This window comes from Lolium rigidum, chromosome 1, assembly GCF_022539505.1.
Source record: "Lolium rigidum isolate FL_2022 chromosome 1, APGP_CSIRO_Lrig_0.1, whole genome shotgun sequence".
NCBI lineage: Eukaryota > Viridiplantae > Streptophyta > Magnoliopsida > Poales > Poaceae > Lolium > Lolium rigidum.
The window spans coordinates 88,067,479-88,211,657 of NC_061508.1; the positions used below are offsets into that span (position 1 = coordinate 88,067,479).

The 144,179-nt window shown below is 44.3% G+C and overlaps 6 protein-coding genes, 1 non-coding gene and 1 pseudogene across 11 annotated transcripts; 5 read left to right on the plus strand and 3 right to left on the minus strand.

Annotated features, from left to right (window-relative positions):
- Nucleotides 1-38,391: 38,391 nt before the first annotated feature.
- On the plus strand, nt 38,392-38,587 carry LOC124685608. The gene has a single exon (XR_006997585.1). It is a non-coding gene; the product is annotated as a U2 spliceosomal RNA (small nuclear RNA).
- A 7,928-nt stretch (nt 38,588-46,515) lies between these two features.
- On the plus strand, nt 46,516-50,637 carry LOC124677245 (pentatricopeptide repeat-containing protein At1g80150, mitochondrial-like). Of its 4 annotated transcripts, XR_006993999.1 has the most exons (4): nt 46,516-47,908; nt 48,239-48,320; nt 49,793-49,933; nt 50,347-50,637. XR_006993999.1 is itself a non-coding variant. In XM_047213259.1 (2 exons), the coding sequence occupies exon 1, from the start codon at nt 46,516-46,518 to the stop codon at nt 47,863-47,865; it is 1,350 nt and encodes a 449-aa protein (XP_047069215.1). In that variant the 3' UTR covers nt 47,866-47,908; nt 48,060-48,125. The 4 variants fall into 4 exon arrangements, 1 of the variants encoding a protein (XP_047069215.1); XR_006994000.1 differs by lacking the exon at nt 48,239-48,320; XR_006994001.1 differs by lacking the exons at nt 49,793-49,933; nt 50,347-50,637 and adding an exon at nt 48,471-48,488.
- Nucleotides 50,638-51,477: 840 nt separating this feature from the next.
- LOC124691218 (F-box protein At-B-like) lies at nt 51,478-54,075 on the plus strand. Its single transcript, XM_047224512.1, has 4 exons — nt 51,478-51,706; nt 51,788-51,993; nt 52,225-52,324; nt 52,543-54,075. The coding sequence occupies exons 1-4, from the start codon at nt 51,488-51,490 to the stop codon at nt 53,881-53,883; spliced, it is 1,866 nt and encodes a 621-aa protein (XP_047080468.1). The 5' UTR covers nt 51,478-51,487; the 3' UTR covers nt 53,884-54,075.
- A 2,747-nt stretch (nt 54,076-56,822) lies between these two features.
- On the minus strand, nt 56,823-61,269 carry LOC124677262 (COP9 signalosome complex subunit 6-like). The gene is made up of 9 exons (XM_047213271.1): nt 60,845-61,269; nt 60,667-60,755; nt 59,119-59,212; nt 58,230-58,291; nt 58,045-58,123; nt 57,837-57,929; nt 57,570-57,670; nt 57,429-57,484; nt 56,823-57,204 (listed from the first exon to the last, which is right to left on the minus strand). Exons 1-9 carry the CDS (start codon nt 61,215-61,217, stop codon nt 57,120-57,122), a joined length of 1,032 nt encoding a protein of 343 aa, XP_047069227.1. The 5' UTR covers nt 61,218-61,269; the 3' UTR covers nt 56,823-57,119.
- A 4,736-nt stretch (nt 61,270-66,005) lies between these two features.
- LOC124691303 (peroxisome biogenesis protein 5-like) lies at nt 66,006-74,382 on the plus strand. Of its 2 annotated transcripts, XM_047224609.1 has the most exons (15): nt 66,009-66,191; nt 66,989-67,117; nt 67,188-67,350; nt 67,454-67,647; nt 67,870-68,202; nt 69,086-69,205; nt 69,965-70,135; nt 70,395-70,567; nt 70,757-71,003; nt 71,487-71,571; nt 71,952-72,061; nt 72,307-72,531; nt 73,230-73,295; nt 73,814-73,908; nt 74,000-74,382. In XM_047224609.1, the coding sequence occupies exons 1-15, from the start codon at nt 66,075-66,077 to the stop codon at nt 74,076-74,078; spliced, it is 2,307 nt and encodes a 768-aa protein (XP_047080565.1). In that variant the 5' UTR covers nt 66,009-66,074; the 3' UTR covers nt 74,079-74,382. The 2 variants fall into 2 exon arrangements, with proteins under 2 accessions (XP_047080630.1, XP_047080565.1); XM_047224674.1 differs by lacking the exon at nt 69,965-70,135 and having other exon boundaries at nt 66,006-66,191.
- A 5,564-nt stretch (nt 74,383-79,946) lies between these two features.
- Nucleotides 79,947-81,782, plus strand: LOC124677273 (acetylserotonin O-methyltransferase 3-like). Its single transcript, XM_047213279.1, has 3 exons — nt 79,947-80,723; nt 80,832-81,073; nt 81,731-81,782. The coding sequence occupies exons 1-3, from the start codon at nt 79,968-79,970 to the stop codon at nt 81,780-81,782; spliced, it is 1,050 nt and encodes a 349-aa protein (XP_047069235.1). The 5' UTR covers nt 79,947-79,967.
- Nucleotides 81,783-114,076: 32,294 nt separating this feature from the next.
- LOC124691457 (pre-mRNA-splicing factor CWC25 homolog) lies at nt 114,077-121,457 on the minus strand. Its single transcript, XM_047224765.1, has 4 exons — nt 121,262-121,457; nt 120,834-120,987; nt 115,602-115,763; nt 114,077-115,454 (listed from the first exon to the last, which is right to left on the minus strand). The coding sequence occupies exons 1-4, from the start codon at nt 121,447-121,449 to the stop codon at nt 114,273-114,275; spliced, it is 1,686 nt and encodes a 561-aa protein (XP_047080721.1). The 5' UTR covers nt 121,450-121,457; the 3' UTR covers nt 114,077-114,272.
- A 3,286-nt stretch (nt 121,458-124,743) lies between these two features.
- LOC124691542 lies at nt 124,744-129,056 on the minus strand (annotated as a pseudogene).
- Nucleotides 129,057-144,179: the final 15,123 nt, after the last annotated feature.

The window sequence follows — 144,179 nt, forward strand, 5'->3', positions numbered from 1 at the left end:
ACCGAAAAACGATGCTCTTCACGAATTTTATGGCTGACGCTGCATCTGGCGAATTTATCGGCTTTGCTTCTATCCACTTGGTGAATTTATCGACAGCAACCAACATGTACTCGTATCCTCCTGGCGAAGCCTTGTGTAATTTGCCCACCATATCGAGTCCCCATTGGGAAAAGGGCCAAGACAATGGTATTGGCATCAGCTCTGCTGCTGGGGAGTGTGGTTTTGCGGCGAATCTTTGGCACGCGTCCCAGGTTCGTACTATCTCTTTTGCATCCTCGATTGTTGTCAACCAGTAAAATCCAGCCCGAAAAACCTTTGCCGCAATAGCTCGGCTGCTCGCGTGGTGACCACATATTCCCTCGTGTACATCCTTTAAGATTATTCTTCCTTCTTCGGGTGTGACACACCTTTGCAGCACTCCCGAAATACTGCGCTTGTATAACTCCCCTTTGACCACTGTGAAAGCTTTGGATCGTCGAATAACTCGCCTTGCTTCAATTGGATCGTCGGGTATTTCTTTCCTTAGGATATACGATATGTACGCTTGCATCCATGGGATTTCTACCATCATCACCAGCTCCTGGTCCTCTTCTTCCTCTGGAACTTCTTTGAGAGGCGCCGAAGTTTTCGCCTCCTTCGTCTTCTTCTGCACCTTCTTTTTCTTTGTGGATCTCTCAGCGATTTCTTCCCAAAACACCCCTGGCGGGATTGGGAGGCACTGCGACCCGATGTTTGCGAGAACATCGCCTTCATCATTATTCAGCCTACTGATGTGATTTACTTCGCATCCATCGAACAGCTTCTCAAGCTCGTTGTACACCTCCTTGTATGCCACCATGCTGTCATTGACTGCATCACATTGGTTCATAACTTGCTGAGCTACCAACTTTGAGTCGCCGAAGATCTTTAGTCGAGTCGCGCCGCAGGCTTTTGCCATCTTCATCCCGTGTATAAGGGCTTCATATTCTGCTTCATTGTTAGATGCGTTTGGGAACGTCATCCGTAGGGCGTACTTCAATTTGTCACCTTCAGGTGATATGAGTATCACCCCTGCACCAGCTCCTTCTACTCTCTTGGATCCATCGAAGTTCATGGTCCAGGTTCTCGACAAATCTGGGGGTCCTGTATTTTGCAACTCCATCCACTCTCAATGAAGTACGGCAAAATTTGCGACTTGATTGCCTTCCTTTTTCATACGTGATGTCCCGAGGGGAAAGTTCTATTCCCCAAAGGGAGACACGCCCTGTGGCTTCTGGATTGTTCAGTATATTTGATAGAGGTGCTTCGTTGACTACTATTATCGAGTGTGCCGAAAAATAGTGGCGCAATTTTCTTGCTGTTGTAATCACTCCATATGCTAACTTCTGGTACTGCGGGTACCGCTGTTTTGAAGGCGATAAAACTTCACTGATGAAGTATACCGGCCTTTGTACTCCATGGAGTTTTCCTTCTTCCTCTCTTTCAACGACTAGCGCCGTGCTAACCACATGAGGTGTGGCTGCGATGTATAGCAGGAGGGGTTCCTTCTCTTTTGGTGCCACTAGGATTGGTGGTGTTGAAATTGTGCGCTTTAAATCCTCGAAAGCTCGCTCTGCCTCCTCATTCCATTGGAAATTCTCTCCTTGCTTGATTAGAGCGTAGAACGGTAACGCTTTTTCTCCTAATCTGGCGACGAATCTGCTTAAAGCTGCGACTCGCTCAGTTAGCTGCTGTACTTCCTTCAAGTTTGTTGGCTTTCTCATTGTTACGATAGCATGTATTTTTTCGGAATTTGCTTCAATCCCTCTTGCTGAAACAAGAAAACCAAGAAGTTCTCCTGCAGGGACGCCAAAGGAACACTTCGTTGGGTTCAATTTGAGACAGAACTTGTCGAGGTTGTCGAAGGTTTCCTTGAGATCTTCAATTAGCGTTGTCCCCTTTTTTGATGTTATGACGACATCGTCGATGTATACTTGTACATTCTTCCCAATTTGTGTCGCCAAGCACTTCTACATCATCCTCTGGTATGTTGCTCCCGCATTTTTTAAACCAAAGGGCATTGTTCTATAACAAAATACTCCATAAGGTGTGATGAACACTGTTTTGACCTCATCTTCTTCTTTTAATCTGATCTGGTTATAGCCAGAATATGCATCTAGGAAGGAAAGACGTTCGCATCCTGCCGTGGAGTCGATAATTTGATCGATCCTTGGGAGGGGAAAGTGATCCTTGGGGCAATGTTTATTGAGACACGTAAAATCGACGCACATGCGAAGGACTTTTGTGTTTTTCTTCGGCACCAACACTTGGATTTGCTACCCATGTGGCCTCCGTATGCAGCTCCTTGATAAAACCAGCTTCTCTTAGTCGATCTATTTCGACAGCATAGCTTTGCGGTTTGGCTCCGAAAAACGCCGCAAAGGTTGTTTAATTAGTCTTGCTAATGGATCCAAGTTTAGGTGGTGCTCGGCAAGTTCCTGGGTACTCCTGGCATGTCAGCTGGACACCATGCGAAGATTTTCCAGTGCTCACGGAGGAACTCGATGAGCGCGCTTTCCTATGCGAGGTCCATGTTTGATGCAATGGACGTCGTCTTCTTTGGATCTGTCGGGTGAATCTTCACCTCCTTGGAATCCTTTGCCGTGTTAAAGGTTGCTTCTTTATTAGGCCTCCCCACATCTGGTAGCACATCATAATCAGTCGTAAGCCTTGACTCCATGTATTCTGCTTGCATCCCGAAAGTTTCTGATAGTCGATGAAAATCCTTGTCACATTTATCGGTTAAAGCGAAACTTCCTTTGACTGTAATTGGTCCCTTAGGTCCAGGTAACCTCTACAACAAGTATGTATAATGTGGTACTGCCATGAACCTGGCATATGCTGGCCATCCCAACAAGGCGTGATACTGTGACGGGAAATCCACGACTTCGAACTCCAGTTTCTCTATCCTGTAGTTTTCTCGGGTCCCAAACTGAACATCGAGATTAATCTTCCCCAGCGGATAACTTGGCTTCTCTGGTGTGATATCGTGGAATCGCGTGTCGGTTGGTTTCAGATTTGCTAGGGATATGTTCATCTTCCTTAGTGTATCTGCATACATAAGGTTTAAACTGCTGCCGCCATCTATGAAGACTCGAGATACATCGAATCTCGCAATTACTGCTGGTAAGATCAGTGCTGACTGCCCTGGTCGAGGAACTTGCTGTGGATGATCAGCTATTGTGAAGCCAATATCTTGCCCTGACCAGTTAAGGTACTCGACTGTTGGTGGAGGCATCTTTTCTGCCATAAACACCTATCGCGAGATTACTTTCTGAGCTCTATTGGATGGCCTGCCTTTCTGAATCATCGAGACCGCTCCGTTAGAGTTAGGATCAACATAAGGCGGTGGAGCAGGTGCTGCCGCTATTCTGAGCTGATGTCGATTTTCGTCTGTAATCGCGGGAGGAGGTGGCAAGTGAATCTCACTCCTGGGTCCTTGAGGATTTCTGTGCGCTGCCTGGGCATTAGCATGCCCTGCCCACCTTAACATTGCCTGGAAATTTCGGCAATCCTTTTGCAAGTGTCCTGACTGTCTTTTTCCATTATCGTCGAGATAAAAATGCATCTGACACGGCCCGTTCATCATCTCTTCAGGGGACACAAAAGGTCTCTGGAACCTTGACCCGGTATTTTGCCTGTTGTTTCGAGAGTCATCCCTATTGTCGCCTCGCTGCTTGTTGCTCCTCTGGTAATCATCTCTGTTGTTTCCTCCGGCGCTTGCTCGGAAGCCAGCCGAAATTTGCCCAGGAGCATCATAACTCGAGTACTGCCGAGGAAATCGTCGCCTATTTTGATAATTTCGGCCGCGGTCCTCCTCTGGTGACCTATGCCGTTTGTTGTGAACGGCATCTTCTCCATCTGCCCATCTGTTTGCTATCTCCATTAATGCGGATACTCGTCTTTGGATTGGTCCTCCCCAAATCCTCGACAAAATCTCCTCGCCTGATTCCTGCGACAAACGCATCTATTGCCCTCTCGTCAGATATATTCTCCGCCGAGTTTTTAATGATATTCCATCTTTGGATATATTTCCTCATTGGTTCATCTGGCTTTTGTCGACACGACCTCAATTCCTCTAGTGATGCAGGTTTTTTGCATGTGGACCGGAAGTTTTTGACGAATACGTCCTCAAAACTGTCCCAGCTGTCGATAGATCCTGGAGGAAGTTTCTTTATCCAGGATCGTGCGGCTCCACTCAGGTGTATCTGAATACTTTGCATAGCTGTTGCTCTGGTCCCTCCCATGAGCTTCACCGTCTCTAGGTAATCGACTAACCAATCCTCTGGATCTTGCAGGCCGTCGAATTTCTTGAAACTATCGGGCAACTTGAATCCTGAAGGGACTCGAGTTTTTCGGACTCTCCTTGTGAAGCATGGCAAACCGCACATGTCCTCGTCGTTTAGTTCTAGGGAAAGCCGATGTTCCCTTCTACTTTGTCGTGCTCTATCCACCCTTGCTTGTGCTGCTGTGTCTCTTGCTCCACTTGTTCCTTCAGGAGCTGCTGCTGCCGCAGGTCGTGGACTATTTTGCCTTGCTGTTCCTTCGGGAGGTGTTGATGCAAACGTCGTTCCCATGGCTCCAACTCCTGCCATTGCCATGTTGTATAGTGCCTCCCTTGGATCTCCTGGAGGTGGCCTGGATGCAAGGATAAAGACTTGTGTCGCCATATACCCAGCTTCTGGTGTCTTGGGGATGATGTTCCCTCTCGTGTCTATCGACATAAACGACATGTCGAGGTTTTGAACCAAGTGCTCTCTTTCTCCTTCAGGTATGTTTTGTAGCCTTGATCTTGCTCTGTTCCGAGCTTCCCTGTGGCTATCTCCCGAAGTTCCAGATTGTCGACTTAACTCCGCTCTTCGCACGCTTGATGCGGAGGCTGCCTCCTTTCTTCTGTTCGGAGCAGCTGTCTGTTTTTCCAACTCCCTTGCAGCTCGTGCGAGCCTATATTGATATGCTTGCAACTCTTCTGGCGTGGCTGTTGTGGCCATTGGTTCTGAGCCGTCCATAGCTCTTGCGGCTCTATCCCATGCTGCTTGCGGAAGTTGAACTCTGTCACGAGGCTCAGGTCCAATATATTTATTACCTAGACCTTGTCGTAAATTAGAGGGATCGACGTATGGATTTCCCAAATCATCGAAAGCCTCAGATGTTTCCTCCTGATCACGGCTTGGCTCTTCAATGGCATAAATCTGATGGTATTTTGTATTTATATATGTTCTATGTTTGGTGACACCATCATAAAGATTGGTGAAGACCTTGCCCACAGTAGTGGATTTGTCGATGAAGTCGAAGCTGTCGACGCTGCTCGAGTCATCGCTTATATAGGAGTCCGCGGATGACTCGAAGGACATGTCGCTGAAGATTTTGGCCAGCTTTTCGCTTGCCCTGGTGCTGATGAAACGTGGCGATAAAGTCTCTCCTTCGCCTGACTCGAATGATGATGTTGAGTTCGAAAAATCGGAATCGACCATCGACGATCCCGACGAAATCGGAAGTTCGAGACGATACGCTCCCTCTTTCTCGATGCGAAAGTGGAATCTTCCGAACGTCATCTCCATAGGCTCCTCCAGATACGCATATGCATCCAAACGGGCGGGCGGGTGAGGAATAAAATCGACAGGACCAGTTGCGATCTGTTTACCTCGATCCATTGTGTTGCTTGCAATTGATGAAGTCGACGATCTTGAACGTGCCATCGAGATCAGATCCTTGACGCCTCTAGTTCCCACAGACGGCGCCAATTGACAAGGGATTAACTTATCAATGCCTACGAGTTGTAGACTAGGGTTTAGTTGGAAGTAGAGGGCAAGTAGATCTCGAAGGTTTCAGCCGAAAAGTACTCGACGATTATGAAAACTAGGGTTTGTAAGACGACGAATCGATGCTTTCTTTGTCCCTCGACTCCCCCTTATATAGGAGGTGGAGCCGAGGGATTCGTATTGTACAAGTTACAGAGTCCGAGAGGGTTTCCAACTCATCCCGCAAGATTACAAACATCATCTCCTAATACAACTCTAGCTTTCCTTAATATCAATTTGGGCTTCCGATCCTTCTTATTCTTCGAGTCGTGGGCCTTCAGTAAACCCCGGGTACTATCTTCGGCAGGCCCATTGGGGATGCCTATGTCACGGTGTGTTTAGTAATTTCATTTAAATTTAATTCCAGAAAATTGCTGCAACTTCAAATAATTATAGAAAAATCATATTAACTCAGAAAAATAAAAGTAAGACATCAAAATTCTTATAAAAGTAAATTATATCCAATAAAAATATAATATGAAAATTTTATGTTAAATAAAAATTTAATTGTTTAATACCTATTAATTTAAGTCTTTTCTTTTATTTCTAAATGCAATTAAAATTCAGAAATTAAGAAAACATTTCTAAAATGAATAAAAACCAGTAAGCAAATAAAGAAAACATGAAAACTAATTTTATTTATTTGTTATCCGATTCCATCTTTATTAGTGGAAATTAAACCCTGATTAATAATTACCTGAATTATTGAAATCTTTAAAAATAATAAAAAATGCCAAATCCAATTTTATGTTTATTTTAAAGTGGTTAATAACTTCAACCTTATAATGAAGTTAATACCTTAAGAACTATATGGTAGAATAGGAAACCCTAATTCCTTATTGAATGATATTACAACCATATCATTTCATGTGAAACCTAAAACCCTAATTCAATTAGGAACCCTAATTCAATTAGGAACCCTAATTTGATTCCAAACCTAAAACCCCAAGTAACATGTGATCATGTTACTTCATTAGTAATCATAGATTCATATTTAGCAACTCAATGCTTGTTCAAATCCACACAACATATGGGAACCCTATCACTACTAATTAGCATCCCATGTGTTCATCCTAATCAAACTTAGTCCCTATCCAACCTAGATGATCAAATAAGGATCAACCAAGTCCAAACCCTAGTTTCTAATGTCAACACCATCATACTTATTCATTCATGCTTAGCATCACACCATTGTGATGAACTCTAATAGCAACCATGCCAATATTGTGCATCCTATTCCATACACACTAAACCCTATTAGCGTGAGATAATTATTAAGCATCCTATTTAGGAAACCACCATTCCTTACTTAGTGAATCCAATAGAAAACCCTAGACAACCTAAACCCTAATTGCAATACTTCTTATTGTTTAAGAAGTATGTTCTTCAAAAGTTATTCTTTTGAAGTAAATAGAGAGTGCTCATCAACCATACTTAATAGGATCTATAAACCCTAGCCAGCTATCATCAGCAAGGTATACCAACCTTGATACCACCTATGAATAGTGATTTGCTTAGATGTGCTTCACTAAAATCTTATATTCTCTAGTTGTAGATGAATCCAACATTGTTGTGATCCATCTAATCCCTACTCCAGAAACCAATTGGAACCATAGAAAACCATAGAACCCCACAAACCTAATTGTCATACTTGTTCTTTATTAAAGAACATGTTCTTCAAAAGTTATTCTTTTGAATTATATAATAAGTAATCATCAACCATGCACTATAGGACTTAAAATTGACAACTGCTCCTTACTTATTATACAACTAATATCCCTTGGTATGTATGATTGTTACTATGCATTTTACCACTTGCTTATGATTCTAAAACAACACAACCCTGAATAAGAACCTTGTTTGTGAATCATTCTAAAAGTGCAACACATCCTGAACTAATCATTACCACTCACTAATCCTAAATCATCGGGGTTAGGTCACGCTTAGGACGATTGCATCTCATACTTATGCACTATTGCATCCTTGCCAATCTTTTAAACATCGTCCTTACTGGACGATGATGCTATTTCATAATTTGGAGTTATTGCGTATCGAAGACTTTGCCTGCATAATCTTGCAGTCAACAAAGGCAAGTTCATCGCTTGCTCATGTCATTTGAGTATTTTTACCAAATTACTTGCAAATTACTATGTTTATCACTATTGCATAAAAAGCAAAACCACTATTTTCATAACTATGAATATGACTATGTGGTGGGCAATGGAACCATGGATTGTGTTGATATGGTGGAGGTTCCATTGCAAGGGTTTATATCCATCTACGATTAAACAACAAATGTCGTCTAGTGATTCTTGTGACGTAATACCCGTGTTAACCATAAGATCTGGAGTGGGACATAATAGTCAATTGTATTTCCACCTCTTGTACATCAACGGATGCGCTTTACCGTAGAAACTTGTATTCCAAGGGGGCAAGGTGGGCTGGGGAAGCCTAAAGTCCCCACGGTAGAGACCGTAGAGACTTGTCGCCCGAGGAGCAAGCGGTGGACTGGGGAAGCGTAAAGTCCCCACGGTATTGCGGTCTATGATGGGTTGCAGCTACCGGCGAAGGAGTTTGGTTAACGAGTCCCAGACTGTCGTCGTGGTCGGGGTCCATCCTTAATTGGTATAAGAGGACCGGCGAGGACCCAGGGTCGGGGTATGCAACAAAGGGTGGGTGTGCGAGGTAGCGGAGGAATATGATTGGCTATGACCTTATACCGGGCCTCACACCAAAGGAAGTGTGGACGAGCTCGCGGCTCGGTTGGCACCAAGGTTAAGATCTCTTATGGGTAAAGCAACACACCTCTGCAGAGTGTAATGAATCGTGACTCGTCACTCCCTGTTCCGGGATTTGGAACTGCGAACGCTGCCGGAAAGGAACTCCATGAAGTTCTAGTAAACCGGTGAAGACTGACGGACATAGTTCTTCGGAATAAAAGCAACCTTTTGAAGAAATGGTTATGAAAACCTGCATTGGTATTAGATTTTCTGGTCTAATGCTGTAGCTAGTGCATTAAACACCTCTTTCCTATAATGAACTTGTTGAGTACGCTCGTACTCATCCCACTCTTAAATCCCCTGCTTAGATATGGAGGCATCGAAGGAGGACCTACAGTGCAACTCGAAGGTCGAGGAGTCAATAACTACTTCAAGGGACAGGACCCTACCAGAGGAGTCAAACACTACATCCAACAAGGAGAAAAACCTAGATTAGCAATAGAAGGGAACTAGCTTCCTGAACTTAGCTCCTATTTAGCTAGAATCTATCCATAGCCTCTGTAGATAGTTAAATACTCTACAAATAGAGTTCATGTTAAGATTAGACTACGAGTCTTCTCCTGGAGTTTATTTGCAGTTTTACCTCATTGTAAAGTAGGAGGCTGTGATGATCTTATGTAACAGAGTCTGTGTGTAATTCTATAGACATGCCTTGGACCCGCATATGTTTCTGTTGTACCACTCTGAGCGATATAATACTAGTGGAACGGTGTTTCATTGGTGTTATATCAGACTTGCATACTACACCATGCAGTGGTATGTCGGGTCACCACACCCTCATCCCTGATGACTTCCTAGCAAAGAACGCGACATGGGATGGGGAGGATGACACGACGGATGTCTGTGATAGAGAGGCTGACATTTGACCAATTCAGGGGTGCCGGGCACGACACAGATGAGTCAACGCATAAGAAGCCGCTGAGGTCTATGTTCCCCAATATTGTGTGGGAGAGTTTAACGTATATGTAAGCAATATGATCTCCTTTTCCCAGTCAGATCGAGAAGCAAACCTGTAGTTTTGTTTTTGTATTTGGTTCGTTTTCTGGGAGCACATCGTGGTTGAATGCAGCCTGAGCCATAGAAAATGAAATGTGTACTACCATAGATAATCTTTATGGTCAAAACTACAGTAGCAATATTATTTTATAACATCTATGATGCGAGATTCCTTTCAGTACTATTGCATTCAAACAGGAATCAAGAATTTGGGTCATAACCACTCTTGAAGAAAAAAAAACGTACTGTCGTATGTATTCTCTTCAAATCATCAGTTTTGCTCCTAAACAACAGTTATGGACCAATGATTAATACACCAATTCTTTTTAGTCTAATCAATGAATCAGTCGCAGGAATGAATAGTTGGAATGTACTGACAACAATTTGAAGAACTGGTATTGGCCATCGTGGAGTAACTATGGGGTGATGGTTCACCTATTCCACTCTACAGGTAAGTCCACTGTATCTCTACTACTGTGTCCTCCATCATGTTGCGTTTATCAATAATAACTTTTTTCTACGCATGTCTATTTGTCTATTTGTCTGCACTGATGATCTAGACACTATTATGTCTTGTAGGTAGTGGAGGAAAACGAGTTGGTGTGATCTTCTTTGTGCACCAAGCTGTGTCATTGTCCTTAGCCCTAGGTCGGAGGCTAAATTTACATGACATTATCCATGTGACCCTGTATTAGTCAACAAAATTAGTTGATGAGAGCATGGAGGTTAAACCTTCTTCTACAAATTAAAATGATTATGTCCTCATGTTTATATTCCATTTGTTGCTAATAGCATGCATAATGTTTATAAACTTGTATTTTTTTCTACTCTCATGTGCAAAATATACACTCCAGTTAGAGTCTTGTGTTGCTGACCATGGTCATTGCATACAATGTTGTGTAAAATTTATCAAGGTCTTTCCAGTAGCGGTAAGACTAGCCCCAATGGGAGTATCATAAGTAGTATCATACATGCCATGTTGGCAAAAATCTGATGTGTCACATCAATTAATGAGGTGAGAGATGAGAGTAGTATCATAAGAGCAATTCCAAATAGTATAGCCAATTGCTGGCTATAACAAGATGTCATGTCATTTGTAGTTAACATATAGCTAGCATGTACAATAGTTGGCTATAAGAATGAAGTACTTTACTAACATATGACCCACCTTTCACTCTCACAAAGTGCATAGGAGCACGTGCAAGAGCTGGCTCTTGCATAGTAGCCCACCTCTCTTCTCTCTCCTCTTCTCTCTCCTCCAACTCATCTAAAATATATTATTTAATATCTTATAGTCAACTGATTGGACTCTATTGTTGACGTGGGCATTACCCTTCGGGTAACCAGTATTGCCCTATCTGATATTGACAAGTTGGAAGCCCATGAAGCTACCAGAAGGCGAGATGGGCCACTAGGCCGGTGCGTCAGAAGATTCCTTGGCGGACAAGATCAGGAAACGGACAAACAAGGAAAGATTGGATCTAAACTACTGTAAACATAGTCGTCCTCGGTTAGGACCCTTGAGACATGGCCTCCTATATAAAGGCCAGGAGAGGGGCTGCCGAGGGACACAATCAATCTTAGCTACAATAGCCATCAGAAGCTTAGAACTAGGTTACCCTAGCAACTAGCATCTCGACGAGATCACAGCCGAACTATTCGGCACCCCATTGTAACCTCGTTTTCATCATAATCAAAGAACGAGACAGGCAGGACGTAAGGGTTTTACCTCATCGAGGGCCCCGAACCTGGGTAAATCGCTCTCCCCGCTTGTCTGTGAACCGATGTCTCGTGTCAGCTTGCAGGATTCCATCAACCCTAAGCCCCTATCGGAGGGCATTGCCGAGGAGCACCCTCGACAATTGGCGCCGTCTGTGGGAAAACTGTCGGCACAAGGCAGGGCATCGGCAGTACCAGTCACATCCGCAGCGTTCGTGCTTGAGTCACCAACACCCCCAAACCCGAAGGATCCGATCCGCTGCGGATCTTTCGAGTTCGTACCTCACCTCAAAACGTCGCACTCAGTTCCTACGGAATCGTGTGACAACATGACCACTACCTTTGGAGGCGTCCACTTTATCATCGACCCCAAGGGCTTTCTTCGTCTTCCAACGACAGATGCGTCTGATTTCAGGCCCTCGGTTTCGGCAGAGGATACCTTGGCAGCAACTTCGGGAATTCCGCCCAGGAGCATGCATGGCAACAGCCGAGGAAGTTTTGACCTCTCGACAGCAAGGAAGAAAAGGCGAAGGGAATTATGCTATGGAGAAGAAGAACGTGCAGCGCCTCATCCTCGCCAGTCCGAACGGGAACAGGAGGGCATGCAATCGATCTGTGGCCGCGCTCGTTCGCCGCACTTGACGGCCACGGAGCAACTCGATGCACCATGCTATCTCCACTCCTATTTCGACCCAAAGGACGGTCGAGAGAAATCCGATCCACCGTTAAGGAACTGCCGACACTTCTTGGAGATCCGTCGGTTCCGCGATGACCTCGGAGTGAAGCTATATCGAGAGTCCACATGATGGAGAAGAGAGCGAGATCCTACAGCTATCGGCGCAGCCGTACGTGCCGGAGCCATACGTGCGAAGCCATATGAACCAATGGAGAAGGACGAGTATGTACCAGCCGAGGTATTCCCGTAGCCGCGTGGGCAGGTCAGCATGATTCATAAAACCAGCTTTTCAAAAAGAGAAATCAAGAAATTCTCGCGGGAAGTGAAGTATGCAGAAGTCGCTATGGTCGACACACCCGAATTCATCAACTGGTCGGAACAAAGCATCTCCTTCGATAGAACGGATCACCCGAAAGCCGTTCCTAGACCCGGCCATGCAGCTCTAGTCCTTGAGGCACAGATCGGAGGGTACAACATGAGCAAAGTATTCATGGACGGAGGAAGCGGCCTAAATTTACTATTCGCCAACACAATGAAAGCAATGGGTTTAACGATCGATATGCTCGAAGGAATCCGATACAGGATTCCATGGCATTATACCGACTCGACCCGCTTATTCTCTTGGGAAAACATCGTTGGATGTAGTCTTCGGCACACCCACCAATTTTAGGAAAGAAAAGATCGAGTTTGAAGTCGTCGACTGGGAATCCCAGTACCATGCCATCCTCGGCAGGCCAGCGTTTGCCAAGTTTATGGCCGTACCTCATTATGCGTACCTAAAGCTAAAGATGCCAGGCAACAACGGGACCCCAATAACCGTTCACGAGAGTTTTGCTCGGTCAGACACCTGTGATAGGGAGTTTCAGAAGATCGCTTCGAAATTCGGCGCCAAGGAGGAACTCAACGCAATCGACGCAGCAGTGGATCATACGCAACCACCAGCCGACAACCGAAACGTAAGATCCGACGAGTTCGACGCTACAAAGGAAGCCAAGAAACTGCAGGTGCACCCCAATGACCCGAAGAAAACGGTCAATATATCGGCTGACCTCACGGTCGCATAGGAAGGCGCGCTCATCGAGTTCCTCCGTGAGCGCTGGGAGATATTTGCATGGGAACCATCCGACATGCCAGGTATCCCCAGGGAACTCGCTGAGCACGCCCTTAATGTTGACCCAACAGCCAAACCAGTGCAACAGTCGATGCGTCGATTCTCTGAACCCAAGCGGAGAGCGATTGGCGAAGAGATCAATCGACTTCGCAAAGCTGGATTCATCCGAGAGCTCAAGGAATCAGAATGGGTGGCTAATCCTGTCATGGTACCCAAGAAGGACACCACCGCTCTGCGCATGTGTATCGACTACACCGGCCTTAACAAGCACTGTCCGAAAGATCACTTCCCGTTGCCTCGGATTGATCAGATAGTTGATTCCACAGCTGGATGCGATCGCCTCTCCTTCCTTGATGCCTACTCTGGGTATAATCAGATCAAATTGAAGAAAGAAGATCAGGAGCTAACCGCGTTCATCACCCCACACGGCGTTTTTCGTTACAACGTCAGGACCTTCGGGCTGAAAAATGCGGGAGCAACTTACCAACGTTGCATGCAAGCTTGCCTTGGTGAGCAGATCGGGCGTAACATCGAAGTTTACATCGACGATATCGTGGTGAAAACGAAGCACGCTACCACCCTCGTCGACGATTTGCGGGAAACCTTCGATAACCTGGATAGGTACAAGATCAAGTTAAACCCCAAAAAATGCTTCTTTGGAGTACCAGGGGGGCAAGTACTAGGGTACTTCATCTCGGCCGGGGAATTGAAGCCAATCCTTTGAAAATCAAAGCTATTCTCGACATGGAGCCGCCAAAGAATCTGCACCAAGTGCAGCAATTGGCAGGACGTTTGGCAGCACTCAGCAGGTTCATTGCCAAGCTAGGAGAAAAAGCTTTTCCCTTCTACAATTTGATGAAAAAATCGGAAAAGTTCGAGTGGACGAAGGAGGCACAGGAATCCTTCGATAATCTAAAGAGGATCTTGTCGACGTCTCCAGTCCTTGTAACCCCCCGCGAGAAGGAAACGCTGCTCATGTACATCGTCGCGACAGTTCAAGTCTTCAGCAGCGTCTTGGTCGTCGAACGAGAAGAGGCAGGAAGAGTACATGGCGTACAAAGGCCCGTTTACTATCTCAGCGAAGTACTCACACCCGCAAGACAGAGGTACCCTCACCATCAGAAGCTGGCATATGCAGTTTGGAGGTCAGCCCGCAAACTACGGCATTACTTCACAGAGCATCCAATCGTCATCGTGAGTGAAGCTCCGTTGAAAAATATAATGACCAATCCAGAGGCCACAGGTCGAGTGTCTCAATGGGCCATCGAGATAGCACCTCACGACATAACTTACGTTAACCGGACGGCCATAAAATCTCAAATCCTCCCAGACTTTGTGGCAGATCGGATCCAATCCCAGACACCGGCGGCACCCGACATGTCGGGATCATGGGTAATGTATTTCGACGGGTCAAAGCGAAGCATAGGCGCTGCAGCAGGAGTGGTGCTGATATCACCACAAGGAGATAAGATGAAATATATACTACGTATGAACTTTTCTCTCGCCGACAAACAATGAAGCAGAATACGAAGCGACCGCCGCACGGAATGAAGATGGCGAAGGCGTGCGGAGCGACTCGCCTGGAAATCTACGGGGACTCCAACTTGGTAGTACAACAGTCGATGAATCTGTGCGACGCAGTTAGTGACAACATGGTCGCCTATCGGCAGCTGTATCAAAATATGGAAGCCAAGTTCGAGGGGTGTGAGCTCAAGCATATCGGCAGAGCCAGCAATGAGGAAGCCGACACCTTAGCGAACATCGGCTCTATGTGCTCTCCCATCCCGGACGGAGTATTTTACGAAGTAATTACTCAGCGATCGATAAAAGAGAAGGCGCTGACGCCCTTGAAACCATCGACTGAGGGTGCAGAGCCAAACCCGCAACAAGTTACCAACGAAACGCCAGCCGCACAAGTCCTACTCCTCGAACCGCTATGGACTAAGCCATTCCTGGTGTATCTTACAAGACAGGAACTGCCGGCGGATCCATTAGAAGCAAAACGAATCGTCAGGCGATCGAAAGCTTTCACCATAGTAAATGGTGAACTCTACAAGCGTAGAATATCTGGTATCTTCCAAAGGTGCATCACCATTGACGACGGAAGGGCATTGATGCGCGATATACACGAGGGGACTTGCGGGCATCATGCAGGAAGTAGGGCTCTTGTAGCAAAAGCCTTCAGGGCAGGATTTTACTGGCCAACGGCGGCAGCAGACGCTCGGGATCTGGTCATGAAGTGCGACCCCTGCCAACGGTTCTCTCCAAAACCACACGCTCCTGCAACGGATCTAATGCCGATACCCTTGGCGTGGCCGTTCGGCCAATGGGGACTCGATCAAGTTGGGCCACCGCCGAGGTCATCGCTCGGGGGACACACGTACTTACTAGTCGCAGCTTGATAAATTCACAAAGTGGATCGAGCGGTGCGCGTACGAAACCGTGAAGGCAACAACAGCAGTCCAATTCTTCAAGGAAATAACATGTCGATTTGGAGTACCTCACAGTATCGTCACAGATAATGGAACTAACTTCGACTCCAAAGAGTTCCGAGAATTTTGTGACGACAGAGGAATAAAATTGAAATTTGCAACAAACGGGCAGGTGGAGAGGATCAACGGTCTAATAGGAGATGGCCTCAAGAAACGCCTTACAGGCACAGCAGGAGCTTGGGTCGAAGAGTTGCCATCAGTACTTTGGAGTTTGCGTACCACGCCGAATAGGTCGACTCAGTACACTCCTTTCTTTCTGGTACATGGGGCCGAGGCAGTCCTACCAGCTGATGTTCGATTCGAAGCACCTCGAGTGACGGCATACACAGAACCTTCCTCCAACATTGCACTGCAAGATGTTGTTTGTAATGTCCCAGGTTTAGAGACGATCAAGGGGTAGATTTTAGAAAGGGATGTGCATTGCATAGTAAATTCTGGGGAAATTTCGCGCTTTTAAACAAAAACTGCATCGAAGGGGGACAAGTTTCTCTCTCGACACCTTACGGGGTTAGGGTTTCGAGAGTGCGACAAACTTGCTTCTCACTTCACTAGTTTAGGGTTTTCGAGAAGAGAGGGGAGAGTTCACATGATTGAATTCTAAATGTTATGACATGATTGAATTCAAAACAAGGTTGAATTTGAATTTCAAATTCAAACATTAAATAATTATCCTAAATAATACAATTAAGGAAAATCATTAGGTAAATAATCAATAATAAACAATACAATTAATAAATAATAAAGCTCATTAGAGAAACCTTGAGCTTTATTGATCAACACACACATAATACATTGTCTTTACAATATTCAGATTTGAAATATGAAATTACAACATATTACAAGAATTGAATAAATAGGAAAAGGAAAAGGCAAATTACAAGATCTCTAAATGCCCTAAACTACATTGTGATCTTCATGAATTCTTTGATCTTGATGATCTTGAGTTCATCCTGATCGGCACTTGATACCTGCACACATACACAACAAGCAAATTATTAAGCCAAGTGGCAAAGCCACTTGGCGAGGTTACTGAAAAAATGAAATGTAGGGGATATGGTCAATCAGCCGAGCTGATCCTCTCCGAGCCAAGTTCACGGGATCCGGTTCACACGGACACACAAGCGGCACACACATCAGGTGTGCATGCTCAACACCAGGCACTGCTTGTGCATGCTGCACACACACACAGTGAGTCACAAGGGTGGCAAGCAGGAGCTGTCGACCAGTGAGGTTAGAGGACAGCCATATATAAACCCCTTCAACGGTGAACCCTAGCCAATCCATCGGCGAGAATCTCCAAAGGGTAAGAACACCAAGAACAGGAAGAACAGCCAGAGCTGTTCAACCTGTCCAAAGATCACCACTGAACCAAATCAAGCCTCACAAGATCACCAGGAGGAGCAGGGCAAGTAAATCCACCACAAGATCCACACAGAAGCAAAACCTCTACACCAACACTCAATTTCTAGGAGCTGGAGTGAGGTATATATAAAAGAACCTGAGCAAAACTCTGTTTTGTTCATAAATAAGCATACACTTGCATCACAGAAGCAAGGTGGGTATGAAACCCCGGATTGTATCATCATCTGGCTATTAGGCCTTTTGGTGCAAGCAAACTAGAGAATAAGGCTAGAAGAGAGATTCCAACGGGGAACATTGGCATGTGACAACAAAGTGACATACCGGAGAAATCCAACATGGATTAATCCCTATCTAGCCATTCCAAAATCATCCAAGCACACTATAAGCCAAGCTAAGCCATCGGATATTAGGCAGATCCTGTGCCTATCTTCGTTTATCAACATCAAAGGCTACTGGAAAATCACGCATGGATACTTCCGGTGAGAGATCCATCCAAATTCCAGCCAACCAACAAATAGGTGGGAGCTACCCTAGGGCAGCACAAATTACTGCCGGGGTCACCTCAAACCACATCAGAATAGCCAAACCAATCAACCTTGACACATATATCATCACCCGGATGGGTTCAAAAGAAGGGCTAGGGTACACAACAAGTGTTGGCATCCATCTAGTCTCATTTCAACAATTAATTGGATGATCACCACGTATCAGCGAGTTCACATCACTTATTCATTTTAGTAAATCCGAGCAATACAAATAAGTGATATCAATACAAATAAATCATAGCATCGAGAACCTTGCACGATGATCCAGATGGATCATTGCAAGCAACGAGTGAGGTTTGAGTAACCAGACTACACACACACTGAGCACAACCGTGTGACACACACACGATCATCGGGATGAGCAGCAATGAGGTGCGGACACAACACGATTAACATATTAATCAAGCAAGTCCGATGATCATATGATCATCAAAGTGTTGGCTAGAGCATGCCACGAGCATGGCTATAGGCATTAGCATGGCATCAAGTATGAACCAATTAATTAAACAATTGCATCACAGATATATAATGACATATGATTGTATCCGAAGCACATCAAGGATCTCGACTGAGACACCTGGCAATTGCATGTATACAACAATTAACGCACTACAGTACTCATGCCTAGGATCATAGCATTAAGCACACCGGCAATGCTCGGATGAGCATGCTCATGGAGGCTCATGAGCAATCACAAGAGGACCACGAGCTCGAAGCACTTGCATAATGTTGCAAGAATTGCATGCTAGCAATTAAGCCATTGAAGCATATATGAATACACATGAGTGCTCGAGCGAGCATAGGAACAATAACGAGAGGCACGAGGAAGAATTCTAGCAAGCACAATAGCATAGCATTAACAGAACATAACTTAGCAATTTTGCATAGCGGCACAAGCATGGCACATCGGCATAGCAACACGGCGGCACAATCGGCACGGCTAGCTACGCACAGCAAAGCACCGGCACGGCAAGCATCTCCGTGAGTAGAGGAAGCGCCGCGGCCAAAGCCGAGAGGAGGAAGAAGAAGAGCGAGGCAAGAATGAGAGAGGAGGAGATACGAGGAGACGTGTACACGGAGCGGAGCACCGGCGTGCCATGGCGGCACGGCGGCACGAGCCACCACGGCGGCGCCAAGCCGCGCCGGCCTGGCGTCGCCGAGCAAGGGCGCTCCAGCACCGCCACGGCGCCTGGATCGACAGCAGGCGTCGAAGCACCACCAATCACCACGGCCGTGCCGCAGAGGCGTTGGGGACGAACGGAGACGGCGGTGAAACACGGATCGGCGCGGACCGAACGGTGCGCCGTCGTGCGGCCGTTCGATTGCGACCAATCTCGTCGGCGGCGATGGCCGGAGCTGGCCGGAGAGATTCGGCGAAGGGGCGGCGACGCGCGAGTCGCCAGAGCTCTAGGGTTAGGGTTCGGACACGAGCGCGAGGTGAGGAGTGAGCGACCGACCGCTCGGGTCGGTTGGACCCGAGCTGGTCTAGCCAAACCACTGGGCTCCAGCGACAGGTGGGCCCGGGGGCAAAATGGTCTTTTCCAAATTCCATTAAAAACCAGAAATTTGAAAGCTCAATAGAAAAGTGATAAAAGCTCTAAAAAAATAATTAAAAATATGGAAAAAGATCAGCATAAAATTCTCTACCCAAATAAAATATCAAAGAGAATTTTTGAAGACAATTAAGGATGAGTCTTAATTTGAGGAATTAAATAATCATTTAAATCACACATATATTTTTCAATAATAAAAATAAGTCCATTAATACCTTTGGACTTCAAAACACCTTGACAACATTTCAAGGTTGGATTTACTCTAAATCAAGGATTCCCAAGATCATTCTTAGTATCTAACCTCTCATAAAATAGCAACGACATCGGAAAGGGGGAAACAAACCCTAAAGCTGGAATCATGCATTATTGCTTCTTTAACCATTGCCCTTATCGGACAATGATGCTATTTTTCAGAACAAGAGGACAAGGGTCGAGTCCATACCTACCAAGCTGCAGAGCTTTGCGGTGTTCGAGGCAAGTTCATCACTTGCTCATGTCATTTGAGTATTTCTATCAAATTACTTGCAAAGTATTATGGTTATCACTATTGCACAAAAATCAAAACCACTACTTTCATAACTATGAATATGACTAAGTGGTGGGCAATGGAACCATGGATTGTGTTGATATGGTGGAGGTTCCATTGCACGGGTTTATATCCATCTAGGATTAAACAACAAATGGGCGATTCTTGTGCCGTAATATCCGTGTTAACCATAAGATCCGGAGTGGGACGGAGTAGTCAAAAGTGTTTCCACCTCTCGTTCATCAACGGATGCGCTTTACCGTAGACACTTGTTTCTGTCGGCGGCAAGCGGTAGGCTGGGGAAGCCTTAAGTCCCCACGGCACGGTCCGTAGACACTTGTCGTTCGAAGAACAAGCGGTAGGCTGGGGAAGCCTTAAGTCCCCACGGTATTGCGGTCTATGAGGGATTGTAAGGTGTCGGAACGGTCTATCCATGATGATAGGGGAAGGCATATGAATGCCGGAACGGTCTCATCATGGATATAGGGGAGGACAATCTTACAAAAGGGTGGGTGTTCGAGGTAGCGGAGGAACATGATTGGCTAGACCTTATACCGGGCCTCACACCGAAGGAAGTGTGGACGGGAAAGCTGCCGGTTGGCACCAAGGATAAGATCTCTTATGGGTAAAGCAACACACCTCTGCGAGTGTAAGAGCGTGACTGTCACTCCCTGTTCGGGATTGAGGAGCTGCGACACGCGGCCGGAAAGGAGCTCCATGAAGTTCTAGTAAACCGGTGAAGGCTGACGGACATAGCTCTTTGAAATAAAAGCAATCTCTTGAAGAAATGTTTATCAAAACTTGCATTGGTATTAGACTTTACTGGTCTAATATCGTAGCTAGTGCATTAAACACCTCTTATCTATAATGAACTTGTTGAGTACGCTCGTACTCATACCACTCTTAAACCCCATGCTTAGATTGTACGAATCGTGCGGAGGAGGACTGCGACAACAATGAAGGAGCCGAGATCATCGGCTATGAAGAACCGACCTCTCGGGAGGTGTTGAAGGCGTAGACTACATCATCGTCTACGGATCCGGGGAGGCTTCGGAGGAGAACAAGCCTAGAGATATCTGAGGAGTAGTAGTAGCCGAGCAGCACAAACTCTTACCATGTAGCTGCTCGATTAAATAAATGTTTAGTTTAATGAGACTATGGTATTGTAAGCTAAGTTGGGTTCACCTCGAACCCAAGAGTTATCCTCTTAAGACCCAAGAGGAGCTCCAAGACGACTTGTGTATGATGATTGTAATAATATGTGAATGAGTTATGGACCACTGCTATGTTACGTTGTACTACTACGAGGGATGTAATATTTGCGGAATGGTACTTCGCGAATGTTATATCAACGACGGCATACTACAACATGCGGTGGTATGCGGGGTCACCACGGTTGGTATCGAGCAAAAGCTTTGACCTTAGGTTGGAACCTAGTAAATGGGACTAAAACGTTAGGAGTCAAATAGGATTAGTAAAGAGTTCTCTAAAAATATGGTGTATATTCAATTGAGAATACAACAATCATATCTTTTAGTGCGATAATTCTTTATTATCTCTATTATGATGCATTATTACTAATCTCATAATCTTTCTATTTCTACGGCCAACATGGCAAGTGCACGACCGGGAAGAAACGTGAAAGTTATGGATTCCACAACTGAACGAATACCAAGGAGGACTTGGTGATATCCTTCGAGCCATGTTGCTGGAATTTGGGTGTGATTCCCAGATTCCAGTAAAGAAGTACATGTTCTATGATGGACCGGTGTTGGCCAAGTGCAGAGTAGGACTGCGACTTCCCGAATCTTTGGGATTGAGCGTAGTCATGCCAGCTGGGGAAGCAAGAACAACCAATACAGCCTACCATATAGCTGTTATGAGAGCCATAACCGACATTCGGGAGCATAAGACGAAAGCGCTTATGGGTTCCGAATTCACACACATTCCTCATATGGAGGAAGATAATGATCCCATGCTTGAACCATTTCAAATATGCCAAAAGAAAACCAGCCGAAGCAGCCAAATACATGGATAACAGCCGTAACTTCATATCATTACTCTTTCAGCTGAACCATCATCTGATAGGAGCTATTGATACGATGCTAGAGGAATTTACCGAACCCAAGGAGGAGAGTAGGGGGAAGAGCCTATGGAGAATGTAGTGCACACACCGGTTTATTCAGGTGGTGACTACATCGGCTTTGATCCACTTGCACGTGAACCTACACCTGCTACACACGGGAACTACCGAATAGTTCCTATGGGGGATACGAAGGCGGAGCGGAATCCGGAAACAACCGGCGTTCGAGACTCCGATCGAGAATTCTAGGGGTTGGCGTTGGGGAGATGACACGGGAACCCATAGTACTACTGAGTACTATGATGGAGAGATGAACGATGATGCCACAACCCAGAACCAGAACTATCCTAGTAATGAAGGAGTGGATGGAGGATATCCGACACAGGTTGAGTCGGGTATGGGTTTTGGTAACCCTTATGGTGGGGCTACGGGAGAGTACACCCGATGGGTGGATTATGATGCACTCAACGATCGGTTCATGAACAACGATTTCTCCTTAGGATCATCATCCGACTCGGATTACAAGCCAACGGGGAGACCTTATGTTCCAGGGTCTATCAGGAGGACGACACGTTCGACTGGATGGAAGCCTGGAATGTACCGGGAGTGAAGACCAATTAGAAGACCACCAAGGGAGGCGTGGCTATAATACACAAGTACCACGTGTATTATAGTTTGTAACATTTGTATAAATTTGTACATATACTTTAATAAGTGAGTTTGCATACTCACATCGACTTGAGTTATGTAATAAGACCACTTATGTATGTAAATATATGGTATATGTTTTGTATGATTTGGATTTGCTTCTTGATTTCCATTGCGTGACTAGTTACGTGCACAATGTTGAGCTCGGAAAACTTGCGCATGGAGTAATTATGAGTATCATCTTGTGTTGCGAGAACTAGGGGGATATGTCGGGAACGTTAGGAAACGAGGCCGAAGCGCGGCGCATGGAGCGCGAAGCAAAGGAAAAGGAAGAGGCTGAGGGTGCAGCCGGAGATCGGTTTCCACCACCACCACCACCCATGACGCAGCAAAACTTTATCCGGTACATGCAAGCGGCGGAAGAGAGGCGGCGTGTAACACTTGGAGCTGCGGAACAAATTCCTTCGGGACCTGATGCGGCGAGAATAGGGTGGAGAGACACGGAGAACCGGGGAGTTTCGTTAGCGGACTTCCAGAACACCAAGCCGATATCTTTCGCATACGCGCCGAGCCTATGGATGCGGAAGATTGGCTGATGGATGCGAGCGCAAGCTCAACAACATTGGATGCAATGATCAAGAGAAGGTTAGATATGCTACCCATACTGCTATGTGGACCTGCCGCATCATGGTGGGACAACATTGTAGCCGTGTATCCGGCGGGAAAGGTATTTACACGGGAGGAGTTCGCAAGGAAGTTCGGGGAATCCAATGTCCACTGAAAGTATCGTGGAGCTGAAGCGTCGGGAGTTCGAGAGTCTCGAGCGGAAGGACAAGGCAATCCCGACCTATGTCGGGGAGTTTTCCAAGCTGTCCGGGTATGCGGTTGAGGAAGTTAATACCGAGGACAAGAAGAAGAAGAGATTTACGAGGGGTTAAGTCCCGAGTTCAAGGTACGAGCTGCGGATGATGAGAGCAACGGAATTCCAAGAGCTGGTGGATGCAGCCATCACTCTTGAAGATGACTTTAAACAAGCTGCAAGAAGAAAAGAGGAAGAAGGCCAAGTATGAGCCGAAGAGGTTTGTTAGTAACAAGCCTAACACCGGCTTGAGTTTCAAGCCCGGATACAACAACAACAACAACAACAACAACAACGGCAACTACTATGGTAGTAGGAAGAATCGGGCATTCCGGATCGCAAATCAAAGCGTTTGCGGGAGGCTGTGGACTTCCGGGGCATTTTGCCGGGGATTGCAAGAAACCAAGGATTATATGCTTTGGTTGTCGCCGGGAGGGGCACATGCTTTGAAGGACTGCCCCAAGAGAAACACGGGAGGAGGTCAATGCTGGAGGAGGAGGAAGTCGAGGAAACACGGAGGGAATTGGAAGAATAAGAAGCCCTTCGGCAAGGCTGAGCCTGTACCGGTCTGGAGGAGGTGGTCAATTCGACCGGGCGGTGATAGGTACGCTCCGGATCCTCACTCATCCTGGCAAAGTACTTTTTGATACTGGTGCAACTACATCATTCATTTCTCAACAATTCATCATCAAACATGGGATTAGTTGCACTAAGTTAGATACACCCATAACCATACTTTACGCGGGGGAACGATATTAGTAACCCATGCCAAACAAAAACAAGTCATTATGATCAATAAGTGCGCGTTTGACGCGGACTTGTTCATTTTACCGATGAAGGACATTGATGTCATTCTTGGTATGAGCTGGTTAGAAGCTAATGGAGCATTGATCGGCTGTGTAAACAAGACGGTGTCTTTGAAAAGTCCCGATGGAAGTAGAATGATCTACCAAGGCGACAAACATACACGGATTGAAGTGGAGCTACGGCTGAATAGCATGAAGGAGGTGAAGTTAGAAGATATCCCTGTAGTAAATGAATTCCGGGATGTGTTTCCTGCGGAATTACCAGTATGCCACCGAGATAGGGAGATAGAATTCACTATCGACCTAATTCCAGGAACGACTCCGATTGCCAAAGCACCATATAAAATGGGGCCAAAGGAACTAAAGGAGCTGAAGGAGCAATTGGATGACTTAGAACAAAAGGGATTCATTCAAGAAAGTGTTTCACCATGGGGATCACACTGTGATCTTCGTGGATAAAAGAGATGGAGGAAGAAGGATGTGCGGAGACTATAGAAATCTGAACAACGTCACAATCAAGAACAAGTATCCACTTCCAAGAATACAAGATCTATTTGATCGGGTTAGAGGAGCGGGAGTCTTTTCCAAGATTGATCTAAGATCCGGTTATCACCGAGATAAAGATCAAGAAGGAGGACGTTCGAAAGCTGCCTTTGTCTCAAGGTATGGACACCATGAATACCTTGTAGTACGTTTTGGATTAACCAATGCCCCGGCAATATTCATGAATCTCATGAATAAGATCTGCATGCCATATCTTGACAAGTTTGTCATCGTATTCATCGATGATATCTTGATATATTCCAAGAACAAGGCGGAGCATGCCGATCATTTGAGGTTAGTGTTGCAAACACTAAGGGAACATCAACTCTATGCCAAACTTAGTAAGTGTGAATTTTGGCTAGATCAAGTGGAATTTCTTGGTCATGTCATTAGCAAAGATGGAATCGCTGTCAACCCGAGCAAGGTAGCAGCGGTTCTAGAATGGGAAGCACCCAAGACTGTCAAGGAAATCCGAGGATTCCTAGGAATGGCGAGGATATTATCGGAGATTCATTGAAGGATTCTCCAAGATAGCGAGGACCAATGACAAAGCTGTTAAGAAAGAACACACCATTCGTGTGGTCGGAGGAGTGTGAGAAGAGTTTTCAAACTCTAAAGAGAAACTCACCACGGCACCGGTGTTAGCGGTTCACGAAGTCGGCAAGGACTACACTGTGTACTGTGACGCATCCAAACATGGATTGGGTTGTGTACTCATGCAAGATCGGAAAGTGATATCTTATGGATCGAGGCAACTCAGACCTCATGAAGTAAACTATCCAACACATGACTTGGAATTAGCGACGGTCGTATTTGCACTCAAAACTTGGAGACATTTTCTCTATGGAGCTAAGTGTGAGCTCTATACGGATCATAAAAGCCTCAAATATTTCTTCACTCGGAAGGAACTCAACATGAGGCGAGAAAAGATGGCTAGAATTGATTAAGGATTATGATGCGACAATCAATTACACACCGGGGAAGGCTAATGTTGTAGCGAGATGCCACTGAGTAGAAAGAGTACCGGAGGAGTAGAACAAGAAATATCACCGGAGTTGAGGAAGGAAATAAGCCAAGCCCAAATACAACTTTGGGAGAAGGAAGCCCATGAAGGATTATCGGCGTTGCAAGTAGCCGATGAGTTGAATGTCAACTCTGAAGAATGAGATAATGATGGGTCGGTTGGACGATCCATTCATTGTAGAAGAGATGAGGAGAATAGATGAGGGAAGACCATCGGAATTTCATCGTGGAGAATGCTGGATCATTGTGGTTCCAGAAAAGAATTTGCGTTCCGGATATTGCTGAAATTAAGGAAGTAATACTCCGAGAAGCTCATCAAACACCATATTCCATACATCCGGGAAGTACAAAGATGTATATGGATCTAAAGGAACTATTACGGTGGAATAATATGAAGAGAGAGATAGCACAATATGTTGCGGAATGCCATACACTGTCGGCGAGTGAAGGCTGAACATCGAGTCCGGCGGGGAAGTTACAACCTCTACCTATTCCGGAGTGGAAATGGGAGGAAATAGGGATGGATTTCATCACCGGACTACCCATGACTAATAAAAAGAAGGACATGATATGGGTAATCGTGGACCGGTTGACGAAAAGTGCACACTTCTTAGCGGTAAATCAACGGGACAAAGGAGAGAAACTCATTGATCTTTACATCAAGGAGATCGTGAGTAAGCATGGAGTACCTAAGAAGATAGTATCGGATCGAGGATCCGTGTTCACATCGGCATTTTGGAAGCAACTCCACGAAGCTTTGGGATCCAAATTGGATTATAGTACCGCTTATCACCCACAAACGGGCGGACAAGCCGAGAGAACCAATCAGATCTTAGAAGATATGCTTAGGGCTTGTGCCCTAGACTTCGGAGGATCATGGGAGGAGCATCTACCTTTAGCGAGTTTTCATACAACAATAGTTATCAAAGCGGCATCAAGATGGCACCATTTGAAGCTTTGTATGGAAGGAAGTGTAGATCACCCATATGTTGGTATGAAGCCGGAGCAAGCAAAGAGTTCAACCACTGATTATGTCAAGGAAAAACAACAAATCATTGACATTATCAGAGACAGGCTCAAGATAGCCAAGAGCCGGCAAAAGAGTTACGCCGATCAGAAGAGAAGGACGTGGGAGCCACAAGTTGGAGACATGGTATATCTTAAGGTAAGCCCGATGAAAGGACTTCAGAGATTCGGAGTAAAAGGAAAGTTGAGCCCTAGATACATAGGACCCTTCAAGATACTGAGTCAGAATCGAGGTTTAGCCTTTGAGTTGGATCTACCGGGAAGGTTAGCTCAAGTTCATAATGTATTCCATGTGTCACAACTTCGGAAATGTTTGAAGACCCCAGATGAACCAATATCACATGAGGAGCTCGAGTTACAACCAGACTTGACATACATCGAGAAGCCAGCTAAGATTCTCGAGGAAAGCTGGAAACAACTCAGAAATAAGGCGATCAAGTATTGCAAGATACAATGGAAGCATCACCCCGAGAGGGAAGCCACACGGGAAAAAGAGGAGGACCTGAGGAAAACATACCCCGAGCTGTTCGGGTATTACAACCACAACTTCGGGACGAAGTTTTCTTTAAGGGGAAAGGCTGTAATGTCCCAGGTTTAGAGACGATCAAGGGGTAGATTTTAGAAAGGGATGTGCATTGCATAGTAAATTACAGGGAAATTTCGCGCTTTTAAACAAAAGCTGCATCGAAGGGGGACAAGTTTCTCTCTCGACACCTTACGGGGTTAGGGTTTCGAGAGTGCGACAAACTTGCTTCTCACTTCACTAGTTTAGGGTTTTCGAGAAGAGAGGGGAGAGTTCACATGATTGAATTCTAAATGTTATGACATGATTGAATTCAAAACAAGGTTGAATTTGAATTTCAAATTCAAACATTAAATAATTATCCTAAATAATACAATTAAGGAAAATCATTAGGTAAATAATCAATAATAAACAATACAATTAATAAATAATAAAGCTCATTAGAGAAACCTTGAGCTTTATTGATCAACACACACATAATACATTGTCTTTACAATATTCAGATTTGAAATATGAAATTACAACATATTACAAGAATTGAATAAATAGGAAAAGGAAAAGGCAAATTACAAGATCTCTAAATGCCCTAAACTACATTGTGATCTTCATGAATTCTTTGATCTTGATGATCTTGAGTTCATCTCGATCGGCACTTGATACTGCACACATACACAACAAGCAAATTATTAAGCCAAGTGGCAAAGCCACTTGGCGGGTGCTGAGAAAAATGAAATGTAGGGGATATGGTCAATCAGCCGAGCTGATCCTCTCCCGAGCCAAGTTCACGGGATCTGGTTCACACGGACACACAAGCGGCACACACATCGGGTGTGCATGCTCAACACCGAGCACTTGCTTGTGCATGCTTGCACACACACACGGTGAGTCACAAGGGTGGCAAGCGGGAGGCGTCGACCGGTGAGGTTAGAGGACAGCCATATATAAACCCCTTCAACGGTGAACCCTAGCCAATCCATCGGCGAGAATCTCCAAAGGGTAAGAACACCAAGAACGGGAAGAACGACCGGAGGCTGTTCAGCACTGTCCAAAGATCACCACTGAACCAAATCAAGCCTCACAAGATCACCGGGAGGAGCGGGGCAAGTAAATCAACCACAAGAATCCACATAGAAGCAAATCCTCTACACCAACAAACTCATTTCTAGGAGGCTGGAGTGAGGTATAAACAAGATCAACACTGAGCAAAACTCTGTTTTGCTCATAAATAAGCATACAATTGCATCACAGAATCAAATAAGGGTATGAAAACCTGGATGTATCATCATTTGGTTATTAAGCCAATTGGTGCCGCAAGTACAACCAGAGGCTAGACAGAGAAATCAAACCGGGGAACATTGGTATGTGACAACACAGTGTCACATACCGGAGAAATCCAACATGGATTTACTCCTATCTAGCCATTCCAGATTCATCAAAGCACACTATTAGCCTAGTTAAGCCATCGGATTAATAGGCAACTTGTGCCTATCTTGTTTATCAACATCAAGGCTACTGGAAATTCACCATAGATGACTAGCCGGTGAGCATCTATCCAAATTCACAGACAAGCCAACATAGGTGGGAGCTACCCTAAGGCAGCATGAATTGCTTGTCGGGGTCTACCTCAAACCACATCACAATAACCCAACCAATTAAGCTCAACACATCTATCATTACCCGAGATGGGTTCAAAAGAAGAGCTAGGGTACCCAACGAGTGTTGGCATCCCTCTAGTTTCATTTCAACAATTTATTTGATCATCACCACGTATCACGAGTTCACATCACTTATTCATCTCAATCAATACGAGCAATACAGATAATTGATATTAATACAAGTAAATCATAGCATCGAGAACCTTGCACATGATCCAGATGGATCATTGCAAGCAACGAGTTGATGGCTTGAGTAAGCAATACACCTCACTAGCACAAGTGTATATATCACACAGACATCACGGGATGAGCAGCAATGAGGCGCGGACACAAGATTAACAATTATATCAACAAGTCAATCGATGATCACATGCTCATCAAAGCGTTGGCTAACACATGCTACGAGCATGGCTATAGGCATAGCATAGCATCGAAGTATGAGACCAACTAATTAAACAATTATGCCCAAGCCTTAGCGAATAAATAGATATTGAAGTAATAATCATATGATCTGTATCCAGAAGCACATCAAAGACTTGATGAACCTATGCGATCATGATAACCACCACAAGTAAAGCACTTAGTACTCATTATTGAATCATACCATTAAGCCAATGAGCAATGCTCGGATGAGCATGCTCATGAGTTGAGCACAAAACTAGCCACAGAAGCTCAGGCACTTGCAAATGTTGCAAGAATTGCATACTGCAATTAAGCCATTGAAGCATATATGAATACACATGAGTGTCAGGCAGGCATAGGAACAATAACAGAGGCACGAGGAAGAATTCTAGCAAGAAATGCAAGCTTTAACGAGACATAACTTAGCAATTTTGCATAGCGGCACAAGCGGCACATCGGCATGAGCAACACGGCATACGCATCGGCACGAGCTAAGCTACGCACCGCAAAGCACCGGCACGGCCAGCATCTCCGTGAGTAGGAGGAAGCGCCGCGGCCAAAGCCGAGAGGAGGAAGAAGAAGAGCGAGGCAAGAATGAGAGAGAGGAGGAGATCTGAGGAGACGTGTACCTGGAGCAGAGCACCGGCGTGCCATGGCGGCACGGCGGCACAGGCCACCACGGCAGCGCCAAGCCGCGCCTGGCCTGGCGTCGCCGAGCAAGGGCGCTCCAGCACCGCCACGGCGCCTGGATCGACAGCAGGCGTCGAAGCACCACCAATCACCACGGCCGTGCCGCAGAGGCGTTGGGGACGAACGGAGACGGCGGTGAAACACGGATCGGCGCGGACCGAACGGTGCGCCGTCGTGCGGCCGTTCGATTGCGACCAATCTCGTCGGCGGCGATGGCCGGGCTGGCCGGAGAGGTCGGCGAAGGGGCGGCGACGCGCGAGTCGCCGAGCTCTAGGGTTAGGGTTCGGACACGAGCGCGAGGTGAGGAGTGAGCGACCGACCGCTCGGGTCGGTTGGACCCGAGCTGGTCTAGCCAAACCACTGGGCTCCAGCGACGGGTGGGCCCGGGGGCAAAATGGTCTTTTCCAAATTCCATTAAAAACCAGAAATTTGAAAGCTCAATAGAAAAGTGATAAAAGCTCTAAAAAAATAATTAAAAATATGGAAAAAGATCAGCATAAAATTCTCTACCCAAATAAAATATCAAAGAGAATTTTTGAAGACAATTAAGGATGAGTCTTAATTTGAGGAATTAAATAATCATTTAAATCACACATATATTTTTCAATAATAAAAATAAGTCCATTAATACCTTTGGACTTCAAAACACCTTGACAACATTTCAAGGTTGGATTTACTCTAAATCAAGGATTCCCAAATCATTCTTAGTATCTAACCTCTCATAAAATAGCAACGACATCGGAAAGGGGGGGAAACAAACCCTAAAACTGGAATCATGCATTATTGCTTCTTTAACCATTGCCCTTATCGGACAATGATGCTATTTTTCAGAACAAGAGGACAAGGGTCAGTCCATACCTACCAAGCTGCAGAGCTTTGCGGTGTTCGAGGCAAGTTCATCACTTGCTCATGTCATTTGAGTATTTCTATCAAATTACTTGCAAAGTATTATGGTTATCACTATTGCACAAAAATCAAAACCACTACTTTCATAACTATGAATATGACTAAGTGGTGGGCAATGGAACCATGGATTGTGTTGATATGGTGGAGGTTCCATTGCACGGGTTTATATCCATCTAGGATTAAACAACAAATGGGCTTGTGCCGTAATATCCGTGTTAACCATAAGATCCGGAGTGGGACGGAGTAGTCAAAAGTGTTTCCACCTCTCGTTCATCAACGAATGCGCTTTACCGTAGACACTTGTTTCACGTCGGCGGCAAGCGGTAGGCTGGGGAAGCCTTAAGTCCCCACGGCACGGTCCGTAGACACTTGTCGTTCGAAGAACAAGCGGTAGGCTGGGGAAGCCTTAAGTCCCCACGGTATTGCGGTCTATGAGGGATTGTAAGGTGTCGGAACGGTCTATCCATGATGATAGGGGAAGGCATATGAATGCCGGAACGGTCTCATCATGGATATAGGGGAGGACAATCTTACAAAAGGGTGGGTGTTCGAGGTAGCGGAGGAACATGATTGGCTAGACCTTATACCGGGCCTCACACCGAAGGAAGTGTGGACGGGAAAGCTGCCCGGTTGGCACCAAGGATAAGATCTCTTATGGGTAAAGCAACACACCTCTGCAGAGTGTAAGAACTGTGACCTGTCACTCCTGTTCCGGGATTGAGGAGCTGCGAACGCGGCCGGAAAGGAGCTCCATGAAGTTCTAGTAAACCGGTGAAGGCTGACGGACATAGCTCTTTGAAATAAAAGCAATCTCTTGAAGAAATGTTTATCAAAACTTGCATTGGTATTAGACTTTACGGTCTAATATCGTAGCTAGTGCATTAAACACCTCTTATCTATAATGAACTTGTTGAGTACGCTCGTACTCATACCACTCTTAAACCCCATGCTTAGATTGTCCGAATCGTCCGGAGGAGGACTGCGACAACAATGAAGGAGCCGAGATCATCGGCTATGAAGAACCCGACCTCTCGGGGAGGTGTTGAAGGCGTAGACTACATCATCGTCTACGGATCCGGGGAGGCTTCGGAGGAGAACAAGCCTAGAGATATCCGAGGAGTAGTAGTAGCCGAGCGGCACAAACTCTTACCATGTAGCTGCTCGATTAAATAAATGTTTAGTTTAATGAGACTATGGTATTGTAAGCTAAGTTGGGTTCACCTCGAACCCAAGAGTTATCCTCTTAAGACCCAAGAGGAGCTCCAAGACGACTTGTGTATGATGATTGTAATAATATGTGAATGAGTTATGGACCCTGCTATGTTCTGTTGTACTACTCTGAGGGATGTAATATTTGCGGAATGGTACTTCGCGAATGTTATATCAACGACTGGCATACTACAACATGCAGTGGTATGCAGGGTCACCACATTGTTGACCTACTGGATGAAGCCAGAGACATTGCTTTAGCCCGAACCACGGTATACCAGCAGGCGTTGAGGAATTACCACAGCCGACGAATACGCAACCGATGCTTTAACGTTGGAGATATGGTACTTCGGCTAAAGCAAAAAAGACCCTCGAAACTCGAGTCTCCATGGGAGGGACCCTACATCATCACCGAAGTGATACCAGGAGGAGCATATAGGCTCAAAAATCCAACTTCAGGAAAAGATGTTGACAATCCGTGGAATGTTGCGCACCTGCGACGATTTTATACATAGGGCGCGATTGTTTTTCGTTTTTTACAGCCCTTAAGGTTGCTTTACTTTATAAATAAAGTTCTAATCAGGTTTTCCGCCTCTTTTCTTAAATTCAGGCCCCACCACCCGAACAGGTCGACTGAGGCCCCTACCATCGGCTCTTACTCCCATCGGGAGCGTTGGCCCAAGAAACACGCAGTGTCATTAATTAAATACTCTCAGCAAGAGCTAAGATTAGTGGCACACAAAAAGAAAAAACAACCAATCCAAGCCTCGAGAAAATATACGAGTGCTGCAGTCGATGGTTACATTATCATAAAACAAGGCTCAAACCGGTGCACCGCGTGACGATGCCAAGCGTCTAATTCCCTCGACTAAGTCGATGGGTCTCGCTCTTGCAAAAACTTACGCAAAGGCTTCGCAATAACGTTGCATAATCCAACGAAGTCGTCAGGAGAGCAGGCTGAACTGATCACTCAGCCGCCCCCGACAAACAAAATATCAATCGAATTAATATAGCATACAACGTATGCAATAAATTTACACAAAATCATTTCATGCAGGAAATAAGGCTATTACATTCATGGTCGAACTCCCCGCTCCCAATGTGACTTCAGATCCTTCTCAAGGCATGACTCCATCCGAGAAACGATGGTGAAAGCAGGACCCCTAGAAGCATCATAATACTGGCCTAAGCTCCTCTTAGTATTCGCCACGGCTCCCAAATCTAAAGATGGATGGCATGCCAGTATTGAAGCAAAAGCAAGCTCTGCACCAGCCAGGAGTTCCTTCCGTACCAACAGTCGAATCCTTTCGGGAGACTTGAATCGGGTGAACAAGGCAGATAAGTTTTCGGGTGCCTGGTCTAGAGGAAACAAGGTGTTCCAAACCATCATAAGATGAGCATGGAACTTATCAAAATAATAATGCGCCTTTCCCACCCGATATTTAAACTTCGCCATGACGAAAGCCTTCGGACGATGCAACCACAAACCATGATTCGGATGCGCAACGTCAGTCATGGCTTCAACCTCTTCATGGATCTTTTTGTTTTCCTCAGCTGCATCCGGAGCCACGACTGGAAAAGGAACGAATGTTAGAACATTCAAAGCTATACCTAGAATCAGGAGGCAGGCTAACACTCACAGTTCAAGCTTTTGGTAGCAACATGAAGACCATCAAGAGCGTATTGTTCAATGGCAGTCGCTATCTCTCCCTTCTTCTTCACCAAGGCAGCCATCGCACGAAGAGAAATAATGTCTTTATTTAGACTAGACACCTGGTCGCGTAACTGACGAACAAGGCCTGATTCATCATTATCCGAAGGATTCGGAAAAAGCTCGGCACGGGAAGAAGACGAGGGAATCTGCAACACGTCCTTACTTCAGACCAATGCATTCATATACAAAAGAAACTCCCATCGGGAGCATTAAGTGCACATCATACAGGCAAAAGGATGTTTGGCAACATAGCCGAATTTAAACAATTGTTATGTACAACAAATCAAATAACAGTTCAAGGATCAGCCGACGTTGAACCAGGGGCTGACTCAGCAGCAGGCTCGGCTCGTGCTTCATCCACCAACTTCAGAAGCCGGTTGGCGCAGGTAATTGCCGATCTTTTGAAAGGCTCAAGGTCGAATCGATGATTTTCATCATCAACAGGCAATGCCTTAGAGAACTCTTCCAATTCCGACCCCATCCCGTGGCCCATAAGCAACTGGAAAGTAAGAACTGCACCAATCAAGCGGCTGCGACGTTTCGAGTACCTCTACAGGTTCGGAAGGATCGACGAGGAAGGCTTCGACCATTTCGTCAAGAGTCTTGTCCAGCTTCGCCTTAGGGAAGATCATCGAGTATAACTTCGACGGTGCTCCCTTGGACTTACGTAGCAATTTGAGGACCAGAACATTCGACTCGGTAGCGAGCGACAAAGCGTCGGCAGTGGAATCCTCCCGAAGCCGATGGCGTCGATCGATAGTTAAATTGGTGGCCTCACGAAAAGGAGATGCGTCAGTAATCAAAAGAGAAAACATCAAGAAAGGAGCGGAATATCATAAGGATTTTTCTACCTAGTAAATCCTTGATGGATTCGCGGAGGACACCTTCCTTCCTATCAATTGCAGCGGCCGCCGCACGCCTGGCATCTTGATCATCTTTCATTTGACGCTTCAGCCTTGTTACCTCTTCCTTCAACAAGGCGTTCTCACTCTTGGCATCGGCAGCAATCCTGTTGGCCTCGATCGCCTGATCAGCCGAAGACTTGATAGCCTTCCGAAGTTGGGCGTTTTCGGCCTCTAGGCGAGTAAATTGTTCAGCAAAATCCGCCACAGCATCGACTGTAGCATAAATTGGCTGCAGCCAAGAAAAACAAGAGGAATCAGGTGATGAAGAATCGGCAAAACCAAACAAATTGAGTGCTTACGTGATCACGGCCGGCCGGCGGGGAGGGAGCATCATCAGAAGGAATGACTCTCGAGAATGGAACCTTCCCTACACCCGTTCGGGATGGAGGAGTCGACTTGGCAGGAGAAGGGTTCGGTTCCTTAGCCGATGCTACTCTCTCAGAGGCCAATTTAGCCCTCTTTGCGAGGGGAACATCGTCATCATCATCGGCAGAGCTGTTCAGGCATGACAAGCAGTTAGCATACAAAATAACAAGAAATAAAAGTAACAAAGAGAAGAAATACTCACAGGTCCAGATCATCTTCATCCACGAAGAAACTTGTCGAACCTTTCTTAACAGGAGGAGGCGAAGCGGCTTCGTCGGCATCATTATCTCCACCTGTAGAGCTTGATTCCGCCGAAGCAATAAGATCATCATGCACTTGCTTGCGACGCTTACTCCTGAGGAAGGCATCATCTTCAGCAGTTTCCTCCTCTTGAACATCGCTGTCCTCAAGGACGTGTTGGGCATCCTCGGTTCCCTCAGAGTCGTCATCATCATCTTCTAATACCACTCCGCTCTCGGGTGAGGGAGGATAACATCGGGCGACAGCGAGAGCCTGCGAAAGGATAAAAAAACACATAAGGCGCAAGCAGAAAAAAGAATTAATGACAGTAAACGAAGAATGACAAGGTTACCTCGGACGGAAGGTGCTTCAAATCATAAGGAGGGCGTGCCGATGTCAAGACAATGGTGTCCCTGGTGCTGAGGCATGTTAGCCGACGAACTTCGTTCTGGAGCTCCTCTGCCGACAGATCGGCAGAATTAACTCTCGACTTGTCGTTCTTACCGGTAAAAACCACAACCGATGAGGGCGGGACATCGGCGGCTGCACTCGACGTTGTAGGAAAACTGAAACTACTTCAGTACCGCACATCGTCATGCCTCCTGAATTCTTCAAAATGATAATTTGCTTGAAAAGCTCGTCGGCTGTCGCCTTTTCTTCGGGAGAAAGGGCGTTGTTCCAAGATTTCTTCTTGTGAGCCACCAAGACATCGTCAAAAGGGGGGAGGTTTGACCGCCGCCCAGGAACAGCGGGGTCTCGCAGGTAGAACCACTTGTTGCGCCAGCCTTGGACGGATTCCTTCATCGGGTAGTCGAAATAGTCGACCTCCTTCCTGACGACGAAACCAACGCCACCAACAACAGGGGGCCATTGCTGTCATTGTGACGTTTTACATAAAAGATATTCCTCCAAAGGCCCCAGTGAGGCTCAATACCGAGGAAAGCCTCGCAGACGGTAATAAATATGGAAAGATGAAGGATGGAATTTGGGGTCAGCTGCCAGAGCTGAATCCCATAGAAGAAAAGGAGGGAGCGAAGAAACTCGTGTGCCGGAAGAGAGAGACCACGAAACAGGAAAGCAGCAAACATAATGGTGAAACCCTTCGGAGGTTTTGGGCGAGTAACTGGACCTGGGAGACGAATGTCTTCCTCAGATGCGGAGATGAAGCCGAGGGCGCGAAGCTTGTTGATGTCGCGGCTGGAAATGGCGGAGGCGCTCCAATCACGGCTGACTTTGACCGCCTCCGAGGTGCTGCCACTCTTCTTCTTGCCCATGGTGAACGGAGCTCCTGCTGAAGAGGCGGAGGAACAAGGGGGCTTGAGGAAGAAGATGAGCAGTAAGCGAGGTAAAAGATAAAAAAGAGGAGAGACTCCCTATTTATCCCGTAAGAATTTGTGCCCAATCGTGGCCAAAGAGTCCTGGGGAGTGGGGCAGATCTGGCTGTACACGTGGCGCCTGAATAAGGAGTAAAACCGGCGGCCCATTATTCCCACGTCGTGCGAAAATCGAGGAGGCCCCTCAATCGCCACGCGTGCATTGATCAAGCCCTAAAAACTGCCTGCGCAGAACTAGGATGGGCCCGTCAGGTCAAGTCTTGTCAATCAGGTCACAGACGACACACGTCAACAATGACGTCATAAAGAAAAACTTGAAAGCATTCGAAGGAAACATGAAAAGTTATCGGATGAAGGACTTAAGTCTAAGCACGGATTGCGAGCATTCGTACCTAGACTCGGGGGCTACTCCCATCGGGAGCGCTGACGCGCACCCGATAAATGAGGACTCGACAGAATGAGCAGTCAAAGGATAAAGTTTTGAGCCAGCACTCGGTTGCAAAACGCTCGCACCCAGATACTCGGGGCCTGTTACTCCCATCGGGAGTTCGTGATGCACACCCGATAGAAATTAGATCATGCCCGGGGACTTGATTCTGTGTAGGGTAACGGTGTTTTGCCATCGGCATTTAACTAAACAACAGTTGGGCATGTTACTCATTATCCTTTGCGTAAAAAATTTATCAGATGATTTATGAAGACCTCGGCAGAGGAAAGTGTTCGAGTGGTACAACTTGAGTCTACGCACGGATTGCAAGCATCCGTACCTAGACTCGGGGGCTACTCCCATCGGGAGCGCTGACGCGCACCCGATAAGAAGAAGATGAAGCACAATTAAGATGAGCAAGAACAGTGAAGGAGAAGAATATCAAGAGAAAACATGCATCAGTCTCTACCCGAATTATTTTCGGCTAGACACTCGGGGGCTACTGACGTGGGCATTACCCTTCGGGTAACCAGTATTGTCCTATCTGATATTGACAAGTTGGAAGCCCATGAAGCTACCGGAAGGCGAGATGGGCCACTAGGCCGGTGCGTCGAGGAGATTCCTTGGCGGACAAGATCGGGAAACGGACAAACAAGGAAAGATTGGATCTAAACTATCGTAAACCTAGTCGTCCTCGGTTAGGACCCTTGAGACCCGGCCTCCTATATAAAGGCCGGGAGAGGGGCTGCCGAGGGACACAATCAATCTTAGCTACAATAGCCATCAGAAGCTTAGAACTAGGTTACCCTAGCAACTAGCATCTCGACGAGATCACAGCCGAACTATTCGGCACCCCATTGTAACCTGTTTTCATCATAATCAAAGAACAGACAGGCAGGACGTAAGGTTTTTACCTCATCGAGGGCCCCGAACCTGGGTAAATCGCTCTCCCCGCTTGTCTGTGAACTGATGTCTCGTGTCAGCTTGCAGGATTCCATCAACCCTAAGCCCCTATCGGAGGGCATTGCCGAGGAGCACCCTCGACAATTGTACTTGCTCTAATATGATACCGTATCATGACACATAAACCTAGAAACTTCATGACAAATACAACATGTACACACATTTGCATTGAGATTCTACAAAACATTAAATATGACATAAGTATGATACCATATTATGATACTATGCATTGTGGAGGTAGTATCATACACTAGTATCATGTACATGATATTAGTGTATGATATTTCCCATTGTGACTAGTCTAAGGTAAGGTATGGAGGCAGTTCCTACGGTAATGCTGTAATAACTTTCTTAAAAAATGTTTGAAAAAGAACAGAGTCAGATGGGCTTGAGCGCTCAGCCAAGGCAGCAGCGCCCGCGTCTCCGTCCTAGTACCGCTCGCCGCATAGCGGCCGGGAGGAGCTCTATTTAAGGAGCCGCGTCGCAACTCATACCTTTCTCGGCTTTTGGCTAAGATCAAGTGTAGTATCTGTTTTTATCAGTTTAATATCTGATATGTGGACCATGTGTCCACAATGATATTAAATTTATTTTTTTGTGGGGAGGGTCCACCACAGTGGCTTTCCACTGGGGCCCTCGCGTGTCTCCCAGGTTTTGCACTGCTGCCTAGGCCTGGTGCATGATGCGTGTAGTTGACACGTCCGTTGGGAACCCCAAGAGGAAGGTGTGATGCGCACAGTAGCAAGTTTCCCTCAGTAAGAAACCAAGGTTTAATCGAACCAGTAGGAGTCAAGAAGCACGTTGAAGGTTGTTGGTGGCGGAGTGTAGTGCGGCGCAACACCAGGGATTCCGGCGCCAACATGGAACCTGCACAACACAATCACATAACTTTGCCCCAACGTAACAGCGAGGTTGTCAATCTCACCGGCCTGCTGTAAACAAAGGATTAGATGTATAGTGTGGATGATGATGGTTGTTTGCAAAGAACAGTAATGAACAATTGCAGTAGATTGTATTTCAGATGTAAAGAATAGGACCGGGGTCCACATATCACTAGTGGTGTCTCTCCCATAAGATAGCAGATGTTGGGTGAACAAATTACAGTTGGGCAATTGACAAATAAAGAAGTCATAACAATGCACATACATATATCATGATGAGTACTATGAGATTTAATCGGGGCATTACGACAAAGTACATAGACCGCTATCCAAGCATGCATCTATGCCTAAAAAGTCCACCTTCGAGGTTATCATCCGAACCCCTTCCAGTATTAAGTTGTAAACAACAGACAATTGCATTAAGTATGGTGCGTAATGTAATCAACACAAATATCCTTAGACAAAACATCGATGTTTTATCCCTAGTAGCAACAGCACATCCACAACCTTAGAACTTTCTATCACCGTCCCAGATTTAATGGAGGCATGAACCCACTATCGAGCATAAATTATCCCTCTTGGAGTCACGAGTATCAACTTGGCCAGAGCCTCTACTAGCAACGGAGAGCGTGCAAGAACATAAATAACATATATGATAGATTGATAATCAACTTGACATAGTATTCAATATTCATCGGATCCCAACAAATACAACATGAAGGATTACAAATAGATGATCTTGATCATGATAGGCAGCTCACAAGATCTAACATGATAGCACAATGAGGAGAAGACAACCATCTAGCTACTCGCTATGGACCCATAGTCCAGGGGTGGACTACTCACACATCGATCCGGAGGCGATCATGGCGATGAAGAGACCTCCGGAGATGATTCCCCTCTCCGGCAGGGTGCCGGAGGCGATCTCCCGAATCCCCCGAGATGGGATTGGCGGCGGCGGCGTCTCCGGAAGGTTTTCCGTATCGTGGCTCCCGTGACCGGGGGTTTCGCGACGGAGGCTTTAAGTAGGCGGAAGGGCAGGTCGAGAGGCGCCACGGGGGCCCCACACAACAGGGCCGCGCGGGCCCTGTGCTTGCCGCGCCGCCCTACTGTGGCGGCGCCCCGTGGCCCCACTTCGTAAGTCCTCCGGTCTTCTGGAAGCTTCGTGGAAAAATAGGCCCCTCGGCGTTGATTTCGTCCAATTCCGAGAATATTTCCTTACTAGGATTTCTGAAACCAAAAACAGCAGAAAACAACAACTGACTCTTCGGCATCTCGTCAATAGGTTAGTGCCGGAAAATGCATAATAATGACATATAATGTGTATAAAACATGTGAGTATCATCATAAAAGTAGCATGGAACATAAGAAATTATAGATACGTTTGGGACGTATCAAGCATCCCCAAGCTTAGTTCCTACTCGCCCTCGAGTAGGTAAACGATAACAAAGATAATTTCGAAGTGACATGCTATCATAATCTTGATCATACTATTGTAAAGCATATGAGATGAATGCAGCAATTCGAAGCAATGATGAAGATAATGAGTAAACTAATGAATCATATAGCAAAGACTTTTCATGAATAATACTTTCAAGACAAGCATCAATAAGACTTGCATAAGAGTTACTCATAAAGCAATAAATTCAAAGTAGAAGTATTGAAGCAACACAAAGGAAGATAAAGTTTCAGCGGTTGCTTTCAACTTCAACATGTATATCTCATGGATAATTGTCAACACAAAGCAATATAACAAGTGCAATAAGTAAACATGTAAGAATCAATGCACACAGTTGGTACAAGTGTTTGCTTCTAAGATAGAAAGAATAGGCAAACTGACTCAACAATAAAGTAGAAGATAGGCCCTTCGCAGAGGGAAGCATTGATTACTATATTTGTGCTAGAGCTTTTCATTTTGAAAACAAGAAACAATTTTGTCAACGGTAGTAATAAAGCATATGTGTTATGTATAAGACATCTTATAAGTTGCAAGCCTCATGCATAGTATACTAATAGTGCTCGCACCTTGTCCTAGTTAGCTTGGATTAACACGGATTATCATTGCATAGCATATGTTTCAACCAAGTGTCACAAAGGGGTACCTCTATGCTGCCTGTACAAAGGTCTAAGGAGAAAGCTCGCATTGGATTTCTCGCTTTTGATTATTCTCAACTTAGACATCCATACCGGGACAACATAGACAACGGATAATGGACTCCTCTTTAATGCATAAGCATTCAACAACAGATTAATATTCTCATAAGAGATTGAGGATTGATTGTCCAAACTCGAAACTTCCACCATGAATCATGGCTTTAGTTAGCGGCCCAATGTTCTTCTCTAACAGTATGCATACTCAAACCATTTGATCATGAAAATCTCCCTTACTTCATACAAGACGAACATGCATAGCAACTCACATGATATTCAACAAAGGTAAAAGTTGATGGCGTCCCCAGAAACATGGTTACCGCTCAACAAGAAACTTACTAAGAAATAAGACACATAAGTACATATTCTTCACCACGGTAGTTTTTAAGGCTATTTTGTCCCATGAGCTATATATTGTAAAGGTAAAGAATAGAAATTTTAAAGGTAGCACTCAAGTAATGTACTTTGGAATGGCGGAGAAATACCATGTGGTAGGTAGGTATGGTGGACACAAATGGCATAGTAGTTGGCTCAAGGATTTGGATGCATGCATGAGAAGAATTCCTCTCAATACAAGGCTAGGCTAGCAAGGTTGTTTGAAGCAAACTCAAGTATAAAAGGTGCAGCAAAGCTCACATATGAACATATTGTAACTATTATAAGACTTTACATTGTCTCCTTGTTGTTCAAACACCTCAACCGGAAAATATCTAGACTCTAGAGATCAATCATGCAAACCAAATTTTAACAAGCTCTATGTAGTTATTCATTAATGAGTACAAGGTACATGATGCAAGAGCTTAAACAAGATCTATATGAGCACAACAATTGCCAAGTATCACATTATTCAAGAAATTAAACCATTTACCACATGCGGCACTTTCCGTTTTCAACCATATAACAATGAATGAAATAGTCCAAATTTCGCAATGAACATTAAAGATGAAGCTAAGAACACATGTGTTCATACGAAACAGCGGAGCGTGTCTCTCTCCCACACAAAGAATGCTAGGATCCGATCTTATTCAAACAAAAACAAAAACAAAAATAAAAGCAAACAGACGCTCCAAGTAAAGCACATAAGATGTGACGGAATAAAAATATAGTTTCACTAGAGGAACCTGATAAGTTGTCAATGAAGAAGGGATGCCTTGGGCATCCCCAAGCTTAGACGCTTGAGTCTTATTAAAATATGCAGGGATGAACCACGGGGGCATCCCCAAGCTTTACATTCTCACTCTTCTTGATCATATTGTATCATCCTCCTCTCTTGACCCTTGAAAACTTCCTCCACACCAAACTCGAAACAACTCATTAGAGGGTTAGTGCATAACCAAAAATTCACATGTTCAGAGGTGACATAATCATTCTTAACACTTCTGGACATTGCACAAAGCTACTGAACATTAATGGAACAAAGAAATTCATCCAACATAGAAAAATAGGCAATGTGAAATAAAAGGCAGAATCTGTCAAAACAGAACAGTCCGTAAAGACGGATTTTATTGAGGCACCAGACTTGCTCAAATGAAAATGCCCAAATTGAATTAAAGTTGCGTACATATCTGAGGATCACGCACGTAAATTGGCAGATTTTTCTGAGCTACCTACATAGAGGCAGGTCAACATTCGTGACAGTAAGTAATCTGTTTCTGCGCAGTAATCCAAATCTAGTATTGACTTTACTATCAAAGACTTTACTTGGCACAACAATGCAATAAAATAAAGATAAGGAGAGGTTGCTACAGTAGTAAACAACTTCCAAGACTCAAATATAAAACAAAGTGCGAAGTAAAATAATGGTTGTCTCCCATAAGCGCTTTTTTAACGCCTTTCAGCCTAGGCGCGTAAAGTGTGAATCAAGTATTATCAAGAGACGAAGCATCAACATCAATAGGTATCTTAGATGCTCCCCCATCCGTAGTGGTGCTAAGGGCTTTGTCAATTTTAGGCCTATAATAGTTTTTTGGCTTAGGCACTTTAGAGACATACATAAACTTTTGCTCCTTACCCACATAAGCTTTCTCCTTAAACTTAAGAGAAGAAAAAGTTGAACCCAAGGTTCCCATAGCTTCTTCAAGTTCACCAATCCTATGGGTTCGATTATCATGAGTAGCACACGTTTCTAAAACAACAATTCTCTCATTAATTCCACCTAGAGATTTATCAAGTTTATCAGTGCTATTAAGTAATATTCCCAATTTAGTCTCAATACTTGGAAGATCTTTTCCTATGGCTTCCAACTTTTTCATGACATCTTCAAGAGAGATTTCAATTTTAGCTTCATTAACATGTGGTATTCCAACTAGACTCTCAATGATGCAACTAGCTTCTAAAGCAGGAGTGCCTAGGAAATTACCTCCCGCAAGAGTATCAAGAACATACCTATTCCAACTAGAGATTCCAACATAAAAGTTCCTAAGTAGTATAATTGTGGAGTGTTTCTTAATGCACCTATGATGAGCATCGCTAATTCTATACCAAGCATCTTTAAAACTTTCTCCCCCTTGTTTCTTAAAGGAACGAACTTCAACTTCCGGATTACTCATTTTAAGCAGTAGTAAATAAAGCAAAATAAATAAAGTAAATGCAAGTAACTAATTTTTTTGTGTTTTTGATATAGAGAACAAGACAGTAAATAAAGTAAAACTAGCAACTAATTTTTTTGTGTTTTGTTTTAGTGCAGCAAACAAAGTAGTAAAATAAAATAAAGCAAGACAAAAACAAAGTAAAGAGATTGGAAGTGAAGACTCCCCTTGCAGCGTGTCTTGATCTCCCCGGCAACGGCGCCAGAAATTTGCTTGATGTGTGTAGTTGACACGTCCGTTGGGAACCCCAAGAGGAAGGTGTGATGCGCACAGTAGCAAGTTTCCCTCAGTAAGAAACCAAGGTTTAATCGAACCAGTAGGAGTCAAGAAGCACATTGAAGGTTGTTGGTGGCGGAGTGTAGTGCGGCGCAACACCAGGAATTCCAGCGCCAACGTGGAACCTGCACAACACAATCACAGAACTTTGCCCCAACGTAACAACGAGGTTGTCAATCTCACCGGCTTGCTGTAAACAAATGATTAGATGTATAGTGTGGATGATGATGGTTGTTTGCAAAGAACAGTAAAGAAAAATTGCAGTAGATTGTATTTCAGATGTAAAGAATAGGACCGGGGTCCACAGATCACTAGTGGTGTCTCTCCCATAAGATAGCAGTATGTTGGGTGAACAAATTACAGCTTGGGCAATTGACAAATAAAGAAGGCATAACAATGCACATACATATATCATGATGAGTACTATGAGATTTAATCGTGGCATTACGACAAAGTACATAGACCGCTATCCAAGCATGCATCTATGCCTAAAAAGTCCACCTTTAGGTTATCATCCGAAACCCCTCCAGTATTAAGTTGTAAACAACAGACAATTGCATTAAGTATGGTGCGTAATGTAATCAACACAAATATCCTTAGACAAAACATCGATGTTTTATCCCTAGTAGCAACAACACATCCACAACCTTAGAACTTTCTCGTCATCGTCCCGCATTTAATGGAGGCATGAACCCACTATCGAGCATAAATACTCCCTCTTGGAGTCACGAGTATCAACTTGGCCAGAGCCTCTTCTAGCAACGGAGAGCATGCAAGAACATAAATAACATATATAATAGATTGATAATTAACTTGACATAGTATTCAATATTCATCGGATCCCAACAAACACAACATGAAGGATTACAAATAGATGATCTTGATCATGATAGGCAGCTCACAAGACCTAACATGATAGCACAATGAGGAGAAGACAACCATCTAGCTACTGCTATGGACCCATAGTCCAGGGGTGGAGTACTCACACATCGATCCGGAGGCGATCATGGCGATGAAGAGACCTCCGGGAGATGATTCCCCTCTCCGGCAGGGTGTCGGAGGCGATCTCCTGAATCCCCCGAGATGGGATTGGCGGCGGCGGCGTCTCTGGAAGGTTTTCCGTATCGTGGCTCTCGGTACTGGGGGTTTGCGACGGAGGCTTTAAGTAGGCGGAAGGGCATGTCGAGAGGCGCCACGGGGGCCCCACACAACAGGGTCGCGCGGGCCCTGTGCTGGCCGCGCCGCCCTACTGTGGCGGCGCCCCGTGGCCCCACTTCGTAAGTCCTCCGGTCTTCTGGAAGCTTCGTGGAAAAATAGGCCCATGGGCGTTGATTTCGTCCAATTCCGAGAATATTTTTACTTACTAGGATTTCTGAAACCAAAAACAGCAGAAAACAGCAACTGGCTCTTCGGCATCTCGTCAATAGGTTAGTGCCGGAAAATGCATAATAATGACATATAATGTGTATAAAACATGTGAGTATCATCATAAAAGTAGCATGGAACATAAGAAATTATAGATACGTTTGGGACGTATCAGTGCACCCCAACCAAATCAATCTACAATCTTTTTTAAATTTTGTTTTGTGGCTATGAGACTGGTGTAAAAATGTTAGAAGTAACAGTTTTGAAATCACGATTTTGATGATAACTTACATAGTTTTGAGGCTCCGATCTCTCGTCTAATCTGAGTTTGACATGCAAGAAACTACCATATTTGAGACGAATTTGACATGTTAGTATCGATTTTGTTAATCTCAAAAAATGAAGCAAAATTTTGGTAAACAACGACGACGGGGCTTTACAGCCATCCCGCGGTACACTTCTGTTAGAAGGAGAAGCTAAGATAGAGATGAGGCCCACCTGCCAGTCTTACTTTTTTTTAATTCTTTCTTCTATGCGTTGGAGCGTTACCCGATGATGACGTAGGGGGAAGCAAACATTGGCCATACGACTACTGTGTGGAGGAGGCGACGACGCTCCACTGCCGAGGCCTACCACACTCACGCGGATGAGGGCATTGGAGCGGCGTGGCGGTGCGCTGGAGCGTCACGTGTGGTTGCGCGTGGGGGCACTGGAGCGACACGGGCGGCGGCGCACGCGGGCACTGGATGGACGCAGCTGGCGATGTGCAGGGGCGCTGGAGCGGCACGGGTGGTGGTGCGCGGGCACTTGACCGGCGCGGGCGGTGGCTCAGGCGGGTGCTGTAGCGTCACAAAAGTTGGAACATATTGATTTTTCTTTACATGAAGCTCGTCGATTCGAGAACAGCTCGGTCTTAACAACGAGGGTGACGACCATTAAGCCACGTCAGCCCTGAGAGTGGGGCCGTGATGGCTAATATGCTGTTTATTAAAGTTTACTCAATTTATTGCTCCATGCCCTAGAAATGGTACTGATTTAAAAATAATAACAAAATCTTGTAATTTACTCGTGACAACTTCCAGCGGGCAATTGGCCCATGGGCCAAAAATAGTCTTTGCTCGTACTGAGGTTTGTGGGCTTAGCGAGTCCTTTGGACCGCACGGTGGCCGGTGGGTCGCGCCTCCACGCAGCCATCGTGGTGGAACTCTCTCCTCCACTCCCCCAAGCTCCTCCGCCCCCGTCCACGGCGACCTCGACGCCGCCGTCAACCGACCGCCACCCGCCCAACCTACCACCACCACCCCGAGCCCCGGCCCCCACCAGCCCACCCCGCCCCGGGATCGCGCGGATCAGATGCTATCCCTGGGCGCCCTCCGCAAGCTCTGCGCCGCCTTCGACGCCGTCGCGCTCACCGTCATCGCCGCCGGCCTCTCCCACCCGCGCTGCCGCCCCTTCTCCTCCCGCGCGCCCTCCCCGCCGCCGGACTTCCCCACCATTGCCGCCTGCCGCGCCGCGGTCGCCGCTTCCAAGACCCACCGCCAGCCCTCCTCCCCGCCCCACGCCGCGGCGCAGTCCCAAGGGCCCGCGGACGCCGAGACTCCGGTGCTGGTCAGGATCAAGCGCGAGCGGGACCCGGTGCGCCTCTACGAGCTGTTCACCGCCAATGCGGACAACCGCGTGCTGGTGGAGAACCGGTTCGCGTTCGAGGACGCGGTGGGGCGGCTGGCAGGTGCTCGACGGAACGACCTCGTCGAGCGGATCCTCGAGCAGCACAGGGCGCTGCCGCAGGGGCGGCGGGAGGGGTTCGTGGTCAGGGTCATCGGCCTCTACGGGAAGGCCCGGATGCCGGAGCACGCGCTGCGGACCTTCCGGGAGATGGAGCTGCACGGGTGCCCGCGCACCGCCAAGTCGCTCAACGCCACCATGAGGGTGCTGGCGCAGTCGCGGCGCTTCGACGACGTCCTGCAGCTGCTGGACGAGGCGTCGCCCAGGTACGGGGTCGCGCTGGACGCCGTCTCCTACAACACCGTGGTCAAGATGGCGTGCGACATGGGGGAGCTCCGCGCGGCGTACCGGGTCATGCAGGAGATGGAGGAGAAGGAAGGGGTGCGGCCCGACGCCGTCACGTACACCACGCTCATGGCCGCGTTCTATAAGAGCGGCCAGCGCGAGGTCGGGGACGGCCTTTGGAACCTCATGCGGCTGAGGGGCTGCATGCCGACGCTCGCCAGTTACAATGTCAGGATCCAGTTCCTCATCAACAGGAGAAGGGGCTGGCAGGCGAATGACCTGGTGCGCAAAATGTACGCGGCGGGGATAGGGCCGGACGAGATCACGTACAACCTGGTTATCAAGGGGTTCTTTCTGATGGGTGAGCACGAGATGGCGCAGACGGTCTTCGGTGCCATGCATGGGAGGGGATGCAAGCCGAATGAGAGGGTTTACCAGACGATGGTGCATTACCTGTGTAAGCGGAGGGACTTCAACCTAGCGTTCAGGTTGTGTAAGGACAGCATGGAGAAGAACTGGTTTCCCAGTGTGGATACCATTCACCATCTGCTGCAAGGCCTCATGAAAATTAGAAAGGACAGGAATGCGCGGGAGATATTGAAGCTCGTTACGGAGAGACAACCTGCGTACTCAGCTGACGAAGTGAAGGCCTTCCAAGACATATTGTCTCATGGGAAGACTGGAAGAAGTTGACTGCCGGATGGGAAGTTTTGCTGTAAATCCGCCACATGTAACTGTAAGGCTGTTGTTGACATTGTCTCATTCATTTTGTTTTTGCGGACCAATTAGAATAATAGGTTGAAAAGGTTTTCAGTGCCTAAATTATTCTTTTTTTAGGAGACCTCAGATAGCATTTTGCTCGGCTGCTTAACTTATGTAAATCACAGGAAAATCTTTACCTGCAATGGAAATTCATGACCACTCTTAAGAAGAATTTGGGCTATATTCTGTCATAGGCTGGTGCTTCCAAATTTCTTTACATACTAGTACTAAAATTGTTTCAGCATAGTGAAATATAGAGGAGTTGTTGATGAATGTTGACAAAAGGAAGAAATCAAATGTGCAGTATTTCAGGTTATATTTGAGCAAATCTGAGAAGTTGACTGCTGGATGGAAAGTTTTGCTGTAAATCCACCACATGTAAAACTGTAAGGCTGTTGTTGACATTATCTCAATGATTTTGTTTTTGCGGACAAATTAGAATAATAGGTTGAAAGGGTTTTCAGTGCTTAAGTTAATTCTTTTTCAGGAGACCTCAGATAGCATTTACTCAGCTGCTTAACTTATGTATATCACAGGAGAATCTTTACCTCCAATGGAAAATCATGACCGCTCTTAAGAACAATTTGGGCTATATTCCTTCATAGGCTGGTGCTTCCAAATTTCAATGCAGACTAATAAAAGAGATTGAAAAGGTTTTCAGTACTTGAATTATTCTTTGAGAGACCTCAGATAGCATTTACTCAGCTGCTTAACTTGCGTAAATCACAGGAGAACCTTCACATCACATATAATGGAAAATCATGATCACTCTAAGAAGAAGTTGTGCTATGTTCTGTCATAGACTGAAGCTTCCAAATTTCTTAACAGACTACTCAAAATATTTTATCATTGTGCAAACATAGAGGAGTGTTCATATATATTGCAAAAAAGAAGACGGATTAAAAGTGCTGTATTTCAGGTTATGTTGGGCAAATCCAAGTTTTTTCTCATTTTTTATACCAAATTCACCAAGAGTATGATAGAAGATTGTCTATCTCTAGTTTGCTTACTATTTGTAACAGTGTTTCTAGCTTGAGTATTCATTTTGACCATTTATTGATGAGCCATATGAAAGTTACATTAGCTAAGTCATTTGGATTGTTTATTGATAAGCTATCTGGATGTTATGTTAGTCTTCAAGTTCATGAACATTTAGATCTCTGAATGAGCAAAGGCTAACTTAACTGAAATGGATATATAGTGTTACTTGACACAAGTAATTCAAGTATCTTGTTAAAACAAATCTACATAATTGGATAAAGTAAAATATTTTGGGATCTAATTTTTTTTGCACCTAAAGTTTTTTCTTTTGTGCAACTTTCTTGCTGTGTGTGAACTATGATTGGAAGATGTAGAATTTTCAGTGAGCTGTATAAACATGACTGAAATGATTCACTGGGGCAGTAGGCATGAGCTGTGCATGTTTTCTCTCAATGTTTCAGAGGGGCGAAATAGGTCCATTTTTCCTCAGTTTCAGATCCATGTTAGACTTTTAACCATACTACTGCCACTTGAATTTTAAATACTGCCACATTGATTTTCTTTGGTTGTGTTAGAAGGCTTCACATGAGTAATCCCAGGAGGGTAGTTCTGGGTTCTTGTGGTTTGTGCGATGTAAGTGAACAATTATGGCTAGTCAATTCGTTCGAAAAAAGCCTAAAGTACCAATTTTAAATGTCTGGTCTTAAATCACAAACGATTTCTCAGTTTTAGATGATATTTCATCTCCGGAAAAAAGGTGTACATAAATAATGGTGTGAACATGACAATTTGACAGACATGTCGTGTTTGGGGTTTCTTTAAGTTCAATGTGAACTATATAAGTGACCACTGCTGCAATGGTGTCTTTATTTTGCAGTTGACACTCTCTCTATGCTTGATTGAAAGGAGAAGGCAGCAAAGAAAATAATGATGAAAATACAGAATAAGAGAAGTTGAGGGGAATGGGGTCGCATGGTCATCGAGCAGCATTGTTACCAGAACAATCGGAAGTCAGAAGGTAGGAACAAATGGTATTGCTAACTGAGTCAGTTCGAGATATTTCTTCACTGTATATCTCAACAAACAGGTCATCTTGATATTCACTTCATAGAACTCTCTGTCTCTCGATTCAATTGAAGCAAAGTCAATGGGGCTCCGTTGCCCTTCTTCATATGACGTTTTTTTAAGATCATGTCAGTGTTAGCTCTTTGTCCAATATTATGTCGTTAATTTTAGCTGGTCTCTTAATTGCCAATGGGCACAGATCTTAGATAAATACAAGCGTAGTTCCTCTTGCGTCTTCTCAATCTAGCAATATAACATTGATCACTAATGCAAAGTATTAAAGCATGTTTGGTTGTCTAGGGCGCTGCAGTTCTTTGCTCTAGGACAGTAAACTCAGGTGTTTACCATATTCTGCCCTTTTTACAGGTAGACGTTTTGAAAAACTCTATCAAGATTGTTGCTTGGAGCACTGGAGGGAAAACAAGCGTGTGACTGATCGCGGTGAAGGGAACTTCCTGCCCAGATTACCAACAAATGGAGCAAGCTGCAAGTCACAGTTTGTGCTAACAACATAGTCAACCGCAAAAGACTTTTGTACCAACTGCCGGTTGGCATAGCCATATACTTCTACTGGGAGCCACACACACACACATATACATTGATAAGTTAGTATATCACGATGTATCTCACTACAGCTGTAAATTCTTGACATTCTTTGTCCGGTTCATGATCTCATTTGCAGGCACTATTGAAAGGAACAGTACTATGTTCCGTTGTCTCACTGGAAGATTTTCCCGTGTATTAGCCGGAAAGGCCTCCCACTGACATTATGTTGTATTCTCTTCATAAGTCGTAACTGCTAACTCAACGTGTCTGATATAAGTAGAGCAATATACATCAAGAAATAGCACTCTATGCACAGTTTACCACCCCAATTCCAGATATTTGATGAGTTGTCTCTCTTGACGAAAAATGGCGTTCCCGTAAAATCTATGGTTTTGATACTGGCACAGCCTTATAATATAATTTTACCCATCACTTATATATTATAATATGTTCAGAAAACTGTAGAAAAACTAAAAATTCACGCATGTCGTTGCAAAGTGCCACATCTCACACATATTTAAAGATACTACTACCTCTGTTACATATTATAACCCGTTTTGGTAGACTAGTTTAGCCTACTAAAACATCTTATAATTCGGAGCAGAGGAAGTAATAAGATGGAGCTTTTTTTTTGCCTACATTTCTTTTCACTAAATTGGTTAGAGTTTATTTTTTAAAACTTAGGAAGAGTTATTAGAAGTATAAGACGGAGAGAGTATTAAATATATTTTTACACATTATTATTGATGCTTTCAATGTTAAATAGTAGCAGGTGCTAATCTTTTTTTTTCAAGAACAGTAGGCACTAACTATAAGCCAAATAAATGAATGAACGGTAGACTGAGCTTTGATCCAGGCCCCACATGTCATAGACACATTAGGCCCGGAGTCGTCGTGGTATATCCGGTGACGTTTCTCCCCGCATCTGCCTTCTAGGTCTGAAAGCAACGGGGAAGGGTCAATGGAGAAGAGACCCCGCGCCGGCGACGGCGGCGGCGGCGGCGGAGAAGCCTCCGGAAGCCTCGGAGGAGGCCTGGTAGACATGCTACCGGAAGCGCTGCTGGTAGAGGTGGTTGGCCGGGTGGGGCTGGAGGCCGCCTGCTCCGCCGCCGCGTCCTGCCGCGCCCTCCGAGGCGCCGCCGGCGCCGCCTTGTCAGCCGTCACAGCCCTAGACCTCTCGGTGAGCCTTCCATCTTCCCCCTTCTCTCGCGCTCCAGCCAGGTGGTTTCCCCTAAACGATGGGGTCTGCTCGTTCTTGCAGGTGTTCCCGCCCACGAATGGTATCGTGAACAGGATTCTTGACGGCAATGGCGCGCTCCGCAGCCTCACCGTCAATTGCAGCCTCCTCGACGACTCTGCAGTTGCCGCTATCGCAAAGGGGAGCCTCCGCGAGCTCTCGCTGCTGAAGTGCTCATCGTTCACCCCGTACCTCTTTGCGGTAATTGGTGAGAGATGCGCCAATTTAAGGTATGCTTTTGCAGCATTTGACAATTATATTTTTTGAGGAGATTGAACTAGGCGCTATGAACTGCTGCCTGGTATTATTGCTTATTTTCATCTATGCCTCGAGCCCTCCAGTAGGTGTGATGGACATTGGGGATTTTCTTTGGTGCACCTTATGTCCTGTTCTATAGAAATGATTGGTTTTGATTTTCATCCAAATCATGTGAAGTCTGAGCGTACTGTGTTTATATTCAGATCAATTAAACTGGAGGTGGCAGATTTAAACGGCAGTGAACATTTTGTGATCTGCCGTAAGTCCCTAGCACACGTATTCAAAGGATGTGATTACTTAGAGGTGAGATATCTTTGTCACATATGAACATGATGGCCTCCTTTACTTAGAAAGATGACCGCAGCAACATTGTGTACTTTGATAAGTTCCTAGGTTGACTATCTTTGGGTAGTAAAGCATATTGGTTAGCTAATAGTATTAGCAATGGTGTTTCCGTAATGAGCTGTTGGAAGAAGTTGATTTGGTTGTGTGCTTAATCTGTTCTGAATCTGTCAATGCAGAATATTTCGCTGAAGTTTCCTCTGCGGACTCCAGGCTCTGTTGACTTCGATTCTTTGGTGTATGCTATTCCTAGCACCACCAAGGTACTATTGCTACAGCCTGTGGCTAATTGGCAGGCAAAGAAACTCTTTCCCATAAGCCCTTCTCTGAAGACACCTTTCAGTGACAGTTTAGAATCACTCTCTTTAGTTCTCGACATCATAACAGACGAACTTGTTACCTTCATCACTGGAAGTCTCCCTCAGTTACTTGAGCTCTGCCTAGAGGACAACCCGGGGAGTGAAACAGATCTGGACACTGATCTGACCAATATTGGGCTACAAGCTCTTGGCATATGCCAGAATTTGACACATTTATCGCTGACACGTGGTAAGCTCAGTTATTCTTCCACCTTCAGAAGGGTAAATGACTTTGGGATACTGATGCTTGCTGAAGGATGCAAGCAACTCCAAACCATTAGACTTGGTGGGTTTGCCAAAGTGAGAGATGCTGGATATGCAGCCCTTCTCCACTCATGCAAGGACTTGAAGAAATTTGAGGTCAGTACTGCCTCATGCTTGTCAGATTTGACATGCCTGGATCTTGACGAGGCAGCTACAAAGATTACTGAAGTGAGGTTGCTGTCTTGTAGTCTCTTGACCAGTGAAACAGCTATATCTCTCTCATCCTGCACCAACTTGGAGGTTCTTGATCTTTCGGGCTGCAGGAGCATCGCAGACGCTGGCCTGGTTTCCATCTCACAGCTTTCCAAGCTAACTCTATTGGACCTTGCTGGAGCTGACATTACCGATGCAGGTTTATCAGCACTCGGTAATGGGAGGTGCCCAATATCTTCCCTGTGCCTCAGAGGGTGCAGAAGGATCACCAACAATGGTATAGCTTCATTGCTGTTAGGGAGTGGCACCATCAACAAAACTTTGGTTGCACTGGACATCGGGAATATAGCAAGGATATCAGGTAGAGCTGTCACAGTGATTGCCAAGAACTGCGAGCAGATAAGCAGCCTGTGTCTTCGTAACTGCGTCCTCATCACTGATCCATGTCTCGAAACTCTGGGTTCAGTGCAGCACAACTCTGGTAAAAGCCCCCTAAGGATGCTTGATCTGTCGTACTGCTCTAGGTTGTCCCGCAGCTTCCTGAGGCTATTTGATCCGCTGTTTGACCCGCCACTGTTTCGAGGCCTACGGTGGCTCGGTATCGGGAAGAATGTGCTGGAACGTCGTGGCAACAGCCCGACCGTTGCAGAGATCCTGGATCGCAAGCCAGGGTTGACAATATGTGCCAATAACTGCGAGATGGGCTGCAGGAACCAGTGCCATCCTGACGTTCGTACCCTGTAATGTGCATTCTCGGTAGACATCCTATTTGTTGTTGAAATTCTATGTTTCATTATGTAACAGCGTTCTTAGAAGGTATTGATCTGTGTGTGTATCACTGAATATTTCTTAGGACAGGTATGTTGGTTTCTCATGTTGTATTGTAATGAACTGCTGGATCTGTGCTGAGAATTTGGGTAATTTAGCTTTCAGATGGTAATTTTGGGGAGCATCAATGTCAGGATCCTGATGGATCTGAGGAGCTGGGATCAGCAAGAACATAATTTTGAGAAGATTTGGGAGATACACTAGGTAAATTGTAGGATATAAAAATTAGAGGAAAGTAAGAATTGGAAGATAAATTTGGGCTTTTACTTCTTGATTGACTACAACAGGATACAATCCTAGCCTTATAAGGATGTAGCCAGCTTCAATATGACATCATACCTGAAATACCTAAAATACACTCAGAACTACTTTCTTTTGCGGGGAATGCACCCTCACAGATACTGAACCACTAATAACCCCATATTACATAATAATCCTATTCCCTGGCATTTCTTCCCTACAGAATGAATCGGAACATTGCAACAGATTTCTTGACGGGTACACTTAGAGTATCACAAAATGCTGATCTCAATCTCAGTGTCGGGTTAATTTCATTACTGCTCAGTGGCTTGTAGCAAGAAAATTCAGTTGTTTGTATTACTTCTTATCGAATGCATAGCTCAAATTCATTTTATCTGAAAATTGGTCAAGCTCATGGCCAAATGATGGAAATACACATAGTCGTGCTGCAACAAATATGTTAAGGGTCAACTCATCAATTGTATCGCTCAATTTGTATAGACCAACCATCTAACATAAGTATACATTTATATATAGATCTATAAAGATCTAAACTTGCGCTTTTAAAAAGCTGCTTGGCATGACGGAACACTTAACATATAAAGGGATGATGACGGCTCTGGTAACGTCCATTGAGCGGATGTGGTCTTTTATATGTGGCGGCGATGTGCGCGGAAAGAGGTGAGAAGCCACGGGAAGAAAGCGCGGGAACTAGCGGTGGCGTGCGAACGGTGGCGATGCGTGGAGGAGGCGCAACGCGACATGACGTCTCGTCTGCCCCTCCGTCGCTATTAAGGCAAAACTGCAATGCTTCTGTGTAAGTCAATGACGCGTCCGGCTCGCCACTCCCCCTCGCTTTTCTGTCCGGCACGACCGCAACGTTCCCTGTGGAGCAGAAATAGTCTCGGGACCGCCAAATGAAAAGACCTTTTGAGACGGCTGAGGATAGTAAAATAGCCGACGTGTCTCAAAAAACTTTAGGGGCCGATTTAACTTTGGGGACCGATTTGAGGGACGCTCCTACAAACAGGTGAGCTGCGGCAGGAAATCGGTCTTGAGCACGAGCATGATGAACAGCGGAACCAGAAACAACGCCGCTACTCGCCCGCACAAAAGCTTCTTGGCGCTCTCGTTCCTCACGGTCATCATCTCGCATCTGGTTGCTTCTTCACTATCTCGATCGCTAGCTCTAAAGGTTGACACTCTTTCCTAAGCATGTCTAACAGATCCCTTAAAAGGGCCAAACCCGTATAATAATCGCCGAAATAAAGGGTTGGGCGCTACCCGGCCGTCTAGCAGACCCCGTAAAACAGGCCCTGCATCGATTTTTTACAGTTTTGGTTACGGGGCGGCTCTTCGCCCCTTACTTGTACGGGGCGGGAAGCTGAATACAGGGCAACCCCTCATCCCATTTCACTAGGACGCGCGGATATTTCAGAATTCCCAACCGTTTTTCCCGCGCCGCCGCCATAGCCACCCGCGCGCCGCCGCTGAAAATAGAATATTCCGCAGGATTCTGTTTTACGGGGTGGGAATACGGGGTCTGCTAGCTCGGACGAGTTTTCGGCCGACGAAAAGTGAATACAGGATCCTCTACTCGTGTTTTAAGGGGCAGAAAAATAAGGAGCCTGTTAGACATGCTCTAGTTGGACAATTTGCCATGTCTGAGTTATTCTGTGTCTCAACTCTTACAAGTGAAGCTTACTAGTACGGAGTTTTTTTTTTTTTTTTTTTTTTTTTTTTTTTGAGGAGAAACAACACTTTATTGATCAACTCGAATCATTACAGAGAGCATCGCGGAGAAAGCCCGGTGCCTCAAAACGAAAAATTGAAAAGACTAACAGTTCTGCTCTACGAGCTAACAAGTGTGCTGCTTCATTACGCAAACGAGGGATATGAGTAAACTTCACAGACAAGAAATCCGCCGCGATCAGCTTACGGAGTATTACAATACAGTAGGAACAGGATGTTTTGCACCCGGGAGCAGAGCATATGCTTTAGTTTTTGAAATGAATTTTAAACATGTTATAAAATATGAGTATAAAATACTAAACAATTTTGACAAAAAATGTCGCACATACATCTCGGTGTTCTATGTGTTTGCAAAATCGTTACATGAAAAACCAATATTTTTTGTGTTATTGTGTAAAAAAGGCTAAATTTGGTGCTAAAAATATCCTCTCCACAAGACATTTCTTTGTCCTTTTTATAAAAAACACAAAAAGTGTCAGTCTTCTACGAAACTTGGCATGCACACATATATTTATATATACGAACAATTTTTTTATTCTGATCTTTTTAGGTCTGCATTTCTTTTGAAAAGTCACAAATTAGGCAAAGTTTGGTTAAATTTCACTTAGCTTGACTTTTTTAAAAAAAATGCAAGTGATATATGCAACTGAGTGTTTCTTATTCAAATAATAATAAAAACATACTTCAAGGAATTTATTGCTCCCTATGTTCCAAATTCCTTGTCACAAATTTGTCTAGATACACATGTATTTAGTGTATGATACATGCGAATCTAGACAAATATGTGACATCTAATTGGGGACACAGGGAGTAGTTTGGTTGAGCAAAACCAAGTCAATCAATAAACCAGGATAATACCCAGATAGATTCAATTGAGCAGCATATATTTAGATAAACTTTACATGTCTAACTTACGGGACAAGAGGGATAAACCACCGAGGCACAAAATCAACAATATCAACATGCTTGCCGTGTCACTGACTGAACCAATAGAGAGAATTAAGCTTGAAAACTCCCAGGCACTGCCGGATAGAGTAACTAAAAACCGCACGCACAAACTGCATCTACATACCGAAAACTATTTTCCAAAAGCTCAGCAGATAACCAGCAGTGAGGCATTCACAGATAACCAGAGCATCAGAAGCACGGCAGGAAAGGATCTACATGAAAGCACCCCGTCCTCCTCTCCTTGCAGTGGTTCTCTCATAAGTAGTGTTGAACTTCTCGACCAACTCATTCATTGTGCTGCAAGTCAACAAGGAGTATTATCACCATCAACATCAATATAGGTGCAAGTGCAGTCTGGAACCAGAACTATGATCTGAGTAAACATAAGAATACAATATGCAGAAAAGGAACTGTATCTGACAGAACTTGAGATGTACAGGTAAATTTCTTTTCATATTTTGTTGTACATGCAATATTCTTCCTTATTATCAATAAGTTTCTTTGAAGAAACAGAGGCATACCTTGAACAGTTAGTGAACATTGCAAGGTAAGTCATGAGGAGGGTGTCATTGTATTCCTGAGAACAAAGAGATATCATCATACCATAAGATGCAAAGTTAAGTTATAGAGCTAATACACAACAAAATGGAGCATTAGCTTACTGTCAAGAAGTCGTCTTGGAATTTCTCCGATTCCATAGCTGGTAGTCTCCTGACAAGGCTTGAGACTTGCCTAAGAAGTGAATTATCCAGTGGAATATCACCTGCAGTGACAGAAAAGGCTTGGTACAATTGACATGTACTCATACAAATAATTATAAGACACCAAAATTGTTGGCAACTAAGCTGAGAGACTTTAAGCACATGGATGAACAGCAGCCATATTTTGGAGAAAGATTTACAACATTAGATCGGTGGCTAAAGACGAACCCTTTTGCATGGAACCAAGGTATTGCTGGATGACACGAACCCGGCTGTTGAGCATCTTGATGGCACTGTGTATTCCCGTAAGATGAGCAGCCACTGCTCAAACATATATGTTAGTATTATGTGTTCGAAAATGATACCTTCCGTGGTAGAAAGTACTGCACAGCTCTGAACTATAATAATTTAAAATGAGTTAAGCAAAAATCCTTACACTGAGTTGCTGCAGAGCTACCATCAGATGGTTTGAGATGGGCAACATGATCTACAGATATCCTCTCTGCCTCTACAGTCTGAAACCAAACATATGTTTGACAAGTGTTAATACAATAGTACAGAACTAGAAAAACAAATTCATAGCTAGATCAACACGGAGATTAGTGAAGGAAAAAAACCAACCTCAATTGTGTAATTTGATCTGACAAAGATGAGCTGCGGACCACCATCGATAACATGCAACTCTAGAAATAATAGAAAAGGTGATATATTAAGGAATTGGCAGCCCATATGGAGAAACTGAACCAAGATAAGAACATCGTGCAATAAATAAGCTCCAAAAGTAGTTACAGAAATATTAGAAACAATAATATTGAGGGCTACCCATACTATGCTACTGATGGCTGCAAACTGTTATTTATATATTGAAAGACACTAATCATAAAGAAGTGCAAATCTGATGTGCACTCAATACAAGACACCTATAAAAACATTGAAGTTGTATTGTTGTGGACATTGGCCAGCCAGGCCAGTGCACAACAGCAGAAAATGGCTCAAGGAATCCAAAACCAGCAACAGCCACCAGAGCTCGTAATCCAGGAGAATTAGGAAGTGAACACCACCGTTAATAAGAATAGTATGTTAGACATTTGGTTGACCAAAAGGGCTACAGTCAGCATAGAATAAGAGTTGAATCACAGGTAACTTGGTTGAGCCATTCCTATATAGGTAATGTACCTCCAGAGAATTAGCGAGATAGAATATATGAACTGGGTTTTCTTTTAAGTTTCTTAAGGGTGAAGTTAGGAAGATATTTCTTCATCTATTTGCTACCTCCCAAAGCCCTCTGTCTTTTTTTGTGTGCGGAGAACTGCTAGTGTTCTCATCATTCTCGTTCCAATCTATCCGTATCTTCCACTTCCAAAACACTAATTTCAGTTCAAGCCATTCCATCTGGCTATCCTTTGTAAGAGAATCACATCATAGATAAGACAATCCATAGTAGAACCAAGAAACAAGTCAACTGCAACACACCGAATGACTATACAAACTGTAGATCACATTCACGTACCACTCTCATATATTGTCACAGGGAGATCCTTCTGGGAGTGGTTGATTGCAGGATTCAAGAGAAGATAAACAGGGCTTTCATTAATGTCCATCAGCTGGATAATAGAAAAAAAACCGTTACAGAGAGGTGAAGACATTAAATATAGCATATCATATCCATGTTGATAAAAAATATTCCTGCTAAAATCAAATTGCCAGTATGGTCTCCAACTTTCCATTTTTTGGGTGTGCACTTGAACACAGCTCACCACAGCATGCTAGAGTTTGAGACTAGCTATTCACCATCGCAACATAAGTAATACTGCCAGTGTTCCAAATTAAGTGTTGTGGCTTTGGTTAAATTTAGTATAGATAAGCATGTATCTGGATGCGATTCAGTGTGTAGATTCACTTAATTTAGAACGGAGGGAGTATCTTATCGCTGACCACGACATTAACCATTTTGACATACAACATAATCAAAAAAATTGCACATCTACGGTTAATTTGATTCAGTTTCAAAGGTAACACTGGTTCATTCATGTAGCATAAAAGTATGCAACAGTTGTAGCCTTCATTTTCAGGCTTAACTGGGAACAGGTGCAGTGTGCAACTTGCATAGAAGACTAAAACGAATTTATCTATGTAAACCAAGGATTACAAGTCGCTGAGTCACAACTTGTCGCTGGGGTACCGACTCACAGACTAGTCGTGACTAGTCTCGACTAGCGCTAGACTTGTCAACATGTAGTCGAGCTGTAACTACTAAAAAAAATACTAATACACTACAATATTTATGGCATAGGGGAGTGGCAAGCAACCTGATAGTGTGACAATCACGTCCAGTGGGCAGGGCCTCCACTTCTGTGATGGCATAGCCGAGCTGGCAGCTGCCAGTTGAGAGGCGGCGCAAGGGGAAGGCGGCCAGAGGAAAGGCAGCTGGGCGGGAGGGGTCTGTTTCGGTCTGGAGGGGTAGGGTTTCACGGGCAGGCCTTTTCGTCCCATCCCAGAACTAGTCGCCCGACTCAAACAGAGACTAGTCGTGATTTGTTGTCAACTAGTCAACTTGTTGATCGACAACTTCAACTACTCTGTGTCGCTCCAGGTTGTCGACATTGAGGTTGCGACAGGTTGACAAGCCGCGACAAGTCGAGAGACTCATAATCCTTGATGCAAACAAATATATCCTAAAGGCTACAGCTGAACCTCATCAGAAGCCTAACATGGGTATTGGTTTACAGATAGCAATATGTAGCTGTCATCTGCTCCACACCCACTATAACACAACAACAGGAGAACTCCCAACCTTACATATGCATGCCGACTTTCTAATTCAACAACAACACCTTCCAAATATAAAAAAACAAGTTGATGTATGCACTGTAATAATAATACAAGTTATCGTGCCCCCTACTCTCTTCTACCACCAATTTCACATGGCAGCAATAAAAAAACCACTAACCGCAACAGTAAATCACACCAAATCGCAGATACTTTTTTTTTGCAACAATAGCAAACAGCAAGCACATTGTCAGTCTTAAGGATTAGGAACTTGAGCAAGAGAACTCACAGCCTTGTGGATAAGCATGTCGGTGTCCTGCACATCGCTCCCAGTCGAGTACCAGCCCAGCACATAGAAATCAGGGAAGACCTTCTTATCTGCAGAGCCCACAACCGCACCAATCAGAAATTCCGTCGACAAGCGTCACCAAACCCTAAAATCGCACGGGATTCGTGGGTGGGCTTACAGAGCTCCAGCTTCTTCTCGAGGAAGGCGCGCTCGAGCGTGCCGGTGACGGGGTCGATGACGAGCTCGAAGCTGTTGAAGATCTCGACGGTGCGGCCGCGCTGCACCCCGATCACGCACCCGAAGACCCTGGGCGGGACCGCGGGCTCCGAGGGCGCCTCGGCGGAGCAGGAGGCCTGCGCCTTGCCCGCCGAGGCGGGCTCGGCGGAGAAGGCGGCCTGGGCCTTGACGCGGGTGTAGTGGTCGGAGACGTTCACGATGACGAGCGGGTGGAGCTTGAAGGTGAGGCCGCTGCTGGCGGTGGCGGCGGCGGCGGCGGCGGCGGCGGCGGGGGCCGGCTGGGCGGACGCCGCTGCGTCGGAGGGCGCCGACATCGTCGGGGGAGAAGATGGGCGGTTACCCTAGGTGCGTGGCGCCGACGGCGAGGTGGGCGACGGCGGAAGGCGATGGGGGTTTTTGCGGTGTACTTTTTGGTGTGTTTGCCTAGGTTTCGGCCTTGTATACAGACGTGGTCTCCTGTTGGGTCCGGATTGGGTAACCTGGGCTCGATGGGCTCAAAGTATTGGCCCACGTAAACTAGGCTGGCAAGTATTAGAGTCATACTCAATTCCCTAGTTTTCTGCTGCTCAAAAAAAAAATTCCCTAGTTTTCTTTTTGATGAAAATGACAAGTGAGAAGAAAAAACCTATGGAGCAAAAAAAAGGTAGATTTTTTCACTGTTTAAAATAGAAATGATATTTCTCTGGTCATGATACCACAATGAAAGGCCTTATGCCACGTCTCTCTAAACAACCCATTAATTTTTTTAATACAAACATTGTTCTCCAATATGGGTTGAAATTCAATAGCTGATTTTAAAAAGTAAAATTAAAACAATCAAATTCACTGTTCTCTAACTCTATCGGGGGGCACTGCAACCTTCCATTGTGAAGGCTCTAAAGAAAGAGTAGCAAGTCTTGGCACGGACTGGAGGTCAAAGTGAGTTATGAGATTTAGGGTGTGTTTGGTTGAGATGTGAACTGTTGGAAAAGCTGCTGTCAATTGTGAGCTGTGGATTATCGGAAGTTATTTCTGAAAGTTGTTTGGTTGTAGCAACTGTGAACTGTGGGTTTGGTTAGAAATGTATGTAATGCCCCTAAGACCTAGAGATGTTGTTTATATGCGAATTGATCTGCGAACATCGATATGTGCACTAATTGATTTGTAAATAGCTATTTTAGGATAATACAAATAAAAAAGTGATGTCCTAAAATAATTACAAAAGATAAATGCATGTAAAAGACATGGTTCACGTAAAAAGATATATAACAAATGGTTTACATGACAAGACACAAATGGTTCACACGATAAAGCTAGAAAATAGACATAAATGTTTGACACGATAAATAAATTTTTACACTCGCTTCATCTCCTTTTCATGCTCCCTCTGCAACAAATCAAACCATCCTTCTTTTGTTTGAAGCAAGCTGAAGATCTCCCTAAAATCGGGCTTCACGATCATCATAGTGGTTGTATGCATCAAAGCGGTTCCTTCTTGCACCCCACAATCCCTCGCCATCTGCATAACATCTGCAATGAATGGTACATGGTTCGTTGGAGGATCCGATGATGCCGGCGGGCCGGTCGGCTGAGAGGCGGCGCAGGGGCGGCGGAACCCTATCGTTGGTTTCTTCTCTCGCCACGCACGGACAGGGCCTCTTTCGATCTTGTTGCTTCGGAGGAGAATACAACGAAACGGTACAACTTAACGGATGGCAGTGGGTAATTTTTGAGAGAGTTCAGAAGTCACCGCGACAGAAGCTTTTATCTAGGCGTTGCGACTTCCTGCGGGAATTACACTTCCCATAATCTGCTGCGTTTGGAAATCTGAGGCTTAAAAAATACCGTTTGGTTGAGATTCTGTTGTGCAAACCGAGAAGTTGGCTCTAAAAGCCAAACCAAACACACCCATAGTAGAGTAAGTCCAGATTATTTTTTACTTTAGAATGAATCCACAAGGAGGATTCATCTGAGCTTTCTTGTAGAAGTAATGTAAGCTAATGAAAAAGTAGAAATGCTTTAATTAGATACTAAATATGGTCTTTGAACCTAATATCTATGTATAAACACAAGCAACCGACCATGTATCTTAACATCGCTCGCACATGCATATGCTATCCTAAGATGTGTAGATCACAACAGATAGGTAACCCATTGTAGGACTGAAAATAGATGAGGGGTCGAAAAACATGCCCATTCTACCGAAAGTGCATAGTAGATAGGAAAACCAAGACATTCGACTTGTCGTAAGCAGCTAACTAGACAAAGTAAAAAACATGAAGGCCATTGTTAATCGGATGGTAAAAAATGTTTATTTACTGAAGAGCAAGGGTATCTATAACCATACCCGCAAGTATGATAATCATTCCGTTTACATGTTGCCATGAAGCTTGATTGACCGCTTTCATTTATGGCAACTATTTTCAACCAGTGCTTAGTAGTCACTCTTGAAATAGCAATGTAGAGCTATCCATGGGAAAATATGCAAATACATAGTCATCGCATAGCAAAGGTAAACTTGGTAATGATTACTAGGTAATGGTAACTTTGCAGTGTAAAAGGCCACCTCGAAAACAGAGCATTAAGAACTATCCAGAACTACTACAATCTATGCTCCTAAATATAAGATCTTGTGACAGTTCAAATTGAACTTCCAAAAAATCTTATATTTAGGAACGGAGGAAATCTTTGTTACTACAAGATATATAACTCAACTAACATAGAAACGGAAAAAAACTGATATGACAATGTGACACACTTTTATACTCCATATTTTTTTGCCATGAAATTGCGAAGAAAAGGGTGACAGAAAATCCCTGTTTTTTTTCTTACTAGGACAAAACCCGTGCGTTGCTACGGAAAAAAAAACCTACAAACAGACTTAAACATACAAATAGTTTGCTAAAATCATGAAACCAAAAGAAAAATTAATCAAGATTTGAACACACAACACATGAAATTATTGCAAAGCATGGAATTCAGAGCAAATGTGCCAATTGAAATAGCAATCTAGACGATACATTTAGAAGCAAATAACCGATAGTATCTGTAATTTCTAATCATAGAAACATTGGTACATGAGATTATATATATGTTGTATTTAAATAGGTAGACGGCCGCCCTTCAATGTCGAGTTTGTTAGATCCATGCCGCTCATCGCCAACATGAATTTCAGATACATTTTGTATAGCATTCTCATTGCATTTCTCAGCTTTCAAGCCCGGCTTTGCAGCCAAGTGATGGAACAAAAGAATCGAATTTAGCGGAGTAGCCAGGGCTTGCCAAAAAGTTATCCACGTCAGAGGATATAAAATATGATATACGGGTGCGTCTAGCAAAACAATTACCTGGATCAAAGCAGCCCCGCTGATCGGATGTTCCAATTTTCCGTGTCCTTTCTGGGGCGATCTCTCTCGTCGGGACTGCTGTGCTCTTCGATTCTTTGGCTACTACAGCGTGGGGGATCTCTCTCGTCGGGTCAGGCATCAGCATATGAGGTGCTCCTTGTTTTATTTCTAAGGCGACTTGTTGATTTCTCACAACTTCTCGTATATGAATCAGTAGGACTCGCTGCAAAGTAGCAAGGTGGGACTATTCAACCGACGGAAAGGAGCTCATACCCAATGAATCGTATTAGAAAACGAATCGGTTCCTCAAGGTGCTGGTGCATTGGTCGGTTTTATATTATACATGGGCCCACACCATACGATCAGTCTTGTCTGGGCCGACATGCAGCGGCCTCGTTTCATTTGTGTAGGCAACCAACATAGTCACACCGGCCCTCAAAAAAATAAAAATAGTCACACCGTGGCTCAATCATGCCGCCAGGTCACCCCTCCCGTCTGCATGCACTACCACCTGGCTGCCGTTATCAGAAGCAGCGTCCGTGTTCTTCCACCTGCCAACGCCCATCCCTTTATTTTTTCCCCTCTACAGGGGAGTAGCAGTGCGGCGCCTGAGCCGTCAAAATCGAATCTTCAAGACGCATCCATTCCAGCAGGTAGCGCCGGTTGGTGGCTGATCTGCAAGGACACGAGCGGCGCAAGAAGATCCAAGCCGACGACGGCAGGCTAATTCCTGGCGCCGACGAGCCACGCGTGTGGCGACACGCCTCGATTCCTCCCCAGACGCAGCTTGTTTCCCCCGCGCGCGCATGTGCTCCGTTTCAGCCCACCGCGACAGCTCTTTGAAGCTCTCTCCAGCACTACACCGCGCCTCAATCGCCTTGGCAAACCACCATATCCCCTGTTTGTCCTGCTACTACCGACAGCCACACACGCAGGTGCTTCCGACAGCAGCGCTGGTAGACACCCCGCCACTCTAGCCGAGTGAGTCCTGGACGGCGGCGACACGAGCGCGCAGCGGGGATGGCCTCGTCGGTGGCAGCGCAGAGGGGCATGGCGAGATCTCCGGGCGCTCCACCGGCAAGCCGACCTGAAGTTTGGTCCGCAGCGGGCGGGCCAGGGCGACTTCTCTGCGCCGGCCGCCCGTTCAGGCACACATCCCTACAGCAAGAGCGCAGCAAGGAGCCATTGGACGCAGATCGGCGGTGCAGACGCGTAGATCGACGAGATGAAGCCTGAATCAACGAATTTGGGGGAGATCGAGCAATACGGTAGGTGAATTCTCGACGGGATGAAGCCTAAATAGTAGATGAATTTGGGGGAGATCGAGCAGTGGGCTAGGTGGATTCGGCAGCGTCGAGCGTCGTCGCCATGGAGGTCTGAGCAGCACCGGGAGACCGAGCTTCCCCAGCTCGGGCGTGATGCGGCTGATGCTACCTCCCTGGCCTGGGATTGGAGCGGGATGCACAAGAGGAGAAACGTCCTAAAATAAGACCGAACCGGTATAATGGCAGTTTGAAGTATTATGTGATTTGGTGGGAGGGTATATTGGTCCAATGAAAAGTTGGACGAAAATTTTGGCAGAAACCTTAGCTCCTTTATTATTAGGTATAGATATAGATATACGTGTGAACGAAAAAAAACCCGTTCCCAACGACCCATACGTATACGTACATAAAAAATCAGACGCGACCTGGACTTATCGGGTCCAACACCAACAGCTTACTACTCCTCCCCACACCCGCCACAGCGCAGCACGACTCCTTCCACATCTCCTCCGTCCGACCGCCTCCCGTCGCCGGCGATCGGAGCACCGCCCCCCGCTGCCGGCGGGAGCCTTCGGCGGAGATGGGGACACGCCACCTCATCACCGGCCAGAACAGCTGCGCCCCCGACGGGGCGTCCTCCTCCAACCCATTCGGCGCCCTCGCCAACGCCCTCCTCGGCCAGTCCAACAAGGCGGAGGTAAATAGACCCTAGCCCTATCTCAGCCTCTCGAGCTTTAGATGGTTACTCCCTGCTGCTGCCGCGGTGATGCCTGGACCTGGATCAATTAGCGTTCTTTAGGTTTTTGGTGCTCATATGCTACTTCTGCTGTGCGAGGCTAGTGCGCGCTGTATCCTAAGTCTATATGCGTTGACCGATATGGTCGATTCGTGGGCTGTGCTTTAGCATGTCTCTGATTGTGTGGTGTGTGGGTTTAGACTGTCTAGACGGGCCAGAGCGACTAATTGTTCAAGGTTATATCTATGTGTTCCCCTTCAACTTGCTATGAAACCGTGTTCAACGTTATGGCGAGGTACTTGAGTGGTTTGTAGATTTCAAGCTACACATTAGTTTGTTTTAATATCAGCAGGCTCCTCTTGCTCCCGTGCCATGCTGCCATATTGTTCAAAAAAAGGGAGAGAAGCGAGTAGGTTAAAAGAGTTCAACATGCTACAATTCTAACCTATTTAATGCTACCGTGAACAATTCTAACCTGTTTAGATGCCTGGACCAGAAGTGTGCTCATGTCACCAATTTAAGTCTCCCGTGAATTTATTTCTCTGAGAATTTCTGATTGACCTACTAATTTTGATGAAAATTACTAGTCATCTGCCATATATGAAGGCGTCATTTTTGTCCCAACCAGTTTCCATGTTCCTCCATTAATAATATGCGTGGATTTAATTGGACATATTTGGATGGTGAAAATCGAAATGTATCGAAAAATCATAGCTCAACTCCAAGAAAACATTGTTTATAAACATTTTTTTGTGCAGTCACTAAAGGGGCTTCCTGGCGCCTCGGCCAATGTTCCGACTACGTCTGACTATGGCACAGCCGCTCCACTGTCTACCATCCCGGGTTCTGAGAATGAGTTCAAGCAAGATCAACGACCATTTGCACGGGTAATGCTGATTCTGAACACTGTCCTTTGTCTGCCTTTGGCCATTCCTAACTGTAACCGAACACTTGCAGGGTGCTGACTTCACTCGCGGGGGTCCTGCGAATGATTGGGTAGATTCTTTTCGTCCTCCGGGGCAGTCTGCGTTTGGAGGGCCAGACGCAAGCTTTGCGGAGTTTGATCAAATTTATAACAATGCAGGCACTACCTTTGGACCAGTTGGACCAGCCTTGGATGGTAGATTTCTGTGTCATAGCCTTTCTGTTTACTGAATTGTTGTCTTTTCAGCGCATGGTACCTGAATACAGCACATCCCGCTGACTCCTAACGTATGTTCTAGGTCCACCACAAAGGGTCTTATCTGGTGTTCTGCATTCATTTCTTTCAAGTGGCCGAGCTGGTGTGCCATTTCAACCTGTCCCAATACCAGCTCTTGGTTTGTCTGAAGGTGACAAACAATGTATACGTGATCGTAGCTGCATAATGGCACGCCATATTTTGGCTGATCAACCTGAAGAATATATACAAGCACAGGTTAACTTGCAATCTTCCTACCTTTTGTGACTATGGAGACTGCCTTAGACCATACGAAGTTGTTCAAGCACTTAGTTCTTTCCTTTTTTCCATTAGATTAGCACGTAGCTTCCTTTTAACTTGCTTGACATTCTAAGTTCTGCGTGCTGTTTATGTTTTTTTTAATCAATGTTTCTTAGGAAAAAATATGTTCCTGAATATAACACTTATTATTTATATCAGGTAAACACATTGCTGCATTCTCTTGATATTGACAATAGTTATCGAACGAAAAATCCCCTGCATGGGCCATATCCAGAGATGGAGGAGTACTGGAATCAATCCCAAAGTGCTTTGCGATCTGGCCCAATGCACAATGCTGCAAATAATTGGGCTGCTGAGTTCGGCAAGCAAAATAATAACCCTGAGGGTTGGGTTACTGAGTTCGGCAAGCAAAACAACAATCCTGAGGGTTGGATTACTGAGTTCGGCAAGCAACATAATAACCCTGAGGGTTGGGCACGCTCGTTTGAGCAGCAATATGGTCCCAATGGTTGGGCCTCTGAGTTTGAACAGGTCAGAGCCTTATAAATTCAGAAGCATTTTCTTCGTTATTCATACTAATCATTTGAGCACACAAGACATCCTAGAAACAAGTTTGACCATGCTGAAGATATCGTTTGACCATAGGCCCATACACCTATGCTGCAATTGCTGCAGTTTTATCTGAGTAATACTTTCATTATTATATCAGATATGATCTGAATTTGGATATTGACTTTCCTTCTGGATGTTATCTTTGTCCATACGATTCTATATCATAATTGAAGGCTTTATATTCAATTGAATCTAGTCCAGTAAATGATGATATCTGGCTATCCACGTAACCAAATGCAATTCTGAATTTTATTTGTATCTGCACCATGTGCCTAAACCTGCAGTATTCTTGAGTATGTTCCACTTGTAATAATAATATTATGTTAACCTTGTAGAATTATTTCTTTTCTTTTTTCTTGAGTAAATAGCAAATATCCAAGAGGAAACTCAAAAAAACAGTAAGATAATGGATCCAAGTTTGTATGAGAAAGATATGCAGTTTTGTATGCCAGCTATGGCTACCTGATTGTATTCTGATCTTTCCTCAACTCTACCCCTTAAGCTAGATATTATGATATCTTTGAATACTTGAGTATATTGCATTTGGAAATAAATCTAAAATAGTCTCATGTAAATATAGATTTTTCTTTTATTTCATGTGGTTATTCTAGAAAGGTGACAAACGATCAAATTCTTTGAACATGTGTCAACTATTGACTAGATTTTGTGAACAAAACAAAGACTTGTAATTTTATGAATGATAATCTCCATACTTATCATATTTCGATATCCTTCTGCAGCAATGTATTAGTTTATGTGATACCTGGCTTAAATTGTGCTGTGTGCTTTTATGTTGTTTCAGCATCAGTCTCAGATGGCCATGGGTCAGATGGGAGGGGCGAACATGGCGAATCTTGCAGCTATGCAGCAATCCCGTATGCTTGCAGAAACATTATCAAGTAACAATGACCCAAAGTTTCAGGTATATATGATGACCTGACTTGTTCCATATAATTTTGTTTTGTTTGCACATTGTGTTTACCCGTAGTGAAAATTTGCTTGAACCATAACTCATCCATATTTATTTGTAGCCTAGGTGTCGATTTATGTACATGGCTTACATTTCCTTTCTTTCACAAGGAACTATCCTGCTCGTTTATATCTGCAGTGATATGATTGCATCTTCATATGTTAGGCTAAACCTAAATGTTCTAGAACAAGTCCAGCATGCCTTAATCACCTGAATGAATCCTCCAAAAATCAGAGCAGACCTCCTAAAATAGGACGTTGCTTTCCAAGTGATAGAGGGGAGCCTGTATTGGATAAGCAGAGATGACCTAGCATTTGCTGATAACTGATGCATTGTTTACTCATATCAGTGTATGATGCCACTATTGATTATCGTGCCATATCTTCTTATATGTTCTCCAACAATTCTGTTTATGCCAAAAATGCTAATTTTTGTAGTGCAAGTTGAATATATTAAATCCTATTTATTTATCATCTACGGGCAGTCTATTTCATTTCATGTTTCAAACACAAATTTTGTGGATAATGGATCATGTATTCATGTTAACACTTTCTTAAGTCTGTGTCTCTTACCAATAATACGAATGTTTCTAGACATTAAGTCAACCAACTGTATTTCTTCTACCCTTGTTATGCTATAGCATATATGGAAATCGTGATCATCCTGTCTTAAGCACCTGATGATACTTTCTTTTTTCCTTTTTTTTGGAAGAATTCAAAATTCTTCCAGTTTGTTTCAAAGATGAGCCGTGGTGAACTTATTATAGAAGATAATGAAGTAAAACAAGGTTCAGCATCCCAATCCAGTGGCTGGGCTGATGAATTTCAAACACAGTACAATGCTAATGCTAACACTTGGGCAGATCAGTTTGCGCATGAAGAGGTAATACCAGAGAGGTGGACGCATGTAAATAATTGTATGGCGTGCTAAATGGGGGGTTAGTTGTCACCAGAGAGATGGATGTCTGTAAATCAATGTATGGCATACTTAATTGGATTCTAGCTTTCTGCGGGCAATGTAAATAAAATAGGGAACTGGTTTATCATGGCATTGTATTATCATTTAGCAATATCACACTGACTCATCTTTCACACTTATATCTGCTGGGCTCTGATGATTTTGCCTCATGATATTTCTCCAGCTTTCACAAGGTGCAGATAAGTGGGTTAATGAGTTCTCTAGTGAACAGAATCAGGGTGGGCTCAATGAGAAGTGGGTTGATGAGTTCTCCAAATTGCATGTGGATGATGACTGGGCAGAGGAGTTCAGTGGAGGGGCTTTTGGTGAAAGCTCTGCTGATCCATGGGCAGACGAGTAAGTACAAGTCCCCTTGTTTCTCCATGTCTTTGCTAATAGTGTTAGCATTGAGTCGACCTCTGTTGCTTCTTTCTTGATAGGTTGTCTGACCAATCTTTATGTCAGATTACCAAAAAACTTACGGTTCTGGTTTACGGAAGCCCTTATGCATAGGCCATTAACTATTATTGTGCAAATTGCTTGTAGGTTTCAGAACCAATTGTCAGCTTCCAAACAAAGTTCGGGTGCTGCTCGAGGGGTTTATGTTTTCTCTGAGATGAATCCATATGTTGGTCACCCTAATCCAATGCAGGAAGGACAGGAGCTCTTTCGGAAGGGCCTCTTAAGTGAAGCTGCTCTTGCTTTAGAGGCTGAAGTTTTGAAGAATCCTGATAATGCTGAAGGTTGGAGGTTGCTTGGAGTAACACATGCCGAAAATGACGATGACCAACAGGTAATTGTGCCTCGCTCATTAATGTTCGATGCTGTGACATTTCTGATATTCATATGCCAAGTATTAGAGTACATGTTTGGCATTATGGTCGTACCGATTGATCTCATTATGGTAGTCCAGCCTGGATGTATTGGTTGTGTTTGTGCATCACGATTATTCAAGACTGAGCTTTAGTTATATCATCTTTGAGAATGTCGTTTTAAGAAGTCTGAAAGGCCAATGCTGCCCAAACATATTCAGGGTGTCTGAATTCGACAGTTGTTACGTGATTTTTCTGATGCATTGTGCTCATTCTTGTGACTAGTGATGAAAACCATACTCTAGTGAAGTTTTGTATACCTTGCAAGACCTACATATGCATATCTACAAAATATAAAAATATCAAATTCTTGCAAATTCTGAAAACCTTAAGATCTATGGGCTGGGCCCCATGCTTCTTTGCTTAAGGAGTCTGCAATTTTTTAACTTGTTTCTTTCTTTCAGGCCATCGCAGCAATGCTGCGGGCACAGGAGGCTAATCCTACAAACCTGGAAGTTCTTCTTGCTCTTGGTGTCAGTCACACAAACGGTGGGTGTTATTTATGAAAGTAATTCAGTATCCTGCTTAATCTGCTGATGCTCTTATAAGAAATGAAGTGATAGAAATTAGGATTGGGAGTAAACAGGTTTCTGCTTTGTGCCAGATATTTTTACCAGGAACTGTAGATGACTGAACTAATCAATCTTCCAGATTTTTTTCTATATTTTCTGTAATAGTTAAAGAAAGCTTTTCCATGCTACAAGCCTTCTCTCTAGTGTTTAATAATTGTGCCCATATCATGTTCTAATATAATATACCAAAGCTCTACTAAAGCATGGAATTTGAAGAATAGGACTTTTAAATTTACATACTTTATATTTGTATATACTAACATGAGAGGATTTGTTTCTTCTATGCTATTGCTGCAGAATTGGAGCAGGGAGAAGCATTGAGATATCTTTCGAGGTGGCTTCAGAATCATCCAAAATATGGGGGTCTCGCCCCTCAAAACCAAATTGATTCACCTTATGGTCCAGATGTAAGTGAGTGATTTATATTTCATAATGTGGATGGTCAATTTAATGTATATGTTAAATCCTTCCGTCTCCAGCTTCCAAATGGTGTTATGTATAACTATCTCAGTTTTATGATCTAGCACTCTGTTGACTAAATTATTTTACCTTTCAGCAAGGTATATTATTAGCCGCGATCATGTGTCGTGTACAATTTGTTTTCTGATGTTACTAAAATATTATTTTGGCATACTAAAATACTTTCCACCAGGTTGTTAGATTGTTCAACGAAGCTGCTCAGATGTCGCCTGAGGATGCTGATGTTCATATAGTTCTGGGTGTCTTGTACAATTTATCAAGAGAATATGATAAAGCTATAGCTTCATTTAAGACGGCACTACAGCTGAAACCACAAGACTATTCTCTCTGGAACAAGCTTGGTGCGACTCAAGCAAACAGCATCCAGAGTGCTGATGCCGTGCTGGCATATCAGCAGGTAATTAGTTGTTGGAACATGCTTGAACTTACAAATTTGGTGAAAGTTTTGTCCTGTTTATTAGTGTATTTATATGCTTGGTTTAAGAAGTACAGCATTTTTTCTATATCATTGGCTCCGGCAATTCCTTCTGAAGGAATATTCTGGCAGTTGCACTCGCTTATGTTCAAACTGCAAAAGCACACCATGATCTCTTGTCTGACAGAAATCATTTCATAATGTAATGTCTCTATACATCAATACATGTTTGACTTGTTGAAATGATTAATCGATGGACAGATTGACAAATGGAAACTAATGTCGAATTCACAAACTTGGGCTTGTAGCTCCTTCTGTGGAATGTCGATAAAGTTTCTGCATCAGTGAGAGCAACATTGCGTTTGCTTCAATAGTTCAAGTTGCATGCTAGTATATCTGATGGGATGTAATCAGATCATTTGTAATGCGATGTGATGCCATTAATTTGTTATCCCATCCTACAGACACATGTTTTTTGCAGCCTTCACTTATTTTATTAGTAAAAAGTGTATGACCTCCAAACCATCTTAGTATGCATTACAGAAAATACTATAGACTAATGAATATCATGTCTTCATTATTATTGTTGTTGATTGTGGTGTACAAATACCCTAGGGTTTATTTAAGGAGTGCAAGCGTAGTGCCTGGAACTAATTCCAAATTGTCTGTTCTTATTTTAGGCTCTGGACTTGAAGCCCAACTATGTCCGTGCATGGGCTAATATGGGGATCAGCTACGCCAACCAGGTAATTCTTGTCAAGCACAACCATCAGTTGCTTATTTTGCTGGCTGTGCGATTGCATTTTTCACAAATACTTTGTGATGCGAAATAAGAAAACACATATTGTGTTAACATTACTCGACTGGTCCACTGACATGCTTGCTATCTTTATAAGTGAGTTTGCATGCTTTTACTTTTAGTATTGAAATGGTTGTGTCTTGTTATCACGTTTTTTCATCAGTATCATGAAATTTCTGGGTATTTTTGTACAATGTTTCATCATAATTGTTTATAAAGGTCAAACGGTTACAATGTGAACTATTCCTCTGTTCCAAAATATAAGATGTTTTGGTCGGCTGATATTTTGGGGCGGAGGTGGTACTAATTTACCAAACTTCTGAATGATGAACACTGAAATTTATCTATATCTAGTGATGTGATAACAGCCTCGAACACAAAAGTTCATTTATTATATAATAAATAATGATTTTCCGCGTATAACTCCTCTTGTGACGGTTGTTTTCTAAGCTGCTTTCTATGCAGGGTCTGTATGAGGATTCTATTCGATACTATGTAAGGGCGGTTTCCATGAATCCAAAAGCTGACAATGCCTGGCAGTACTTGAGAATTTCTCTTGGGTATGTCTTGTTCGCTTGTTTTATATCCATGTTAACATGAATGTTCTCTTAATGATTTTAACTTACTAACATGTTTTCCCTTTCCAATCAGTAATGCTTCACGCAGCGATATGATTGCTGCATGTGATTCCCGCAACCTTGACGTCCTTCAGAAAGAGTTTCCTCTCTGAGTCCTAAATTAGGCCCTCATCATGAAAAGGAAGCAGGAGACTAGCAAAATGAGATGTTTCCCTTGTCTGCATATTCTGGACTGGGAAGAAAAAACAAGCGCAAATTGGCGGTCATGTGTTTCTGTATTCTTTGTTTACTAAAGTTAACTGATCTTCCGTCTACCAACATGTGGAATGTATAGAAAGCCAGATTAGCAGCCAGTTTGTAGATGTAAAATCCCACGGCAGAAACAATGGCTGTGACCGGGGGACGACATATGTAATTGTATACAAGAGGCATAATAAAAAGAATAAAAAGTGGTCATACAAAGCAATTCTTGGACGGAACATGTTCTTCAATTGTTGTGGACAATGAGATGACGGGTAGCAGTTTTCGCGTTATTAATGGAAAAGAAGATAATACTGGTTAGATGGCTTTGATATTCATGCGTGGTTGGAAATAGGAACAGTGGGCTTCCTGATAGACAAGAGCCTCAAAAAGGGTACTCCCTAGTCGGCAGCTTCCAAAAGTTTGGTTGGATCCTGCCATCTGCTTGCCGATCCTCTATGCGCATGAGTAGGAGTATGTTGGTCTGGGCAGCCTTGGAGTTTTGGTGCTTGTGTGCTTTTTGGTCTGGTTGTGACATGGTCTTGAGGCTCGGTGTTCTGCCTCCTTGCTATTTTTGACTAAAGGTTTGGGTAAGGCGAGCTTTGCCTGCCTGTTGTAGGAGTGTGTTGTAGCTGGTGGCCTTGTCTTGGATGTGTGTGGTGTTGTAGCCATTTGGCGGCCCTTTCTTCCTTTTAAGGTTAATACAGAACGCGCAGATTTTTTGCGGGTACTCAGGAAAAGAGGGTAGTGAACGTTCGGATACATGGGACGGGATTAACCTTGTCAAACTAGTCATTAACTCTAGAATGTTATTAGTCCTTATGCCCCACAAAGTAGGGCTTGATATGAGTATAAAGAAGCAATTCTGGGAGGACTGCCTACAATAATTGGCATCATGGTAGAAGCACAAGCAATGTGGAGAGGTATAAAGAGGCCAAGAAGATAGTAAGAGAGATGTGAGTGAAGCAAAGAGGGACAGGATGATGCTGACCTATATCAGCGACTAGGCACAAAGGAAGGCAAAAAGAACGTCTACAAGATAGAAAAAAATCACGGGACGAAGACAATGGAACTCAATCAAATAAAATTTATCAAGGATAAAGCTGGCCGACTTGTGAAACATGAGGATATCAAGAAGATATGGAGAGATTACTTTGGTTATTCAATGGTGGGAATGGCAACACTATGCTTGAACTAGATAGCCCTCTTTTGATGACACCAATATGCGATTTATGCATAGGATCCAAGAGCTTGAGGTTATGGAGTCCCTAAAAGAATGAAAGGAAGGAAGACCTTTGGCATCTATGATATTCCCACTTTAAGTGTGCAGATGCCTTCGAAACATGGCAATAGTATAGTTCAGTTCCCTAAGAGTGGAGGAAAATAATATTTGTACCCATCTTTAAGAATAAAAAAATACTCCATCTGGATCATTTGTACCCATCTTTAAGAATAAAAAAGACACTCCATCCGGATCGGTTTAACATGACCACACGTAGTTTAAGAAATTGTTGTGACCATTATTTTGATCAATAAAATATAGAATTTATGTCACAACAACTATATCATTGGAAAGCTATTTAAATATGAAACTAATGGTATAAATGTTGTAGACATAAAATTTATATTTTGTTGAGCAAACTAATGGTCAAAATTTGTCTGAAACTAAGTGTGCGCCTGTTAAACCGATCCAGTGGGTGTATTCAAAGTTGTACTAGTTGCCGAGAAATTTATCTCATATGGGACATACTATGAAGTTTTCAGAAAGTGTACATCGTTGAGAAGAGTGACGAACCTCTCACAAAAAAAAAACGATTTGGTTTATGCTCAGGAGATCGACTAAAAGGTCCTTTTTTTGTTACTCCAACTTATGGAGATATATGAAGGAGAAGAGGGACTTGCATGTGGTGTTCGTTGGCTTGAAGAAGGGGGCATGTCATAGTGAGACTGATACCTTACCAATCACAATATGACTAAATGAATGGTAATACCTTTTTGCCAGGGAGATGATGGCAGCGACAAAGGAAGCCAAGGGTGGCGGCGAGAGGCACCTCATTGGCGCAGTCAAACATGCCCAGCAAGCGCCGGTCAGACACACTCTTAGGAAGCGCCTGCGTTGGACCAGGAGGAAGTGAGGTCTGCTTCTAGCTACAAGACCGGGCGCCAGGGCTGCCTCGCTTAGATCGCGTCGCCACACTCAGAGCAAGTCGGACGGCGGTCCATCGGAGGAAATAGTTTAGTGCACAGATGAAATCACGGCCTAGAACAAGGGGCAAAGCTTCAGGCAATAGGGGTCCCGTGTGTCATTGACTAAAAATAGGATCGAGAAGTAGGGGAAGACTGTATTTTATGGGTTGGAAAGTTCAGGAAAACACAGACAAGAAAATTGGAAGCTATTCACGTTTGGATTTTGTTTTTCTTAATCAAAAAGGGAGCTACACCCAGAAAACACAAGCAGGAAATCATCTATAGCATAATCATCTACAGCATGAAACCAAAAGTGTAACATCATTACAGAACCAGAAGCAGGAAACTAAAATAGTTCAGCTACAGGCATACAGCAGTAGGAAATCATGTATAGCATATAACCATGGAACTAGTACTCTTCCATCACAGAGGTGATGGCGTAGCGAGTGATCTCTGGCAGGCTAACTTACTTTACGGAACGGATGTAGCATTACATAGCAGTCTAATATTCTTTGAAATTGAAATAAGACAAGATGGAAATTGCTGAGATCCATGAAATTAGGATAACCACAATGAAGAACGAAGCCATAACAGTTGTATTAACAATTCCAAGAGAAGCTAAAGGTCGTTGATTGTATAAGCCAGAGGAAGTACATCCCCTAGAGTATGAGGCAGGAAAATAATGCCAAGAGTGACAATATACATTACAACTTACGAAAAGCTCCAAAAGGATGAGTTTATCATAACATAGTAGAACGACATAGCCTCTGTAGTCTGTACTGACCGAGGCCATCCATAGCCTGTTTTGCTTTCGTTTCTGTCTGTATTATCCAAGTGCAGAGTCCAGGCCTCGAAATCATTATACCACATACTATATGAAAGAGACATCACCCCACGTAGATCCGCATATCCAGGTTATCGTGCTTGTGTAATCATTTTCATACCATGTACTAGTTGTTGAAGGATCATTTTCGTAGCATGGAGCAGCCGCTCTAGTACCTTGAAAACCATGCAGACATCCCTTTTTATATATGTGAACTTGCATAGATTTTCAGGTGGGCAAATTCACCTCCCCGGTGACCAATTGAAAAAAAAACATAGTACGGTGCATACCCAAACTGAAAACGATGTGATGAACACAAAGGGCTTGCTCCAAGCTCAACTTGAGCTCTACCAACCACTCCATGGCGTATGTCAAGTCTGTGGCGCCCAGGGCTTCCACAAATCTACACATCCCCGGCTCCATACATCGCCACGGAGTGACGGAGGTGTCGGCGTGTCGCCAGGTTGTCCGATTTTGCCACTGAAACTGGGATCCACCCAATGAAGTACTCCCACCTCCATCGGCTCATGCAAGCCCTCATACAGCTAGACTGGAACTTAGCATATCTACTAGATGCCTCTATATATCAACAAAAAAAATAGCACTCTATTTCGGCGTTATAGCGGCGCTATAGCGTATTTGGAGAGTGAACGCTACGCTATGCACATTTGGCTCGCTATGGCGCTAATCACGCTATTAGCGGCGCTATGCGCGCTATTTTTCGTAGCGTTATAGCGGTGCTATTTTATAGCGTTGTAGTGGTGCTATTTTCTACAAGAAAATGGAGCAGCCGACTAGCTATGTTGGATCTTTTGATCCACGAGCTTCCAAAATCCTCATTCTAAACGTAGTCATTCAACCCGTTAGAAACCATAAAAGCACATCAACAATTCCCACTCATCCTCATATGACGCATATATGTTGAAGAGGAAGAATCAACATCACAACGAGTAAGATCTACTGGTGCAATCTGCCTAAGAAAAAAAAGTTGGTTCTAATTTTTTATTATGATGAGATGCAATATGGGGTTCTTCTTCTGAATCAGATGATGAATGAATGCATTTTCATCTAGTTCATCTCATTTTGCTTAATTACTACTTCTGCTATGTAGTTGGCTCTTTAATTGTTTGCATGTTGGCAGGTTAATTAGTTATCTACTTGTCCACTTATCTACTTGTTGGACTGATAAATCTTTAACTTTCAGTGCGACCAGGACTTTGTAATTTACTTTGTTGATCATTGTGATGTGGATAATTTTTAAGCTGCTGAAATCCTTAGTATATATACTATATTTGTTATTTTTAATTTTTTTTTGTCAAACGCTATTTTGTAAAATAGCGCGCTATTAGCACGTTATAATCTTCATAGCGTATTTTGGAATGCCACGCTATTTTGTTTAGTGCGCTATTTTTTTTTCCTTGCTATATATTCAGACATGTTGAGTCTGGTGCCTTACCAGTACGACCGATCACCTATTTAACAAAATAGCTGTGATGTGTTTTTTTTCCATTATGTGCCCAAGTACCATGATCATAAATTTCTTCTTTGGGAAACATTTACGCAGGACCAATCCAAGCTTTACAGCGTAAAACAACATAGTTGTCACAAACATGAAAATGTTTGCCACTCTTCTGTAACCATAAAGTTCCCTTTTCAATTTCCAAATTAGCAAAAACTCAAGACAAACACCATGTTAGGTGCAAGCAGTCAAAACATATATCACCCCAGCCTGCGAAGAACCCGTTTCAGGCCTTGAGCTCACCTTTGAAGGCAAGAGGAGTCAAAGATTGCATCGTTTTTCTGACAGGACTTTATTTTGGCTAATATTTCTTAGCATGAAAGACTTTCAGCCTTTCTTGTATACGGGAGAATTATGGATGCCCAGCTCCTCAAATAGGCTCTCCAAAGCTAGCTTCCAAAAGGAGCTTAAATTTACCTACAAGGAATAGAATTTTTAGACCTAGATAAGAAGTTAAAACCTAATAATAATAACATGTATCAGCTTCTCTTATTTCGCTACTTTCATATCATGGCTAGTGTGCGGCCCAGGGGCATCTGCAGCTTTCTCCGACGTGTTGCTTTCGTTTCTGTCTGTATTATATCCAGTGCAGAGTCCAGGCTTCGAAATTATTATACCACTTACTGTATGAAAGAGACATCACCCCACGTCAATATAAAAGAAAGATTACGCAGATCCAGGATATAGTGCTTGATTAATCATTCCCGTACCATGGATTTGTTGAAGGATCATTTTCGTAGTATGGAGTTACCTCACCCATCGTAGTACCGTGAAAACCATGCAGACATCCCTTTTTATATCTATATATTGCAAGAAAAAAGAGCTGACATAATTTCCTGCCCACAAAAATAGTGCATACATGCATTTTACATAGCTTACTACATGGTGGAAGGAAGAGCAGTAACTGTACACGTACCACCTCTATAAGACCCCTAGGACTATCACAGCTTTCGGCACACAACACAGCATGGCACTCGCGTGGTCTTTAACGCCCTCGCCCCCTCCATTCCTTATTTGCACAAGCTTTGCCGCGACTCCGGCAGGCATGTGGCGCTCCCGTGGGCCGTGGCCTGAGAAGCTCTCTCCAAGGCAGATGCCTTGACTTGTTTTAGTTTCTTTTCTTCCTATCATTTTCCAAAGTTTAAAACACTTATATGATTCTTCTTTTTGGCGTTTTTTCCAGTGAAAATTTCAGATGGCTAAACTCTCCTTCCCGTGGACCAGTTGAATAAAAAACATAGTAAGGTGCATGCCCAAACTGAAAACAATGTGATGAGTACAGAGGACTTGCTCCAAGCTCAACTTGAGCTCTACCACCACTCCATGGCGTACGTCAAGTCCGCAGCGCTCAGGGCTGCCACAGATCTACTCATCCCTGATGCCATACATCGCCGCGGAGGTGTCGCCACGTTGTCCGACATTGCGACTGAAACCGGGATCCACCCGACGAAGTACTCCCATCTCCGTCGGCTCATGCAAGCCCTCACCGTCTTTGGCATCTTCTCCGTCGAAGGCTGTGATGGTGATGCCAGGTACAAGCTCACCTTTGTCTCCCGCCTCCTTGTCGAAGACGGCGAGAACTTGTGCACCCAGTCTCCCATTGTTCGTGTGCTTGTCGACCCGCTGTCTGTGACCGCTCTCTGCAGCATAGGGGAGTGGTTCACTGACGAGCGGGCGTCAGCTATGACACTATTTGAGGTGGCGCATGGCTGCACACGGTCGGAGATGACAGCAAAGAACGGCACAGGTGGCCTTTTCCAGACCGGCATGATCGCCGACAGCCGCCTCGTCATGGAGGTCGTCCTGAAGGAGCACAGTAGCGTCTTTCAGGGCGTGAGCTCGCTCGTCGACGCCGGCGGTGGCCATGGCGCCGCAGCTGCATCCATCGCGAAGGTCCTTCCGCACGTCAAGTGCACTGTGCTAGACCTTCCACATGTGGTCGCCGGCGCACCAACCAGTGACAACGTCCAGTTCGTTGCTGGCGACGTGTTTGAGTACATACCACCAGCCGACGCTGTTCTGCTCAAGGTACACACTCGTAGGACACTGGACACCTACTGCATCCAGACAGGTTCTTTGTTGTTTGGTCCTTTAGTTTTTACACACACGTACCATCTTGTTCTTCCTTTTTTTCAGTGGGTTATGTGTCTGTGGCAAGATGAAGATGCCGTCAAGGTATTACGCCGGTGCAAGGAAGCCATACCTAGTGGAGGGAAGGTGATAATCTTCGATGCCGTGGTAGAGTCTGGGGGGTCGCAGAATATTCTTCTTAGGGAGACGCAGGCTCTATTTGATGTCCAGATGATGCGCGTCGATGGCGGCGAGCGAGACGAGGAACAGTGGAGGAAGATATTCACTGAAGCCGGATTCAGAGACTATAAGAGCATCTCTAGTGGTTCCTCTAAATGAGGTCCTCTATATCTCCATATAGATGACTATCTATAAAGATTCTTTTTTAGATGATCTCAATTTTTCAGTGGTTCCTCTATATCTAGGACATCTAAATTCTCTCTCATATAGTTTAGTAATATTTCAAACAACAACAATTCAATCACATTTCAGTATAGGCAATGCAATTCATATTTCAGTAACAGCAATTCAATCATATTTCAGTATACTACAGAAACTAGGAGCACAGTACAAAAACTAGCAGAGAAGATTGTCCCGTCCGCATCGGGGTCCAGCGCCGCGGCCAGCGCCGCCGCCCAGCGTCGGGGTCCGATTTCGGCCGCCGCCTAGCGCCGCCGCCCAGCGTCGGGGTCCGATTTCAGCCGCCGCCCAGCGCCACCACCGGCCCAGCGGGAGACGCTCTCGCCTTCTTTGGTCTCCAGATGCGCGCGCGAAGGAAAGCGCGGGGCAGCAATTTGGTTTAGATGGTCGTGGCTTCGTCCTCTATATTTGGAGGATGGAGCGAGGATATGGGAGCTCCTCTAAATTTAGAGGACGGGATAGAGAGACCACTGGGAGCCTATTTTTGCCTCACGACCATCTAAATGTCTTTGGATGGCCCTTTAGAGGAACCACTAGGGATGCTCTAAGATCACTCCAATGTTGGGATTTCGATCGATCATTGAAGTGTACCCATGAATGCTTGCCCTAATATAAACTTGATCATGATAGCGCGCGTTGCGGCGCCCGTCCATTTTAATGATATTTTGATAGTCATCTATGTGAGATCATATCATATATTTATGTCATAGCTTATGACCTGCATCACAATTGAGGATTTTAACTACAAATTAATTAGTATAGGACAGACAACTATATTTTCCAACCTTGAACATTACAAATTATACTTTATACATCAACTTTGATTATTACTTGTGCCCAATTTGAGCCCAGTACAAACACATACATAGTACAATTTGTCGTATTCGAGAATTACGGCGAACATACAAAATAAGTAACTAAATTACACTTGTTAAAAAATTGAGAGCATGTGATCCTTTACTCCAAGTATTGGAGTATGAGAGATAAACAAAAGGATGCAACAAGCACACAGTAACTATGTCTTCTATATGCTGCTCTTCCAGTTCCGCAACACTACTTCAAGTTGTTCAAGTGTATATATATCATGGGTTTCCCACCTAGAAATCAAAGTTCCCACAGCAAATCAAAGAGAAATTGTACAATTCAAATCTTCACCAGAATGACTAACAAAACATGCACACCGAGTCAGTTAAATGCCACAGGTCTACTGCTAGATCTAACAAAAAAACGCTTAGCTAGGCAAAACTAAGCAAAAAAATGGTAAATAGCGTAAACAAGCTTCACAAAAAAGCTATTACAAAAAAACCTATCCATACTCATATTTAAAATATTATCTATGGGTTTTCTGGCATGATAACGAAAGCAAACCATATAGAATATGTTCAGGACATCTAATTGGAATATGTTTGGAATATTTAAACTGAAGGGTCCCTTGAAGTTTCAGAGAATATGGGTGGTATTGTCTATCTTGAAGGTACCATCATACTTCTTAATTGATGGGATATATTCATTGGTGAATGAATGATGTATGCGGAAATTCAATTCGGCACATGGGAGCATATGCTCCTGCCACCGGAAAAACATTTTAAAATGTTCAAAAAAATCAAACAAAAAAATTCTCGCTTACGTATCAACATTTTACGTGGGAACATAAAGTTTTGCGAAAAACCGACATTTTTTGTGACTTGTGTAAAAAAGACAAATAAAACGTCTTGTACACAACCTTTTTTTACACAAAAATTTGTCTTTTTTACCGATAGCACTCAAAATGTCGGTTTTATGTGAAACCACTTTTTGAACGTGTAGAATTTCAAGATGTATCCACTAAATTTTGTGTTCAAATTTTTCAACATTTTAAAAATGCATTTAAAACAAAGTTTAAAAACCGGGAGCATGCTCCCGGGTGCCAAAACGCCACTCCCTGATGTATGACACTTCTTTGTATGTTCATATTGAGTTCAGAAGCTATTTCCAAAGCAAGAAGCTGAAAGCCCTTATAAGGAGTTCAGGAAATAACTACACATGATAGCTGAGTAAATATTGGTACGAAAGTGTTGTGATAAATAACATGTCATGCATTTTAGTCAAGGCAAAATATCAGGCACATGATGTCCACAGATTTTGTAAACCGCCAAAAACTTCAGCATGTGAAACTGTTACACGAGAAACCAGGAACAAAAAATGCAAGGAACAATAGACCAATAAATTTATAATATGATTGATTTTCGAGAGAGTGCATACCTTTTGTACATTTAGGGAAGATGCAAGACAAATTAAACTGTGTACTTCTCTCCCATAAATGCAGACACCACAAAGTGCCAGGCACGGGCATTACACAGCCCAACACAAAAACCAGATCAAATTTCTGGAAATAAAGAGACATATACCTTGCAGGCTCGCAGTAAGTAAAAAAGACACAAACTGATGGATAACAACGAACCTCGAATATTTGAATAGCTAAGTTAAGCACTGTATAAATATCTCAATACAATTAAAACTCTGACAGGTGATATTCATTATCTCAATAAGAAAGATAGTTAATATTAAAATTAACTACACTCTGTGATACCAAACTGTTCAAAACAACAATGGGAGTAGAAAATTTCTTACATATTCCTACATCATTTCTATTTACCTGCAGTAGTCTCAGCATTCCAGCAAAAAAAAAGTCATGTAATAGAAATTTCTTGTATCTCCTTCCAATAAACGAAATTGTTCTCTCACCCCTTTTCTGGTGAGCTACCCGTCTAACCAAAAAAATGATATCAAAATAGGTCCACTGACAAACATAGAACATAATGATTTTCAATTGTAAATATAGCATTTAATAATAAACTTGCACCAAAATTTCAGACGATTCAACTCATAGGAGTAAAATGAGTAACTTAAATTCTTCTTTATTCATGATCAGCAATGCACACCATGGCACTATGGCATCTAAATATACGGTGTCAAACCAGATGTTGGGCAGGCTAGAATTTAAAGCAAAAAACAAGAACTAAAGGCAAGCACAAATCTCCAAGAACAGCCAAGAAAATATGTAAGAACAATATGGTGATCAATCTAATCCTGAAAATATGACGACATATGTGCCCTAGCAAACAGAGGCAACACATGTAATATAAAGACTAAAGGTATCAGCCAACTGTCTTTTAAATGTGTACAAACTGAAAACAACTGTCCCATTGACCCATTGCATACACGCTTAGTTACTTGCAACTCTTCTTCGACGGCCTTCTTTTTCCCTAGACTGAGTTGCCCAATTTCACACACGACCTAGATCACATATAATGGCAAAAGGTAGTACCATGAGTTCAGACACTTGAATGTACGGCATCGAAAAGATCAAGGCAAGACAAATGTTAGCACGAACATCGTTTACACACAAATGATTTTTTTCTAAATTTAAAAGCACAGTAGGGCAGAGAGCTGCTGATACTGCCAAGAACAGGCAAGATTCTAGATCCACCAACAATTCAACAATATTGCAGAACTTTGTACACTGGTCAAATCTTGAAGCACTCATAGATTAAGTGAATAATTATTTACATTCTCGACATCATATTCTTACTAACCTGTAGCATGAAAGAAATACTACAAGTTCAAATGCAATAGTGATGTCAGATGTGTATCTTCAGATGCTATAATTCAGTCAAAATTTACATTAATTAGCTTCCCAATGAATAAGAATAAATACGAACGAATTTCTAAACCAGCCGTTGAAACAAAAGTTTTACATCTAATCATTTAGATTGATTACATAACATGTATTTTCCAGAGGTTGTACATATGATACGGGGCGACCTTCGGTCTTCACCGCATCATGTGCTTCATCGCCAAGACGGCACGCAAAGGTGAATCTTATCCTTTACGCGTGCCTCGAATCGCCTATTTGGGACGATATACTACTTCATACTCCGTCACATCTCGATGATAGGAACTCGACGACAAGTACGGAGGGAAGGGAGGATGCCATGGAGACCCAAGGATGCAAGGCCGATATCACGGAGGCATGGAAGAGAAGACGGAAGAAGGAGATGCGTCTAGGAAGGCCGGCACTACCGCCACGGAATGGCCAGCACTGCCACCCTGCTCGACGTCGGAGGAAGACGGCACTGTCGCCATGCCTACGCCGACACCGCCGTCCCCACTACGAAGCTCATAATGTAAACCATCCCACTATGCTCTTTGTATGCCTAAACTACCCCTCCTTAGTGGCTCCCTATATATAGGCTCCCACCTCCCCCTTCATTAGGAAGACATAACTTGAGTGAGAACTTGGCTTATGCCTCCACCATCCCTTTGGGATTAGGGAAAGGAAAATGCTAACTATCACCCGGGGGAAAAGGGCATCGTGATCCCCCGCCTCCTTTGAACGACGCGTGTCCACCCACGCGGAGAGAAAACGAGGGAGGCCCACCTTATCGTTCTATCCCTTGTCTTCCCCACGAGCTCTTGTCTGCTTCGAGCTCCTCCCCTTCCTCGCTCCTCCTCCACAGAAGATCTCCTCTCTGACTCTCTGTTCGCCTACCTCCCGCCGCCGGTGTCAGGAGGCTCCTCTACTGAGCCACCCGCAGCTCGACGCCCTCCTCCACTCGCCATATCGATGCCGCTGCAGGAGCCATGCGCCAGACGCAGCGCCGCCTTGTGGCCAGGCCGCGGTCAGGACGACGGCGAGATCTGCCTCGTCGAGGTCTGGATCAACGCCGGCAAGATCATCCCGGAGGCTCGCTGCCCTACCCCCTCGGAGTCTGCCACGCCCCCCGCTGCTTCAAGCGGTCGCTCCCTCTGCTACAACCAGCGGCCAGCTGTGCTACCACGGCGGCCGGCTTTGCTACAGTAGGTCGCCATGGCCACCGGTCGTGCTACCACCCGCCGCTATCTCTGCTACAACCGGCGGCCGACTCTGCTACAACCGGTGGCCCCGGTCTGCTACCACCGGCGTCTTGATCTGCTACAATTGGTCGAGATGGTCGCCGGCTGTGCTACCACCGGCAGCCTGGTCTGCTACAAAAGTTGGCCGGCTCTGCTACCACTTGCGGCGGCGTCTGCTACAGTTTGTCGCCATGTCCGGCGGTTGTGCTACCACATGCCGCTATCTCTGCTACTACCGGCGGTCGACTCTGCTACAATTGGTTGCAAACTTGCAATCTCTGCTACATATGGTCGGCGGCTCTGCTCCCACCGGCCACCATCTCTGCTCTCACCGGCTGCCGTCTCTACTACAACCGTTGGAGCTGCTACAAACTTTCCACCGCATTTTCTCACTGATGCGGACCTGCGACGGCGCTGCTACGGCCAATGACGCCGCTGCTGCGAACGGCGACGATGTTGCTTTGAAACAGGGGTCGTGGTGCTACTGTGAGGGGCGGCGCCGGAGACCAGAGTTTCTTTGCATGAGTGGAGGCGAGCGGGGGCGTCGCCGACGGGTCGGAGATGCTGCAAGCCGGCCTTGACGTCACCGGTGCTGCTCCAAACGGGAGTCGCGGCGCTGCCTAGATGAATCTCTGTACCTGAGGGAGGGGGTGGGAAGGAGGAGGACGACAGGCTTATTTTACTTTTGTTTTTGGAGTGAGACCGTTGACCCAGATCTGACGGTTTGATACTTTCCCATCGGACGGCTGGCGGCCCGGGGGATCGGGGATTTGATCCCCCGGGGGACGCTCAGCGCTGTCCGAAACCCCCTCCTCTCTTAGATACAAATCTATGAGTTGTATCAAGGCACTCCTTATATGATTTATCTTTCGCACTTGTGATTCTACCGCGGTCTCTCACTCGTGTGACTCCATAGATCGTATATCGGTCTTTCTCTCGGGATTCTACCTCGTGTCTCTCCTTGAGAGATTCTATCGGGATAGTGGTTCGGGCTATCGGGAGTAAACCGAATTGTATCGGGTTGTGTTGCGTGCGTTCGCGTGTGTTCATCGTGTTCTTCGTCGTGTTCTTCGTGTTCTTCCTCTCCCCCGCCTTTCCCTCGGTCAATTCGTGAGATCGGGCAACACACGTGGCCTTAGGCCTCATCATATGGTACCAGAAGGTTGCCACGAATTTGACCCTCTAATTTCACCAATTTCGCCCAAAATTTTTCCCAAAAAAATTGCCCCAAAAAATAGCTCGAAATTTGATCTGCGAATTTGTTGAGTTTTTTGTGGTTTTGATTCACAGATCTGATGTTTAGGGTGCTGATCTACACTTCTCCATCATTTTCCCTTCGAATTTCGTCCGATTTTGAGCAAATCTGAGCAATTTTTCTTCCGTTTCCGTGACGAACTGGGAAGAACAGCTCGGGGAGCTTGTTCCCCAGCGGGTCAACGCCCCGCTCGCCTCGACTCGATCCGCCACCAGCTGCCGCCTGAGCCGCCGCCCCTCCACGCTCGAGCTGCCCGCTCCTCCCCTGTTCGCTGCTGGCCACGACGCCCCGCACACGAGCCGCCGCGCTCCTCCACCCTCGTGCTCGGTCAACGCTGCCCACGGCCACTCAACCAGCGCCACACCAGGCCATCCCACCACGCGCGCACAGCAGAAGGGCCACGCCCGCTCGCCCCAGCCCACGAGTCGCCCGCACAGCACCTCGCCGACCGCCTGGCCCTGGCCCCGCTCGCCCGCTCCAGCTTCAGCTCCCGGCCACCACGCGCCAGCCACCGGCCCTTCTTCCGCTCGGCCACGCCCAGCTACCGCCCGCATCCGCTCCCTAGCAGCATCAACCAGCCTGCTCAATCCCCTGCAACTCCACGCAAGAAAAAAAAAATTCGGCCGGCACTACTGGCCGGAGCCTCCGGCCGCACTACCGGCCGCATTACACACGAGCGGTATCACCATCAGTGGTACCGGCCTTGGTACCGCTCGCGGTTCCAGCTCCCCGGTATACTCTGTTCTATTTTCCGGTACCACGACCAGTACCTCGGGCCGGTACTATCGCCCAGCATAATTCTGTCCAATTTTGACTCATTTTTTTCCCCCAAATCTTGACAACTTTCCGAAGCCCGTTTGACTTCAAACTTTAACAACACCCTCCAACGACTCTACATAGTCTAGTCTAATTTTTGACGATTTTTGGACACCAACTTTTGACCGCTAGTTTTGACCCTACTTTTCGGGCATTGACTTAATTTGCCCGGTTTCCGTTTTGGAGTGCCCTTGGACCGTGAGAACCGCTTCCGCGCCTACATCAACACCGCGACAACGGTATCGGCACCTCGGATTCCGGCGCATCTTCGACACCATCGTCACCACCACTTCGCCATCGCAAGTTCGTGTGCTTGACACCGCCTAACGTCAATAGGTATAACTTGCACCCCTCACCCCTTGTAGCCCCGTTTCTTTCTTTGTGTACCTATCCCATTGAGAGTGGCTTTCCGAGTGTTGCGAAGCATTGCACAAGTGTCACGACCGTGAGAGGGTGTGTGTGTGCGTTGTGTTGAGCAAAGCTCCGAAGCAAGCTCGGTGAGAAAGATACACAAAAGAAGAAAAAGTGTGACATATACATAGAGAAAAATAAAGCTTCTAAGCATAGAGAAAAAAAAGTGAAAAAAAGAGAAAAAGAAAAAGAAATAGAAAAGAGTGTGTGTCCACCGATATCGAGAAGTGCATAGCTTGTGAGCACTAAGAGAGATAAGAGAAGAGTGGCCCTTGTGCAAATCTTGTTGCTTCTATCTTGTGCAACCAAGCTACGGTCTCTCTTGTGTTGGCGTGACACCGAGCTTATAGTCTTCGTTAGGACCATCTTGTTACTTAGCTCACTTCCTTGGTCGCGCTAACCTCATTGTTCTTCTTGTGTGTGTTTCCGTGTTTCCTTGACATAGATCACCACTTTTGACATTTGACTTTGGATCTTACCCACATTTGACAATAGACTTTTCCGTTGATCTTTTTCGTTTGCTATCCACCCCTTACCCACCACATATAGAGTTCTTAGCCTTTTGCGTGTGTTTTGAGTGTGTGTGTGTGTGAGTAACCCCGATACATTTCGACTTTGCTCTTGACTTGAACCATTTTTCCGATACTTTCTTGATAGGTTTGATACTTGTGTAGTTTTCCTTCCACCATACATATACACCTATCCTAGTGAGAGATACACATGATGACCCCACTAGAGCAAGCCGAGATGAGAGCATACTTCGCCGAGCTAGATGCTCGAGAAGCCCAAATGACACCCAAAGATAAAGCCGAGTGCAACGCATACTTCAAACACCTTGAGAGCAAGAGTGACACACCACATGAGTTGAATGAGGACGCTTTGATTTCTAACACATTAACCTCTACTCCTCTTGTGTTGTCTTCCTCTTTGCTAGGTTGCTCGGACATCGACGACGCCATTGCCATGGAGATGAGGGACTCCACTATATGTGAGATGAGCGATTCCACTATATGTGAGATGAGCGACTCCACTATATGTGAGATGAGTGAATCCACTATACATGAGCTTGAGTGCCTCCACCTTGAGGATATGAGTGATACACCGAGTGAGATGAGAGTGGTAGTTGATAGGTCATGTGAGACCATTTCGAATTCTAACAACTTACCCTCTACCTCTAGTGTGTTCTCTTATGTCTCATTAGTTCCCATGGATGACGAGACGCCGATCATGGAGAAGATGTACATGGTGCATGAAGATGATGATATCACACCATGCTTGATTGAAGATGAACATGGAGGCCACATCGAGCCTACCACTTCCACAACACCTACCTCATATGAGCGGGACTACAAAGGTACCTATATGGGTGTTGATGATGCCATGATCCCACTAGTGGACATGATGATTTGTGAGTGCTTGCATGAGTTGGATGATCCTATTGCTATGTCATATGCTTCTTTCACTTTCCCTTGTGATACTTGTGATGCCACCATTCTTGATCATGTGGAAGTAGTTGCTTGTGACACATTGACCATGCCATGCTATGAGTGTTTCGATTTCTATCGTATTGCTTGCAATATGTCGAACAATTTCTCTTTCCCATGTGTTGCTTGCAATGATGATGATAATGCTTGTGTTGTGACAACCTTGCCGAACAATTTCTCTTTCCCTAGGTTTGTCGATAACAATGATCAAATGTTGAACATGTTTTGTGCTACATGCTTGCAATATTCTCCCATTAATGCAACCAAAATGATGAACAATTTCTCTTTCCAATGCTTGGCTTGCAATAATGTTAATATGCTTGTAAATGAGATTTCCCCCATAGCTCTCTCAAATTTTGGAGACTTTGCATATATCCATGTTGATCACGTTCCGAAGTTTTCCTCGCACATTCACCATGTGTACTATAATATCTTGCTTACCGCTAATGGTGATGTGCAAAAGAAATGGCGCATCATGATGGATGATGTGTTCATATACCATGCACACACGTTGTTCTTGTTGTCTAACATGTGTGTAGGTACCCAAACTCCAATGTCAACCTCGACTGAGCACGAGTTGACAAAAAGAGCTCTTGAGAGCATGATACAAGTGAGTTCCAATGAGTGGTTTTGCCCGCACACTTCCACTACACAAGATCTCTCAATGAGAGCACACCGACACTTTGATAAGGTGACCTCCTTCTACTTGCGCCCTCTTCCTAAATACATTGAACATTGGCTACGCTTTGAGTGTTCTCTTGCTTCTCTTGTGCTATTAATAGGGTACATGAATTTCAAGTGGAGATTCAAGCGTTGGTGTCATCTACCTCCTCTACACATTCATGAAGATTTATCGTCGAGGACGACTCTTTTTCAAGTGGGGGAGATGATACGGGGCGACCTTCGGTCTTCACCGCATCATGTGCTTCATCGCCAAGACGGCACGCAAAGGTGAATCTTCTCCTTTACGCGTGCCTCGAATCGCCTATTTGGGACGATATACTACTTCATACTCCGTCACATCTCGATGATAGGAACTCGACGACAAGTACGGAGGGAAGGGAGGATGCCATGGAGACCCAAGGATGCAAGGCCGATATCACGGAGGCATGGAAGAGAAGACGGAAGAAGGAGATGCGTCTAGGAAGGCCGGCACTACCGCCACGGAATGGCCAGCGATCGCCACCCTGCTCGACGCCGGAGGAAGACGGCACTGTCGCCATGCCTACGCCGACACCGCCGTCCCCACTACGAAGCTCATAAACTAAACCATCCCACTATGCTCTTTATATGCCTAAACTACCCCTCCTTAGTGCCTCCCTATATATAGGCTCCCACCTCCCCCTTCATTAGGAAGACATAACTTGAGTGAGAACTTGGCTTATGCCTCCACCATCCCTTTGGGATTAGGGAAACCCCCTCCTCTCTTAGACACAAATCTATGAGTTGTATCAAGGCACTCCTTATATGATTTATCTTTCGCACTTGTGATTCTACCGCGGTCTCTCACTCGTGTGACTCCATAGATCGTATATCGGTCTTTCTCTCGGGGATTCTACCTCGTGTCTCTCCTTGAGGGATTCTATCGGGATAGTGGTTCGGGCTATCGGGAGTAAACCGAATTGTATCGGGTTGTGTTGCGTGCGTTCGCGTGTGTTCATCGTGTTCTTCGCCGTGTTCTTCGTGTTCTTCCTCTCCCCCGCCTTTCCCTCGGTCAATTCGTGAGATCGGGCAACACACGTGGCCTTAGGCCTCATCAACATAAGTCAAAATACAGCCGTTCTGCATACAAACATTGTCCAACTAAAAATGTGGATCGGTTTCAACTGAACAACATTAGAAGTATTGTGCAATCTGTATGCAACCTCCCACCATGGTCTGTATATTAGCACTGATGTAGTTGTAGTTGTCTCCAGAGCTGAAGTGATGGAGAAAGGATGCCTAAACAAGAGATAAATTCCAATCATTACTCAGTGCACAATTATAACCCAGGAGCAGTCCTAGCCAAATGAGTAGATGAAAATCCATATAAATGGATAACATGCTGAACGCTGAAAAACGATAAAGCTTTGACATTCTTGTGAAGAAAGTATGACACAACATATGCAAGAAAATCAACCGGATCCAGAAGCATGGACCTTGAAGTAGTCGCAGATGACATGGACATTTTCCCAGTATTCTTCGAGCAGTCGAGGTGCGCGTGCTAAGTTGGGTTCGTGCTCGAGAACGCTTTGTCATTATTTCTACAGAGGCATATCCTGTGATATATGCACGGATACACTGAGAACGGAAGATAGGTTGTGCACATAGAAGGATGTACTTAGATGGAGATTTTTGATTAATTTATCGAAAGTATATATTAGCAGACAGTATGAAGCTAGTTAAAGGAGAAGTAAGGAAAAAATAATCTCAAAAGAATATGTCAGAAAATGTACCTGTCCAGCAGCCATTGTGAAATAATAATAAATAAAGGTCACACTGGAGAGATGAGTCCGGGAATAATAATCTTGAAAATAGGATGATGACAATCCCTGGAAGAAGAAATCAAGCAAGAGTATGTTGGTTAGGTGCGTAATTTTCGCTATAGTGTAATCAGATATGAAGAACATGCAATCAGGAAACCAGAAAACCCAACCTAAGCAAGCAGCATCTCGGATGAGTAATGGGACGTCGAATGTGAGATGGGTGTAGTGAGGAAAGATCGTTGGCTGTGTCCACATATTTATATTTGAAAGAGAAGGGAGAACTGACAGTAACGCTCGGATTAATGGTTCCAAATTACCAATGCCATGAATCGATCATTACAGCGTTACCAGCGTTATTAATCCATGATTACGGCGGCATGATGTACAATTAATCCGTGTAGAAGGAGAACCGGTTTTCCGATCCTGATGGGCTTGGTGCCGTTTTGGCGATTCCGTTGATCGGAGCCCACTGGACGGCCTGAAGCGGGAGGCAACCTTCGCCGGCGGCGAGGCCAAACAAATAAAATATTTGGTCAACGCTAATCTACAAATCCAGGTTGAATTAATCCGAAAAATCGTTTAATCTGCATCTGAAATTACAGCGCAAGATCGTGAATTTCGATCGCTCTTCATCTGCTCCGGTAGCACGCGTCGCAGGCGGAGGAAGAATGTAGGCGCGGGTGGAGGACGATTTTGGGGACGGAGGAGAAGAGGAGTACAGGCGCAGGGGGAAGAGTTCTATTTTTCTGTCAACCGGTATGTTCGAAGCCCAAATGCATAGGCCCATAAACCGTTTCGGGGCCCAAGTTTTATGCTGGTACCTAACTAAATTTTGGGAGTAGCAACCCTAGAACGAGAATGGGCCGCTACGACTACAAGGAGGCCTTTTAACGGTAAGAGACGCAGGTTCGGTTACGGGAAAGCCCGTTCGGATCGCTCAGGACGGTATGGTCCGTCAGATTGGCCGATCGGACAGCCAGGAAACTCTAATCGCTGTGGAGAGGCCATACTGGTTCCATTGTACTGTTAACTAATATGTATAGTTCCGGGTGGTTCACTTGCTAGTTGCTACTGAACCTAGCGCATGGTTTTCTGCATAAATCAGCTCACCTGTGAGCACTTCTTTGTATTTGGGTTCCTTCACACATCCCAACTGCTTTGACTTTTATTTTGAGCACCATGAGATTTTAGCTTCTATATATCCAAGGACCTTTGGGCGAATAAGTTTTCATCCATTGTTTTGTAAAAGGTGACAAATTATGATTGAAAATGTTTACATGCTTGGTTAGTTGGTTACACATGGTAATGCCCCGATCATAAAACCTACGAGGTTGTTTGGTTCCTAGCCACATTTTGCCAAGCCAAAGTTTGGCAATTTGGCATGTGTTTGGTTCTTGCCACACTTTACTATTCATATGGCCCATCTGTCATAGAGTGTATTTTTAGCCAACTTTTGCCACACTTTGTGGCTTCCAAAATCCAAGCCACACTTTTGTGGCTACCACACTTGCCAAAGTTAGGCTTGGCAAAGTGTGGATGGGAACCAAACAAGCCCTACAAGTTTGAGTCAATCTACTTCTACAGGGAGTACCCTGAACTAGCCGAGGTGAATTTTCGTAAATCAGAGCCCGTGACCGGACCCTAGAGTGGAAAGCCCCGAACTAGCCTTGACGTCCAATGCAAATATTGGCCCTGAACTAGCTTTGACATGGAGAAATGGAAAAGAGTGAAGGCAAGCAAATTGTCAACAAAAGGGGGTTGCTATTACTCACATGTCCCCGTTGTGGTCGATGTCAGTTTCTCTCGCCTTTCGTCGAGTAACTCAACTACTCACGGGCATACAGGAAGCAGCATCCATTCCCCGACAGCTGCAACACGGCCCATGGCCGACAACAAGCAAAGGTAAGTTATTTATGGAATTATGGTTTTGTTTTCCATATTGAGTTGATTGACACAGTGCGACCTCTTACTGAATTTTGCTGAAACCATCGTGATTGTCATTAAACTGGTCGATTAATTTGAATGTAGTTGTTAATTGTGCAGATTTGTGGTTAATCTGGTTGTGCTTTTTTGGATTAATTAAATGATTGTTAATGGCGGAAGTAGGCTTGGGGTTTATGGTGCTCATATATTTCAATGAGCAAATTTATTGTATGTCCACTCTACAGGCATCGTTTGATATGGACTAAAATATAGTGTGGTCGATCTTCAGGATGTATGCTTAGCATGTCATTTGTTTTTTTTTTTTTGAAATTTTCACCGGGGGGAGAGAATCCCCACCTGAATTTCATTGATAAAAGGCGCTTAGTTTTGTGAATTACAAGCTGAGAAGTGGTCTCGCCACATCATGGCATCGTCTCGCTGCTTAGGGGTTTTAAACCTATGCAACCAGAGAGATAGATCATCAATTACATGAGAAATAGCTGCGGAAGGTGAAACAATTACATCTCTGAAAATAAGTGAATTCCTGACGTCCCAGATGCACCAGAGTATGGAGAGGAGGATGGCTTATTTGCATGTCATTTGTAATGGCTTATTTGCATAATAAATGTTTGCATCCTGTTTCTTGTTTGCCAATTTCTAACTAGATTGGTTAGCTGTATTTCTAGGTTCGCTATTTCAATCCCACACCCAACTCACAAGCAAGTTTGTAGCATCTCTCCTGGTGTTCTTTGGCTCTTTCAGTTCGTCATTGCCATGCAGTTGTGCCAAATTGGAGAACTTGGTTTGGGGTGGAGCTGTGCCAAATTTGGAGTGCACTCAGGAGTGGAACACATTCATCTGTTACAAATGCAGATTCAGTTAACTCCTTGTATTATGAAAGAACTCCAAGCATGGTTCCTATCTTCGCAACTATTGGTGTGCGTTCCTAATTGTTGGCATTTTCCTATGGCAGTTCTGGAGTAAAGTGAATTGGCCCAAAACCAAGGATAAGCACTCAATCAGCTCTCATGCCCACCTTTGTTTTCTTACTAGAGAAAGAGTTCACTAGAAGCGAATTACATACTTATAAATTTAATGTAAAGAAAATTCAAATAGCATAATGAGAAAAGAGTTTGCATTAACAGTTCCAGAAAATTGCTTCGTAGCAGAATTAGTAACCATTTCTATGGTACCCAAACTGCAACTTCAAAACTACATAATTAAGCAGGGGTCATAGATGCATGTAAAGAAGGCCATCCAATTGAGTCGTCTACTGCTTAATATTGTATTTGCTGCTAAACGTTTTAGCATGTGCATTGTTCTATGCTCAGCTTGACATATTCTTTGTTCAGATCACAAATGTCTATTTCAATATATTCCAGATAATGTTCTTTCTTGTGTTCTGCAAAATACACTCGCCACGATCTCAGATAAAGCTATTCTTTTTTTATAGATCTTAACACTTACATGAGGCTATTCTTTAAGGATACGTCATGGATAGACGTATCAGAGTCAAGAAGAGCGGCCAGAAGGCCAAGATACAACACGCTCGAGGCACAGACGCCTACGGAGCGCAAACCCCGCTACCTCCGCGGGAAGGTAGCACACACACCTAACCGGACTACTCGTGACATCTCCACTTATCCACTGGCGCAAGGGATCCCCTAAAGATCCCGGCCAACCTCCACAGTTCACACCCTGGACCTGGAAGGTGCGACTCCATCGAAGACAATGTCATTACGGTGTCGCCAGAGGCACCAACAGATAAGCGTCACATCTGTCCAGAGATAACGGTCACCGCCAGGTCCTCCACGCTTGCCCTGCAGCCAAGCGACAAAATCTGTGTCCATCTGTGGCATCCAGTGCAGCTCATGGCGAGCTATCAGAAGAAAAGGCGCACATCAACTGCGCCACTGAAGAGTCAAGTCGGCCCAATCCATTGCTACCACAAAGGCAGCTCTTTTGTCCAAGGGAAGGAGGTATATGCTCTCCTCTGAAGATGAAGACGATGAACATGACGCTGATGCTTACCAAGACAAATAATGTACCAGAGAAGTTATCCTAGCGTGTCATCCCGTTGTCCTCCTCTAGGCCTCAGCTGCCCAATTGTGTGTTGTGTCCTTGGTTTAGCAAAATACTTGGCTTGCAATGCAGCGCTTATGTTCCCTAATTAACATAGTGAACTTTAATCAAGTCTAAAAAGTGGTGCTTGCATTATACGGCTTCTTAAGTTTCTTAACATGGCGAACTGTGCAATCTAATAAGTGTGGAAAGTGTTGTGTGATATATAGGATGGCTGATAGTTTGGTTTCCTTTACTTGTGACTACCAATAGGTTCATATTTAAAAACTACTTTTAAAAATTTCATATCTAGCATTGGACTTTATTCTGAGATATTTAACCTTCACTTGTGTGCACACACCTGTCAGGTTGGAAATCCAAAATTATTCACCCTTTGAATAATAGATATAATAAATAGGAAATCCAGTGATATACGGGTTGACCTTCTAAAGTACTACCTCTATTCCGAAATGCCTATATTTTGAAACGGAGGTAATAGTTCTTCAAAACTCATTTTTACGAAGTCTAGGTTGCCTCCTTGCTTAGAATAGACGACTTCAGCTGAAGATCTAAGACAAAGAAGCACATATCCGCCCCGACCCGAGTCCCCACGTCCGCTTTTATCCGCCCGCAACCCGGCCAACACAACATTAGGGCCGTCCCCCCATTCTATGCTGACCCGGGCCGGGGCTCGCTTTTTGGGAAGCCCGTTCCCACCGCGCTCACGGCCCGGCTGGCCTGCCAGCGGTAGTGGGAATTCTCCCGTTCCCTGGTCAAAAAAGGGTTGGTTGGATGCGGGATCTACTCCACGAGGAGCGGTAGGTGTGCCACTACGGAGTCGGTTCAATTGGAACTCAACACTGAAACATCCAAGTTATATATGTTTCCTATCAGAAGGAAGGTGAGCAGCTATGTAAATCATATATGTCGGCTACCTAGAGGATGACAAAGCCCATCCTTTCACAAAGAGCCATGGGTCGGGATCCCAACACAATTAGCGAACACATCACCATCATCCTCCTTTTCTATGAAGAAAAATATGTGACTTTCCTAAATACTGATTTCCGTAAAAACCGTTTCCCTGCAAATAGACATAGTCAAGAAGGTTGTCCAGATGGTGTTCTATGTTTTACAGTCTTATTTATCTTTGATTGTTTTAAAAGTCTAAATATACCCTCAAACTTTTAATTAAGCCTAATTTTGGTCCCTAGCCGCGGTTTAATGATGGTTAGCTGGTTTTCAACTCTCTTTTTTGCGACTGTGGATAAAATTGGCCGGTATTAATCTACGTGAGATCATTTGTTCTCAGTCAACAAAATCCCCATACCTAACACACTGTGCCGCCTTCGCCTTTCTTGCTTGGTGCAGCCGTCCTCGCCACTTCAGCTGCCTCCGCCTTTCCTCCTGACGCAAAAACCATCGCATTTCTGCCGCTTCTGCCTTTCCCGGCTGGCTGATCCGCCCTCCTAGTGTCAGGCCCCGCTGCTAGGTGTTGGGGAGGGTTACTACGCCAAACGGATAATAATCACGGTCTCGCCGGTAAATGTTCATAATGCTAATTGCATAACTGATCTCGACGTGAGATGGTCCTAAGTGGACTAAATCTGTCCAAATCTATCCATGGTGGCAAAAAAAGAGAGTTAAAAACAGGTCAACCATTGTTAAACCGCTATCAGGGACCAAAATTGGACATAACTAAGAATTTAAGGGAGGTTTAGACCAAAATTGAATTAAGGGACCAAAGTTAGACTTTCGCAGCACATGAGGGACCAAAAATGCACTTAACCCCTCTAAGTATTACAAATCTTCTAACGAAGTGAGCCCCAACGGTGGATGTTATCTCACTTTTGTCATATCCAGCAATCCGCAATATGTAAAGATATTTTTGGCCTCGCTTGTGCACTATTGACAAGGAAAAACTGTAAGCGCTATGACTTGTTTCAAAACGTAGTTTACTACACTGGCAAGATTGCTTTTAAAAAGGTACCTCCCCCAATTCGCAAAAGCAACTCAACTTCGGTAAAAGGTTGGCAAAATTTGATGAAATACATATGTAAGCAGTCACTTCGCATCTAATATAAAATTACTGAAACTATTTTTCCAAAAGTAATCATGCTACTACAATATAGTCAATACTCATTTAAATAGTAAGGTTTATTGCTATGTGAAAATTTTCACTTTTTGGAATAACTCGAATCCCTTCAAATTTGTCCATGTCATAGTCATTTCGCATCTGATATAAAATTAGTGAAACTACTTGTCCAAAAATAATCATGCTACAGTATAGTCCCGTACCCATTGAAATTATAAGGTTTGTAGTTATGTGAAAATTGTCACGTTCTTGAATAAATCATATCACTTAAAATCAACCGAGGTTGCATCACACAATAGTGGATATACTTTTGTTATATCCACCATTGCGTGATATGTAAAGATATTTATGGCCTCAGTTGGGCACTATTGACAATGACAAACTGCAAGTGCTATGAGTTATTTAAAAATGTATTTAATTTTGACTTTTTCATATAATTAGAAACATTAGTACTTGAACAGGAACATACTACACTTGTGGCATGATTTGATTGTTTTTATAAAGGTACCTCCCCCCAATTTGGAAAACCAATTCAACTTCAGTAAAATGTTAGCGATATTTGATGAATTGCATATATAAGAAGTTACTTTGCAACCAATATAAAATTAGTGAAACTACTTTTCCAAAAGTTATCATGCTACAGTACAGTCAATACCCATTTAACTAATAAGGTTTTTAGTTATATGAAAATTGTCACTTTTTGGAATAAATCATATCACTTAAAATTTGTCCTTGTCATAGTACCCAACCAATGCCACAAATACCTATGCACGTCACACAACAGTGCATTTTTCACTTCTGTTATACCCCTTGTGTGATATGTAAAGATACCCATGGCCTCGGTTATGCACTATTGACAAGGATAAACTGTAAGGGCTATGACTTATTTAAAAACATATATCATTTTGACAATTTTCATATAATTAGAAACATTAGTACTTGAATAGGTACAAACTGCACTGTGAAATGATAACTTTTAGAAGGTACATTCGTTAATTGTATACTAGATTCAAAGTGATCGCTTAGATATGCAATCCATTAATATTTCACTAAATTTTAGTAAAAGTTCAATTGTTTTTCCAAATAGCAGAGATGGAAGTTCAAAAATAACGATTGATATCATTCTGCAGGTAAATCCTAGAGGCTGATTGTGACACTGTTATACGAATTAATAAAGCAGTGTGTTCCCTCAAAAAAAACTAGCTTTGACATGGAGAAACGGAACAGAGTGGGCAAGCAAAGTTGCTATTACGCACATGTCGTCGTTGTGGTCGATGTCAGCTTCTCTCTCCTGTGCCTTTCCTCGAGTAACTCCTCAAGGGCATCCAGGAAGCAGCATCCATTCCATGTAGCAAGCTGCGTCGTCGTCCTCCGGCAGTACCGTGGCAGCATTCAGTAGGTGGGACCCGCACACGACACAACACCACGTTGTGGGTGGCTCGAGCGCAATTGAAAGGTTAGGCTCAACATCACAGGCAGGAAGGGAAAATTAACACGGATTAGATTGCAAGCTACTGCGACTGCCAAAGCCAGTGTTACTCACTTGATAATTTCGTCAAACAACTTGTGTGCAGCGCATGAAACATCACCACCGGCGACGGAGGGCGACGACCATATCAGTGTGCGTGGCGAGAAGATGATGCGTGCCTACCTTCGATTCAATTGATGCCCAAGTAGCACGTCCAGGACGCAATGTCCGCATGGGTTGCTCCACTCCACGATGCAAGGACTTGAGCAGCCGCCGGGGAGATGATGGCTGCGGCAACCTCGTCGGGGTGGTCGAAGATGCCCTCAGGGAGCACCCTTGGCTGTCCCATGTCAGACCCAGAGGCGGTGAGGTCGGACGACGGCGGCAAATGCAGAAAGGTGATAATATCTCAAAATTATATGTCTATCCCAAATGACACAGATATCTGCTGCATTGCTTGAAACTATACTTGAGCTCATATAAGCATATAGCTAAACTGAAGTTTCAGACCCATTAGAGAACTAAAACCATCTATTGCGATAAAAGGACGATGCACATGTATGTGAAACTAGAATAACCACTTCCCTAAGAGCATGTCTAACAGACCCCCTAAATTTCCGCCCCGTAAAACACGTGTAGAGGGCCCTGTATATAAAACGCGAGTACTTTTAACCGGACAAAAACGCCTCCCGTCTAGCGGTCCCGTGATACGAAAATCGTAAAAGAGCATATTCTAAGAATATGCTTCTTTTTCATCTCTTCGCGCTGCAGCCCCGCCGCCGGACCTGCCGCCCCACCGACTGCCGCCCCGCACCACCGGACATGCCGCCCGAAGCTGCCGCCACGCGCCGCCCGCCGCCTCGCTCCGCTTCTCAGGCCGCGGGCAGCCCCCGTCGCCTCGCGCCGCCTCAGGCCGCCATGGCCCCCGTCGCCTTGTGCCGCCTCAGGCCGCCATGGCCACCACGGCCCTGCCCGTCGCGGCGCACCCGCCTGCCCGCGCCGACGCCGGCTCCGCCCCGTCCCCGCCAGCTCCGCCCCGAGTGGGAGAACGCGGAATTTTGCTTCAAAATTCATCTAGTTTTTTTCATTATTTGATAGAAATCTTGATGGGTTGAAAGAAATTGGTAGAGATTTGATAGAATTTAGAGCTCGTTGGCTGGAATTGGTCGCCGGAGTGGAGTTTGTTTGGCAGCGGCGCGGCGAGGTCCGGTGGTGCAGAGTGCAGTTTTCACCCCTATAAGCCCCTCCACCCTCTACAAGTAAGGGGCGAGGGAGAACATTCCCAGGGCCCTGTATATTTTAGATACAGGGTGAACCGTTTAGGGGGCCTGCTAGATGGCCATTTTCGCCCGCACCCCGTATACCGCCGGAATTATACAAGTCCGGCGTGGTTTAGGGGGTCTGTTAGACCTGCTCTTAGGAATCTGCAAAGAGCCAACCAATAAGCGTCAAACCAAGCTATAGATGGCGTAAGAATTAAGATATGTTCCAAATAAACATTGTTAATGTACCGCACAAAATTAAACAAAACAAAGAACTGATCAAGCATCTAGTGATGGTAAATCAGTACCAGCATCCCTGATTGTTTTTGATAACATACGAAAATATTCTCCAAGATCCTAAATAAGAAGTATCCAGAAATAAAAAAATATGATTTTATCCAGAAATAAGCGCTATGACTTGTTTCAAAACGCATTTCATTTCGACAATTTTCATGTAATTAGAAACATTAGTACTTGAACAGGTACATACTACACTAGCAACATTACTTTTAAAAAGCTACCTCCCCCAATTCGGAAAAGCGACTCAACTTTGGCAAAAGGTTAGTGAAAATTGATGAATTGTTGCATATGTTAGCAGTCACTTCGCATTTAATATAAAATTACTGAAACTATTTTTCAAAAGTAATCATGTTACTACAATATAGTCAATATCCATTTAAACAGTAAGGTTTATTACTATGTGAAAATTGTCACTTTTTTGGAATAAATCATATCACTTAAATTTTGTCCATGTCATAGTCATTTCGCATCTGATATAAGATCAGTGAAGCTACTTCTCCAAAAGTAATCATGCTACAATATAGTCAATACCCATTGAAATAATAAGGTTTTTAGTTATGTGAAAATTGTCACGTTCTGGAATAAATCATATCATTTGAAATTTGTCCTGTACACGACCGAGGCCGCATCACACAATAGTGGATTTTTTTTTTCATTTTTGTTATATCCACCGTTGCCTGATATGTAAATATATTTATGGCCTCGGTTGTGCCCTATTGATAACGACAAACTGTAAGTGCTATGACTTATTTAAAAATGTAATTAAATTTGACAGTTTTCATATAATTAGAAACATTACTACATACTACACTGTGGCATGATTTCTTTTAAACAGGTACCTCCCTCCAATTTGGAAAAAACAATTCAACTTCAGTAAAATATTGGTGAAATTTGATGAATTGCATATGTAAGAAGTCACTTTGCAACCAAAATAAAATTAGTGAAACTACCTTTCCAAAAGTTATCATGCTACAGTACAGTCAATACCCATTTAAATAATAAGGTTTTTAGTTATGTGAAAATTGTCACTTTTTGGAATAAATCATATCACTTAAATTTTTTCCTTGTCAAAGCACCCAACCAATGCCACAAAAACCTATGCACATCACACAACGGTGCATTTTTTTTCACTTCTGTTATACCCACCCTTGCATGATATGTAATGATATCTATGGCCTCGGTTATGCACTATTGACAAGGACAAACTGTAAGAGCTATGACTTATTTAAAAACATATCATTTTGACAATTTTCATATAATTAGAAACATTAGTAATTGAACCGGTACAAACTTCACTGTGGAATGATAACTTTTAGAAAGGTACATTTTTTAATTATATACTAGATTCAAAGTGATCGCTTAGATATGCAATCCATTAATATTTCACTAAATTCTACTAAAAGTTCAATTGTTTTTCCAAATAGCAGAGGGCATTTTAACCATAAGTCTTAATATGGAAGTTCAAAAATAACATTTTATATCATTCTGCATGTAATATGCTTAAAACAAAAGCAAACTGTAGTTCTTTTCTTATAGCCTCCACAATCCCAGCTGCCCTACCGAGAATACCGGCCTCCCTACCACTTGCGCCAAGCTGGGTATACCCTACCCCTCTCTCCACCCGGTTGTCGCCTGAGGAATAGTGGCCCCTATCACCTGCACCCGTGCATACCTACGCCTCTTACCTATGCCCGTTGTTTCCTCTAATCACAATTATTTGTTAAAAACATGCAGTGAGGTATTTAGAAACATATTTGTTTAACCCAGATACTAAAAGTATTCTTGCTACAAAAATATTGCGATACAATTATATAAATAAGTACAATAAGTACATGGTAGTTTCAAGTATGTATTGCATGTATCTTGTCTTGCCACGCAGAGCTGCTATCATGTGCATGCAATAGTGTTTGCAACCACGTCGAGTGATGCATGCAGCACAACTTCACAATCCAGTTTGCCAATGACTTTACATGCTCTACTTATGTCTCTTTGTATATACCACTTTGCTTAATTTCTCCCAATCTAGTTTCTCATTTACTATAGGTCCTATTTTTTGAGTTAACTCTAGTTCTATTTGATAGAGAGTAGAACTTAACGCCAAAAATTGAAAAAAAGGAAGTAGAGTAAGTGAGAAAGTAGACTGGGAGGAACTAAAAAAAAGATAAATATGCATATAGTGCCATAAGTAGAGACACCGGAGTCACTAACAAATTGGATTGATGAGTTATAGTGCATGCATATTGACATGGTTGCAAACACCCTAGCATGCAGGGGACAACAACTCCCTAAAGACGATATAGGTAGTACATAACTGAAGCAGTCATTTACTTATTTTGTTCTCTATAATTTACCGCAACATTTTTATAAGAAAACTATGTTTACTATCTTGGTCAAACAAAAACGTTTCGAAATATCTTACACAATGTTTTCTACCAAATCAATGTGATTAGTCTTTGACACATTTTTAGCAAAACTCTAAATTCAGAAAAATAATTAGCATTTAACAAAAATATCTTCGAAATTAATGATTATTTGTCCTTGTTTAATTTTCTGAATTTAATACAGACTTATTTGACATCAATACAGGAGTTTCTCATGTTCATAAAGAAAATTAATGGAAGCTTTGACCTGAATTGGTTTCGAATTTTTTTGCCAGATAGCGTTCATTATGAACATATTTCATAAGTTTTACTAGTCATATTTTAGACGCAAAGTGGTCACTTAAAGCGCAATCTAAACTGTAGTGCTTTCCTTTCACGGAATGAAGTCAATTTTATTACTAAGAGAGGCATAGCTCACCCATATACCTTCCTCCATCCCAGTTGCGCCGTCCGGATACCAACCCCTACCATCGAGGCCCAGCCACCTGTGTATACCGCCCACCTCCTACTTGCACTTTGAGCATGGAAAAAGTGTAGTAGAGCACCTGCTCGGTGCGCACGCCTATCGTCGCGGTCCATCATGTCGATAAGATTCGTGCGATCGGACCTGCGTGCCCAGCTGGTTTGCAGTGTGCGCGTCATTAGCCCAGCGAGCAGGTGCTATGTTCACCTAGGTTCAGATCATTGTAGCGTAGGGGTTGACTTAGCCACCTGCTTGCCTTTGTTCTAGTCACGTGAGCACAGTTCCTGTTCATTGTCTCTATCCTTTTCAACTTTTCCCAACTCGTTCAGGAAAAGAAAAAAGGTCATACGCGCGGTCGACCTTCTTATGCACACAGACCATGGACACTGTTGGAGCTGGACTGCCGTTCAGGCCGAGCCGACGGCGCCCTTGCGCTCCACGCGCGCAGCATAGGAGGTCAAAGCAGCGGGCACGAGGATGCTGCAGGGCGGCCGGATAAGCGGCGGCGGGGCGAAGCTATGAAGCTAGTAGCAGCAGAGCATGGCAGAGAGGTGGCGGAACATGGGGGAGTGAAGACAATACAGAGTAGTTGCAGCGTAAGTGGTTGTGGAGGCTAGCAAAAGAGGAGGGAGGCCATGGCTGGCGCCACCATTGTTCGTCTCTGCACTTGCAGTATTTTTTCCCGTTTCCAGCAGAGTCACGAGCCGAGCATGTGGAGACAAAACCTAAGTGCATTGCTGGGTTTGCGTGTCAGAGGTAGTATAGATACATCAGACAGGAACAGTGGCCTACGAGGCCCATGAGAATTAAACCTGACGTATCTCTCGTATGTGATTAGCACGGTTGACTAATTGGCTAGGCTTCAGACGCACGCTTTGGATGGACGGTACAGATGCGCGTGCGCAGAGCGCACCTGCTCCAAAAAACCGCTCTCCTTTGAGCATACTTCCCCTCCTACCTATGTCTGCGGCAGCCCTCAACCCTATCTTCAATATTCAATTATGTCTTCATGATTAATCTTCTCCAAGACACCATTATCTTCTTACGGCACCAGAATCACAATTCCTATTTCTACACTTCCTATTTCTAGATGACATGAATTTTTCGGTTTTACAAATAAAAGTAACATAGTAGATGAATTCGAATTTTCGAACACGGAAGTTTAAGATTACTATAAGGTAAGACAATGGAAGAAGATAAACCTTGATCGGCCTTGGGGGTGGCCGGATGAGATAGTATCATGGAGATGGAACCATGTCGATCGATTTGTGATTACCGAAACGGGGTAACCGTCGTGCACTCTCTCCTTGTCCTTGATGGATCGATCGATCCAGTCGGGGCGGCCGCCGCAGGGAGTGGCGAACCGGCGAATGACGCTTTCGCGTTGGCCGCTGCCGACGTGAGGCGATCCGATCCGAGAGAGAGTCTTTTCGGAAAAGAGATAGATCGGCGGCCGATCAGGAGAGACCTATATATAGGCACCACTAGGGATCGGATCGGCATCCGATATTCTCTTCCCATCGGACTACTCCTACACAGCCCGATTTGTTTATCTCCACCGTATGATGACCCAATAAAAGAGCAGTTTTCCTAATAAACAGCTAGCTGTTTTTCAATTGGCAAACAGCTACTTTTTGGACCGTACGATTCATTCCCAAATCTTGGCGCAGTGCCGGTTCAGTTTGTCTGTCGTGGCGTGGTTGTTCCCGTTAGGAGTCTCCCGTTTTTTTTTTTTCTCAATTATCCTGTCCAAACTGAGTCTCCTCCCACAGCTCATTCTCGCCCGCGCCCCGCTTCTCGTCTCCATGTCCTCGCTGGCGTCGCCGAGGCGGATCCATGGCGGAGAGCGGCGTTGCTTCGTTGTATCCTTGTCGTTCTGGCGGCTGCTGGGGCGTGTCGTCCTCTTCGCCCGGCGGAGGTGGGGGAAGGTCGTGCCGGGACGGCTCGACACGCTCGGCCGCTGTCTGGGGGGTGGGTTGACGCTGCAGTCGCCGGCGGAGGTGGGAGCGGAGATTGGGAAGGGTGCTGTTCGTGCTCTTCGCCTTGCATCTGGGAAGAGGCCAGCGAATCTCGAGCGTGGAAGGCAAGTTCGCGGGATGCGAGATGGGTAATTTCTCTGTCCTACTTTGTCATGCGTTCGCTAATTTTTGTAGATTTTGGTGGCGGCTTTTCACTTGGAATAGGGTGGCTCGATCTCAAGCATAATGTACTGAAACACGTCAGTCCTTGTTTTGTGTTTTTTGTTAATTTATTCATGCAGGTTTATATCATGCGTGTGAACAAGTACCTGCTGGAATTGATGATTGATGATTCCTTCTCGTTTTTTGAGGATGATTTTGGTGTCGTAGTGATGTTTTGAGTCTAGGATTTGAGTTTGGGCCGCTTGTTTAGTTCTCTGAAATTCACCTTAATATGTCTTTGTACTGTTTGATTTGGAGGCAGCTTGGTGTGTCAATTTTCACCTTAATGTAGTTGGGACAGCTTGTTTAGTTCTCTGAAATTCACCTTAATATGTTTTTTGTGCTGTTTGATTTGGAGGTAGCTTGGTGTGTCAATTTTCATTATCCACGATTAACCACAAGGAATTGTTATATTTGGTGTTGTAGTGCTCTTTTGAGTGACAGTATTTTCTTGTGTGTGGGGAGGTGTTATGTAGTTTTTGTCAGTGGTCTGAAGTTCATCTGCAGTTGTGTTTGATGATTTTGGTGGTTGCCAGATTATCTCATTTTCAGTAGCCATGATGAATTGTCAGATTTTTTTGTTGTTATGTGTAGCTTTTTTTTTGCAGTTGGTCTCCCTTCATTCATGGAGTTCGTGAGTCGAGCAGTTGAGCGACTAGTCATGAACTATTTGAGTACACTGACTCACTTTTTGGGCTTGAATTAGTGAGGCGCTCAACTTGCTAGATTGAAAGTTGGAACACTAGCTATTTAATAGGCTTGCTCAAGAACGAGCCACCTCACGTAGGAGCAGGCCGCCGCTGCCATCCAGTGACCATCCGCCGCCGTTGTTGACCAGAAGCATTGCGACGTCCTCCCTCCTCTGGTTCTGGTCGTATCTGGTTATAATTAATGTATGTACATGTCGACTAGTCGAGCTGTAGTCTGCAAATATTGCTTCAGTATTCGTACAAAGTATCTGTTACTCATGTTTTTATTTTAAATATAGCTGTTTTGTATTATATGATGCAGCCCCATTTGCTAGTTGTGCCCATTGCAACGTCCTCCCCTCCTCCGGCTCTGCTCCTATCTGGTTGTAATATATGTACCCATTTTATCTGGTACTCATTTTGTCTGAAACCATAGTGTCATCTTTTTTATAAAAGGCTAATTCTCTGTGTTCAATGATGAATGTGTAAATAGATTTTGTTTTCTCTGTTAATGTTTTCAGAAGCAATCATTTTTTAGGTGTGTCAAATGTGTTTTGTCCAATGACTTTGCTCTTTTCTTCCTGTGTGGTGGTCATACTGGAAGAAGATTCAGGATATGGTGTGCTCCCAGATTGTCCTTCAGCACCAAAGAAGGTATTTACCTGCAGCAATTGAAATATGTCAGTTATTTTTCATTCATTTCATACATAACTTTGTATTTTGATGCAATTTTTTTTCATACCTTCATATGTATATTTGATGATGAGTAGTTCATGTCGATCTCGCCATTCAGTAAAGCCATGTATGAAAAATCTTCCTGCATGAAGTGTTAAGATGTGTTATGCAAACGTAATCGTCCTTTTTCAAATTTCTTGATACATGAAAACAGTATTAATAAGTTCTGAATCTTTTTCCATATAAAAATCTTGTACCTTGAAGAACATTGATCCATCAAATTGATTAAGGAGGTCTGTCATTGTGGTGCTAACATTTGATTACCTGCAGCAATTGAATATGTCATCATTATGACTGTCCCACATATTATTTTGTCAAGTAATAAAATTGTTTTAAATGCTTCTATTTTTTACATGGCATGTAGTGGTCACTTGCGTATGGTTGTTTCTCCGTCTCTCATTCTCTCAGTTAATTCAGTTTTCATTACCATTAATCTCTCAGTCAAATTTTTCAGTGACTTAGTTTCCCAATTATCTTCTTTTTTCAGTGTCTTTAGTGTTCCATTACATTTTCTCAGTCTATCAGCTTTTTAGTCTTTCAATAATTATTATCATGCATGTCACCCTTATTTTTTCGAATTCACTCAGTTATATTTGTGCCATCTCTCAGTTTTCTGTATCTCTCTGTCTATATTTGCTAAGTTTCAGATTTTCATTTCTTCAGTTAAACTTGCTCAATAATTCAGTTTCTTTCTTGTTATTTGCTCAGTCTTAAGTTCTTCAGTATTTTTTTCATTTCTTCAGTTTCTTTCAGATCTCAGTCTTCATTCATCATTTATTAACTGATGTCTTTAATTTTTTAGTAACTAAGTTTATGATGTTTCAGTCAATTCAATATTCCATTTTCAGTTTCACTGTCTTAATTTCATTTTTTAATTCCTCTATATTCTCATTTGTTGAATTCAGTCTTTAGTCTTCATTCTATTCAGTTAGTCTGTTTATAGCTCTTATTCTTCATTTTCCAGTTTTCGATATTCAAGGTCATTTCAGTGTCACAACACCTCAGTTCCTCAGCTTAATTTCTTAAGTTTGTCAGTATCATCAGCCCTCAATGCTCAGTCTATCATGCTTTGATATTCAGTCCAAATTGACTTGTCATTCATCATTTCTCACTTACATTTATAACTCAGTTTGCATCGTCATTCATTTCTCAGTTTTCTTGTCATTATAAAAAATCTTCCTTTTTTCTCAGTCATATGTTTCAGTATTCATTCAATTTATTTGTCCGTAGTTTTCAATCATAAGTATTTCTAGTTCCTATTTTCAGTACAATTTCCTTAGTTCATCACATTTTCTTAAGTCTCTCATTATTTCAGTCACTCATTTTTTGGCACTTACTCAATATCTTAGTTGTTCATTTTTTAGATCTTTGTAGCTCAGTTTGTACAGTTCTTCATCACTCATTTCTTGGCATTTTTTAATCTCCCTTTAATACTTTAGTTTTTCAGTCACTCATTTCTCGGCATTTCAAAGCTCAATCATCATTCTTTTGTTTTGAATTTCTTGATCTGACTCTTGAGTTCATCATCCACCTCCTTTTGATTTAGTCATCCACTATCTATGTCTTATTCATAAATCGTGAGCATCGTTTTTTTTTCAATACAATATTGGATCAGTATCTTCTTTCACTCCTAAATCATAATATAATTCTCCCTCCCTCTTCCAATACCATCCCATTCTATGTAATATGATTTTTTTCCTTACGAAAATTTTCCTTTTAAACACTAGTGCAACGCCACCCAAAACATGTGATTCATTGTCACTTTTCTATCTTAATATCATGAGAGCTGAAACTTCTTTATTTTCTCCTTTTTGCACTTTGGGTACTTGTGCATTTTCATGTCGTCATATCAACTTTGATCACCCTTGTTAAGTGGGTATCTTAGTGTTTAGTGATTTTAAGTGCAAGAGAGGCTTTCATTCATATACGATAGTTTTACAATCATTCAATACAAGTTGCTGAATGTGTGTCGGCGCGTGCTGGTGCCAGACTCCAGCAAAGTCTTGGCTATGGCATGACCAGCTAGTACTATCTCTCTTAATACTCTACATAACAGAAATGACTTCAGGCAATCGCTGATTTGCCTTGGCTATTTCCTCCATTCTTCTTGTGGAAGCGTCTCGATCTCCCATAGTTTTTACACGAATTGTGGATGAGGAGCAGTGGCAGCTTTTTGCGGTTGGAGCAGGTGAGATAGTTTTCTTGCTAGAGAATAAGGGTGTCAAGCGGCACGGGATGCGGGACTGAGTTTTGGTTAATTCCAATCTGATTCCATCACTCATTTTGTCCTGATGTAGCTTTTGCATGACTGTTGCGGCAACGCCGCTTGCAGGCTACTGGAGAAGATCTTATAGACGTGTTTGGTCTTACAAGGGGATGCCCAGTTCTGTTTTATGGGCTTCTATCCCTTTTGTTTTATTTTCTGAATTTTATTGTTCTGGGCTTAAAGAAGCCGTTGCAACTCAGTTAAATAACTGGGATGCTGAATGTGGGTTGTTCAAGAATCTGTCTTGTTTTCTCTGGGTGAAACAGCCACTTTTTTAACCGAGGCTTATTCATTGAGTTTTATAAGTTGACAGTTGTCATCATTTAATTGGCTAGAAAAAGTGCCTGTTTCCCAATTAGAAAACAGACGGCTGTTGTCTAGTCACTCCCTAAAAGAGAAGTGGGTTGGTAGTTTTTCTAAAAATAAACGTAGGCTGTTACGGTTGCTAGAAATCCCGTAGATCACGTCTAGACTGATTATCCCACCTCTCCGGATTATTAGGAAACAGATTTCGGAAGTTATGGAAAGTAATGACTCCATAAAAGTCAGATTATACGCCATATAGTATGCTTTTTATTAACCAAATTGTGTTTCCATACTTTGTCAATATTGCTTCCATATAAAGAAAATATTTTTTGGTTGTTGTGAATTTTAAATCCAGTGCGACTAATTTTTGATTTTCCCTGATGCTGTGTTTGGTTGCAATGAATTGGGCTCTGAATTGAATTGGCAATGGAAAACCAAATCAACCAATTCAATGGAATACCTATGAGTAATGAAAATTAGGGTGCTCAGCACCCTACCATTGTTCAAAAAAAAAATCAGCTACAGAATTCAGATTTCAATGAAATACCAAATACTGTTTGGATGTCACATGTGTGGAAATGAGAGTATTTTTTACTTTGAACAATATAACCTCTGTAATATGAATGAAAATAGCATAAATAGCACAAAGTGGACAATTATGCTCACAAATAGCACAAAGTGGATACATTACGTCTCACAAATAGCACAAAGTGGATACATTATGTGTCAAACAATTCATAAACATGAAAGAAAATAATATGGTAGCAATCATCAAAGCAAGGTCATGAGCCATGCCTTCCTCACTTCCATGGGTAGTGCCATGAGTGATTCGAAGGTGCGCTCGTTGGCGGTGACCTTCCCATAAGCTATCAACAGCTCATTACCCATCAAATATGGTATTTTCTTCAGTTCAACCAGGATTTCAGATGAAGGAGTAACCTTCGGTGCTAGTGGTGGTGGTGGTGGTGGTGGTCGTGGGGCGGTTGAGTTCAAAGTCTCCTCAAACGTCATTCTCAGCTCTCCCACCATGCTCATGATAGCATCAGCAGTGCGTTGCTTCTTCTTCTTAGGCAGCTCAGAAGTTTCTTCATCATCCTCAACCACCACCTGAGGAACGGATGAGGATCCAACTTGAGCACACTCGCCTCCTATCCTTGCACCTGCACCCGTGGCATGGTCTTTTGAATATATAGTAGAGATAGCTTGCCAATTCTTCACTTCCTTGTGCCTATATGGAGCTGCATCCTTGTTTGCCTACATAATATGCATATATATTTGAGATGATGTTCAAGTTGCAAAAGAATGCATAGTCAAGTTGCAAAAAATTAGTATGTTACATACCTCCACATATCTAGCCCACACTTCATCATTGTCAACACTCACCATGTTATTATCCCAATCCCATCCAAAGCCACTCTAGGAAAGCATCTTGTTGATGACTTCATAATGCTTGTCAAATGTTTTAATTCTTGCTACTATCTTGTCTTTGTTGATGACAATATTACATGTCTCCTTCACATGCTTTATGCAAGCATTGTACACATGTGGCTTCCAACCATTTTGTGCATGGTCACCTCTGTTGTGATGGTCAACAAGAACGTAGGATGGCCCATTTTTTCTTCAATAGCCAAAAACATCTCTCCACTATATTTCTAGCACGAGAATGCTTCAAGTTGTACAACTCCTTTTCAGTTTGGGGCCCTAGTATACTAGCACTCCACTCTTTCAAGTGGTACCTAGTGGATCGAAATGGTGATAGGAATCCAGGTCCATTTGTATAACCCGCATCAACTAGGTAGTACTTCCCTATATGCATCAAGTAAGTAAGTTAGTTATGAATTAAACATGAGAAAAAGAAAGCCAAGAGCAAAGAGAGGTACCCTCTGGTACAACAAATGCATCTTGGCAGTTAATTCTCATGGCATATTTCAACACTTTTGAGTCCGATGCCGAGCCCTCCCAACCAGGTAGAACATAGAGAAACTTCATGTTCCAATCATAGCCAATCATCCGCATTTTAGTTCCATGGCCAACTACTTGTAAGAACATAGCAACATTTTCTTCTACCGTGACATAGGTTGTATCTTTGAGACCACCCTTCTCACGAAGCATAGAACAAAGATTATGGAAATTTCTTTTGGTTAAGTGCAACTCATCATAGCATCTTGTCTCCGTCCCATTGTATGTTCTTCGCAATACATACTTTCTATATGCAACCTTCTTCTCAAAGTCATCGAAGGCACCTAGGTCCCTCGGTGACCTTTGAGTACTAGCATATGCTAATGCAACCATAGACACCTCAAAATACAATTTTGTGAGCATTATCTTTTTTCGTTTTCTTCGTTTGTTCTCTTCACAAATGTAATGAATCAATTCTTGGTGAGACATGATGATTCTACAATGCACAAACAAAGTTTGAAATTTAAATATGCATAGCCCAAATTCATATTAACATGGAAGCATTAAAATTATGAACAACAAGTATGCATAGCCCAAGTTCATATCTCATATTTTGCATAGCCTAAGTTCATATCTCATAACACAAAGCATGAATTTCGAACCTTGGTCTCAGCACTTGTTCTCCTCAACTTCTGCAAAAATCGAATGAAGAAAAGAAGTCAGTGCTACATCCCGGTACAGGAGAGGGGAGGCCGCCGCTCGTCCGCCGCCCGTCGCTGACCTCTTCCCGTCGCCTCTCTACCACCTGCGGCCAACGACGGGAACAAGCTAGGGTTCCGGTTGCGCGGGGAGTGAGCAGCCAGGGGGAAGGGGACCAAGGGGAGAGGGAGGGGAGGGGCGGAGGAGGGCGGCCGGAGTTGGGACGGAGGGAGAGAGGGTGGGCAGCGACATACCTAGCAGCGACGACGGGAACGGAGCAGGCGAGTCGCGAGAAGCTCGTACTTTTTTCGGGAGAGCGACCCGTCGCTCGATTCCGAGCGAATACGGAGGTCGAGAGCTCCGAATTGGGCCACGGCTTAGAATTGGGCAACAATTCCACACACCAATATCTAGCATAACCAAACAGCAGAATTGGGCCCTCAATTCCAGATTTTCCAATTCCCCAATTCATTGCAACCAAACACAGATTTTCCAATTCCCCAATTCATTGCAACCAAACACAGCATGAGAATATTTTGCTTCATTTCGAACAAGATTGCTTCAAATACAACTGGTGATTGTTTCCGTCTAGTTTTTATTTCTAGCGTTGAAAAGATGTTCTTCAAACGACAACAAGTTAGATCCTCCAAGATTCTTTTGAATCAAATGAACAGTAAACAAACATTCGCACCCCATCAGGTTTGATGCTTAGCCCGCTTACCTCTCTTCTCTGTGGAGAAAAACAACAACATAGATTAAGATTTTTCACGCAAACAACATTTAAACGATGTACTACTCCTTAAGAGGCTAATTAATGTCGCCTAAGTGCCAAGAGAAAAAAGTTCAAACTCAACTCAAATCTTTCAGAAGAGGTGCGTGTAGAAAATTGCAATACTTATTTTTGTAAGAATTTCTGGATGAAATAATGTGGGCAATATCTTGTACATATAACAACAAATTTTCTTGACATCGTCTACATCATACATAGAGATCAGAAAAAGAAGGCCAGAGCAAAGATGCAACCAGACGAACAGAGAAGCCTGAACTCCAGGGATTTTCATCGCCTGAAAGCATTGCTCTCATGGGCATCACCACCGCCCTGAGAATAATAAGCACGCCTCCTGATGCTCTCTTCGATGGTGGCGCTGCCTCCCTTCTCGGCTCCAAATATGCTCTTCCTCTCATCCTGTAAGAAATTCTTCCCTCTGAACTGATTTGCAGACACGGTGGCCGCCTCTTTGAGGTCATCATCTGCAGCCTTCTTGAGCCTCTTCCACCTCTGCTCCTCGTGGACCTCGGCGTCATCCTGCATCTGTCGCAGCCGAGCTTCCCTCTCCTCTTCAGACATATGGTGAACACCCCCTCGACGACGGTTCACTGCAGATCCATTGTTCCTGCCCTGTTGGCTTTCTTGTCTTCGCCGGTCTTCTGGACCCAGGTCCCTGCCCTGCTGGCTTTCGTGTCTTCGTCGGTCTTGTGAACCTATCTCTCTGCCCTGTTGGCTTTCTGGTCTTTTTCGGTCTTCTGAACCTAATTCCCTGCCCTGTTGACTATCCTGTCTTCTTCGGTCGTCTGAACCTAGTTCAGGATGCGAACGGTGTTTAGAAGTGGAATTGTCGTTATTGCCGACATCTCCAGTACTTCTTTGCTTCGAGTCTGAGCTATCATGCTTTGGATAAGCATGGTGGCGGTCTGACCCCGAATAATGTTTCCTCCTATCATCAGCATCCGACCGATCGCGTCGTGAACGATCATCATGCTTTGGCACCTCCTGCCTTCTTCCCCTTGGTTCATGATCGTCTGGCATATCCCGTCTTCTTCTCCTTTCATCATCTTCTGGCATATCCCGTCTTCTTCTCCTTGGTTCATCATCTTCTGAAATTTCCCGATGTCTTCTCCTCGGTTGATCATCTTCTGATGTGTCCTGTCGTCCTCTCTTTGGTTGATCATCTTCTGGCATCTCTCTCCTTCTTTTCCTTGGTTCATTGTCTTCTGTATCCGAAGATTCTTGTCTGCTATCTTTCTTCTTATGCCTTGACCTATTCACTTCCTTCTTATGCTCTGGGGCAGAAGGAACTCTCTTTCTTCCTTCATCCTTGCCATCACTTGTTTCATCTGAATCTGAATTTTCAGCTGAGTGGTGCCTCTTACTCTTTGACTTGTGATGGCGGTGTTTTTTGTGCTTTCTCTTCTCTTTCTTTTCTTTCTTTTCTTCCTTTTGAATTTTCTCTGCTTCTATCTACACAAGCAAGATTGTATCAGGGAGTGTGTTCAGATGAAATCATTAGAAACCATCCATAGGCTGCTATGTGTGGATGAGTCTGCTTGCTAGTTCTAATTCAGATCCACAGAATCCAGGATTTCACATTTTGAGACAAAAACTTACTGATTTCTTTATCTCAGCCATCTTGATTGGATTATTTTTAATCCTTGCAATGGCATCCTGCTCTCGCTGCCTAATCAGGAGTAGAGGATCAGAGTGAAGTTTCCTCCATGTGTCATTTGCAGATTGAGGCTTTTCTTCAAATAAAGCTCCTAGAGAATTTTCCTGAAAATGTAGAGAAATAACATATGTAAGCATCGTAACTACGAAATCAATTAAACCGTAATAGTAATGTTATGAATAGGTATCTTGCTAAACTCTCAAATCAAGTTCTTCTCTCTGCAACCTAAACACTTAGGAGGCATTATTAATGCAACTATTAGAGACCCTTGACTAATTCAATACAAAACCACTAAATAAGCATATCAACCCAAAAGCAACAAAATGAGTTTAGAGAAGTTTTTAGCTAGCATGCGCCTGTCAAACTAATGCAAATCCACAAATACCACTTGACTATAAGCAAGCACGATGTACAGAAGTAACATAACTAATTCTTTAAGATTTGTATCTGTCATACTAAGTGCAAATCAACAGAGATCAGTGGAGCAGAATCATACCAAGATTGTATCTCTGCAACCCAAACACACGGGAGGTATTATTAATGCAACTATTAGAGACCCTTGACTAATTCAATACAAAACCACTAAATAAGCATATCAACTCAAAAGTAACAAAATGAACGCACAATTTACGGAAGTGTTTAGCTAGCATGCGTCTGTCAAACTAAGTGCAAATCCACAAATATCACTTGACTAGAAGCAAACACGATCTACAGAGGTAATATAACTAATTCTTTAAGATCCTTATCGGTCATGCTAAGTGCAAATCAACAGAGATCATTGGAGCAGAATCATACTAAGGCGGTATCTGTGCAACCGAAACACACATTGAGAACAAGCAAGTGCGTGTGGGTAGGGAGGTCTCTGGGGCTATCCACGATACTCACCTGGCGTACGAGGGCTGGCGAGTGCGAGAGAGAAAGAAAAACGCAAAAGAAAAAAAAGCTGGGCGAGCAACGAAAAAAAAGGTGAAGTGGATTTGTCTCACGCTTCTTCTCCCCACACGCAAACTCCTCCATCTCCCAGTCCCAGCGGCGGCCGCGGCTGCTCCCCACGCCCTCATCTTCTTCCTCTCGTCCGCTCCGGCCGATTCCTGGTCTCCTCCACCGCCATGGCTTCATCTGCATCGTCAGCCCGTGGTGGAAGCAGGCAGGAGCAACTCAACCGCGGAGGCTCGACGGCCAGAGTGACGGCGACCGGCGCGGCCCTAGATTGCCATATCGGCCCTCCCAATGGCCGGGATGCGCCACCCCTTGCTCTCGTCCCCAAGCCCCAACAGATCGAAGGCCGAAGTGCCGCGCATCACGGCGGCAGTTTGGACTGAGGTACGTGATTCCCAATTTTTCTCATTGTATTGTCTCCATTTTCTCTATTGTCATCGATGGATGGATCAAGTTGCAAACCACGATTGTTGCACAGAGTACATCTGATTCATCAGCGTATCTTAGGGATAATCATCTAAGTACAGATGTATGCCACACACTGATATATAGTTTGTGATTTCACGTCCTCTTGATTGATTGATGTGTGAAACAATCATACTATTATGTTGCATTTTGCTATTTGGCATTTGTTGTTGTTCATTTACCACTTTTTACTTTCAATGTTGGTTTACAGAGCTGCAGGCGCGGGGTATTCTCTGCCCACTTCCAATCGTGCCCCCATTTACAACTTTTTATTCCTTGGGATTGTACAATGCACTCTGTCTTGATGAATTGGTCACTTGCCAAGGCTTCAGTTATAAGAGAAGGAGTTTCCTTGTGAATAATGGAGCTAATTTAGTGACAAGAAAGCAACTATCAACTACAACACATACATGTTTAGAATACTATTCCGAATGGTTTGGTCAAAATCAAGGATCTGGGTCATCTAGCTATACTGAAAGGCTATCTTTGTGATATTTTTTCCCTGTTGCTTTCGTAAGTACATTTGATGCGTACTATCATTTATGGAAAAATTTCGGTGCAAGATTTGCCCTAATCATTTTTGTGACTTCTACTTTTCTTGTATTTCTACAGGAATCATAGAGTGCTTCCTAGCATGTTAACAACCCCTCATCTATCCATGTTATTTTCAAAGATCCAATAGTTGCAGTAACTCTAATCTATTTTTTTTTGTATGCATCAAAGTGATGAATCGGCTTGACATCCATCATCTTTCATTCAAGGTATATAAACATGCAAATCCAGTTTATTATATCTCTCTCTTTGAGACGAATCCTTTAAGTGACCAGGTTTTATTATACTGGTAGTGTAAATAGGATGTCTAACTCTTCTCAGGAAAGTAAGTTGCACTTCATGCGCTATTGGAAGGGAGCAATATTTTATCAGAATTTTGGCACTATATCCTAATCTAAAGTGGTGCTTATGAGAATTTGACTTGAAAAATACACTACCGCATACCAGATCAGATAAAGATGTCACAAAATTGAATTTGGAGGACAACCGTCAGCGAGCTTAAGGACGTTGCCTTAGTCGCTCCTTATGTATGTGTACAATTTGGTCCCTTTTTGTGACTTGTCGTCATGTGTTGGGGCCCAAGACTTATTTTTCGGTATGTGTTTTGCCCTTGTATTTTCATGCATGTTCATGTCTGCTTTGATTTGCCAATTGGATATAACCTCACACTCCTATTTGGCAGATGTTATAGGTCAGGTTGTTCATGATTTTAAACTGACACATGTTCTCATGACCACCAATACACTAGACACTGTAAATATAGGGCCTCTGCTCTATGAGATCAAAGGTTTGGTCTTTGTGTTCACTTATTTTTGAGTTATATTCTTTCCGTGGGCTAACATTTGTGCATAATGATTGGGCAAGCCAACAAAAGTATTAACTAATTGGCAACGGATAGAGAAAAGCATATTCACGTGGCAGGGTGTCGCCTTGTTGCAGATAACCACATGGAGTTCATCACTAAGAATGTATCGCCTCATACTTTCTATTGACTGTTTTGTCTGCACTGACTTCTGTATACGACTCATACATTACATGTTAATGTACACAGGAATTTGCTTTAAAAAAATTGTAGTGAATGATGGAAGACGTACCAAATGAATTTTAATTTTTAAAGCATTACTTAAAGGATCCACATAGTTATGCTTTGGGTTAGTTTTTTAAATAGGATCTTTCTAGGAACTTTTCCCCTTTGTACAAATTCTTGCCTCTGTTGTTGCCGCTGCAGGCCAGCAAGACGGTTGGTGTCACTGATGAAGAGTGCATGTTTTTTCTGATTATGGAATGATTTGGACACATATAGAGTATTACTTCCTTTAGCTTGCAAGATATGTTATGATCTCATGCCCCATCCACTTAGCTAACTTTTGTGTTGAACTAGGAATTTGGGATTAGCTATTTACGGATAGCCAAGAAGGACATGTCCCTCTTAGAGGACCTCTGATTGGTGGATTCTGTTGTTGTCATTGTCTTACATCATTGAGAGAAAAGTCAATCCATTTTTAGCGTTATTTGCATGGAAAATTTATTATATAACATGGCAATATTTGACATGTGTTAAACATACAAAATACTGGTCTAGCTTCATTAACGATGCATAGGAAAATTAAAATTTAATGCATTTGTCAGTACAAAGCTCATATAACATTGTCTAACTTTCTACTCCCTCTGTTCAGGTAAGTGGCAATCAAAGTAACCCTACTTTTCTTTTTAATCCTTGTTTACACATAGAACAGCTATATTCTAACTGTATGCCATGTGGTACTTTAGATTGCAAGCAAGGCTAGCGCTCAATTATGGCTCGTGGACCAATGAAAAAACACGGAAGCAAGGCCAGCACCCAATCCTTGCATGCCACGTGACCCTCTCAAGATTAACCTTACTGTAAGCACTTCATTTGAGATATTCCAAAATGCTCACTTATTGTTAGCCCAATTGTTTTAGCTTCTAGGAATTCAATCAATATTAACTTCCAAAATTTTAGAGGTGCTTGTGTGTTCACGCAGAACCATCGACAAATGATTTAGTGACAATATTATATACGAAAATTATTGTTCGTGGATGAAAAAGTTATTGTGGTTTTCAGTTTATGGTGATCTTTATTATTATTTTCATTAACTTCTATCGTTTTGGTATATATGTGCTATGCTGGCATCTACTTACAGGTGGATATTTTCTTAATATTTTGAGGAAGCAATATCTGAGTTATAGCACTATGACTGACTGGTTTCTTTTTAACATATTTTCACCTGCTAATTATCGTATTGTTGATAAAGAAATCTTCCATATCTCTTGATGCTACAAAAACGAAAGAAATTTGGATTTTCCTTATCTGGGTATGGATTAGCCAGGAATCTTGTTTTTCTCTGCATAGATTTTTGCGTAGCAGCATGTGTTATTTCTGTACATAGTGGTTATTGCCTTTACTCACAAGTAACTCTCCTCTTTTTATCTCAATTTTTTTGTATTCAGATGTATAAAATAATTTACTCCCATTTCGATGTATTAAAAAATTTACTCCCATTTCAATTTTCCTTTGTTAAATATTTGATGGAGAAGAGTTCCAACTCGATGGACATGCATATTTTTTGATTGCCGAAGAACATGCATCTATCTTTACCAAGATGTATAGTTTTCATTACTTGTCAGAAGATCCCTCTGATTCTGTTGTTGATTTCTGTTGTAGGTATTACTATCATTTTCATACCATGACGATAATTTGCAAGCACAGCTTAGTTCGGATTCAGTCTTCTCCCGATGACTTCTTTGGTGTGTGCATCTTTTGTTTATGTAAACTTGTATAAAGCACATGTGGTAGCTTAGTTCAGGTTTGGTCCATCTTTCCACTGATCTTTGATCTTTTTCATGTAGGATTGTTAGTTTCAGTAAACAATTAGGTCCTCATTTGGTATTTCATTGGATACAGACTTGAATGCAGTGTGTGTGCAAACAGAACAGAGCATGACTTGATTGACAATGCCGATTGATAGCTTTTTGATTGGGCAGCAATTGGCCTGCCACTGACCGGCGAGGAGGCGCCCCAAGGGGCGCCCCAACCACTAGTGATGTATTATTGGCGCAAGTATTAAGAGACCCTTGAATAATTTAACACAAAACCACTAAACAAGCATGTCAATTCGAAAGTAACAGAATGAACACACGATTTATAGAAATTACATAAATATCATCACCGGGGAGATAAGGAATGACTGCGGTACCTTGGAAGAGCCAGCAGCACTGGCTGGAGCAGCAGAGGATGATGCGGCGGCAGCTGCCGCTGGGGCAGGTTGCTGCAGTGCTTGGAAGCCATCCGAGCTCCCCTTGCCGACTGCCAACCCTGACTCGTAGAGGAATTCCAACCTCTCCTGCCTCCTGCAAACAATGACATCAACATATAAGCAATTCAAATTACAGCTCGCACGACAGACCGAAATGAACAGATCCAACGAAGAGCTAATTTCAGATCGTGCAAAATTCTCGCCCAAATCGCATACGAATCGGCAGAAGGCGCGCCGAAACAGGCTGCGGATTCGAATCGACCGCCGCTCCCGAACGCGTCAATTGTCTGGCCACTAACTATCACCCCCAAATGTTTTTCGACCCGAAACCCTAGGTAAATAACAAACGAGTAGATAGATGTGCTTACGGCTTGAATCCTGCCTGCTCCTGTATGGCGCGGAACTCGGCCTTCTCCCTCTCCTCCTTGAGCTGCTTCTTGTACTCCTCGATCTTGTGCTGCTCCTCCTTCTCCTTCTGCTCCGCCACCCACACCTTCTCCACGTTGCGGAGGCTCCCCGTGTGCCACCCCTTCTTGTTCAGAAACTTCATCCCCATGGCGGGCAACCCTCCCCTATTCCTCCCACTCCCTCGATTCCGGTACCGGCGGCCTGCCGGCTCCTCCCTTCTCCCTCACGGACTTCGCGAATTCGCCTCCAACTCCGCCGCGTCTGCTTCGAAACGAGAGAGAAGAGGAGAGATCGGGGGGAGGTAGCCAAAGCGCAATCCGCCGCCTCGGTGACAGCGATTAGACGGTAAGGAGTACTTCCCGTGTTCGGCTTTGGAAAGCGTATTTCGTACGGAAACGAGACTGGGCCTCTGTGCTACACAACCAGATATATTAGCTGGGCCATCTCTACCCGGTGGGGAATTTTTTGAGCCGTGGAGCCCTGAAGCTGTTCCTCATTTATTTTCTTTTTTCTTGTTTTTTCGTTTCCTTATTTTTTTCAAAAAATATGTGAAAATGTTATTTGATGTACTACATAATATTAATTTACAAATCAACAAACGGAATATTTACGTACTCCATATTTATGAACATTTGATTTAGAAATGCATGAACATTTTATGCATTGCGCGCGACCAATTTCTATACACGCTACTAGGTACATCAGAATCAAATATCTTTGCTTAGGAGCACCCCGGGCGGGATACCTTTCTTTTTTCGCGCATTATAAAATGTATAAAAAAATACACACCATGTGTACTGCGTGTGTGCAATGTGCCTTATTTACCCGTGCACCGTTATACTTATAATGCGGTGTGTTTGTACTTACGAGTGCATTGCAAGTACTTACATGCTTACTTTCAAATGCCGTATGCTTCTACTTACCGGTGCATTGCGTGTACTTCCAACTGCACTGCACTTGTACTTATCGATGCCACACACGTAAACTAGCACACGTACATACAAGTACGCCAAAAAAGAAGTACTTGACGTAATACTAGACTGATCTTTTTAATGTGAAATCTAGCTTCAAAGATATTGACAAGATGAACAAAACGATAAAAAGCATTTTGTAATTTGGACGGGCAGTTCTATAGATATTTCATTTTGAGTGACGAGAAAAAGCATGTACAACATCTCGTGTCGGAAGAGACATCACACTAAAATTCTCTTACTGTGAGAGTTGTCAAGCATGTTACACAAAAGCGAACGAAACTTTGTGGGGGTTGGCCTTTTTCTAACGAAGTCATATTTCTTGCATGATCCTCTAGAAAAACGTTTTTGTTTGGGTCGATGAAAAAAAATTCGCCTATTCCTGTATGTTTGATTCGGACCATGTGGCAGTTATCTCTGTTTCTTTCTGTAGACGGCTGATCAAACGTGACTGAAAGTTGACCAAAAAATGCAGTCACATTGTTTACCAAAAGTGACTATAAGTTCAAAATTCTCAGTCACTTCTTTTGTGTGGGCTGCTGAATAAAAGTGACTGTAGGTTAACGAATTTTCAGTTACTCCCAGTTCAGCTTTTGGTTTTGGACAGCGGAGCTAGAGATGACAGTTTCAAAGGGCCTCGATATAACCTCCTGTTTGACCCCTGTTTTGCTTCAGTTTCTTCAATCTATTGTGCATCCATTCTTTAAATTAGACCATTATTTTGAAGAAAATTTGATGGTAAGACAACACCATATGATTTTTTTCCAGGTAAACACCATTATTTTATTTTTTTTGAAACGGAGGCAAAAGCTTTGCCTCATCCATTAATTAAGAAGGAAGTGCCCAATTTTTAGGAGAAAATTGGGCGAAAACCAACAACACACACTGGACACCCCGGCCAACCTGGCTACCCACACGGAGCACACACGCCATCGAGAAGAAAAGCCATCGATGAGGATGTCATCGAGCGTCATCGTCGTCACTCCTCCACGAGCCAGCGATTCCGACTTCACCTTAGACGACCGCCACCGAGATCCTCGCCGCGAACGACAATGGAGCCAAAGTGAGCCTATGCCAAACAGTCGACCCCCAAACACGTCGAGGAGGAGGCAGCTCCGACTTCAACCGTGACCTTCATAGGAGAAAGTTGCACACCTTGCACCGACGCAAGCACCAATCAAGTGGCATCGTTGCCACAAGTCGCCTCGCAGCTCCGACTTCACCATCACGGCAGGTGTGACGAAGGACATGCCGCAACTCCGATCCGCTCACCATTGTCATCGTTGCCACGCAGCCCACAACGCCAACACCAACCATCTTCCACGGGTCCCTCCGACCAAAGCAGCTCCAAATCGATGCCCTCAAGAGGGAAGACGACACAAGAGCGCCGCCATCGACCGATCACGGCGGATCTAGGGATTACCCCGGCGCTTTTCCAGACATGATGACAAAATATCACCTCGGCGAAGCCTTCAAGAAGGAAGCGGCGCCCGAAGCCGTCGCCATCGCCGGCCTCGGCCAGCGCCGGCCGGCCGGCCACCGAGGACAAGGCATTAGCCCGGAGCATATCACGCCATCATGCTTCATGCTTACGGCCAGACCACCTCCCTTTCCTCAACCACCATCACCACCACGGTCGCCACACCCGCCCCGACCACGGATCGCACCGCCGGCCGACCTCCGGGCGCCGGCAGAAGACCACCACCACGAGCTCCTCCGCGCCACCCGAACACGCCCCTGGGAGGGCCGCCACTGGCCAGGGCCACCGCCCTAGCCCACGAACATCGGCGAGCTCCAGCCGCTGCAGGTCTGGGCGGAAAACGCCCAGCACAGAACACCCCGCAGCCCCGCCTTGAGCTCGACCTTCGCCCGCGCCACCACGCCGGAGAAGCCGGCGAGCAGCCGCCGCCACCACCTTGACCCGCCGCGCGGCCCCTCGCGGCCCAGATCGGGCCCGGATGGCCCGCTCCGCCCGCCGGCACCTCCAGCTGCGCCCAGCCGCCGAGGCCGCCGCGTCCGGCCGCCGAGGCCGCCGCCTGCGCCGCGCGGTGCCGTCCAAACGGCCGCCGCGACGAACGCCCCGCCACCATCTGCCCGGGGCCGCCGCCCCGGCGTCCGAGCTCCGCCGCACGCTGCGACCGGAGGACCCCCGCCGCCCTTTGGGAACGGGGCCCGCCGCCACCGCGGCAAGGGCCGGCGGCAGCGGCGGCAGGGAGGAGGGGCAGAGAGAGGCCGGCGGCGGGGGGCGCAAGGGTTTCCCCCGAGCCGCCAGAGGAGGGCGACGCGGGGGTCGTTTTTTTTACAAAGCAATTTTACCCCGCTGCTGTGCACTTTTGGTAAACACCATTATGACTTGACAGTAATAACTACTGAGAAATATCAACACATTTTCACCTTCCTATTTTCCTAAAGAGCCGGTGCTTTGCAAAATTGCCTCTCATTCAAGGATTATGTGGAGAGCACAAGAAAACGATAATCTAGAGAAGCTTACACTTTGAAACGAAAATAAAGAAGCTTACACTTTGAAACGAAAATTAACATGGCCTACTACACAAAGAGGACTGAATTTTTGTCCTGGTACAGCTACGGCCGACGGCAGGTGAACATCCGTCCAACATTACAGGGGAGGTCTTGCATGATTTACAGAAAAGCTTCTCACAGAACAAAAACTTTCTTATGCACAAACAAGAAGCCCAAGCATGGAACACCTCCTGCACAAGAAGGAACAGTATTCTTGAATGTACACGCCTGCCAGCCAGCCAGCCAGCCAGCCTGAAACAATTCAGGGTTGGGGCCTAAAAATTGATCGAAAATGGCTCGAGTCTGCATCTCTACGAACACCCTACCTGACTTCCACCAGACTAGATGGATTTTTCTTGATGTTGGTTCAACGTTTCTTCCTCCAGCTGGTAGACCTCTTGTCACCTGAGACTTTTCTCGGGAGGTTCAAGAGGGAATTTACGCGTGTCACGCCTTCGAGCGCAGACCATTCCTCCTCCTCGTTTGTGGATATGCAGTCAGCCAGGCTGCGGGCAGACCCACACCTTTCAGGTTGCTTTGAGACAGGAGGTTCGTCCACCGGTATGATCTCATCAACATTTCTTACCGTTGACGAGTGCTCCAATGTGGGCTCTGGGATTTTCTCTTCTCTGGAGATATGTTCATTTACATCTGCGCTGTCTTCATTAATCTTATTACTGGTATCTGTTATCAAAGCATCCTCCGCAGGTTCTGGCTTTCCACTGTTGGCTTCGCTCTCTTCTACCAAGTCAGGTGATTTTCCATGGTCTAAGAATAAGCAGACAGCAGCGCAGTCATCTATCTTGGATGTTGGGAACTTCAATCTCCAAGATCTGACAGCACAATCAACGAGAGCCCTGGCAGCTGTTGCTCGAGATGGAGCTGCAGCTACAATGTCAACAGCATCCTTGTTTGAGAGAACGTCCCAGACCTACATCAATTGAGTTTTTCTGAATATTACAGGGTTGAATCGGTTGAAGGATGTAAAATCTGCAAGTTCGAACATATGGAATTTCTAGTTTGAAGGGCCATTTTAAGTAAAACGGTAAGAATCATACCCCATCAGTGGCAAGTATTATAAACTCATCCTTTTCAGTAAGACGGCGATATGATATCTCTGGAACAGATATTAATCCATAATCTTTAAGGCAGAAGTCCCCAAAAGCTCTTGCCATTGCCAACCCAGGAGAATCATTATTTGGCAACCATACTCTTGAAACTTCTGGTTCATCTTGAAGAGCAAAAACCCGTCCTCTGCATTGCTGGATCCTCGCAGCTTCCTCTGAAGAAAAAAAACAAATGAAGCATAAATATTAAAAGAACCAAAAGGAAGTGATCGATCTGGAGAAGTGATAGTTCGATCAAGGAATGCATAACTGAAAACCCAAGATAACAGGTGAAATGACCAGCGAGAGAAATGAGCATACTGGGAAGGTTAGGCTTCAAATCAACAGTGAGTTGTACAGCAGTTAGATTGTTAGCAGCATCTCGTGTTGCCATTACTGCTCTCGAGTCCCCAAGATTTCCAACTACAAGATCCCATCCCTGGAGAGTAAGCCATGTCCAGTTCATACCACCAATTAAAATTATATTCACACCACTTGTTTTCATAAGCTTCAATCAGCTATTTATACACGAACATTAGGGTAAGTTTAGAAGAACCAATTACCTGTTTGACCAATGTGACGGCCGTACTACCACTGCAAAAGCAATCAATTGTGGGATGCATCTTGAGCTCCTTGTCCATCGATTTGAAAGCCTTCAAATAAGAGTGCTTAAGTGGAAGGAACGTCTCAGGGAGCATATCACTTCCATCAACACCGACAGACTCACCCCATTCATCATCACCAGCACCTGCTGTTTTCTTCGGAGTTTAAACTTCCGGAAATGCTTCCATTTAGATGAGGACTAGTGCCCCCATTAGCACTGGTTTTCCATTGAGTGAGTAACTTAACAGGAAGAGAATCTCTAACTTTCCTGGCGACAAAATGACCGTATGGCCCGTGACCATCAAATACGCCACAGAAGACACTATCACCTGAATTGAAACTCTGCCATAAAAACAAGGGTACATCACATATCTGTCAAGCAATAAAATTTAATGGAATAGAAGTGTCTGCTTTTCCTGCAGTATCAAGTGATATGGTCAGCTAGTAGTGACTATTGTTAATTTGTTCTAAAGTAAATGCAGTTAATGCACATAATTTGCACAAAAGCACCAATGAAGTGGGTTGAGTTACAGATGAAATCTTATTTGTCTGTTATGCTTATATTTCACCATGAAAAAATAAGAGTATGGTAGAGTGAGCGAGTGACTTCACTAAAGATTTTGAAGAGACAAAATGCAGGAAATGTACCTACAGCGGAATCAGATAATCAGACTTCAATTAGAAAAGAACCTAAGAAACCAAGGTGAAACCCAGTAGCTACTCAATGTAATGTCATAGGGCATCATGACTATAAAATCAGTAGTTTTATTTCGTAACCATTGCAAATGACAATCTGTGATTTCTCAGAATCTACATTAAGGAAGTTTCTATTACTCATAGCGAAATGTGGAAAGAGGAGAATTTTTTGACTGCCAGTATAACTTATGTCTCAAAGAAATGACGATATACGGAAAAAAAAAACATTGTCAAGGAGAAGGAATAAAGCCAGGACAGAGATAAAGGCTGATTCAGTTCAACTCCAACATAAGCAGTAAGAAAATTGTGAAGTAAGTACCTCTCACTCCAATAAAATAAGTACCATTTTGCTTTCAATGTTATCACTCAAAAGCACTACTCTTAGAATCTTCAGGCGTAACACCTCTTTACTGTCCAATTAAGTACATGATCCTTCATGCATCTCTAAAGTGTTTCTTAAATACCTGCATACATTTAGCTAATCCTAGTTCTAAAAAAATGAGAAAAAAAAATCCATATTGCACTTCTCTTCAGTTGAACTCCAGTTGCTATCACAACATACAACTTAAGGAACCACTATAGCACTTAGCTGAACTGGTTAATTGATTGAGATGGATCCTAGATAGAGCAAGTCAGCTATCAATAGCCAGTGCTAATCACTCGACCTCTCAATCATGCCCATGTGAAGAAAGGAATAAGAACAAAACATTGTTTTGCATAGAAGAAGAGAACAAAACAAAGAAAGGTATAAACATTTGTGGAAGATCTTGCTTGCACTATACACAAAGTCTTGAATCCAGATAAAGACAGGCACAGAGCTTCAATGTCACAACTAATTCCTGTCTCATCTATCAGAAAACATTTTTTTAAATACCATGAACACTTCAGAGCATAAACAAAAAATAGGAAACTACTCTTTCTCATGAAAGCTCAAACAATCTGGAGCCGAATCCTTGCATTTCGGAACAATCGATCCAGTAGAGGAAAAAAGGGTGCATCCTTTGGAACCAAATTAAGAAATGCCCCAACTCCAAATCCACATATTACCTACATAAAACTCCATCTGTGGCAACTAAGCGTAGTACGAAATCACTAATCTGAAGTAAAATCCCCTCTCATTTCGAATGACATAATCCGTTGATAAACAAGTTTCTTGCTTCAATAAGACAATATAGAAATCCAAATCGACCAGTAATCCAGCCGCAAACCAAGTGATTGACACGAAGAAAGATCAAAGAAGACTTCCAGGAGTAAACGCGAGGAGTTGACTTAGAAAGGCGCCGGTTTGAACCAAGAATCGACCGTGGACCGAGCTCCGCCGCCGATCAGGACTCCGAATCCACCGGAACAAACGACCAAGGAGGGAACGAAAAACAGCGGTGTGCCGGCAGCTCACCTCCCACACGACCATGGCGTCCTGGTTGGTGCCCTTCCGCCCCTGCTGCGTGTGGAGGCACGCCGCCGCGCTGGCGCCGTTGGCGCACGTCCTCCCGGCGACCCGCGCGAGCTCCTCCTCCGTCATCATCTCCCCGTCTGCGCCGGGGAGCTTCCCGCCGCCGACGGCGCTGGAGAAGAAGACGCCGCCGCCGGCCGCGCCCTCCCGCTCGCCGCCGAAGCGGTGGCCCTTGCGCCACCAGTGCGGCCACGCCGGCTCGTCGCCGGGCTGGGTGGAGAGGCAGGAGCCCATGGCTGGCGGCCAATGGGAGCGCGGCAACACGGCGGAGCACAGAGTTGGGGAGTAGTAGCAGTAACTGCTGCAGCGGCGCTGTGCTAATGCTATGCTCTGCAGGTGGTTGTAGGGTTTTGATGCGTGATGTTCCCCTTCCTCGTCTTGTAGGCTTTGAGCTGAGCTTTCCCTTTTCGCATCATTTGGTTTGTGTGGCCTTCTTACATGGAGATTTGGGCTATAGAAAATTTGAGAAATGTAATTTCTGTGAGTGGGGTTAGGTTGGGAGTAGCACAATTGATTATGCTTTTCATGTCATGTGGTGTTTCAGCTTTGGGTCAAGGAATCCTAGGATGGGGATAATTTACCCTACTCCAAAATTAAATCATCTTAGAGCTATCTTAAATACTTTGCCTTGGGTGATTCTGTTTCAGTTTCTTCTTAAATCATGTGCCAACAAAAAAAATTGTTTCTTTTGTTGGGGAATAAAAAAAATGGTTTGGTTGTGCATTCTCATGGTCTTCTTATTTATTTATTTTTTGTGAAAATTTCATTGATCTATTAATAATTATCAGTAATAGGATAAATAACCTAATAAGTAATAGAAATTACAAATATGTATTGGAACCACCTAGCGATAACTACAGACACAAGCACGAGTCCAAGGCGCGCCGGTGTCCTCTCCCCTCCATTACCACAGTCGACAAAGCTTGTCATAATAGAACTTGTTGTAGTAGATAAATGGGAAGTCGTCACGCTAAGGTCACAAAGGACCATCGCAATAGAGCAGCAACCATCGTCAATGATGACAACCGTCGATTGGAAGAGACTGACATAAAACCACACCAACGAATACGAAAACCGGTCAGATCCTGAAAGATGACTCTGCGCGCCATCCGCCAGCGCTAGACACACCACTGGAGCGAGGATAGGTCGGGGAGAACCTTATTCTAATCAAAACATTGTTTTCTAAGTAATACACAACACATTTAAAAAAACTTCAGGATGTAGCTGTCGTCTCACTATCCCCAAAAAGACACTGAAAACAAGCACAAAAGGAACGGAAACTCTCTGCCAGCGAGGGACCGTGGTCTACCACATCTCGAAGGCTCCAAGGCCACCAAAGGCGAAGCGAACCGACGAAGTCACCGGCAAGGAGAACGGAACTCTAGATGGGTTTGTGGCCGCCACCTCCTAATGGCTTCACCGCTGCTCTCAGGTACATGTTCGCATGTGGCTATGTGAGTTTTTCTTTTTATTCAACTTGAGTATAACATGAAATGAAGATAAATGGTTAGTGTAGGTTTTCTAAGTTCTGGCTTTTGAATTTATCTACCATCTTGGTTTGGTATTTTCAAACAATTTTTGGGTTGGTTTTGTTAGTTTGGGAGTCTGAATTGATTGTGTCTTGATAACTAAAATGAAGAGATTATGAAAGCAAATCCAAGTACACCGCTTGTATAATTACCAATAAAAAGTACCCTGGTGGTATTGATGCTCCATAGTACCGGTACGGATCTACGTGAGGGCACAAGAAAGCATGTGGCTCTGTCTTGTAATCACATTGATGGGCGCAAGAGTACAAATATGTATGTATTTGCAGCTGTCAAAGAATCTTAGAAACTGTCGTATAAATCAGATCCATATGACAGCGCCTCTTGCCCAACATGCCACATGATGTACGTGTCCTCTTTTCCGGATCACCCTTTTTTTTTGTGGCTCAATTAGAAAAAAAAAACATACGCAGACAAGCTTACAGAGAAACCAATGCAATAGTGAATTTCATCTTGTAGAGTGGCGGCTAGTTGCCTGAAGTTTCGGGCTAAGCTGCGGTATTTAGCTGTAGTCTCAGGCGTTCTTATAGATCTTGTAGAGTGGAGCTTTGCTTCGTTTAAACTTTAGCTTTGCACCCGGGCATTTATCTCTAGTTGACAATCCGAGTTTTCTTTTCCTTCTTTTATGTTGTTGGTGTTGTCTTCGTTGTATTTTTGGCAGGTTGATAGCTTTGTTAATTTTTGGCAGGCCGCGGCGGTGACGCCGCATCGGGCGCAGCGTGGGCGGCGGGCCAGCCGGTGTCCATGGCGGCGGTGCTGTTTCTGGTGGCTGCGGCGAGGGGTGGGCCCCGATCTGGGCCTGCCGGGCCAGTTGGCTGTGCGGTGGCTGCTTCGGATGGTGCGGGTGTTCACGTCTGCGGACTTCGGCGGTCGTCCTCGATCCCCGTGTCGGTGTTGTCGGCGTCCCCTCTATGTGGCGTTCCGGCGGCGCCCACGGTGATCTTCGGTGGTTCTCCGTTGGCTGCGGGCTGTGTTGCCCTCTGCGCGTCGGCGGCTACGGGTTGGCCAGGAGGTTGCTCAGCGCTTGCAGAAGGTGGTTTGTGCCGGTCCTTGTTGGCGGGCGCGAGGTTTTGGAACTCTTCGCTGGGCGAAAGCTCTGTCTTGGCGGCCGGCCGGGACCGACGACGGTGACGCCTGTGGGCGCCGCATACTTCTTGAAGGCGTCGTCGAAGCGGGTGTTTCATGTTCTCCGCTCGGGTTCTCCGGGGGAAACCCTAGATCCCTCGCGGGATCGGGCGTGGGCGGCGCTCTTGCGTCGCTTTGCCTCTTGGGGCCTCGCTTTGGATGTCCACCGGACAAGGGGCTTGTGGAGTGTTTTGGTGGTTTTTCGGCGGAGGCGGGTTCGTCTTCGGCCAGGCGGGGCGCAGCCTCGGGGCCGGTGTGGTATTTGGAGCGGTGGCTCCGGTCTTTCGCCTCCGCTTGTTGCGTTGAGGTGTGGTGTCGACTTGGCTGGTCGTCGACCCGTGTGGAGCGCAGCCTCGGGGCTGGCGTGTGGTGTCGTGTTGTAACGGTTTTCTGCCAGTTTTCCTCATAAACGGGCCAACTCTTTTCTCCTATATCAATGAAAGGCAAAGCTTTTGCCTCGTTTCAAAAAAAAAAAATAGCTTTGTTAATTTAAAGTCGGACTCATCGAGCCTTATGTTTAAAATAATTTCATCTCGTTTTTCATACAAAAATCTTCCATCTCCGAAGGTTTACTGGTGGAGGATAGGGAAAGAGCATCACCCGAGTGTGGTCCACGTTTCAAACTTCTTTGGAACTTCTTTTCAACGTTCCTTGGTTCCAAAAGATCAAAAGAGAAGTGCTTTTTCAGCAAGGAGAGGAGGTCCTTTTGGCATGTCTTTTCTTGGTTTCCAGATTGTGATTTCCCTCCCCCCACTATTCCACATTCAGACATCCTTTTGGCCATGTCCTTTTTGTCTGCACAGGAAAAAAAAAAGAGGTATACTTAGCTTTCTCTTTGTCCTCATTAGCACGGGCACATGGACATAGGCAATGGATCATTCAGAGCGTCTGTCCCTGTCATGAGATTGAATAGTGGAGTAGGTCGCTAATTAAGCTTGCTTACATGCACGGTGATGCAGGATGGCAACACTTGTGTTGACAGTGATAGAGGTGTGCATATCCATGGGTATTCATTTCCTTTGTATTTTTTCAGAGAGAACAAGATTTATTTTCTCACGAGAGGATGAGACCGAAGGCAGGTCAACGCGGCGGTAAAGTAGTATAGTACACAGTAGTATACTAATCTTGGTCAGAGAAGCGATGTGCCGAATCCGTGGGCGTGTTCAACGTTCAGATGAGTTTTCAGAGTTGGACTGCCAAGCAGGAGAATTAAGTAAACGGTGAAGATGAGTTGGCGATGCAGTAGTCACGAGTTAGAATATGGTATATACAGCGATGAACCGTACACATATTAGATATGTTATTATATCTCTGGCCAAGTAGGAAGATACTCTCGTCCTTGTAGAGTTATCTAGTTCATAGAGCTTTGTTAATATAAATTGAAAAGCCCCTAAGATTTGTCAAACATGCAATCATGGGGAGGATCTCTTGGTAGAGAACGAACATGCAGAAGAGAGGAGAGGAGAGGAGAAAATGGTGGTTGGAGGCAAAAACGCAGACAGGTAGTAGTAGATGGCTAGTAGAGGCGGAGATCATCTGAAAATACAGTCCATGCCTGATCTGCAACCCGTTGCTATCCCAGGATTCCAGATCGTCCATGGCAATCAGCTACGTAGCGCGCACATGGACGTAGTACGTTGGTCCCTTGGCCACCGCGACCGTCCAGGGTGGAAAGGAGTTTATCGCAATGGATCAATCCAATTTAGTTTCTGGAGGGGTACAGTACAAACAATCAGTTGCATACTTGCATCACCGCAGACAGTAACGCCCATGCATGCTGCTGCCCGGCTACAACCAATACTCCTGGCTCCTGCTCCCGTGCTTGTGTGAGTGGAAAATTCGAATCTAGGGTTTTGCTTCGGTGTTCCTCCTCTCTAAACTTTGGCCTCCGTGGATGGTTTCCCTTTATTTTCAACGGTGACGGTGAAGGAGGGGGGACATGGGACACTGGTAGAAAAAAGGCCTTCCGGACAGCCCCATTAGTCGCGGATATGCAAGAACCGCGACCAATGGGACCTTTAGTCGCGGCCCTTGTGGCGAACCGCGACCAAAGGCTCGGGCCCGGGGTGCTCGGTGGCCGGCTGGTGGACGGGAGGGGCTTTAGTCGCGGTTGGCCGGGCCAACCACGACTAAATGTCCTCGAGCCCGGCCCAAAGCGCTTTAGTCGCGGTTGGTGCGGCCAGCCGCGACTAAAGCCCCTCCCTATATATACCACTCAGCCCACGGCACTTAGTCATTTGGTGCCACTTCTCTTCACAAACTTCACAAGGGGGTGTAGGGTTTGCTTTTGGCTCCTCTTATGCACACAAGGTGTTTGATGAAATGTCCCAAGAGCATGAAACAAACATGATATGAAGTGTCGGAGCCACACTTGATCTCGAGCTTCCTCATTTATTTTTTCCTCCTCGATCGCGGTTAGCAACAACTTGAACCTTTCATATATATGTGTCATTTATAAAATATGCATATGTGTGTAGTTCATTGTTTAATTTGTATTTAGTTTAACAAATGCATGATGGTTAATTATATATTTTGTATTATAATAATGCGAGATGAATCGGCAATGGATGTACGCTAGCCGACTCTCCGGCGAATTCACTACGGGTTTGAAAGATTTCCTCGTAGTGGCTAATGCGAACAAGCAGGGGGTTTTGTTATCCGTCCATGTGTTGATCTGTAAGAATCGAAGGGTTACTCTTCCTCAAGGGAAGTTCACTGCACCTGATTCGGCATGGTTTCATGCCAAGCTATAATTGTTGGACCAAGCATGGAGAAAGAGGGGTTATAATGGAAGAAGATGAAGAAGGGGATGACATCGATGAGAGCTATCTTGATCATTTCGGTGATACTTTCATGGATGATGCTTGAAGGTGGGGAAGGTGAAGGGGAAGGTGATCAAGAAGAGGCACGTGATGAGCCCGTTGATGATCTTGGTCGGACCATTGCTCGATGCACGGAGTCGGCTGCGAAGCCGAAAAGGAGAGGGAGAATTTGGATCGCATGTTAGAGGATCACGAAAGGCGTTGTACCCGGATGCGATGATGGTCCGAAAAAGCTGGGCTGCACTACTGGATTTGCTTGAAATGGAAGGCACGAGCGGGTGTAGCCGACTCGGCATTTGAAAACTTGCTGAAAATGTTGAAGAATATGTTTCCAAAGAATAACGAGTTGCCCGCCGATACGTACGAAGCAAAGAAGGTTGTACTGCCCTCTAGGTTTAGAGGTTACGAAGATACATGCATGCATCAACGATCGCATCCTCTACCGCGGTGAATACGAGAATTTGAATGAATGCCCGGTATGCACTTGCATTGCGTTATAAGATCAGAGGCGATGACCCTGGTGACGATGTTGAGGGCCAGAAACCCAGGAAGAAGGTTCCCGCCAAGGTGATTTGGTATGCTCCTATAATACCACGGTTGAAACGTCTGTTCAGGAACAAAGAGCATGCCAAGTTGTTGCGATGGCACAAAGAGGACCGTAGTACGGTAGAATATGTGAAACTCCTTCAAAATTAAAACCCAAAAGAAATAAAACAATACAAATTAAAAAGAAACCAGATTTAGGGGGAGGGGGGCTAAACCCTAAACCCTGCGGAGGCCTTTAGTCGCGGTTGGCCAGACGAACCGCGACTAAAGGTCCTCTGCCCTGGCGCACGCCTGCTGCCCACGTGGACGGGCCTTTAGTCGCGGTTCGTAAGGAACCGCGACTAAAGGGGGGGGGGCCTTTAGTCGCGCCTAATTGGTCGCGGTTGCGCAACCGCGACTAATGGCAGTTGCCAACCGCGACCAAAGGCCATTTTTCTACCAGTGGGAGCACACCTCACAAACATGTCTATCTTGCTATTGCACCAACGAGAGAGGCCTAGTATGAGACGAGCTTCCAGCAACACCTAAGGGCATCCAGCGGGTCGACCCAAATGGTCCTGGGATGTTTGAAACGGTCCACGCGGACAGGCGGACATGCCGCGCACGCTCCAGCGGGGCGACAGAAACGGACCGACTCGCGCGGACCGACCTATCCGCTCCCCAAATTTGGGACGCCGATGCGTCGGGCCGGACAATTCGCGCGACCACCCATGTCCTCCCTAGAAGACAATGGTCCCTTCCGCCAGTGGCGCACACATTCCCTCCAAAATCCCTTCCACAGAAATTTTGTCGCCGGGAAAGCCAATGGAAGCTATGGATTCTGCCACCACGCCTACCACGGCCACCGCCACACCTGCCTCGCCTACCGCCGGGAAGAAGCAGGCGGGAAAAAAAGAAGGCCGCGGGGGATATGACAACGGAGGAGCGCCGGGTCTAGTCGAGGAAGGCGACAACTACACTCAATATGACGGCACTCAGTACGATGAGGTTCATGATGGCTACTCCATTGACGACCGGCCACAAGTTGGAAACAACGGTTTCACCCAGGGCATGGGCGACGGTGTCACCCAAGACATGACCGAGGAAGTCACCCAAGCCACAGCGGCTACATTGGCCGCGTCACTTGCCGCCACGGTTGCCGATGGAAAGAAGGTTAGGCAAAGGATGGCAAGCTACACCGTCAAAGAGGACAAGATGCTATGCGCCACTTGTATTAAGATTTCCCAAGATCCACTTTTCTTATTGTGCCTGCGCGGGCAAGTACTTCCATGAGAATAGGTTGTTGTTAGAAAAAACCCTTCTTTAGCACACCCAAAGAGCTCTCCCTTGCAAAAAGGCGGGGATTCATCCATGCGGAGTGTAGCCGGTTCCAAGGCTCATTCGAGACGGTTTCCGGAAGGCAATAAGCGGTGTCTCGGTACGTTGACATGGTAAAACTCTTCCCCCCTCTCAATGTTCCTAGCACATATGAGAGCATATACCATTGATTGTTGTGCGTGTGTGTAGGTTGTTTATGCTTTGGAGCACTTCAGTCCACCTACGACAACAAGGGTACAATGAGCCATTGTTGGATGTTACTCAAGGGCACCAAGAAGTAGGAAAAATGCTACGCCCTTTGGCAGAAACTCGATATGGCAAAGAAGAAGGGAAATTGCAATTCATCAACGGACGGTACCATTGATCTTGAATACGATGGCAAAAGCCTAGGCACTGACGCAACCGAAGAGGCAGGCGGTGGTGGCCGTGCCAAATGTCCGGCTAGCCACAAGGCAACGAAGACCGACATGCACCGTCAAGCTTCCTTGATCTTCAACTGAGAGCTCTTAAGGTGGAAGAGGCCCTTGCGAAGTATAGGCTCGTCGAGGCCAAGGCCAAGGCAAGGGTCATGGATGCCGATGCCAAGTCTATGGTCTTGCAGGCCGAAGCCAAGATCATGGCCGAGGAGATCCGGATCATGCTCACGGACTTGGCCACCATCTCCGATCCCGTGAAAAGGGTTTGGATCGAGAAGAAGCAAAAGATGATCCTTGGATGCGATGATTGAAGGGCATTGGCATAGATGACTGCCATTTGGATGAAAGTAACAACTTTTTAGGTGAAACTTGCTACTTTTTGGATAAATTGTAAGATATATTATCTAACTTTGCACATTTGGAAGCAATTTGCCATAGTTAGCGTTGCCTGGAGGGCAACGGCGTATGTTTGCCGCATATTATGTTTATCTGCCATGTTTTTGTATTTCAACTTAAAATGAAGCGGCCGTGTCGAACGTCAACCCAAACGGATAGAAACAGATCGTTTTAATCGTTGATTTAAGTCGGTCCGCTGCCCTGAGTCGCCATTGCGTCTAATCGGAGTAATGGATAGACGATGATGTGGACGCCTCGGAGCCAGGAGCAGATTGCATGGCCGGTACGGGGATGCTGCATTCCAAAGCTAGGTGGAAACCTAGTCACGGACGCGTCCAAGCGGAGTTCACTAGTGCCGATAGTGGATCTGCAAGTGGAGCGAGCGACCAAACCAAACTCACCTGTCCCCTAGTTAATGAGCCGGGGCGACGGGATCGCACGGCCGCCGCCGAGATCGCTCGCCGAATTTATAGGCGCCGCCCGACGGTGACGCGAGTTACGCACGCACGTACGTACGCCACCCACCATTCACTCTCCTACGGTCCTGTGACTCCTGTCTACCCAACTTTCTTGAGGAGAAATTGCCAAACAAAAAAGTACTAGAGAGATGTACATTTTGCTGCAGATGGATCTCGTAATCTCTACGTGTAGTAGCTAGTATGACTAATTGGAGCTAATCGACAAGCCAAAACACGGGCAGGGCGACGGGATCGTGCACAAGATCTGACGACTCGTTGACTGCTTGCTCCGAGGATCGTGTGGACGCGACACGCATTATCGTCACTCCATCGACAGGGATGATGCACCAGCAGTTGGCATGCGCTATATCTTCTCTCAATTAATCAACGCCTCCCTCAAAAAAAATAAAAAAATCAACGCCACCACGTACAAAATTGCGGAGCAGTGGCGGAGCTTGCCAGCATATTTAGGTGTGTGTGTGTGGTGGGGGGGGGGGGGACAGGAAAAAATGAGTAGCCCCGGGCTACCAAACACACCATCAGTGTCTACCCAACAATGTTGAGGAGACAGTTGGTAACGAAATACTCCGTAGATGTACATTTTGCTGCCCGACCGATGTCGTGATCTCGGCTCCGTAGATGTACGTACTATGATGTAAGGATCCCTCTACTGGTATGATGGCCAGCACACGGATCTACGACGCGAGGCTTAACTTGCGAAGGAAGAAAGAAGAGACAGAAATCAAAGCAGAGAGATGAGAGGAATTCGCTTCAATATTTCCATTTCTTCAGACTTGGTCCAAAACGATTACAACCACTGCTTATAACAGCGCAGCGCACACACGCACCCAACTCCTCCCTGGCAACCCTGGCCCACGGTTAACTTAACACACACACCCCTTTGCGCCACCTTTATTCCCCTTTGGTCCCTAGGTGGCGCTACCCAAGTCTAAGGCGTGACAGGTTCCCCCTGATGAACACTTGCTTGTCCCCAAGCAAGAACTTCTGGAAAGCGTGACTCTAGTGTGTTCCAGTCCTCCCAAGTCGCTGCATCTTCTGGCAAGTTCTTCCATTTGATCAGCATTTGAGGCAGAGCAGCATTCCCTTTCTTGACCAGCCGGCGATCCAGTATTTTCTCCGGAGATGTGTCAGTAGAGTCGAGCAATGGTAGTTTTGGCAGTTCAGAGAAAACTGGAGTGTAATCTGGGTGAAACTCTTTCAGCTGTGACACATGGAAGACGTTGTGGACTTCGGTTCCCTCAGGAAGCTCTAATCTGTAAGATACTTGTCCCACCTTGCCCAGAATTTTGTATGGGCCGAAGAACTTGTATGCAAGTTTTGGAAATGGTCTATTGATGACCGTTGCTTGTGCATAAGGCTGGAGTTTGAGCAGTACCTTATCGCCTACTTCAAATGATTTCTCCATGCGGTTGCGGTCAGCAAATAGCTTCATGCGGTTTTGTGCTGCTGCCAAGTGCTGTTTGATCAGTTCCACTTGGTGTGCCCTTTCTTCGATCACTCCAGTCACAGTTTGATCTGTAGTAGTGTCCAAATCTGGCATTGCTCCCAGGTTGGGCTCATGGCCGTAGAGAGCTTTGAATGGAGAGCAGCCAATAGATGTATGGACAGTGGCGTGATGTCTACGGGTGCTTCTATTCTTGTAGACAGTGTTGGGCCTCCAAGAGCAGAGGTTTGTAGAACAGCAGCAAGTTTCCCTTAAGTGGATTACCCAAGGTTTATCGAACTCAGGGAGGAAGAGGTCAAAGATATCCCTCTCATGCAACCCTGCAACCACAAAACAAGAAGTCTCTTGTGTCCCCAACACACCTAATAGGTGTACTAGTTCGGCGAAGAGATAGTGAAATACAAGTGGTATGAATGAATATGAGCGATGAGTACGGCGCCGGAAAATAGCTTACTGGCATGCGATTGATGGTAGTAATATTGCGGGAAGTAAACAAGCGGTAGTAACTCAGCAGTAGTAACGCGATAAAACGAGTAACAAGCGATGATAGCGGTATTTAGGAACAAGGCCTAGGGAATAGACTTTCACTAGTGGACACTCTCAACATTAATCACATAACGAGAATAGATAAATGCATACTCTACACTTTTGTTGGATGATGAACACATTGCGTAGGATTACACGAACCCTCAATGCCGGAGTTAACAAGCTCCACAATAATGCTCATATTTTAGTAACCTTTAGTGTAAGATAGATCAAAAGACTAAACCAAGTACTAGCATAGCATGCACACTGTCACCTTCATGCATATGTAGGAGGAATAGATCACATCAATATTATCATAGCAATAGTTAACTTCGCAATCTACAAGAGATCATGATCATAGCATAAACCAAGTACTAACACGGTGCACACATCGTCACCTTTACACACGTGCGGGAGGAATAGAACTACTTTAATAACATCACTAGAGTAGCACATAGATAGTAGTGATACAAAACTCATATGAATCTCAATCATGTAAAGCGACTCATGAGATCATTGTATTGAAGTACATAGGAGAGAGATTAACCACATAGCTACCGGTACGGCCCAGAGCCTCGATGGAGAACTACTCCCTCTTCATGGGAGCGACGGCGGTGATGAAGATGGCGGTGGAGATGGCAGCGGTGTCGATGGAGAAGCCTTCAGGGGCACTTCCCCGTCCGGCGGCGTGCGGAACGAGAGACTCTGTCCCCCGGATCTTGGCTTCGCGATGGCGGCGGCTCCGGAAGGTTTTGCGTACCGTGGCTTTTTTTCGTAAGGGTTTTCGATGCGGGGGGCTTTAAATAGGCGAAAGGGCAGCGTCGGAGGGTCGAAGGGGCGACCACACCATAGGGGCGCGGCCGGGGCCCGGGCCGCGCCACCCTATCATCCGGGGCCCACGGGGCCCCCCTCCGGCGGCTCTCGGGTGTTACGGATGCTTCGGGCAAAATAGGAACACAGGCGTTGATTTCGTCCAATTCGAGAATATTTCGTTACTAGGATTTACGAAACCAAAAACGAGCGAAAACGAGAAGCGGCACTTCGGCATCTTGTTAATATGTTAGTTCCGGAAAATGCACGAATATGACATAAAGTGTGCATAAAACATGTAGATATCATCAATAAAGTAGCATGGAACATAAGAAATTATCGATACGTTGGAGACGTATCGGCATCCCTAAGCTTAGTTACGCTCGTCCCGAGCGAGGTAAAACGATAACAAAGATAATTTACGAAGTGACATGCCATCATAACCTTGATCATACTATTGTAAGCATATGTAATGAATGCAGCGATCAAAACAATGGTAATGACATGAGTAAACAAATGAATCATAAAGCAAAGACTTTTCATGAATAGTACTTTCAAGACAAGCATCAATAAGTCTTGCATAAGAGTTAACTCATAAAGCAATAAATCAAAGTAAAGGTATTGAAGCAACACAAAGGAAGATTAAGTTTCAGCGGTTGCTTTCAACTTATAACATGTATATCTCATGGATATTGTCAACATAGAGTAATATAACAAGTGCAATATGCAAGTATGTAGGAATCAATGCACAGTTCACGCAAGTGTTTGCTTCTTAAGGTGGAGAGAGATAGGTGAACTGACTCAACAATAAAAGTAAAAGAATGGTCCTTCAAAGAGGAAAACATCGATTGCTATATTTGTGCTAGAGCTTTTATTTTGAAAACATAAAGAGAGCATAAAAAATAAAGTTTTGAGAGGTGTTTGTTGTTGTCAACGAATGGTAGCGGGTACTCTAACCCCCTTGCCAGACAAACCTTCAAAGAGCGGCTCCCATTTTATTTTATTTTTGGGTGGCACTCCTTCCAACCTTTCTTTCACAAACCATGGCTAACCGAATCCTCGGGTGCCTGCCAACAATCTCATACCATGAAGGAGTGCCTTTTTATTTTAGTTTTATTATGATGACACTCCTCCCCACCTTTGCTTTCTCAAGCCATGGCTAACCGAATCCTTCGGGTGCCGTCCAACAATCACATACCATGGAGGAGTGTCTATTTTTGTTAATTAATTTGGGACCGGGAATCCCATTGCCGGCTCTTTTTGCAAAATTATTGGATAAGCGGATGAAGCCACTAGTCCATTGGTGAAAGTTGCCCAACAAGATTGAAAGATAAACACCACATACTTCCTCATGAGCTATAAAACATTGACACAAATAAGAGGTAATAACTTTTGAATTGTTTAAAGGTAGCACTCAAGCAATTTACTTTGGAATGGCGGAGAAATACCATGTAGTAGGTAGGTATGGTGGACACAAATGGCATAGTGGTTGGCTCAAGGATTTGGATGCATGAGAAGTATTCCCTCTCGATACAAGGTTTAGGCTAGCAAGGTTTATTTGAAACAAACACGAGGATGAACCGGTGCAGCAAAACTCACATAAAAGACATATTGTAAACATTATAAGACTCTACACCGTCTTCCTTGTTGTTCAAAACTCAATACTAGATATTATCTAGACCTTAGAGAGACCAATTATGCAAACCAAATTTTAGCATGCTCTATGTATTTCTTCACTAATAGGTGCAAAGTATATGATGCAAGAGCTTAAACATGAGCACAACAATTGCCAAGTATCACATTATCCAAGACATTTTACCAATTACTACATGTAGCATTTTTCCAATTTCAACCATATAACAATTTAACGAAGAGGAAACTTCGCCATGAATATTATGAGCTAAGAACACATGTGTTCATACGAACCAGCGGAGCGTGTCTCTCTCCCACACAAGGATGAACTTATTCAGAGAACTAAGATAACAAAACAAAAATAAAAGCACACACAGACGCTCCAAGTAAAGAACACAAGATGTGACCGAATAAAAATATAGTTTCAAGAAAAGGAACCTGATACTTTGTCGATGAAGAAGGGGATGCCTTGGGCATCCCCAAGCTTAGATGCTTGAGTCTTCTTGAAATATGCAGGGATGAACCACCGGGGCATCCCCAAGCTTAGACTTTTCATTCTTCTTGATCGTGGTATATCATCCTCCTTTCTTGACCCTTGAAAACTTCCTTCACACCAAACTTCAAGCAAACTCATTAGAGGGTTAGTGCATAATCAAAAATTCACATGTTCAGAGGTGACACAAACATTCTTTTCACTTCTGGACATTGCATAAAGCTACTGGACATTAATGGATCAAAGAAATGAATCCAACATAGCAAAAGAGGCAATGCGAAATAAAAGGCAGAATCTGTCAAAAACAGAACAGTCCAGTAAAGACGAATTTAAAGCTGGCACCAGACTTGCTCAAATGGAAAAACTCAAAACTAATGAGAGTTGCGTACATATCTGAGGATCACGCTCGTAAATTGGCAGATTTTTTCGAATTTTCTACAGAGGAATGTGCCCAGATTCGTGACAGACAGCAATGCTGTTTCTGCGCAGCGATCCCAAATATAACATCAACTTTAACATAGAAACTTTACTTGGCACAAAAACATGATAAGGAGAGGTTGCTACAGTAGTAAACAACTTCCAAGACACAAATATAAAACAAAGTACTGTAGCAAAATAACACATGGGTTATCTCCCAAGAAGTTCTTTCTTTATAGCCATTAAGATGGGCTCGGCAATTTTGGTGATGCACCTGCAAGAAATAGTATTTGAAGCAAAGAGAGCTTCAAGAGGCAATTTAAAACACATTTGAGCCTAACATGCTTCCTATGCAAAAGAATCTTATACACAAATGAATTCATGAAGAGCAAAGTGGCAAGCATAAGAGGATAAAACACGAGTAACTTAAAGATTCTCAACATAAAGAGGGGAAATTTAATATTATTAAGATGCATATAACCATATTTCCCTCTCTCATAATAACTTTCAGTAGCATCATTGATGAAATCCATAATATACCCGTCACTTAAAACATTCTTATCATGGTTCATATGCATAGAAGTATCATTAATTTTGGCATAAGAAGAGTTATTCTCATTAATAGTAATTGGAGCAAGATTATTATCAAGAATTTGAACATGGTAAACAAGTTGCATATTAAAAGAATTGTTTTTGGCAAGCCCATCATAACTATGACAAGTTTCATAAGGATAGTTATAACCTATATCATAGCATTCTTTATAATAATCATCAAAGATCGGAGGCACAGTGTCATCATAAGAAATAGAATAGTTATCTTTCACAGTCGGTTTATCTATGACCATAACATCATTGTTATTAGAAGGAGATGTATCAAGAACATAATGACCAGTAGCAAAAGGATTTTCAAACACCTCTTCCCCAAGCTTAGAGCTTTCTATATCATTATGGGAGGAAGCATGGATAGCACTGACACTATGGCAATTATTATCATTTTCGAATTAGTTTCCCAGAGATTTGTAATATCAAAAGTAGTATGCTCATTCAAATCATGATCGCTAATGTATGTAAAGGGCATAGGAAGATCATCGTATTCAGATTCATTATCACAATAATCATTAGGAGCAACATACTTACGGTTACCTAGCGTTATCTCATTCACGCGGGGATACGCCGTTACCTCTTTCTTTTTATTCTCCTTCTTCTTCTTCTTCTTCTTCTTCTTCTTCTTCGTTCCCTTCTTCTTCTTCTCTTCTTCCCTCTCCTCGCTCCCTTCTTTAGGAGGAAGAGGCTTGAAGGGTGGCTTGTCCGCATAACCTGAATTACTTTTAGAAACAATAGAAGAAACTTGGGAGGATCCCTCCTTTTCATTAATTAGTTGAAAACACACAGCGGTCCTATCATATTTTGGCAAGGTGTCATCTTCTAAAATATTTTGTATGTAAGTATTTGTATGGCTATTATCAATGCAATAAGAAAGACAACCATGCGGGACATCATCAATATCAAGATCGTTAATATTTAACAAAGAAATTTTTCTTGATAACTCTTCACACTTCA

Coding starts and splice junctions, on each gene's coding strand:
- LOC124677273 (XM_047213279.1), top strand. CDS start 79,968: ATGAGTACAGAGGACTTGCTCCAAGCTCAACTTGAGCTCTACCACCAC. Junction 80,724..80,831: donor CCGACGCTGTTCTGCTCAAG/GTACACACTCGT, acceptor CCTTTTTTTCAG/TGGGTTATGTGTCTGTGGCA. Junction 81,074..81,730: donor GAAGCCGGATTCAGAGACTA/TAAGAGCATCTC, acceptor CTAGGGATGCTC/TAAGATCACTCCAATGTTGG.
- LOC124691218 (XM_047224512.1), top strand. CDS start 51,488: ATGGAGAAGAGACCCCGCGCCGGCGACGGCGGCGGCGGCGGCGGAGAA. Junction 51,707..51,787: donor TCACAGCCCTAGACCTCTCG/GTGAGCCTTCCA, acceptor TCGTTCTTGCAG/GTGTTCCCGCCCACGAATGG. Junction 51,994..52,224: donor GAGAGATGCGCCAATTTAAG/GTATGCTTTTGC, acceptor GTTTATATTCAG/ATCAATTAAACTGGAGGTGG.
- LOC124677262 (XM_047213271.1), bottom strand. CDS start 61,217: ATGTCGGCGCCCTCCGACGCAGCGGCGTCCGCCCAGCCGGCCCCCGCC. Junction 58,124..58,229: donor GATCAAATTACACAATTGAG/GTTGGTTTTTTT, acceptor GTTTGGTTTCAG/ACTGTAGAGGCAGAGAGGAT. Junction 57,485..57,569: donor TCCAAGACGACTTCTTGACA/GTAAGCTAATGC, acceptor CTTTGTTCTCAG/GAATACAATGACACCCTCCT.
- LOC124691303 (XM_047224609.1), top strand. CDS start 66,075: ATGGGGACACGCCACCTCATCACCGGCCAGAACAGCTGCGCCCCCGAC. Junction 72,532..73,229: donor CCGTGCTGGCATATCAGCAG/GTAATTAGTTGT, acceptor TTCTTATTTTAG/GCTCTGGACTTGAAGCCCAA. Junction 73,909..73,999: donor TACTTGAGAATTTCTCTTGG/GTATGTCTTGTT, acceptor CTTTCCAATCAG/TAATGCTTCACGCAGCGATA.
- LOC124677245 (XM_047213259.1), top strand. CDS start 46,516: ATGCTATCCCTGGGCGCCCTCCGCAAGCTCTGCGCCGCCTTCGACGCC.
- LOC124691457 (XM_047224765.1), bottom strand. CDS start 121,449: ATGGGGATGAAGTTTCTGAACAAGAAGGGGTGGCACACGGGGAGCCTC. Junction 120,988..121,261: donor GAGCAGGCAGGATTCAAGCC/GTAAGCACATCT, acceptor CATTGTTTGCAG/GAGGCAGGAGAGGTTGGAAT. Junction 115,455..115,601: donor TGGCTGAGATAAAGAAATCA/GTAAGTTTTTGT, acceptor TTGCTTGTGTAG/ATAGAAGCAGAGAAAATTCA.